At 43.7% G+C, this 144,179-nt stretch overlaps 2 protein-coding genes across 2 annotated transcripts in view; both read left to right on the forward strand.

Annotated features, from left to right (window-relative positions):
- The first annotated feature begins 11,108 nt into the window (after nt 1–11,108).
- LOC121005607 lies at nt 11,109–110,455 on the forward strand. The gene is made up of 15 exons (XM_040438382.1): nt 11,109–11,212; nt 29,916–30,045; nt 32,652–32,816; nt 32,924–32,975; nt 49,375–49,485; nt 63,719–63,831; nt 63,991–64,084; nt 64,698–64,789; nt 65,864–65,975; nt 66,166–66,227; nt 66,310–66,346; nt 89,197–89,457; nt 99,507–99,610; nt 110,217–110,260; nt 110,348–110,455. The coding sequence occupies exons 1-15, from the start codon at nt 11,109–11,111 to the stop codon at nt 110,364–110,366; spliced, it is 1,500 nt and encodes a 499-aa protein (XP_040294316.1). The 3' UTR covers nt 110,367–110,455.
- Nucleotides 110,456–125,564: 15,109 nt separating this feature from the next.
- The window catches only part of LOC121005285 (zinc finger protein OZF-like), a 21,440-nt gene continuing 2,825 nt past the window's right edge, over nt 125,565–144,179 (forward strand). Inside the window, exons 1-5 of the mRNA XM_040437926.1 lie at nt 125,565–125,613; nt 128,223–128,359; nt 129,187–129,375; nt 129,483–129,549; nt 129,851–129,942. Coding sequence (XP_040293860.1) covers nt 125,613; nt 128,223–128,359; nt 129,187–129,375; nt 129,483–129,549; nt 129,851–129,942 — 486 coding nt within the window. The 5' untranslated portion in view covers nt 125,565–125,612. The remainder of the gene's footprint in view (nt 125,614–128,222; nt 128,360–129,186; nt 129,376–129,482; nt 129,550–129,850; nt 129,943–144,179) is intronic.

Consider the following 144,179-nt stretch of genomic DNA (forward strand, 5'->3'; position numbering starts at 1 on the left):
TACTACCTTTCTTGTGTTATCAACCAACAACCCTGGAGGGCGGATAGGGAACTATGAGAGGTCCTCCTTTGTCCGTAAAGAACACGCGCCCAGCTTGGTACCACACAGACAGGGGGGCCTGCGGTGATGAGGCAGAGGAATGCAATACCGTCCCTGTAAGGGGGGAAGCCTTATAAACGCGCATCGACCTAGTTTTTTTTGTTGTTGTTTTTTTAAGGAAAACTAGGATGCCCAAACGACAAGTGGGCAGATAGGCAGGAAGGGGTTAACTGTTTTAACTTACAGGCACCTTGTACTGAAGACAGAATCTTCAGAATATCTGGAGCAGGCTGCACGAGGTGGCTGGCCAGAAGGGGTTAAGCTGCCCTGAGGAAGGTCAGGGGGGATGAGCGGTGGGAATAATTTGCGCCTGTTATTAACCCCCTAGTGCCCTGACACCTGCGATTCCTACCTAAGGGGGAGCCTCGCCGCTCCCTTTCCTGTTTTTCCGCCGGTGCATTAAAAAGTGGCCACATGTTGTAGGCGGGTCGAAAAATGACAGAAGGCGGGCCACCAGAAGTAGACAGGGTCAGCAATACTATAGTGCAGAACAAAATACTACAACCCTACTGAACGAAATACCACAGTGCAGCACAAAATACTACTACCCCCACCTGTAGTATTCCACTGTATCAGTGTCCTGAGGATGGCGACATGGTTGAGTTCAGGAGGGGACCTATGTCCGCCAGCCAGGGCCATAAGTACCTGATGTTTCTAGCGTTAATTAATGTTGAGTGCATCAGATCAGCTGCCATTAGGAGGTCTTGGGCGGCCCCCTGGGCAGAATTACCCTGTAGGATCTATGGCCAGTCCGCCCCTGTTTGCACCCTTCCCCTTATCAACATGCCACACATAGGATGGCATTCCCAGCCACCATTTTTCATTTACTCAGGTGTCTCAATAATTTTGGACAACCCTGTAGTTTCTGGTCATGGGAGTGAGAAATAAAGTGGATTGCACTGAGGATTGTGGAGCAGTAGTTTAACCCCTTAAAGGGAACCTGTCACCTGGAAAAGACAATTTACACTAATCACAGTACCTTAACCGCCTCCGGACCTCCTAACGCACGGATGCGTCCTGGAGGCGGTCGATTCATTCCTCCTGGACGCATCCGTGTGTCATCTCGCGAGACGCGAGATTTCGGTCAGAGCCGGCCCGCGCATGCGCATTGCGGGCCGGCAAAAGTTAGAGGAGTATTTCGTCAGCAACCTGCCAGCCAATGATCGTCGCTGGCAGGTTGCTGATTTTTAAAAAATCTAATCACAAGCCATCTAACACCTTATATTTATAAATATAAGGTGTTAAATGGCTTCTCTGTCCTCTGCTGGTCCTTTTGGTCGGTTGGTTCCAGCAGAGGAGCAGACATCACAGTGAGTACCCACCAACACCACACTTAGCCCCAGATCACCCCCATCACCCCAATTGACCCCTTGATCACCCCTGTCAATCACCTAGTGAAAGGAAAAAAGTGATCAGCGTAAACTGTCACTTTTTTTCCCCACTGGTATTGACTGATAGGTTTTAGGATAGTTTAGGCCCCTTGGTTAGGTAGTTAGCGTCGGTTAGCGCCCAGCCCACCGCACCGCAGTCACTGATTCGCTGATTAGCGTATCGCTAATCAGCTTTTGTACTTTTATAGTATCTGTAAGTGATCAAAACTGATCACAGTCAGATCTATAATAGTATTAGTGTCACCTTAGCTCGCCCTCCACCCAAAACGCAGTGTTTGCCCGATCAGGCCTGATCGGTCGCCCACACGTGCGTTCACGCCCGCCCCGCCAAAGTGACAAAAAAAAATATTTTTTTTGATCACTGCACAATCACTTTACAAGCGCTGCGGCGATAAAAAAATCAGTTTTGATATTTTTTATCAATCGCAGCGGCCTCCGGTACTTCGCTAGCCTCCCATTTGTAAGACAGGCTTGCTTTTTTTCTTGGGTAGTCTCAGGGAATACCCCTAAATTTAGTAGTCCAAATGTCAAACAGGGGGTATTCTTCTGAAGAGGCCTACAGGATTCTGACCTAGTCGGATGAGGAATGGGAACCCTCATCTGATGAATCTAGCGGGTCAGAATATGAACCTGTAGAAAGCAGTGGCAGTCTGACCCAAAGTTCGGACGAGGAGGTTGAGGTCCCTGATAGCACCAGGCGTACCCGGCCCCGTGTCGCTAGACCACAGGTTGCGCAGGATCCGTTTCTGGGCCTTCTCCTCAACATGGGTCTAACCAAAAAGCATGAATTGCGGTCATATTGGTCCACGAACCCAATTCATCACATGCCCATGTTCTCTGCTGCTATGTCCTGGACACGATTTGAGACCATCCTGCGTTTCCTGCACTTTAGCGACAACAGCACCTCCCGTCCCAGAGGCCACCCAGCTTTTGATTGGCTCCACAAAATTCGGCCCCTCATAGACCACTTCAACAACAAATTTGCAGATTTGTATACCCCTGAGCAAAACATTTGCGTAGACAAGTCCCTAATACATTTTACCGGGCGCCTTGGCTTCAAACAATACATCCCAAGCAAGCGCGCCCGGTATGGGGTCAAATTGTATAAGCTCTGTGAAAGGGCCACAGGCTATACCCACAAATTTCGGATCTATGAGGGAAAAGATCAGACCCTGGAGCCGGTCGGTTGCCCTGACTACCTGGGGAGCAGTGGGAAGACAGTCTGGGACTTGGTGTCACCCTTATTTGGCAAGGGGTACCATCTTTATGTGGACAATTTCTACACAAGTGTGCCCCTCTTCAGGCATTTGTTCCTAGAACAGATTGGCTGCTGTGGCACTGCGCGACCTAGTCGCTGGGGCTTCCCCCAAAGGCTCGTTACCACCCGTCTTGCAAGGGGGGAGAGGGCTGCCTTGTGTAACGAAGAACTGCTCGCGGTGAAATGGAGAGACAAGCGTGACGTTTACATGCTCTCCTCCATTCACGCAGACACGACAATACAAATTGAACGGGCAACCAGTGTCATTGAAAAGCCCCTCTCAGTCCACGACTATAACCTTCACATGGGAGGGGTGGACTTCAATGACCAGATGTTGGCTCCCTATTTAGTTTCCCGACGCACCAGACGCTGGTATAAGAAGGTGTCTGTATATTTGATTCAATTGGCTGCATATAATAGTTTTGTTCTCTACAGTAAGGCTGGGAGAACAGGATCCTTCCTCAAATTTCAAGAAGAGATCATCGAGAACCTCCTGTATCCAGGAGGTTCCGTGGCCCCATCCACCAGTGTAGTGAGCCGTCTACACGAGCGACATTTCCCCAATGTCGTTGCTGGTACCTCAACCCAACCGTCACCCCGAAAAAGATGTTGTGTCTGTAGCAGGAGTGGAATAAGGCGTGACACCCGCTATTTCTGTTCTGACTGCCCTGACCACCCTGCCCTATGCTTAGGGGAGTGTTTCCGGAAGTACTACACACAGGTACACTTAGCATAGGGATTGCATCTCACAGGACAGTCACACAGGGCTATTAGGGCCCTTTCACTCACAGCTGCTGCAAACCTCTCCTTTCACCTGGTATAAAGTGCATAATGTACTTCGCCACATCTTTGGGCGATTTGCGCTTTGCACATTGTCCCATGGGGAAGGAGAGGTTTGTCCTATAAAGGTAAAAAAAAAAAAAATTTAAATCACCGGTAAGCAAAAAAGTTAACGTTCAGTTCAAAAAGTTAAATAAAGTTTATATGTTCCGTTCAAATTTTATTATAAAGTTAATAAATTTATTGCATTGCGGCCTGTTTTTTTTTACCTTCCAGGTGGACCAACCGATCGACTAGCTGCAGCACTGATGTGCATTCTGACAGCAGCATTGCGCTGCTGTCAGATTACACAAAAGTCGGTGTATGCGGCTCTGCAAGACGAGATTTCTCCTCTGCAGTAAAAGATACGTTTGCCGAGGCATATGAGCTGAGGAGGCGGTGGTGTTCATATACTTTGGCAAACACTTTGTATATAAAAAAAAAAAAAAAAAAAAAACGGCAATGATTTATTCATTCACATCGATTGATGTGAATGGAGAAATCTGGTTTGCCAGGGCATACGGGCTAAGTGGGTATGGATGTTGGGCGGAGCTCCTATGTCCTGGCAGACGCCTTTCCCCTCCTTTTTTTTTTGGCAGAGATTTTTTCATCCACATTGATCGATGCGAATGAAGAAATCTGTGCCGTTAATTTTTTCTTTCAGCCCAGAGGCTGAACGGAAAAAAAAATATCTCATTACCCGTATGCTCAATATAAGGAGAATAGCAGAAACTCCTAATGCTGGCCATACATGTAATGATTGCGGAGACCCTCAAATGCCGGGCAGTACAAACACCCCACAAATGACCCCATTTTGGAAAGAAGACACCCCAAGGTATTCGCTGAGGGGCATATTGAGTCCATGAAAGATTGAAATTTTTGTCCCAAGTTAGCGGAAAGGGAGACTTTGTGAGAAAAAATCAAAAATCAAAAATTTCCGCTAACTTGTGGCAAAAAAATTTTTTTCGATGAACTCGCCATGCCCCTCATTGAATACCTTGGGGTGTCTTCTTTCCAAAATGGGGTCACATGTGGGGTATTTATACTGCCCGGGCATTTTAGGGGCCCTAAAGCGTGAGAAGAAGTCTGGGATCCAAATGTCTAAAAATGCCCTCCTAAAAGGAATGTGGGGCCCTTTGCGCATCTAGGCTGCAAAAAAGTGTCACACATCTGGTATCGCAGTACTCAGGAGAAGTTGGGGAATGTGTTTTGGGGAGTCATTTTACATATACCCATGCTGGGTGATATCTTGGTCAAATGCCAACTTTGTATAAGAAAATGGGAAAATTTATCTTTTGCCGATATATTTATCTCACCCAGCATGGGTATATGTAAAATGAGCACCAAAGAGCACCTTTAGGATTTCACAGGTCATTTTTTACACATTTTGATTTCAAACTAATTACCACACATTAGGGCCCCTAAATTGCCAGGGCAGTATAACTACCCCACAAGTGACCCCATTTTGGAAAGAAGACACCCCAAGGTATTCCGTGAGGTGCATGGCGAGTTCCTAGAATTTTTTATTTTTTGTCACTAGTTAGCGGAAAATGATGATTTTTTCATATTTTTTTTTTCTTACAAAGTCTCATATTCCACTAACTTGTGACAAAAAATAAAAACTTCCATGAACTCACTATGCCCATCACGAAATACCTTGAGGTGTCTTCTTTCCAAAATGGGGTCACTTGTGGGGTAGTTATACTGCTCTGGCATTCTAGGGGCCCTAATGTGTGGTAAGTACAGTTGCAAGAAAAAGTTTGTGAACCTTTTGGAATGATATGGATTTCTGCACAAATTGGTCATCAAATGTGATCTGATCTTCATCTAAGTCACAACAATAGACAATCACAGTCTTCTTTAACTAATAATACACAAAGAATTAAATCTTACCTTGTTTTTATTGAACACACCATGTAAACATTCACAGTGCAGGTGGAAAAAGTATGTGAACCCCTAGACTAATGACATCTCCAAGAGCTAATTGCAGTGAGGTGTCAGCCAACTGGAGTCCAATCAATGAGATGAGATTGGAGGTGTTGGTTACAGCTGCCCTGCGCTATAAAAAACACACACAAGTTCTGGGTTTGCTTTTCACAAGAAGAATTACCTGATGTGAATGATGCCTCGCACAAAAGAGCTCTCAGAAGACCTATGATTAAGAATTGTTGACTTGCATAAAGCTGGAAAGACAAATTGTCTATAAGACAAATTGTCAGTAAGACAAATTGTCTATAAATGGAGAAAGTTCAGCACTGCTGCTACTCTCCCTAGGAGTGGTCGTCCTGTGAAGATGACTGCAAGAGCACAGCGCAGACTGCTCAATGAGGTGAAGAAAAAGACTAGAGTGTCAGCTAAAGACTTACAAAAGTCTCTGGCATATGCTAACATCCCTGTTAGCGAATCTACTATACGTAAAACACTAAACAAGAATGGATTTCATGGGAGGATACCACAGAGGATGCAACTGCTGTCCAAAAAAAACATTGCTGCACGTTTACAGTTTGCACAAGAGCACCTGGATGTTCCACAGCAGTACTGGCAAAATATTCTGTGGACAGAAGAAACCAAAGTTGAGTTGTTTGGAAGAAACACACAACACTATGTGTGGAGATAAAGAGGCACAGCACACCAACATCAAAACCTCATCCCAACTGTGAAGTATGGTGGTGGGGGCATCATGGTTTGGGCTGCTTTGCTGCGTCAAGGCCTGGATGGATTGCTATCATCGAAGTAAAAATGAATTCCCAAGTTTATCAAGACATTTTGCAGGAGAACTTAAGGCCATCTGTCCACCAGCTGAAGCCCAACAGAAGATGGGTGTTGCAACAGGACAACGACCCAAAGCATAGAAGTAAATCAACAACAGAATGGCTTAAACAGAAGAAAATATGCCTTCTGGAGTGGCCCAGTCAGAGTCCTGACCTCGACCCGATTGAGATGCTGTGGCATGACCTCAAGAAAGCAATTCACACCAGACATCCCAAGAATACTGCTGAATTGAAACAGTTCTGTTAAGAGGAATGGTCAAGAATTACTCCTGACCGTTGTGCACGTCTGATCTGCAACTACAGGAAACGTTTGGTTGAAGTTATTGCTGCCAAAGGAGGTTCAACCAGTTATTAAATCCAAGGGTTCACATACTTTTTCCACCTGCACTGTGAATGTTTACATGGTGTGTTCAATAAAAACATGGTAACATTTAATTCTTTGTGTGTTATTAGTTTAAGCAGACTGTGATTGTCTATTGTTGTGACTTAGATGAAGATCAGATCACATTTTATGACCAATTTGTGCAGAAATCCATATCATTCCAAAGGGTTCACATACTTTTTCTTGCAACTGTAGTTTGAAATCAAAATGTGTAAAAAGTGTCACACATCTGGTATCGCCGTACTCAGGAGAAGTTGGGCAATGTGTTTTGGGGTGTCATTTTACATATACCCATGCTGGGTGAGAGAAATATCTCGGTCAAATGCCAACTTTGTATTAAAAAAATGGGAAAAGTTATCTTTTGCCGAGATATTTATCTCACCCAGCATGGGTATATGTAAAATGACACCCCAAAACACATTCTCCTGAGTACAGCGATACCAGATGTGTGACACTTTTTTGCAGCCTAGGTGGGCAAAGGGGCCCACATTCCAAAGAGCACCTTTAGGATTTCACAGGTCATTTTTTACACATTTTGATTTCAAACTACTTACCACACATTAGGGCCCCTAGAATGCCAGGGCAGTATAACTGCCCCAAGAAAGAAGACACCCCAAGGTATTTTGTGATGGGCATAGTGAGTTCATGGAAGTTTTTATTTTTTGTCACAAGTTAGTGGAATATGAGACTTTGTAAGGAAAAAAAAAAAAATCATAATTTTCCACTAACTTGTGACAAAAAGTTCTATGAACTCACTATGCCCATCAGCGAATACCTTAGGGTGTCTACTTTCCGAAATAGGGTCATTTGTGGGGTGTTTGTACTGTCTGGCCATTGTAGAACCTCAGGAAACATGACAGGTGCTCAGAAAGTCAGAGCTGCTTCAAAAAGCGGAAATTCACATTTTTGTACCATAGTTTGTAAACGCTATAACTTTTACCCAAACCATTTTTTTTTTTTACCCAAACATTTTTTTTTTATCAAAGACATGTAGAACAATAAATTTAGAGAAAAATTTATATATGGATGTCGTTTTTTTTGCAAAATTTTACAACTGAAAGTGAAAAATGTCATTTTTTTTCAAAAATTTCGTTAAATTTCGATTAATAACAAAAAAAGTAAAAATGTCAGAAGCAATGAAATACCACCAAATGAAAGCTCTATTAGTGAGAAGAAAAGGAGGTAAAATTCATTTGGGTGGTAAGTTGCATGACTTAAACGGTGAAAGTAGTGTAGTGCAGAAGTGTAAAAAGTGGCCTGGTCATTAAGCTAGGGGGCTGAAGTGGTTAAAGTATCTCTCATAGTGTGCCCAAAGATGTATTCATATCTTCTTTCTGCGTTGTGCTGTCTCATAAAATCGACTTATAAAACTGTGTTTGGCACCTTTTTGAAGTCGTGCTGAAGTCACGGGGGCAGCGGCCTCCTTGACTCAACCGTCGGATAAGCCCGCCCCTATGCCGCTCCTCCGCATATTGATGGACAGTTTTCCCTTTAGCCGTGACCGCGCTCTTCTCGCGCATGCGCCGTGCGCGTCCTGCCGCAGCGCGATCCCGGCTACGGCTCCCTCCCTCCCTGGCATCTTCTTGTTCACTGCGCCTGCGCCGTTCCTATACAGCGCGCTCGCGCCCATCGCTTCTCCCCTGCGGCGTGAGCACGATCACTGTCTGCTTGCACTGCAGCGCAGGCGCAGTGAACATGCAAATGCCAGGGAGGGAGGGAGCCGTAGCCGGGATCGCGCTGCGGCAGGACGCGCACGGCACATGCGCGAGAAGAGCGCGGTCACGGCCACAGGGAAAACTGTCCATCAATATGCGGAGGATCGGCATAGGGGCGGGCTTATCCGACAGTTGAGTCAAGGAGGCCACTGCCCCCGTGACTTCAGCACGACTTCAAAAAGGTGCCAAACACAGTTTTATAAGTCGATTTTATGAGACAGCACCACGCAGAAAGAAAATATGAATACATCTTTGGGCACACTATGAGAGATACTTTAAGGTACTGTGATTAGTGTAAATTGTCTTTTCCAGGTGACAGGTTCCCTTTAAGCCATCATGACGTACCTGTACGTCAAGGACTGGACTGTCTTAAGCCTCCATGACATACAGGTTCGTCATGGCAGCAACCTGTTACACACAGCCAGGGATCTCAGCTAACCGTCCCGAGACCAATGAGTTTGGTCCCGGGCCAGTGATCGCTCTGATTGGCATTACTGATAATACAACCGCATGCATCCGTTATGAACTGATCCGGTTGTATGATGTCTTAGGGCACTTTCACACTAGCGTTATTCTTTTCCGGCTTAGGGCTCTTTCACACCTGCGTTCTTGTCTTCCGGCATAGAGTTCCGTCGTCGGGGCTCTATGCCGGAAGAATCCTGATCAGGATTATCCTAATGCATTCTGAATGGAGAGTAATCCGTTCAGGATGCATCAGGATGTCTTCAGTTCCGGTACGGAACGTTTGTTGGCCGGAGAAAATACCGCAGCATGCTGCGCTTTTTGCTCCGGCCAAAAATCCGGAACACTTGCCGCAAGGCCGGATCCGGAATTAATGCCCATTGGAAGGCATTGATCCGGATCCGGCCTTAAGCTAAACGTCGTTTCGGCGCATTGCCGGAGCCGACATTTAGCTTTTTCAGAGTGGTTACCATGGCTGCCGGGACGCTAAAGTCCTGACAGCCATGGTAAGTGTAGCGGGGAGCGGGGGAGCAGTGTACTTACCGTCCGTGCGGCTCCCCGGGCGCTCCAGAGTGACGTCAGGGCGCCCCAAGCGCATGGATCATGTGATCACATGGATCACGTCATCCATGCGCATGGGGCGCTCTGACGTCATTCTGGAGCGCCCCGGGAGCCGCGCGGACTGTAAGTATACCGCTCCCCCGCTCCTACTATGGCAACCAGGACTTTAATAGCGTCCTGGGTGCCATAGTAACACTGAAAGCATTTGGAAGACGGTTCCGTCTTCAAATGCTTTCAGTACACTTGCGTTTTTCCGGATCCGGCGTGTAATTCCGGCAAGTGGAGTACACGCCGGATCCGGACAACGCAAGTGTGAAAGAGGCCATAGAGTTCTGTCCTAGGGGCTCTATACAGGAAAAGAACTGATCAGTTTTATCCTAATGCATTCTGAATGGAGAGCAATCCGTTCAGGATGTCTTCAGTTCAGTCTTTTTGACTGATCAGGACGGAGATAATACCGCAGCATGCTACCGTTTTATCTCCGGCCAAAAAAACTGAACACTTGCCTGAATGCTGGATACGGCATTTTTCTCCATAGGAATGTATTAGTGCAAAATGCTGGATCCATCCTTCCGGTCTGCGGATGTGCAGACCAAAAAAAAGGTGAAATAAAATAAATGCTGGATCCATTTTTCCGGATGACACCGGAAAGACGGATCCGGCATTTCAATGCATTTGTAAGACGGATCAGAATCCTGATCCGTCTTACAAATGCCATCAGTTGGCATATGTTTTGACGGATCCGGCAGGCAGTTCTGGCGACGGAACTCCTTGCCAGATCACTCTGCCACAAGTGTGAAAGTACCCTTACATAGCCAAGACGGATCCGTCATGAACTCCATTGAAAGTCAATGGGGGACGGATCTGTTTTCTATTGTGGGTCATGACGGATCCGTCTTGCTCCACATCCCAGGACGGAAATAAAACTGCAGCATGTTGCGGTTTGCTCTCCGCTATGAGAACGGAATGCATTTTGGAGCATTCCGTTCAGTTACGTTTTGTCCTCATTAACAATGAATGGGGACCAAACGGAAGCGTTTTTTTTCCGGTATTAAGACCCTATCAGTGATCTCAATACCGGAAAATATTAACGCTAGTGTGAAAGTAGCTTAAGCAGGGCACCGAGACTAGTTACGATCAGGCCTCCGGTCTGAGGTATACGGAAGGCACTGTACGTAATGCATTATATACTGCACTATTATCTGCAGAAGACGGAGAAAGCAGGTAGGTATTCATCAGCCATGAAAGCAGGTAGGTATTCATCAGCCATGAAAGCAGGTAGGTATTCATCAGCCATGAATACAGGGGTCGTCCACTGAACCAGACTTGTAATAGGGTTGTTGTGTTTTCTTTTTTAGCAGGCTCAACCTGATATTATTGGGTAAGAGAACTTATTTACATGTCCCCTCTTCTCCACAAGGGAGAAGCATCCACTAATCTCCTTTCCCTAAACCTTCTGCGCTCACCATGCACATCCCCCTGGCACTCAGGGAAGATTTGGGGCTACTAAAGGCTAGTTACTCACACAGAACATGAGGAGGCGTACTGCTCTACAGCTAGGAGCCACTCATCTGCGCATGCATTCCCTCGTATACTCTAAAGCTGACGTGACGTCAATGAGGGCGACGCTTCCTTCGGCCATTTTGGGTAATGGCAACTGGAGTGCGTTCTATTGGAGGGTTTCCTCTACTGGCCGCGGCTGGTGACGTCACACACCATCATTTACAGCTGCTTTATATGTGCTGGAGTGACAGGTAGCGTCAGTTCCTGCATGTTGTCAGTCATACGTAGTGTACCTTCATTGTGGGTATACACAGGTTGAGTGGGCACGGGGGACAGAGGGGCGTAGGAGGCTATACTGGGAAGCATGATGGGTGTCTGGGCTGAGGCTAGTCAGGTAGGTGTGGGGTGTAGCGGTGGATGCTGGCGGAGATGCTAGTGGCCTCTTGCTGAGTTACAATGTCAATTAGTGTGGGATGAATGGAGCAGTGCCGGGACAGAAGGGGTTACAGGGAAGGATATTTGGCACAGCATCATAGGGTCTGAGGGGGATGGGGGATGTGACTAAGTACACGGGCAAAGGGCCGACAAGTCCCCAGTGATGAATGACAGCAGGGGGCTCAGGGGTGTAACTGCCCTGTAATGCCTCATTCACACTGTCAATGTTCCATCAATGACTGTCAGCCCAGACCTGGTGCAGATCCTTCCCTTATGTCAGTGGAGGCTCCACTCCTGGTTTTGGATCACAATCACTGACATATAGGGCTGGGCGATTATGGCAAAAAGAATCATCTTGATCATTTCAACTTTATGGACCATTATCATCTCAATTATTTTTTCTCTGAAGGGGTACACTGTATATAGAGGGGGTGCACATATCCATTACAAGGTGGCCTTCCCTCTATATAAAGTATATAGAGTGAGGACTGGAGGTGGGTGTCTATATAAATTACATACCCTCCTCCCTCTAAATACACTATATACCCTTCTCCAGTCCTCCCTCTATATACATCATATACCCTTCTCCAGTCCTCCCTCTATATACACACTATATACCCTTCTCCACTCCTCCCTCTATATACACTATATACCCTCCTCCACTCCTCCCTCTATATACATTATATACCCTTCTCCAGTCCTCCCTCTATATACACACTATATACCCTTCTCCACTCCTCCCTCTATATACACTATATACCCTCCTCCACTCCTCCCTCTATATACATTATATACCCTCCTCCACTCCTCCCTCTATATACATATCATATACACTCCTCCCTCTATATACATATCATATACCCTCCTCCACTCCTCCCTCTATGTACATATCATATACACTCCTCCCTCTATATACAAATCATATACACTCCTCCCTCTATATACATCATATACACTCCTCCCTCTATATACATCATATACACTCCTCCCTCTATATACACTATATACCCTTCTCCACTCCTCCCTCTATATACACTATATACCCTCCTCCACTCCTCCCTCTATATACATATCATATACACTCCTCCACTCCTCCCTCTATGTACATATCATATACACTCCTCCCTCTATATACAAATCATATACACTCCTCCCTCTATATACATCATATACACTCCTCCCTCTATATACATCATATACACTCCTCCCTCTATATACACTATATACCCTTCTCCACTCCTCCCTCTATATACACTATATACCCTCCTCCACTCCTCCCTCTATATACATTATATACCCTCCTCCCTCTTTATACACTATATACCCTCCTCCAGTCCTCCCTCTATATACACTATATACCCTCCTCCCTCTATATACATTCTATACCCTCCTCCCTCTATATACATTATATACACTCCTCCCTCTATATACATTATATACCCTCCTCCCTCTTTATACACTATATACCCTCCTCCAGTCCTCCCTCTATATACACTATATACCCTCCACTCCTCCCTCTATATACATTCTATACCCTCCTCCCTCTATATACATTCTATACCCTCCTCCCTCTATATACACTATATACCGTTCTCCAGTCCTCCCTCTTTAACCCCTTAAGGACTCAGCCCTATTTCACCTTAAACAGAACCTTTCACCTTAAAAAACATTGTGAACTAAGTATGCTGCCATGGAGAGCGGCGCCCAGGGATCTCCCTGCACTTACTATTACCCCTGGGCGCCGCTCCGTTCTCCCGTTATGCCCTCCAGTATCTTCACTCACTAAGTTATAGTAGGCGGTGTCTTCCCTTGTCCTGTGGGCGTCTCCTTCTCCCAGGCTGTGAGCTGTGCGCTGCGATTGGCCAGCGCTACAGCCTAGGAGAAGGAGACGCCCACAGGACAAGGGAAGACACCGCCTACTATAACTTAGTGAGTGAAGATACCGGAGGGCATAACGGGAGAACGGAGCGGCGCCCAGGGGTAATAAGTGCAGGGAGATCCCCGGGCGCCGCTCTCCATGGCAGCATACTTAGTTCACAATGTTTTTCAAGGTGAAAGGTCCTCTTTATTTTTTGCAAATCTGACAAGTGTCACTTTAAGTGCTGATAACTTTAAAACGCTTTGACTTATCTAGGCCATTCTGAGATTGTTTTTTTTCGTTACATATTGTACTTCGTGACACTGGTAAAATGAAATCAAAAAAATTCATTTTTATTTATAAAAAAATAATAACAATTTACCCAAAATTTGTAAAATATTGCAAATTTCCAAGTTTCAATTTCTCTACTTCTATAATACATAGTAATACCTCCAAAAATAGTTATTACTTTACATTCCCTATATGCCTACTTCATGTTTGGTTCATTTTGGGAATGATATTTTATTTTTTGGGGATATTACAAGGCTTAGAAGTTTAGAAGCAAATCTTGAAATTTTTCAGAAATTTTCAAAAACCCAATTTTTAGGGACCAGTTCAGGTCTGAAGTCACTTTGCGAGGCTTACATAATAGAAACGACCCAAAAATGACCCCATTCTATAAACTACACCCCTCAAGGTATTCAAAACTGATTTTACAAACTTTGTTAACCCTTTAGGTGTTCCACAAGAATTAATGGAAAATAGAGATACAATTTCAAAATTTCACTTTTTTGGCAGATTTTTCATTTTAACAATTTTTTTCCAGTTACAAAGCAAGGGTTAACAGCCAAACCAAACTCAATATTTATAGCTCTTATTCTGTAGTTTACAGAAACACCCCATATGTGGTCGTAAACCGCTGTACGGGCACACGGCAGGGCGCAGAAGGAAAGGAATGCCATACGGTTTTTGGAAGGCAGGTTTTGCTGGACTGTTTTTTTTGACACCTTGTCTCATTTGAAGCCCCCCTGACAGGGGCGTAGCTAAAAGCTCATGGGCCCTGGTGCAAGAGTTCAGCTTGGGCCCCCGTCCCTCAGTGCTTGTTGGCAAGGGGCAGGGGAGCACATAGCCTTCCTGCTGCCTGAGGCAAACATTGAAAGGGCACCCCCTCATGCCAAATTCTTAACCTAACCCCTTCCCCCCAGCCAGAGGTGTAAATTGACCAGTATGCACTTTCTATAATGCCAGTGTCTTATGTGGCACAAGGGTCTTTGGGCCCCCTCAGGCTCCTGGGCCCAGTAGCGACTGCTACCTCTGCACCCCCTATAGCTACGGCCCTGCCCCCTGATGCACCCCTAGAGTAGAATCCATATAAGTGACCCAATCTAAGAAACTACACCCCTCAAGGTATTCAAAACTGAGCCCTTATTCTGTAGTTTACAGAAACACCCCATATGTGTCCGTAAACCGCTGTACGGGCACACGGCAGGGCGCAGAAGGAAAGGAATGCCATACGGTTTTTGGAAGGCAGGTTTTGCTGGACTGTTTTTTTTGACACCATGTCCCATTTGAAGCCCCCCTGATGCACCCCTAGAGTAGAAACTCCAAAAAAGTGACACCATTTTAGAAACTACGGGATAGGGTGGCAGTTTTGTTGGTACTAGTTTAGGGTACATATGATTTTTGGTTGCTCTATATTACACTTTTTGTGAGGCAAGGTAACAAGAAATAGCTGTTTTGGCACCGTTTTTATTTTTTGTTATTTACAACATTCATCTGATAGGTTAGATCATGTGATATTTTTATAGACCAGGTTGTCACGGATGCGGCGATACCTAATATGTATACTTTTTTTTTATTTATGTAAGTTTTACACAATGATTTCTTTTTTGAAACAAAAAAAATCATGTTTTAGTGTTTCCATAGTATGAGAGACATAATTTTTTCAGTTTTTGGGCGATTACCTTGGGTAGGGTATAATTTTTGCAGGATGAGATGACGGTTTTATTGGCACTATTTTGGTGTGATCGGAACAACACATGACGTACCGGTACGTCATGGGTCCTTAAGGACTCGGGAACCATGCCGTACCGATACGTCATGGGTCCCTAAGGGGATATACATTATATACCCTCCTCCACTCCTCCCTTTATATACACTATATACCCCCCTCCAGTTCTCCCTCTATATACGTTATATGCCCTCTTCCAGTCCTCCCTCTATATACACTATATATCCTCCTCCAGTCCTCCTATATACATTGTATACCCTCCTCCAGTCCTCCCTCTATATACATTATATACCCTGCTCCAGTCCTCCCTTTATTTACATTATATACCCTCCTCCAGTTCTCCCTCTATATACATTATATACCCTCCTCCAGTCCTCCCTCTATATACACTATATATCCTTCTCCACTCCTCCCTCTATATACACTATATACCCTCCTCCAGTCCTTCCTCTATATACACTATGTACCATATTCCAGTTCTCCCTCTATATACATTATATACCCTCCTCCTCTCCTCCCTCTATATACCCTCCTCCACTTCTCCCTCTATATACATTATATATCCTCCTCCTCTTCTCCCTCTATATACACTATATACCCTACTCCAGTCCTCTCCTGTATACATTGTATACCCTCCTCCAGTCCATCCTCTATATACAGTCAGATCCATAAATATTGGGACATCGACACAATTCTAAAAATTTTGGCTCTATACACCACCACAATGGATTCGAAATGAAACAAACAAGATGTGCTTTAACTGCACACTGTCAGCTTTAATTTAAGGGTATTTACATAAAAATCAGGTGAACGGTGTAGGAATTACAACAGTTTGCATATGTGCCTCCCACTTGTTAAGGGGCCAAAAGTAATGGGACAATTGGCTTCTCAGCTGTTCCATGGCCAGTTGTGTGTTATTCCCTCATTATCCCAATTACAATGAGCAGATAAAAGGTCCAGAGTTCATTTCAAGTGTGCTATTTGCATTTGGAATCTGTTGCTGTCAACTCTCAAGATGAGATCCAAAGAGCTGTCACTATAAGTGACGCAAGCCATCATTAAGCCGAAAACAAAAAACAAAAAAAACTGAGAGATAGCAAAAACATTAGGCGTGGCCAAAACAACAGTTTGGAACATTCTTAAAAAGAAGGAACGCATCGAGCTCAGCAACACCTAAAGACCCGGAAGACCACGGAAAACAACTGTGGTGGAGGACCGAAGAATTCTTTCCCTGGTGAAGAAAGCACCCTTCACAACAGTTGTCCAGATCAAGAACACTCTCCAGGAGGTAGGTGTATGTGTGTCAAAGTCAACAATCCAGAGAAGACTTCACCAGAGTGAATACAGAGGGTTCACCACAAGATGGAAACCATTGGTGAGCCTCAAAAACAGGAAGGCCAGATTAGAGTTTGCCAAATCACATCTAAAAAAGCCTTCACAGTTCTGGAACAACATCCTATGGACAGATGAGACCAAGATCAACTTGTACCAGAGTGATGGGAAGAGAAGAGTATGGAGAAGGAAAGGAAATGCTCATGATCCTAAGCATACCACCTCATTAGTGAAGTATGGTGGTGGTAGTGTCATGGCGTGGGCATGTATGACTGCCAATTGAACTGGTTCTGTTGTATTTATTGATGATTTGCAGCAGGATTAATTCTGAAGTGTTTGGGGCAATATTATCTGCTCATATTCAGCCAAATGCTTCAGAACTCATTGGACGGCGCTTCACAGTGCAGATGGACAATGACCCAAAGCATACTGCAAAAGCAACCAAAGAGTTTTTTAAAGGGAAAGAAGTGGAATGTTATGTAATGGCCAAGTCAATCACCTGACCTGAATCCGATTGAGCATGCATTTCACTTGCTGAAGACAAAACTGAAGGGAAAATGCCCCAAGAACAAGCAGAAACTGAAGACAGTTGCAGTAGAGGCCTGGCAGAGCATCACCAGGGATGAAACCCAGCGTCTGGTGATGTCTATGCGTTCCAGACTGCAGGCTGTAATTGACTGCAAAGGATCTGCAACCAAGTATTAAAAAGTGAAAGTTTGATTTATGATTATTATTCTGTCCCTTTACTTTTGGTCCCTTAACAAGTGGGAGGCACATATGCAAACTGTTGTAATTCCTACACCGTTCACCTGATTTGGAAGTAAATACCCTCAAATTAAAGCTGACAGTCTGCAGTTAAAGCACATCTTGTTCGTTTCATTTCTAATCCATTGTGGTGGTGTATGGAGCCAAAAATGTTAGAATTGTGTTGATGTCCCAATATTTATGGACCTGACTGTATGTACACTATATACCTTCCTCCAGTCCACCCTCTATATATACTATATACCCTCCTTCAGTCCACTCTCTATATATACTATATACCCTCCTCCAGTCCACCCTTTATATATAGTCGTGGCCAAAAGTTTTGAGAATGACACAAATATTAGTTTTCACAAAGTTTGCTGCTAAACTGCTTTTAGATCTTTGTTTCAGTTGTTTCTGTGATGTAGTGAAATATAATTACACGCACTTCATACATTTCAAAGGCTTTTATCGACAATTACATGACATTTATGCAAAGAGTCAGTATTTGCAGTGTTGGCCCTTCTTTTTCGGGACCTCTGCAATTCGACTGGGCATGCTCTCAATCAACTTCTGGGCCAATTCCTGACTGATAGCAACCCATTCTTTCATAATCACTTCTTGGAGTTTGTCAGAATTAGTGGGTTTTTGTTTGTCCACCCGCCTCTTGAGGATTGACCACAAGTTCTCAATGGGATTAAGATCTGGGGAGTTTCCAGGCCATGGACCCAAAATGTCAACGTTTTGGTCCCCGAGCCACTTAGTTATCACTTTTGCCTTATGGCACGGTGCTCCATCGTGCTGGAAAATGCATTGTTCTTCACCAAACTGTTGTTGGATTGTTGGAAGAAGTTACTGTTGGAGGGTGTTTTGGTACCATTCTTTATTCATGGCTGTGTTTTTGGTCAAAATTTTGAGTGAGCCTACTCCCTTGGATGAGAAGCAACCCCACACATAAATGGTCTCAGGATGCTTTACTGTTGGCATGACACAGGACTGACGGTAGCGCTCACCTTTTCTTCTCCGGACAAGCCTTTTTCCAGATGCCCCAAACAATCGGAAAGAGGCTTCATCGGAGAATATGACTTTGCCCCAGTCCTCAGCAGTCTATTCACCATACTTTCTGCAGAAGATCAATCTGTCCCTGATGTTTTTTTTGGAGAGAAGTGGCTTCTTTGCTGCCCTTCTTGACACCAGGCCATCTTCCAAAAGTCTTCGCCTCACTGTGCGTGCAGATTCGCTCACACCTGCCTGCTGCCATTCCTGAGCAAGCTCTGCACTGGTGGCACTCCGATCCCGCAGCTGAATCCTCTTTAGGAGACGATCCTGGCGCTTGCTGGACTTTCTTGGATGCCCTGAAGCCTTCTTAACAAGAATTAAAACTCTTTCCTTGAAGTTCTTGATGATCCTATAAATTGTTGATTGAGGTGCAATCTTAGTAGCCACAATATCCTTGCCTGTGAAGCCATTTTTATGCAACGCAATGATGGCTGCACACGTTTCTTTGCAGGTCACCATGGTTAACAATGGAAGAACAATGATTTCAAGCATCACCCTCCTTTTAACATGTCAAGTCTGCCATTTTAACCCAATCAGCCTGACATAATGATCTCCAGCCTTGTGCTCGTCAACATTTTCACCTGAGTTAACAAGACGATTACTGAAATAATCTCAGCAGGTCCTTTAATGACAGCAATGAAATGCAGTGGAAAGTTTTTTTTGGGATTAAGTTAATTTTCATGGCAAAGAAGGACTATGCAATTCATCTGATCACTCACACAAACTTAAGCAGCAACTTTTCCAATTTCCAATATTTATGTAATTCTCAAAACTTTTGGCCACGACTGTACACTATATACCCTCCTCCAGTCCACCCTCTATATATACTACACTGCTCAAAAAAATAAAGGGAACACTTAAACAACACAATGTAACTCCAAGTCAATCACACTTCTGTGAAATCAAACTGTCCACTTAGGAAGCAACACTGAGTGACAATCAATTTCACATGCTGTTGTGCAAATGGGATAGACTACAGGAAATTATAGGCAATTAGCAAGACACCCCCAATAAAGGAGTGGTTCTGCAGGTGGGGACCACAGACCACTTCTCAGTTCCTATGCTTCCTGCCTGATGTTTTGGTCACTTTTGAATGCTGGCGGTGCTTTCACTCTAGTGGTAGCATGAGACGGAGTCTACAACCCACACAAGTGGCTCAGGTAGTGCAGCTTATCCAGGATGGCACATCAATGCGAGCTGTGGCAAGAAGGTTTGCTGTGTCTGTCAGCGTAGTGTCCAGAGCATGGAGGCGCTACCAGGAGACAGGCCAGTACATCAGGAGACGTGGAGGAGGCCGTAGGAGGGCAACAACCCAGCAGCAGGACCGCTACCTCCGCCTTTGTGCAAGGAGGAACAGGAGGAGCACTGCCAGAGCCCTGCAAAATGACCTCCAGCAGGCCACAAATGTGCATGTGTCTGCTCAAACGGTCAGAAACAGACTCCATGGGGGTGATATGAGGGCCCGACGTCCACAGGTGGGGGTTGTGCTTACAGCCCAACACCGTGCAGGACGTTTGGCATTTGCCAGAGAACACCAAGATTGGCAAATTCGCCACTGGCGCCCTGTGCTCTTCACAGATGAAAGCAGGTTCACACTGAGCACATGTGACAGACGTGACAGTCTAGAGACGCAGTGGAGAACGTTCTGCTGCCTGCAACATCCTCCAGCATGACCGGTTTGGCATTGGGTCAGTAATGGTGTGGGGTGGCATTTCTTTGGAGGGCCGCACAGCCCTCCATGTGCTCGCCAGAGGTAGCCTGACTGCCATTAGGTACCGAGATGAGATCCTCAGACCCCTTGTGAGACCATATGCTGGTGCGGTTGGCCCTGGGTTCCTCCTAATGCAAGACAATGCTAGACCTCATGTGGCTGGAGTGTGTCAGCAGTTCCTGCAAGACGAAGGCATTGATGCTATGGACTGGCCCGCCCGTTCCCCAGACCTGAATCCAATTAAGCACATCTGGGACATCATGTCTCGCTCTATCCACCAACAGACCGTTGCACCACAGACTGTCCAGGAATTGGCAGATGCTTTAGTCCAGGTCTGGGAGGAGATCCCTCAGGAGACCGTCCGCCACCTCATCAGGAGCATGCACAGGCGTTGTAGGGAGGTCATACAGGCACGTGGAGGCCACACACACTACTGAGCCTCATTTTGACTTGTTTTAAGGACATTACATCAAAGTTGGATCAGCCTGTAGTGTGTTTTTCCACTTTAATTTTGAGTGTGACTCCAAATCCAGACCTCCATGGGTTGAAAAATTTGAATTCCAATTTTTTTATTTTTGGGTGATTTTGTTGTCAGCACATTCAACTATGTAAAGAACAAAGTATTTCAGAAGAATATTTAATTAACTCAGATCTAGGATGTGTTATTTTTGTGTTCCCTTTATTTATTTTTGAGCAGTGTATATACCCTCCTCCAGTCCACCCTCTATATACACTATATACCCTTCTCTAGTCCTCCCTCTATATATTATACACTATATACACTCCTCCCTCTATATACACTATATACCCTTCTCCAGTCCTCCCTCTATATACCCTTCTCCAGTCCACTTTCTATATACATCATATACCCTCCTCCACTCCTCCCTCTATATACATTATATACACTCCTCCCTTTATATACATCATATACCCTCATCCAGTTTAACCTATATATACAGTCAGGTCAATAAATATTGGGACATGGACACAATTCTAACATTTTTGGCTCTATACACCACCACAATGGATTTGAAATGAAACTAACAAGATGTGCTTTAACTGCAGACTGTCAGCTTTAATTTGAGGGTATTTACATCCAAATCAGGTGAACGGTGTAGGAATTACAACAGTTTGCATATGTTCCTCCCACTTGTTAAGGAACCAAAAGTAATGGGACAATTGGCTTCTCAGCTGTTCCATGGCCAGGTGTGTGTTATTCCCTCATTATCCCAATTACAATGAGCAGATAAAAGGTCCAGAGTTAATTTCCAGTGTGCTATTTGCATTTGGAATCTGTTGCTGTCAACTCTCAAGATGAGATCCAAAGAGCTGTCACTATCAGTGAAGCAAGCCATCATTAGGCTGAAAAAACACAACAAACCCATCAGAGAGATAGCAAAAACATTAGGTGTGGCCAAAACAACTGTTTGGAACATTTTTAAAAAGAAGGACCGCACCGGTGAGCTTATCAACACCAAAAGACCTGGAAAACCACAGTAAACAACTATGGTGGATGACCGAAGAATTCTTTCCCTGGTGAAGAAAACACCTTTCACAACAGTTGGCCAGATCAAGAACACTCTCCAGGAGGTAGGTGTATGTGTGTCAAAGTCAACAATCATGAGAAGACTTCACCAGAGTGAATACAGAGGGTTCACCACAAGATATAAACCATTGGTGAGCCTCAAAAACAGGAAGGCCAGATTAGAGTTTGTCAAACGACATCTAAAAAAGCCTTCACAGTTCTGGAACAACATCCTATGGACAGATGAGACCAAGATCAACTTGTACCAGAGTGATGGGAAGAGAAGAGTATGGAGGAAAGGAACTGCTCATGATCCTAAGCATACCACCTCATCAGTGAAGCATGGTGGTGGTAGTTTCATGGCGTGGGCATGTATGGCTGCCAATGTAACTGGTTCTCTTGTATTTATTGATGATGTGACTGCTGACAAAAGCAGCAGGATGAATTCTGAAGTGTTTCGGGCAATATTATCTGCTCATATTCAGCCAAATGCTTCAGAACTCATTGGACGGCGCTTCACAGTGCAGATGGACAATGACCCAAAGCATACTGCAAAAGCAACCAAAGAGTTTTTTAAGGGAAAGAAGTGGAATGTTATGCAATGGCCAAGTCAATCACCTGACCTAAATCCGATTGAGCATGCATTTCACTTGCTGAAGACAAAACTGAAGGGAAAATGCCCCAAGAACAAGCAGGAACTGAAGACAGTTGCAGTAGAGGCCTGGCGGAGCATCACCAGGGATGAAACCCAGCGTCTGGTGATGTCTATGTGTTCCAGACTTCAGGCTGTAATTGACTGCAAAGGATTTGCAACCAAGTATTAAAAAGTGAAAGTTTGATTTATGATTATTATTCTGTCCCATTACTTTTGGTTGATTAACAAGTGGGAGGCACATATGCAAACTGTTGTCTTTACTACACCGTTCACCTGATTTGGATGTAAATACCCTCAAATTAAAGCTGACAGTCTGCAGTTAAAGCACATCTTGTTCGTTTCATTTCAAATTCATTGTGGTGGTGTATAGAGCCAAAGATTTTAGAATTGTGTCGATGTCCCAATATTTATGGACCTGACTGTATACTATATACCCTCCTTCAGTCCACCCTCTATACATACTATACAGTATACCCTCCTCCACTCCTCCTTTTAGATATATTACAGTGATCCCTCAGGATTCAATATTTTCAACATATAATGGTCTTTTCTGACGCATCGTAAGTTGAAACTAGACTTAAAGGGACTCTGTCACCACTTTCTAACCCCCCCTTTTAAAAGTATTGTTCTCTCCATGGCGCCCTTGTGATTACAAAGGTGTTGTTATAACATAAATTCGCCGTCTCGTTTTGATAAAAATACCTTTTATCTAACCTGTCAATCTTGTGGATAAGGTGCCCAGGGCGTTTCTGAAGGTCTGAAGCTGCCGCCCGCCGCCGCCGCCGTTGGTGCCCAGCTCCTCCCCTGATCCTTTCAGCACCGCCTGAATGTAAAGAAATCCGCCTCCGGCTCTCGCTCAGTGCCCACTCCTCCTTTTCAAAGATCCCGCGCGTGCGCACAGGCCTGTGCCTGATGCGCCCGTGCGGACATTTAGAATCAGCCTCACTGAGCGAAGTGCGCATGCGCGCACTTCGCTCAACCTCCTCATAAGACGAGCACTGCAGCCAGCCACTCAGAGCCTGCGGCTCCATACATCGCTTGGCAGGCTCTGAGTGGCTGGCTGCAGTGCTCGTCTTATGAGGAGGTTGAGCGAAGTGCGCGCATGCGCACTTCGCTCAATGAGGCTGATTCTAAATGTCCGCACGGGCGCATCAGGCACAGGCCTGTGCGCACGCGCGGGATCTTTGAAAAGGAGGAGGGGGCACTGAGCGAGAGCCGGAGGCGGATTTCTTTACATTCAGGCGGCGCTGAAAGGATCAGGGGAGGAGCTGGGCACCAACGGCGGCGGCGGCGGGCGGCAGCTTCAGACCTTCAGAAACGCCCTGGGCACCTTATCCACAAGATTGACAGGGTAGATAAAAGGTATTTTTATCAAAACGAGACGGCGAATTTATGTTATAACAACACCTTTGTAATCACAAGGGCGCCATAGAGAGAACAATACTTTTAAAAGGGGGGGTTAGAAAGTGGTGACAGAGTCCCTTTAACATACAATGTCTCAGACTCAGATGCAACCAATCAAGGACACTTCTCTGGTAAACTAGCTGTATTAGTTGCTAGTTACCAGCTGTTTCTGTGTAAGGACATGTTTTATCTGTCTTAGTTATCTGCTTATTTTCCTTAAATCTTTATTTTATCTTATCTTGGATGACATTTTGGGGCTTTGGAACCGATTACTCAACATACAATGGTCGCCCTGGAACCAATTAATATTGTAACTTGAGAGACCACTGTATATACCCTCCTCAACTCCTTCCTCTATATACATTATATACCTTCCTCCACTCCTTCCTCTATATACATTATATACCCTCCTCCTCTCCTCCCTCTATATACATCATATACCCTCCTCCACTCCTCCCTCTATATACATCATATACCCTCCTCCCTCTATATACATTATATTCCCTCCTCCCCTCCTCCCTCTATATACATTATATACCCTCCTCCACTCCTCCCTCTATATACATCATATACACTCCTCCCTCTATATACATCATATACCCTCCTCCACTCCTCCCTCTATATACATCATATACCCTCCTCCCTCTATATACATTATATACCCTCCTCCACTCCTCCCTCTATATACATCATATACCCTCCTCCACTCCTCCCTCTATATACATCATATACCCTCCTCCCTCTATATACATTATATACCCTCCTCCACTTCTCCCTCTATATACACTATATACCCTCCTCCACTCCTCCCTCTATATACATCATATACCCTCCTCCACTCCTCCCTCTATATACATCATATACCCTTCTCCCTCTATATACATCATATACCCTCCTCCACTCCTCCCTCTATATACATCATATACCCTCCTCCCTCTATATACATTATATTCCCTCCTCCCCTCCTCCCTCTATATACATCATATACCCTCCTCCCTCTATATACATTATATTCCCTCCTCCCCTCCTCCCTCTATATACATTATATACTCTCCTCCACTCCTCCCTCTATATACATTATATACCTTCCTCCAGTGCACCCTCTATATACATTATATACCCTCCTCCACTCCTCCCTCTATATACACTATATACCCTCCTCCCTCTATATACATTATATACCCTGCTCCACTCCTCCCTCTATATACATTATATACCCTCCTCCACTCCTCCCTCTATATACATTATATACCCTCCTCCACTCCTCCCTCTATATACACTATATACCCTCCTCCCTCTATATACATTATATACCCTCCTCCACTCCTCCCTCTATATACATCATATACCCTCCTCCCTCTATATACATTATATACCCTCCTCCACTCCTCCCTCTATATACATTATATACCCTCCTCCACTCCTCCCTCTATATACACTATATACCCTCCTCCAGTCCTCCCTCTATATACACACTATATACCCTCCTCCACTCCTCCCTCTATATACATCATATACTCTCCTCCAGTCCTTCCTCTATATACATTATATACCCTCCTCCAGTTCTCCCTCTATATAATTATATATGCTACTCCAGTCCTCCCTCTATGTGCATTATATATCCTACTCCACTACTCCCTATATATACATTATATACCCTCCTCCAGTCCACTCTCTATATACATCATATATCCTCCACTCCTCCCTATATATACATTATATACCCTCCTCCACTCCTCCCTCTATATACATTATATACCCTCCTCCATTCCTCCCTTTATATAATAATAAACCCTCCTCCACTCCTCCCTTTAATAATATACCTCTCGCTAGTCCTCTATCTATATACATTAGATATCAGTATATATACTGATGCTCCGGCTTTTGGCAGCCATGTGCAGACCTGGACTCAGTGCTCCCATGTTGCTCAGGGAACTGGTAGGGATTACAGTACTGTGTTCTCTCCACTGACCCAACCGACCCTTCCCCCGCCCAAGGGGCCATTACAGCGGGATCCTGACGGCAGCCAATGCCGGCTCCTGCTGTGATCTGGAGCACTGTATCGGTGCAGTATGTATGGCTCTCTGCAGCCCACACCTGGATAATAGCACTGGCAGCAGGGACTTAAAAGACCTGCATGTAATGTGCTGATTCAGCTCCAGAAGGGGTAAAAAAATAATCAATGTCACAATATTTTTTTAAAATATACATCTTTGGGCTGAAAGAAATTGAATTAATTTGATTTAGGGCCCATCCGACGGCCGTAGTACCTTGCGTATCCGCAAATAGTGGATCTGCAAAACACAGATACTGGCCCTGTGCGTTCTGCAATTTGCGGAGCGCACATGGCCGCAACCATAATAAAAAATGCCTATTCTTGTCCTTGATTGCGGACAAGAATAGGACAAGCTCTATCTTTTCAGCGGAACCGTGGAACGGAACCACAGATACACGTTGTCCGCATCTTTTGCGGCCCCATTGAAATGAATGGGTCTGCAACCGTTTCGCAAAATGGCGGAACGGATGTGGACTCATTCATACGACCGTCTGAATGACCCCTTATTGTGCATCCCTACTAACATGCTTTATGCTGGGATGCTGGATCCTAATCTGACCAAGGGCAACATTGGCATGGAATTTGTATGTTCTCCCTGTGTTTGTGTGGGGTTACTCACAATTCAAAAGCACACTGATGAGCCATTGGCTTCCTGTCACATTAACCCTGGTGTGTATCTGGGATGGGAAATTAGAAGGGGACAGATGTAACTGGTGACAATCTCTGTACAGCACTGTGCGTGTACAGAGGCCATGTACATAAGATGATAATTGGACAGAATATGGCTGATCAGTCATGTAGGATTGGCTAAAGCCAGTCATTTCAGCTGACAACCCCTATGCCACATAGACTCTCCTGTCTTTGGTCCCACTGCTGCTTCATTCCCCACCCGTAAATGCTGCAGCCAGTCATAGGCCTCAGTGGTCACAACAACCTAAACACCAGAAGCGGCCAAGTGAATCTTCTTTTCTAGGTTTAGGGGCACTGGTTCGTAGAATAGGGTGTTCCATCTCCAAGGCTAGACAACCCCTTTAACAGCAAAATGTCTTGTCAGAGGGTAGTCATGGAGTACTAGCAAGGACAATTCCAACACTAAATAAATCTCTTGAATGGTCATAGGGCCAGAAGTAGTCTGATCCTCCATCAGTCCTTTATGAAGTTCTAGAAGCTGGGACGTGGCTGCTCTTGATTCGTTTATGGCTGAGGAGGCTCATAGCCCACTGTATGACCGCAGTTGGTGACATTTATACCTTGCAGTATTCATAGAAGTAAAATGTACTGTATTTTTTGCTTTATAAGACGCACCTGATGATAAGACGCACCTAGGTTTTTGAGGGGGAAAATAAAATAAAAATATTTTGAACCAAAAGGTGTGCTTTTGGTAGGTTTTGAACTAATGGTGGTCTGTGGATGACGCACTGTTATGGGGGATCTGTGGATGACGCACTGTTATGGGGGGATCTGTGGATGATGCACTGTTATGGGGGGATCTGTGGATGATGCACTGTTATGGGGGGATCTGTGGATGACACTGATGGGGGATCTGTGGATGACACTGATGGGGGATCTGTGGATGACACTGATGGGGGATCTGTGGATGACACTGATGGGGGATCTGTGGATCACACTTATGGGACTCTGTGGATGACCCTTATGTCAGATGCATCAGTGTGGAGGAAGGAGGCGGAGACACTCATGGCGGGGCCCGGTGAAGTGACTCTACTCTAATACACCGGCCCCGCAACTGTTAAATACCGGTACATTCAATCCGATCTATATCTTACTGTAGTACCGTAAGTATAGCATTAAGACGGCGCAGACCGGCAGCTCCCTCGGTCATGTGCCGCCTGCCCCGCCTGCCGCAGCTCCCTCCTCATGCGCCGCCTGCCCATCTCACTTTATGAATGAACATAGAAAGAAATTGGCCGGCACACGCTGTGATGCACGCCGCACGGGACAGGAGTAATTCCACATGTAATTGAAAGAAGATCCCAGCAGACGTGTCTTCAATGCTCATGGAGTTTTATTGCACATAACAATATGTCCCATAGGCTCAATTGCCTTTTTCAACAGGTAGATGTACATAGTCAGTAGCTCATATATATACACATATCAATGATTGGAGAGGGGAACCTCCCTGTGACGTCAACGCCCAAAAAGAGGGCGGTGAATACATGGTCACATGATAACATGATCAAAATAATCCATCAAAAACGGAACAAGTATCAGAACACATGTCAGTAATAATTACATGTTATTAAATGTTATTAAATACCAGTACAGCTGAGATACTCCTTCATTTATGTAGTCGATGTCTAGAAAATAATAATACAAAAAATAATACAAAAAAAATTCAAAAAATTAATACCAATTCATGGAAGATGATATATAATGGTAAACAGAAAAAATGCACTTGTGAACACAGATCAATCTCAGATATGCATGATTTCGTAGTCTCTATTGAGACCCCTTGGATGGAGGGTATCAAGGGTATGTATCCAGTAAGCCTCCCGGCGCAAAAGTAGTTTTTTGATATCACCGCCCCACCTGGGTCTAACAATCTGTTCTATGACCTGGAACTTTAATTGAGCAATTGTGTGATTATACTTTTCAAAATGGGAGGGAACTGGTAAAAGTAAATTTTTTGTCCTGATGGTAGACTTATGTTTTCCAATGCGGTCTTTAACACTCTGCATAGTTTCCCCAATATATAACAACCCACATGGACATTTTATTAGATATATGACGTTGGCTGACTCACATGTGAAAAAGCCATTCACTGCGTATGTACGTCCAGTATGTGGGTGGTGGATATTGGGTCCTTTGATAACATTGGAACACTGGAAACAATGGAGACATGGAAAAGTGCCCTTCCGCTGTGTGGCCAGTACTCCTTGTTTGCGGGTACCTCGGGTGCTCCCAATATCTGCACGCACTAGCTTGTCTCTATAGCTTGGATTTTTCTTATTACAAATAAGGGGCGGATTTTTGAATTCCCTGATCTGGGGGTACGCTTTACCTAACAAATACCAATGTTTTTTCACGATGTTATCTAATTTTTGATTGAATGGGTGATATTTGTGAATCAATGCCACTCGTGGGCTTTTATCATGTTCTTTTTCAGAACTATGAGATGTTTTTAATTCATTCAAGGTTTTTGTTAGGATGAATTGTAGGTACCCTCTTTCCTCAAATCTCATAGTCATCTCTTCCATTCTAAGTTCCCGTACCGAGGGATTAGAGACAATCCGTCTAACCCTCTGATACTGGGACTTTGGAATGGCTTTTTTTAAAGGAGGTGGATGAGCACTGGTAAAGTGGAGGATACTGTTCCTGTCTGTCTCCTTTTTTTGTATTATTATTTTCTAGACATCGACTACATAAATGAAGGAGTATCTCAGCTGTACTAGTATTTAATAACATTTAATAACATGTAATTATTACTGACATGTGTTCTGATACCTGTTCCGTTTTTGATGGATTATTTTGATCATGTTATCATGTGACCATGTATTCACCGCCCTCTTTTTGGGCGTTGACGTCACAGGGAGGTTCCCCTCTCCAATCATTGATATGTGTATATATATGAGCTACTGACTATGTACATCTACCTGTTGAAAAAGGCAATTGAGCCGAAACGCGTCCTTTTCTATGGGACATATTGTTATGTGCAATAAAACTCCATGAGCATTGAAGTCACGTCTGCTGGGATCTTCTTTCAATTTATGAATGAACAGGCAGGCAGGGCAGGCGGCGCATGAGGAGGGAGCTGGGGCAGGCGGCGCATGACCGAGGGAGCTGGGGCAGGCGGCGCATGAGGAGGGAGCTGCGGCAGGCGGTGCCGCATGACCGAGGGAGCTGCCGGTCTGCACCGTCTTAATGTGCAATAAGTACCGAACAGCGTATACATTTAGATATAGATCGGATTGAATGTATTTAACAGTTGCGGGGCCCGGTGTATTAGAGTAGAGTCACTGCACCGGGCCCCGCCATGAGTGTCCCCGCCTCCTCCCTCCACACTGATACTTCGCTGGCCGCGCTGTGCCGCATAGTGGCCAGCGAAGTATCCGCTTTATAAGACGCACAGCCATTTCCCCCCCACTTTTGGGGGGAAAAAAGTGCGTCTTATTACGCGAAAAATACGGTATTTCTTTCTTCTTACAGTGGTCACCTCTCGGCCAGTGCCTTTCTAGTGGGCCAGAGGCCAGAATACAACTTCCGGATGGAGAAGGAAAAGATAACTAAGAGGATACTGAACCTCACTTTAGAGATCATCTACCTGCTGACCGGCGAGGTGAGGGACTCTGGGAAATGAAATGGAATATATTTTTAAATGTGAATAATGTGATTTCCAAAAATAGAAGTCACTTTTCAGAATTATTTCTTTTTGTGGAATAGTTTTTCTTCTCTGTGATTGACATAGCTTTGTTTTCTCCAGAGACTTTGCTTATTATTTAACCTTTACAGTACTTGGGTTAAATTTGCATAGAAAGATAGGGCCAGATTTATCATTACTCTGACAGCTCACTCCACTTTCACATATAGCTAAAGTCAGTTTTAGCCAAGTCAGATTTATGATCGGCCCTTTAAGACTGTAATAAATGTGGTTTGACGGTAGCAGTTTATCCGTCAGTAAGCAGCTTTACAAAAGTCGCACGTCTTTACAAAATAGTCGCATGTTCTATTAAAAAGTCGCATGAGATAAGCATGGTCCTCACTGGAGTGAAATTGCGCATTTTTTTGCGACTTTTTTGCGACTTTTTAAATAGTTGCAATAGTAAATCTGTCTAGAGATTCATTTACATAAGAAAACACGCCCACTTTCAGAAAACTGGCGAGCATAGTGCAGAGCCAATAAAAGTCGCTAATTTTTGCGCAGTTTAAGCGATTGCGCAATAATTTGCGACTTTTTCACTCCATTATTCTGACTTGAGCTAATGATAAATCTGGCCCCTAGTCTTCAGTTTTCTAGCAAAGCCTTAGTTGGTATTGGGTTGGTTGCAATGGACTACCAGGTTTTCACTTGTGTTTAGAAACATCCAGTATTGAGTTTTATAGGGTAGATTTATCAAAACTGGTGTAAAGTAGAACTGGCTTAGTAGCCCAAAGCAACCAATCAGATTCCACCTTTCATTTTCCAAAGGAGCTCAGAAAAACAAAAGGTGGAATCTGATTGATTGCTTTGGGCAACTAAGCCAGTTTTGATAAATCTCCCTCCAGCTAATGGCAGTTATAAGTCCATTAGTTATTAGTGATTGTCCATATTGCATCCTTTTTATGGCTTTATACTGCTCATTTCCAGGGGTTATGACCACCGTGCGATCTAGCAGAGGTGGACGTGCTTACACACTGTAGGAATAAGCCTCTCTGTGGCCAGGACTGTGGGAGCATGTGTAGGCAGCGGTGGCCATGAACCCTGGATACAAAAGTGCCTTGTATTAACTTTATCTACATGATAAATGGCATTTGCTAAAGTGAGACATCCCTTTTAACCCATATTCTTAGATCATGCAAAACATATTGATGACACTGCATAAAACAGAGAAAATGCTTAGGTAAATCTCAGGGTGGACTTCGTAGAGACCGCCTGATCCTCACCTGTGTCATGTGACCAACATTTTGAGGGAGATTTATCAAAACTAGTGTAAAGGAAAATTAGCTTAATTGCCTATAGCAACCAATCAGATTCTACATTTAGTTTTCCAAAGGAGCTGTGAAAAATGAAAGGTGGAATCCGATTGATTGCTATGATAAACCTAGAACTGACACAGCGTCTTAAAGAGGTCCTGTCACCATGGAATGCAGTGCAGTCTGCAGGCAGCGTGTTATAGAGCAGGAGGAGCTGAGCAGACTCAGATATAGTTTTGTATTAGCAGTTTCTGCAGCTTCTGAGCTCAGTGGCCAAGTGGGCCACCTTACCAGAGAATGACAGCCTTCCTGGTATGACTGTGTATACATAGATAGCTGCCAGTCACTAATCGGACTGGCCATGTGGCTACTGAGCTTAGAAACTACAGAGATCTTTATAAATGAAATACAAGTTATACTAAATCTCTTCTCACAAAACTATATATTAATGCTCTCTGCTCTTCCTGCTCTATAACATGCTTTCATGGTGACAGGTTCTTTTTAAAGGGCACCTGTCAGCAGATTTGTACCTATGAAACTGGGTGACCTGTTACATATGCGCTTGGCAGCTGAAGGCATCTGTGTTGGTTCATATGTGTCCACATTGCTGAGAAAAATGATGTTTTGATATATGCAAATGAGCCTCTAGGAGCAATGGGGGCGTTGTCGTTACACCTAGAGGCTCAGCTCTCTCTGCAAATGCTGTGCCTTCTGCACTTTGATTAACAGGGCCAGGCAGTGAAAACAGCAACTCACAACTACAGCCATTGGTAAAAAGATTGCCTTTACTCCAATTTACATCATGCACCTTTCTAACAGGCCATAGAATACGTTTTTTTTTTTAGAATGCTTCTTTAAAGCGTACAAACATTTTCAGATAACTTTTCAGAATAAGCCGTTGTGTGTATATTTGAGTGATAGCATTATATTTGGCCATTATATGACTTGTATCTGGCAGTTTGCATGTTTGCGTGCTGCATGTCTAATTCTCAGTAGCTAGCTGCTCATCACGCCTGCCCATAGAATAGACAGGGAGACAGCAGATTTTGCTCCCAAACTCTCTCTTCGGGCTCATGCACATGACCGTTGGATGATTTGCGTCTGCTAATTGCGAATCTGCAAAACACGCATACTGGCCATGTGCATTCTGCATTTTGCGGAATGGGACAGCCGGCCCCTAATAGAACAGTCCTATCCTTGTCCATATTGCGGACAAGAATTGGACATGTATTCATCTACTTGATTACTGTCCTTGTATTTCCACAAATGCAGGATTATATACTGATTAAGAAGTCAAGGGAGCGTGTGTCCGAGGGATGGAGCATAACTCAGGACCCTATTGCGGTGCCTCCATTTCACTCACTGATACATGATCGAAAAAATGATCCGAAGATCCTGGAACTCACCAATATGATCATTCATCTGCTGGCTGAAGAGGTGGGCGCTGCTGAGAATGCTGGGGGATACTATACTAACACCATGTGAGTTGTATGACGACTGTATCATTATTTCAGGGTCTATAAGGTGTCTATTTCTCCACACAGGATAATTTTAAGGATCATCACAATGACACGTTGAAGAATCATCAGTACCCCAGTAAGTAATTTGTTATTCCATAGCAGATATTACTTAAAGGGATTATCCCAATCCACAGGATAGGTGATAAATATCAAATCACTGTGGGTCTGACTACTGAAATCCCCAGTGATCCAGAGAACAGGGTTCCCCGAATCTCTCTTTGAATGGAGCAGTAGTGTGCATATAGGTCCACTGCTCAATTCACTTTTTGAGGGACTGGCCAGAAAAAAGACACATGCCAAGACACTGTACACCTAAAATATAACTCAAAAATATCCCCCTTTATTGAAAGAGCCATAGAATAAAACAATGAAAACAGTCACACTAGTTGCCATTGTGGGCACAATTATGTTCCCTACCACAGTTCAACCCTTGATATGGCTAGATAGCAAAAGGGTCAACGTTTGCAAATTCAGATTCAGTTTACAGAGCTGTCAAAAAGTATATGCCCACACCTGATTTCTTCTATTTATGCTGATTTGTCACATTTAGATTTTGCCGGCCTTTGTCGCAGATTCATTTAAAAAGTATGGGACTAAATAGCACAGCATGCTGCACCATTTTTTCTAGTAAAATGGCAGGTTTCATAATGCAGCCCCGGCACATCCCATTATAGTCAATGGGATCTGTTGGGCGCCATTCATTACCGTCATAGGACTGCTTTGGCACTACCATTATTTCATTGTCTGTTCCTTTAATGTTTTATTTTCCCCAAACAATCGGTACCAATACTCAGCTGCTCCCCAGCGCTCTGTTCCAGCTCTGTGCCTCCAGGGCTCTCTTCACTTGACTTCCACTCTCCATCTGACAGTTTCTGCAGGGGAGGGTTCACGTGTTTTACTGCAGCCAATGAACTCCACAGTGATGTGAACCCAAATAACATGTGACCCAGCATTGATGTGCCATTTGGGGACATGCCACTACTGAGGCCCATCAATGGCTGCAGCGGCCCATCTGGCACTGTCAATGCAGATGCTGACAGATGGGGACTGGAAGTCCAGTGAAGGAAGCCAGAGCGTCATGTTACCAGCATGGAGCTGAGGGGAGCAGGCAAGTATGAGTTTCTTCACAGGTACCACTGGGTGAGGGGGGAATTTGAAAAAAAATAATAAATAAATAAATAAAAACAAACCTGGACAACCCCTTTTAATTTTTCAGAGCCAACTAATGTAAAATAGGATAAAGAGATACAAAGGCTATGCCTTTAAAGGCTATTTTTTATTATTGCATTGTACTCATTTTGAGATAAAAATAATTTTTTAAATTGGTCTTTATTACAAATATGGCTTCCTTTTTTTTTGTACAGTGCTGATAAGCTCTAGTAAGACCCTTTGTATATTCTGTCTTTTCCGTCAGACCAGGAGCAGAGGGGTTCCTTATCTCTTCTCTCTGACATTATAAACAATCATTATAGCTCCGTTCTTATCTTACTGATAACAATGTGACTTAAAGGGAACCTGTCATCACCTTTATGCTGACCTCACTGAGGGCAGCATAAATTAGTGACAGAAATGTTGATTTCAGCGGTGTGTAACTCATGAGCTAACAGTAAGTGGTTGCTGAGAACCAGCATCATAATCATTGCAGCCCAGGCCTTTAAAATAGTCAAATCTACCCGAGAAGAGTCATGGTTATTCATAATCTCCTGCTCTCCCCGCTCATCTGCTGATGATTGGCAGTTCTCTCCTAGAGAGAAAGGGAGAAAACTAGGTAGAAGCTTTTCAATCATCAGCAGGGAGAGCAAGAATTCATGAATAACCAGGACTCTTCTCAGGTGGCCGTCTTTCCAAGGCCCAGTCTGCAATGATTGTGATGTTGGTTGTCAGGAACCACTTACTTTTAACTTATAAATGACAGACCGCTGAAATCAACTCACTTGTCTCTACTTTATTCTGCCATTAGTATGGGCAGCACAAAGTTGATGACAGGTTCCCTTTTAAATAAGTCTTTATGACCTCTGAGTAGTTTAGAGGTAAGGGTTATTAGATGACTGGCACAAAGTGAAAGTAGGATACACACAGTTAGAAAAACAGTTAACCTTTAGTGACAGAACAGCTCAATATTTTTAATAAAGACCAACTGAAAAAATGATTTTTGGCCCAAATGTATGTATAAATAAATCTAATTATCGAATATTTATTAAATACCTCATTACTTTATTATTACTACTACTATAACAGTTCTCAATTGTTAAAAGATTTAAAATATCATACAAGATACGTAAGTTGTACAGAAATTAAATAACAAAAGGATAAAACATCACAAATGACGATAAGATAAAAATCACTTGAGGTATAAATGTGTATGTCAGACAGCTTATAGGTGCTTTCTGAATTTCTGATTAGTCCACCACAGAAAAATTGGTTATCAGCACTATATAGGCTGTTTGTTAGTAATTCTCTGAGATTTTCGATAGTCACCAAGTATTAGGCAATGTGATTGCTGTATTTGTGAGAGGGGAGGCGGGGCCCTACTGCCTATTTATACCTGCAGGTACACAGCCACAGGTACGGTTCGTCGGCGTTACAGCACTTCCGGGTCGGCTGGGTCACCTTCGGACACTGGGTGCGCTAGCGGCGGTGAGGGCGTTTTTTCCACAGCAAGGCGCTCCTACTCATGGTAGGATGGAGGGTACTGGGGGTAGCAGGCAGCCTGGGGCATGTTTCGATCGGGGGTTGGTATCCGGGGGCAAGGGTTGGCGGTGGTACATTCATTTCTTACCTATCTCGAGCAGCGCGCAGTGGGGTCACAGCCGGCGTGTTCGGCCCTTCTCCGTGCGCGTTGCAGCTGTCGGGGTGTGCGGGCTCCATCTGCTGGGCATTCTTGGCAGTGTAGCTCAGCAGCATCGCCAGCACATCCAAGTGCTGCCAGTTGTGTTGTCCATGTAAGGCTGGATGTTGCTAGGGGGGCTGGGGCCCATAAGTCCTCTTTTAGTAAAAAAATAATAATAAATAAATTAATAAATAATTTGTGTATAATATAAGGGTGAATTTTCTGTCATGCCTATAATGGGGGTGTTAGTTGGGTGCTACTTATTGGATAGTAAGTTGCCTTTTTTCCTTCATTTCCGTAGTACAGTCAACTACACTAGGTGTGCGCTGCAGTTCTATCGCTTTCTTGTCTACATGTAATCGAAGGTATGTACGGTAGGGGCTTTGCTTGCCATACTATTTACGCGTGCTGCTGGGCAGGGGGTAAGGCTAGGGTTTTTTCGTCACGAGTGCGCCATTTTTCCACCTCATCCACAGGCCTAGACTTCCTGTTGGCCCTACTAGTAGTTCCACATTTCACGTACAGGAGTCATTGGACCTGCAGTCGGGCCCACTGTTAAGGCATTACCATTAAGGTATAGTGTTAAAAAAAAAAGGAAGGTCTGTCACGACTACAGACTCGATTTCAAGTCCTTTCACGACTACAGGCAACGGGGCAATGTCTGTCACGACTACAGACTCGATTTAAGTCCTGTCACGACTACAGGCAACGGGGCAATGTCTGTCACGACTTCAGACTCGATTACTAGTCCTGTCACGAGTACAGGATCGGGGTATAGTGTTGCACGACGATAGGTTCAAGTGTTACTCATGGCTGTAGGTGGCGGTTGTCTATACTTCATTAATACTAAGGTATTGGTATACGGTTATTCAGGGTTGGCACTGTGTTTGTCGTTTAGGGTGGTAGTTGGTCTTTTGATTTAGCTATCTCTTTTAGTAGGGAGATCTCTCAAGAGTTTCTCGCCGAGGGCTCGTCCTCCTCTCGCAATCAGTACGAGACACTGTACCATCGTTGAGGTCATGGACCATCTCGAAATTGACTGCAGTATTGTTAAAAGAGGAATTCCATTCTCAGCCTCAGCTAGAAAGGCAGTGCTTTACCCTTGTGCCCCAAGTCAGGACAGTCCAGTTTATTTGGATCAAGAGGCTTGCTGATTTATTAATGTGGGATAGCTTTCTGTCACAATGGAATGGAGTCTCGCTTTTTATTCCGGTGGTCGCTAATCAATCTCCGGTGGTGTACACAGATGCATCTCCGGCAGTAGGTTTTGCCGCCATCTATGATAAGCTTTGTGTAATTGGAAAGTTGACCTGGCACTCAAAACATCTGGAGAATATGTGGAAACATACAAATTTATTATGCAATAAAACCGTAATAAGCTTAGGCGATATACATCCTGTTTATATACATCAATAATGAAACTATATCAATTATAAAAATGTTATCACTATAGCATGTTAAAACACATCAATTGTTCGCAATGTAATAGGAATGCTATTTTGGTCTTCTATTTGTATGGAGACATGTTTGCATAGATAGAAATCCCGATTGCAATTGTCATGTAGTCAGTCCATACATATAGGGCTTCTGAGAGTTGATAGGTTCACCCGTCTATAGAGGATCTAATGTACACATATAGTACTCATGGTACATTGCGCTGATCAAGGAAAGCTTTTTTTACGTGTAGAGATTCTTTCAGTGGCGTCCCACAGCTCCATAACGCTCCAGCCTTGTTGGTTTCGATTAGCAGCGTCTGATCTCGTCCCAATTCTCGTGAGATTTGGTCCGTCTATGCACTTCGTAGATAAAGCGAAATTAACTTTCTTGACGGTAAGATTTAATACATGGCCATGTATATTGTATATTTGTTTCACACACAGGTATTCCGCCCAGACGCGTTTCGAGATGACTTATCTCTTCCTCAGTGGGTCACCTGTGGTCTCAAACATCTCAACTTTTATATGCTCTTCATTAGTGCTTAATTATTCCCATGGGGTTTGACATGTGTTCGTAATTGTATTCGGTGATTGGGGATTTGAAAATATCCGATTTTTGCGTAGTCTCTAGTAATATGCATAACATGTCCCATACATATCTTACCATGTCTCATGCATAATATGTCTTATACATGACATTACATGTCGAAGATGTGAATTATTTACAATGAATCATGTGCATACCATCCAATTTCTTAGTCAAACAGTTGAATAATAGTGTGTTTTTATCGTACTGTTCACACTTTTCAATTTCTTATTTATTATTTCAGGGCTGATGCCTCTGCAGTCTACCAATATCGTGTTCACACTTCTCGATTTTATTTTCCCCTATTTTTGGACTGATATCTTAAAATCTAGGCATGTAATATTTTGGCATTTGATTCCCTTGTGTGTTTCTAAATGGAATCTATCAGGAGGTGTGTACTACTTCCAGTGTCTTATAGTTTAGAGTCAGGTGCGTTTTGCATGCGTTTTTTCGTTGTGGCACGATTTTCTATTTCCCTTATTTTAGGGTTGATGTTTCTACAGTCCACCAGTACCATGTTCATACTTCTTGGTTTTATTTGGACTAGTATTTTTCAGGTCTAACAGTGCTATATAGCTGTATGGATAGACATATTATATTTTGATCCCTTTGTGTATTAACATTCAAAGAGTGTGCAATTTTTCTAGTATCTCATGATTACAAATTATGTGCGTTTTTCGTGCGTTTTTTCGTTGTGACTGCGTTTTTTTATGATATATGTGCAAAAAGGTCTTATTAGCGCTCTGTATAAAGTATTCTTTTCAAAAAAGTGGGATTAGTCTATTTTATCCCATTTATGTGATACCTTTATAACTTAACAGTGGAAAAAAGTGGAAGGGTGGTTTCTCTATATTTTGGGGACTTATTCCCTATTTGTGTGATAGGTGTCACTATAATAGTGATATTATTAGACCAGTTTGTGAGTGCGTACAAAAAATAATATGTACAAAAAAATATTAATAAAATAAAGATAAATAATATAGATTTTTTATATATAGAAATATAATCTCTTCGGTGGGATATGTGTTAGACTGGTGGTTCAGTTAAATCCGAAAATCTCTAGGTTTGAATTCAGACCTGCTGGGAGAAGTCTGCCAAAGTCATATATTCTCCTAGACTCGGCTCGGGACATTCTCATAACGTGATTGCCCCCTCTCCAGTGTATGTCCACCCTCTCTGGGGCCACGAAAGAGATACCCCTAAAGTCACTGTTATGGGAGACTTTGAAATCAAGAACAAGGGGTGTTTCTTTCACCTTGCGCACCAGTCACGGTTATCCACAGTGCACCATCTGTATACCATATACAGTATGATAAGCTTTGGTTTGCTGGTTCTTGGCCCCCAGAGATTGCCATTATCCCAGGCTTCTCTCAGTGTTCCCCGTTGTTTGAAATTTATCCTATAGTGGGGGCGGCGCTAGGTTGGGCTAAACAGTGGAGGAACTATACAGTGTTATTTCTGACTGATAATGCGGCAGTGGCTGACATCCTTATGTAGGGTAGATCTGGGTCAAAACAGATAATGTCATTTGTGAGGAGGTTCGTTTGGCTGTCTTTACAACATAATTTTCACTTCATTTGCACACACATTAGTGGGCAGTGTAATGTCGCAGCCAATGCTCTGTCCCGGTTTAATCTTCAACTCTTTTTCAGCCGACGCCAACTTTTCATCATTTCCAGTTGCTGATGGATTAGTAGCATATATAGTGGTAGCCAGAAGCCTTATGGCCAAATCATTGTCCACTAATACCCTTAGGACATCTAAGACGGCCCGGCATTTGTTTAGTAGATTTAAACATACCTACCCCCTGTGGGAGAGGGGCCTATAACTTACATTTGTTGCTTTTTGCCACTCTTATCTACACTTGGCCCATAGCACTATTAAACTGTACCTCGCTGGTATTCAACATTATTGGTATTGCCAGTATCCCGATCAACCATCTCTATACTCAGCCCAACCCGTTAAGGCCTTATTAAAGGGTATTCAGAAGGTGTCCGTTAAGAAACGACCCACTCGACAGCCTTTTTCTGTCAGCATGTTTAGGTCTTTATCAGACATGTTGCAGAATAAACCGTTGGTCCGCACATCAGCCTACTAATTAAATCAGCCATGTACTTGGCTTTCTATGGGTTCCTTAGGCCGGGTGAGCTTTCCTGTGCCAACACATCTTTAAATTACTTACGCAAGAGTCGGTTGTGCTGGAGTAGCTCTTGCTATATCCTTACCTTAGTAGCTTCCAAGACGACCCGGCCGGGGGAACCGGTAGCGGTCAAGTACTTTGCCACCGGTAAGGAATGGTGTCCGGTGAGTATATTATGTCAATAGTTGCAGTTTATTAAAGCTAAGCCAGCTGATTCCCCCTTGCTTGAGTTGGGAGATGCTCCCTTGAATATTAATACGTTCCTTAAGTTCATCCGCCTATTGTTGGACAACTCAAGGATTAACCCTTTGTCTATCACTGGTCACTCTTTTCGTATTGGCGCAGCTTCAGATGCTTCTAAGCATAATGTACCAGTCCATATCATTGAAAAAATTGGTCGATGGAATTCTGCTTGCTAGATTCATTATATTCCCGATCCGCATCGGGAATTATCACTTGCCTTTCGAGATTTGGTTATGTAATTGAAAAACAACATGGGTTTACTTCAGGGAGATCATGTCAAACAAATCTTATAGATTTTTTTGACTGGGTGACTAAAATAATAGACGGTGGAGGTGCAGTAGACATCGCATATCTAGATTTTAGTAAGGCTTTTGACACTGTCCCACATAGAAGACTTATCAATAAACTGCAGTCATTGAGCATGGACTCCCATATTGTTGAGTGGATTAGGCAGTGGCTGAGTGACAGACAACAGAGGGTTGTAGTCAATGGAGAACATTCAAAACAAGGTCATGTTACCAGTGGGGTTCCACAGGGATCTGTACTGGGACCAATTTTGTTTAATATCTTCATAAGTGATATTGCAAAAGGCCTCGATGGTAAGGTTTGTCTTTTTGCTGATGACACAAAGATATGTAACAGGGTTGATGTTCCTGGAGGGAAACGCCAAATGGAAAAGGATTTAGGAAAACTAGAAGAATGGTCAGAACTCTGGGAACTGAAATTTAATGTGGATAAGTGCAAGATAATGCACCTGGGGCGTAAAAACCCAAGGGCAGAATATAGAATATTTGACACAGTCCTGACCTCAGTATCTGAGGAAAGGGATTTAGGAGTAATTATTTCAGAAGACTTAAAGGTGGGAAAACAATGTAATAGAGCAGCAGGAAATGCTAGCAGAATGCTTGGATGTACACTGCGTGCAGAATTATTAGGCAAATGATTATTTTGACCACATCATCCTCTTTATGCATGTTGTCTTACTCCAAGCTGTATAGGCTCGAAAGCCTACTACCAATTAAGCATATTAGGTGATGTGCATCTCTGTAATGAGAAGGGGTGTGGTCTAATGACATCAACACCCTATATTAGGTGTGCATAATTATTAGGCAACTTCCTTTCCTTTGGCAAAATGGGTCAAAAGAAGGACTTGACAGGCTCAGAAAAGTCAAAAATAGTGAGATATCTTGCAGAGGGATGCAGCACTCTTAAAATTGCAAAGCTTCTCAAGCGTGATCATCGAACAATCAAGCGTTTCATTCAAAATAGTCAACAGGGTCGCAAGAAGCGTGTGGAAAAACCAAGGCGCAAAATAACTGCCCATGAACTGAGAAAAGTCAAGCGTGCAGCTGCCAAGATGCCACTTGCCACCAGTTTGGCCATATTTCAGAGCTGCAACATCACTGGAGTGCCCAAAAGCACAAGGTGTGCAATACTCAGAGACATGGCCAAGGTAAGAAAGGCTGAAAGACGACCACCACTGAACAAGACACACAAGCTGAAACGTCAAGACTGGGCCAAGAAATATCTCAAGACTGATTTTTCTAAAGTTTTATGGACTGATGAAGTGAGAGTGAGTCTTGATGGGCCAGATGGATGGGCCCGTGGCTGGATTGGTAAAGGGCAGAGAGCTCCAGTCCGACTCAGACGCCAGCAAGGTGGTGGTGGAGTACTGGTTTGGGCTGGTATCATCAAAGATGAGCTTGTGGGGCCTTTTCGGGTTGAGGATGGAGTCAAGCTCAACTCCCAGTCCTACTGCCAGTTTCTGGAAGACACCTTCTTCAAGCAGTGGTACAGGAAGAAGTCTGCATCCTTCAAGAAAAACATGATTTTCATGCAGGACAATGCTCCATCACACGCGTCCAAGTACTCCACAGCGTGGCTGGCAAGAAAGGGTATAAAAGAAGAAAATCTAATGACATGGCCTCCTTGTTCACCTGATCTGAACCCCATTGAGAACCTGTGGTCCATCATCAAATGTGAGATTTACAAGGAGGGAAAACAGTACACCTCTCTGAACAGTGTCTGGGAGGCTGTGGTTGCTGCTGCACGCAATGTTGATGGTGAACAGATCAAAACACTGACAGAATCCATAGATGGCAGGCTTTTGAGTGTCCTTGCAAAGAAAGGTGGCTATATTGGTCACTGATTTGTTTTTGTTTTGTTTTTGAATGTCAGAAATGTATATTTGTGAATGTTGAGATGTTATATTGGTTTCACTGGTAAAAATAAATAATTTAAATGGGTATATATTTGTTTTTTGTTAAGTTGCCTAATAATTATGCACAGTAATAGTCACCTGCACACACAGATATCCCCCTAAAATAGCTAAAACTAAAAACAAACTAAAAACTACTTCCAAAAATATTCAGCTTTGATATTAATGAGTTTTTTGGGTTCATTGAGAACATGGTTGTTGTTCAATAATAAAATTAACCCTCAAAAATACAACTTGCCTAATAATTCTGCACTCCCTGTATAGGGAGAGGTATAAGCAGTAGAAAGAGGAAGGTGCTCATGCCGCTGCACAGAACACTGGTGAGACCTCACTTGGAGTATTGTGCGCAGTACTGGAGGCCATATCTCCAGAAGGATATAGATACTCTAGAGAGAGTTCAGAGAAGAGCAACTAAACTAGTACATGGATTGCAGGATAAAACTTACCAGGAAAGGTTAAAGTACCTTAATATGTATAGCTTGGAAGAAAGAAGAGACAGAGGGCATATGATAGAAACTTTTAAATACATAAAGGGAATCAACTCGGTAAAGGAGGAGAGCATATTTAAAAGAAGAAAAACTACCACAAGAGGACACAGTTTTAAATTAGAGGGGCAAAGGTTTAAAAGTAATATAAGGAAGTATTACTTTACTGAGAGAGTAGTGGATGCATGGAATAGCCTTCCTGCAGAAGTGGTAGCTGCAAATACAGTGAAGGGGTTTAAGCATGCATGGGATAGGCATAAGGCTATCCTTCATATAAGATAGGGCCAGGGACTATTCATAGGATTCAGATATACTGGGCAGACTAGATGGGCCAAATGGTTCTTATCTGCCGACACATTCTATGTTTCTATGTTTCTAATTATATGTCATAAAGATACCTTTTGCTATATCTATTGTCTGTTATTTTTGGCCCCTTTAGGCTGCCCTTCTACAGCAGCTCCGGCATAATCCTGCTGCTATTAGGTAGAGTTAGGTAGGGTGTGTTCTTACATGAGCCGATCCAAGCATAAGTAGCCACTTACTTCTCACACAGCCCCTGATGAGGCTGCATGCTTAGCAGTGATCTGCGTGGTGAAGTGCTAAGTGGTATCCTGGGCCTCTATTGCAACTGTCCTTGTGTCTTGTATGGAGTTTTATTTTCCTGTTAATTATTATGAAATATTCATAGATGTTTATTAGGGATTTATGTCCCTTTCATTTTTGCACTAGTGCTTTTGCTTACTTTTTGTATCATCAGACTCATTTATTTATGCACTAATATTAGATGTGTTTCTCGGCACTGCATTTTTATTTGAATATATATATTTTGCATACTCAGAGTCTTTCGCTATCTAGCTGTATGACGGGCTTATATTGTGGTAGGCAACATTATTGTATTCACGTCGGCCCCTTATGTAACTGATTTAATTGTTTTTATAAGATTCTTTAATAAAGATGGATATTTTTATGCATATTTAAGGCTACTTTCACACCTGCGTTCAGGTGTCCGCTCGTGAGCTCCGTTTGAAGGAGCTCACGAGCGGTCCCGAACGCAGCCGTCCAGCCCTGATGCATTCTCAATGGAGGCGGATCCACTGAGAATGCATCCGCCTGCCAGCGCTCAGCCTCCGCTCCGCTCAGTGAGCGGACACCTGAACGCTGCTTGCAGCGTTCGGGTGTCCGCCTGGCCGTGCGGAGGCGAGCGGATCCGTCCAGACTTATAATGGAAGTCAATGGGGACGGATCCGTTTGAAGATGACACAGTATGGCTCAATTTTCAAACGGATCCGTCCCCCATTGACTTTCAATGTAAAGTCTGAACGGATCCGTTTGCATTATCATGAAAAAAAAATCTGTTCATGGTTATGCAAACGGTTCCGTTCTGAACGGATGCAAGCGTTTGCATTATATGAGCGGATCCGTCTGTGCAGACACCAGACGGATCCGCTCCTAACGCAAGTGTGAAAGTTAGGTGTACAAATTGTCTTTGCATGGTGTCTTTTTTGCTCCCTTTCTTCTGATCAATATACAGTGGATATAAAAAGTCTACACACCCCTGTTAAAATGTCAGGTTTCTGTGCTGTAATGTGACCTATAAACTGTACCACTCAATTGAAAAACAAACTGAAATCTTTTAGGGAGGGAAGAAAACAAAAAAAAATAATAATAATGTGGTTGCATAAGTGTGCACACCCTCTTATAACTGGGGATGTTGCTCTAGTTGGTCGTTCCTAGTTGGTCGTTCCTGAAATTTTCTTAGTCGCATCCCACAGCAAAAGCCATGGTCCACAGAGAGCTTCCAAAGCATCAGAGGGATCTCATTGTTAAAAGTTATCAGTCAGGAGAAGGGTACAAAAGAATTTCCAGGGCATTAAATATACCATGGAACACAGTGAAGACAGTCATCATCAAGTGGAGAAAATATGGCACTGTGACATTACCAAGAACTGGACGTCCCTCCAAAATTTATGAAAAGACGAGAAGAAAACTGGTTTGGGAGGCTACCAAGAGGCCTACAGCAACAAAAAAGGAGCTGCAGGAATATCTGTCAGGTACTGGCTGTGTGGTACATGTGACAACAATCTCCCGTATTCTTCATATGTCTGGGTTATGGGGTAGAGTGGCAAGACGAAAGCCTTTTCTTATGAAGAAAAACATCCAAACCAGGCTACATTTTGCAAAAACACATCTGAAGTCTCCCAAAAGCATGCGGGAAAAGGTGTTATGGTCTGATGAAACCAAGGTTGAACTTTTTGGCCATAATTCCAAAAGATATATTTGGCGCAAAAACAACACTGCACATTGCCAAAAGAACACCATACCCACAGGGAAGCATGGTGGTGGCAGCATCATGCTTTGGGGCTGTTTTTCTTCAGCTGGAACTGGGGCCTTAGTTAAGCTAGAGGGAATTATGAACAGTTCAAAATACCAGTCAATATTGGCACAAAACCTTCAGGCTTCTGCTAGAAAGCTGAATATGAAGAGGAACTTCATCTTTCAGCATGACAACGACCCAAAGCATACATCCAAATCAGCAAAGGAATGGCTTCACCAGAAGAAGATTAAAGTTTTGGAATGGACCAGCCAGATCCCAGACCTGAATCCGACTGAAAATCTGTGGGGTGATCTGAAGAGGGCTGTGCACAGGAGATGCCCTCGCAATCTGACAGATTTGGTATCTGTAGTTTCAGGTGCTGCACATCTCGTATCTTCACAGCATAGACAATTGCCTTCAGATGACCCCAAAGATAAAAGTCTAAGGGGGTCACTGGATATGCGAAATTGCTACATGATGATGTGTTTCCCTCTTTATGCACTGAAGCTGGCACGTTCCCTGAGTTTTTCCAGCAAGATGGTGCACCACCACATTATGGGTGTCAGGTAAGAGCATTCCTAGATGAACAGTTTCCTGGAAAGTGGATTGGTCGTCGTGGTCCAGTTGATTGGCCCCCAAGGTCTCCCGATCTGACCCCCTTAGACTTTTATTTTTGGGTTTATCTGAAGGCAATTGTCTATGCTGTGAAGATACGAGATTTGCAGCACCTGAAACTACGGATACTGGAAGTCTGTGCTAGCATTTCTCCTGCGGTGTTGCTATCAGTGTGTGAAGAGTGGGAGAAGAGGGTTGCATTGACAATCCAACACAATGGGCAGCACATTGAACACATTTCATAAGTGGTCAGAAACTTGTAAATAACTCATGAAAGAATAAAGTTACGTTAAAACCAAGCACACCATTGTTTTTCTTGTGAAATTCCCAATAAGTTTGATGTATCACATGACCCTCTTCCTATTGAAAAAACAAAAGTTGGATTCAAAATGGCCGACTTCAAAATGGCCGCCATGGTCACCGCCCATCTTGAAAAGTTTCCCTCCTCACATATACTAATGTGCCACAAACAGGAAGTTAATATCACCAACCATTCACATTTTATTAAGGTGTATCCATATAAATGGCCCACCCTGTATACACTCACCTAAAGAATTATTAGGAACACCATATTAATACGGTGTTGGACCCCCTTTTGCCTTCAGAACTGCCTTAATTCTACGTGGCATTGATTCCACAAGGTGCTGATAGCATTCTTTAGAAATGTTGGCCCATATTGATAGGATAGCATCTTGCAGTTGATGGAGATTTGAGGGATGCACATCCAGGGCACGAAGCTCCCGTTCCACCACATCCCAAAGATGCTCTATTGGGTTGAGATCTGGTGACTGTGGGGGCCATTTTAGTACAGTGAATTCAATGTCATGTTCAAGAAACCAATTTGAAATGATTTGAGCTTTGTGACATGGTGCATTATCCTGCTGGAAGTAGCCATCAGAGGATGGGTACATGGTGGTCATGAAGGGATGGACATGGTCAGAAACAATGCTCAGGTAGGCCGTGGCATTTAAACGATGCCCAATTGGCACTAAGGGGCCTAAAGTGTGCCCAGAAAACATCCCCCACACCATTACACCACCACCACCAGCCTGCACAGTGGTAACAAGGCATGATGGATACATGTTCTCATTCTGTTTACGCCAAATTTGGACTCTACCATTTGAATGTCTCAACAGAAATCGAGACTCATCAGACCAGGCAACATTTTTCCAGTCTTAAACAGTCCAATTTTGGTGAGCTCGTGCAAATTGTAGCCTCTTTTTCCTATTTGTAGTGGAGATGAGTGGTACCCGGTGGGGTCTTCTGCTGTTGTAGCCCATCCGCCTCAAGGTTGTGCGTGTTGTGGCTTCACAAATGCTTTGCTGCATACCTTGGTTGTAGCGAGTGGTTATTTCAGTCAACGTTGCTCTTCTATCAGCTTGAATCAGTCGGCCTATTCTCCTCTGACCTCTAGCATCCACAAGGCATTTTCGCCCACAGGACTGCTGCATACTGGATGTTTTTCCCTTTTCACACCATTCTTTGTAAACCCTAGAAATGGTTGTGCGTGAAAATCCCAGTAACTGAGCAGATTGTGAAATACTCAGACCGGCCCGTCTGGCACCAACAACCATGCCACGCTCAAAATTGCTTAAATCACCTTTCTTTCCCATTCTGACATTCAGTTTGGAGTTCAGGAGATTGTCTTGACCAGGACCACCCTCCTAAATGCATTGAAGCAACTGCCATGTGATTGGTTGACTAGATAATTGCATTCATGAGAAATAGAACAGGTGTTCCTAATAATTCTTTAGGTGAGTGTATATTTTTTTTCTTTCCTCTACCTAAAAGATTTCAGTTTGTTTTTCAATTGAGTGGTAGAGTTTATAGATCACATAAAAGGTGGAAAAAGTTCTGAAATGATTTATCTTTGTCTCATTTTTTTACATCACAGAAACCTGATATTTTAACAGGGTTGTGTAGACTATTTATATCCACTGTATGCATGTTAGTGCACCCTATATTTTACTACCCTTTGTATGTGCCTGTCAGCTTGCTTCAATTGATTCTGTGGGACTGACCAACATGCGCACTATGGCTCGATTCAGACAGGTAACTCCGGGCCCCCGTTTTTGGGATCACTAGGAGTCTCAGTAGTCATAGTCCAAGCATTCCACATTTATCACCTATTGAATGGATAGGTGATCAGCGGTGTTCATGGAATAACCCCTGCTTTACTTAGTGGTAGGAATCAAGCTTTTGGGTCAGTACAGTGGGCCTCTGATAGGTCCTCCGTAAACAATGGCTCGTGAGTTTTGACTGTCTGGGAGAAAGTGAATCTGTCTTGGTTAACAAATATCAAGGAGAATATTGAGCTTGAGGTTACTTTGCAGGGAGTTAAGGGCTGTTCACATCACACTTGGAGCTACACGTCAGAGCTATATGTCAGAAGTCCTAACATATGCCTCTGATGGAAGACTGCAACTATGCCAGTACAATGGGATACTTCTCCTATGCAGGCCCTCCTACAGAACACACACTTACCTCCTCCCCAGTAGCTAAATCATTACCACATACTGCACATAAAATAGGCTGCAGATGAGAGATGTGAGGGGAAAGGCGAAATCATGCACGCATCGGTATAAAGACAGCACAATGGTTTACCCCCCAGGCAACCGTACACTGTTGGGGCCTTCTCTGCTTTGGGAGCTCCTTGAAAGGCTGTCCACTGGAACTCCTTGATGGGGGTCTGTTAAGTGGAGGCCAGTGACAGATGCCATACAGTGACATCCGTCACCGATAGGCTGCCACTGTAAACAAAAAAAAACGTATACTTCCTTTTTTACTGGTCCAGGGGATGGAAAGCTCAGTCTGCTATGCTACTGCAAATCAGCATACTAGTGGTGTACCGATGTATGCTTCCAAGGCGGAGACTAAAAGGACGATATTTTGAATAGCAATGGAAGTCGATGGACACGTTAAACGTGTACATTGGGAGGTTTCCTGACATACACACTACACTTAGATAAGAAAAGTTATGTGAACAGCCCCTTAAAGGAGTTAACAGAACAATGCTATTTGGAATACATATCATAAAGACAAAAATGATGAGAGCTAGAACTAAACGTACCGTTCCTAGTGCTTAATGGTGGATTTACACTGCCCAATATTCAGGCTGATTGTTGGGAATGAATGTTCCTGGGAACGTTCGTTCATCAGGTGATCCTGTCATTCATGCAAGCACACCGATCATCGTGGTGTAAACAGTGATCTGCCGCCCAGAAACAATGATTCTGTATGGGGAGTAGGGATCGCTATAGCCATCCCTCGTCCTCATACTGTGAAGGAGGTCGCTGCATGTAAATACAGCAATCTCCTTCACTGAGCGAGCAGCCGACTCTCAGGAAGGAACGTTTCCTTCCCGACAATCGTCTATTATATCTGGACTAGTAAACCAACCTTTACATGTGAGAAAAGACTGAGAATTAGGAAAGTACAAGGCGTTCAGTGTGAAGGTTAGTTTATTTCTAGGAAGACAGCAGTGTTTTATTGGAGAAATGATTTATTTCAAGTTAGAAATTTAATAAAGTCAATTTGTTAGGGACAGACTGAAGAATATAAGATGTTTAGATGATCCAGTGTTTATAATACAATCATTTTGCATATAGGTGGGGATGAAAATCGAAAAATGGTCTCAGAATATAAAAGAGGTCCGAACCCATCTGCCAATTACTGTGAGCATCCACCAGGAGGGAGAATTCATGCAAATGCTTTTGCAGGTCAGTAAATGTGCAGTTCATTTTGCGAGAAGGCGTAATCCAGGATCTTGTTCTTGATGGCCTATCCTCAGTCCTCTGATCATCTGGGGTCTGACACCCCACACCCCCACAAATCAGCTGTTTCAATATAGCTCCTGCACCAGAAGCCATGAGCTGAATGTAAGCAGCGCTGCAGTAACCAGTTCTGTCCACTACACAATGGATGGAGCTGTGTATTTCCGGCGATAAATTCCAGTGCTTGAGCTACACTGAAACAGCTGATCAGTAGGGGTGCAGAATGTCGTACCCCTGCTGATCAGATGTAGATGGCCATCGGTAACAATAGCCTGGAATTACCGATTTAAGACACAATTTTCTGACATATCTCACATTTCATACTTTTTGTGCAGCCAAAGATGATGTTTTTTTTCTTGAGAGGAAGAAGAACCTATTCTGAAAAAACTGCTGATGATTATGATGGTTCCAAAGAGAGGATATATTATAGAGGCTCAATTTAACGCTTCTGAAAGGGAATCTGTCACCACATGCCTCAATAGTAAACTAAGTGAACTGTTAGATACGTTATGTTCTCCTGATTCCAACATTTTTGTCCCCATTCAGATCAGTGTCTGCAATCCAGAGAAATCTTAGGTTTTGTGATAAGCAAATGAGCTGCTTGGGGGAAGTTGTCTGAGAGCAGCACCTACAGTCGTGGCCAAAAGTTTTGAGAATTACATAAATATTGGAAATTGGAAAAGTTGCTGCTTAAATTTTTATAATAGTAATTTGCATATACTCCAGAATGTTATGAAGAGTGATCAGATGAATTGCATAGTCCTTCTTTGCCATGAAAATTAACTTAATCCCAAAAAAAGACTTTCCACTGCATTTCATTGCTGTCATTAAAGGACCTGCTGAGATCATTTCAGTAATCGTTTTGTTAACTCAGGTGAGAATGTTGACGAGCACAAGGCTGGAGATCATTATGTCAGGCTGATTGGGTTAAAATGGCAGACTTGACATGTTAAAAGGAGGGTGATGCTTGAAATCATTGTTCTTCCATTGTTAACCATGGTGACCTGCAAAGAAACGCGTGCAGCCATCATTGCGTTGCATAAAAATGGCTTCACAGGCAAGGATATTGTGGCTACTAAGATTGCACCTCAATCAACAATTTATAGGATCATCAAGAACTTCAAGGAAAGAGGGTCAATTCTTGTTAAGAAGGCTTCAGGGCGTCCAAGAAAGTCCAGCAAGCGCCAGGATCGTCTCCTAAAGAGGATTTAGCTGTGGGATCGGAGTGCCACCAGTGCAGAGCTTGCTCAGGAATGGCAGCAGGCAGGTGTGAGCAATCTGCACGCACAGTGAGGCGAAGACTTTTGGAAGATGGCCTGGTGTCAAGAAGGCCAGCAAAGAAGCCACTTCTATCCAAAAAAAACATCAGGGACAGATTGATCTTCTGCAGAAAGTATGGTGAATGGACTGCTGAGGACTGGGGCAAAGTCATATTCTCCGATGAAGCCTCTTTCCGATTGTTTGGGGCATCTGGAAAAAGGCTTGTCCGGAAAAGAAAAGGTGAGCGCTACCATCAGTCCTGTGTCATGCCAACAGTAAAGCATCCTGAGACCATTCATGTGTGGGGTTGCTTCTCATCCAAGGGAGTGGGCTCACTCACAATTTTGCCCAAAAACACAGCCATGAATAAAGAATGGTACCAAAACACCTTCCAACAGCAACTTCTTCCAACAATCCAACAACAGTTTGGTGAAGAACAATGCATTTTCCAGCACGATGGAGCACTGTGCCATAAGGCAAAAGTGATAACTAAGTGGCTCGGGGACCAAAACGTTGACATTTTGGGTCCATGGTCTGGAAAGTCCCCAGATCTTAATCTCATTGAGAACTTGTGGTCAATCTTCAAGAGGCGGGCGGGCAAACAAAAGCTCACTAATTCTGACAAACTCCAAGAAGTGATTATGAAAGAATGGGTTGCTATCAGTCAGGAATTGGCCCAGAAGTTGATTGAGAGCATGCCCAGTCGAATTGCAGAGGTCCTGAAAAAGAAGGGCCAACACTGCAAATACTGACTCTTTGCATAAATGTCATGTAATTGTCGATAAAAACCTTTGAAACGTATGAAGTGCGTGTAATTATATTTCACTACATCACAGAAACAACTGAAACAAAGATCTAAAAGCAGTTTAGCAGCAAACTTTGTGAAAACTAATATTTGTGTCATTCTCAAAACTTTTGGCCATGACTGTATATAAGAAGACTGACGCGAGTTTGTAACCGTATGTGTGACCTTAGAATACGTGACTTTAGATTCAGGGACTTTAGGAGGGGACTACAGTAAGTCATTTGTTATTCATTGCACTGTATTATTGTATTTTATCTTTCCCTTTTCTTCCGTAATCCTCATTAGTATGTGTTTCATTATTTACAGCGCAGTCCAGTGCACATCTCGACTAATGTATGCAGTCCTGGAACAGCCGTTTGAGGGTGCATATATTTGTTCAATATGTGAGCAAATGGCCCCTCGCACATCATGTATTTATACGAGCAAATTTCAACATTGAGATACCTTGGCAATATGGAAAAGAGTTTGCTGCTCACTGTAAGCAGACACACTGTGGGTAGATGCTGGGGAGGGTGGAAGCATGGAGGCTCAGGAAAGTGAGGTAGGTAGCTGGATGACAGAAAGCAGGGTAGAGGGAAGAGTGCCAGGGAGATGAGTCCGGACCTGACACACCACAACAAGTTTTCAAGGTTGGCAGATAAGGGGGATGTCAGTTCAGGGATAACACTGCTGCAACAAGATAATTCCTCTGCAAGGCCAGGGAATGTCAGCTCCAGTAAGCAGGGGAGCAAGGAGGCCAGACAGGTGCTGGTAGTGGGAGAAATTAGGGGTACAGACCGGGATCATTGAATGGTGTGTTGTCTTCCTGGTGCTCGAGTTTGACATATCATGGATCGGGTTGACAGATTACTGGGAGGGGCTGGCAAAGACCCAGTAGTCAGGGTCCACATTAAATATTTTTTTCTCCACTGTATTCACTGAGGAAAATTAACTGTCAGATAAAATGCAAAGTGTGAAAATAAACTCCCCATTAAAAGTGCCCTGTCTGACCCAGGAAGAAGTACAGTGGCGTCTTAAATAGATTAAAATAGACAAATGGCCAGTGCCAGATGGCATACACCCCCGTATCCTAAGAGAATTAAGTAATGTCCCTTTTTTTTTGATATTTAAGGTCTTTATACTGACAGGGAGTGTTCCACAGGATTGGCGTTTAGCAAATGTGGGGCCAATATTCAAAAAGGGTCCAAAAACAGAGCCCGGAAACTATAGGCCGGTAACTTTAACACCTGTTGTGGGTAAACTGTTTGAATAAGCGTATAATGCATTATCAGCATGGCTTCATGAGGGATCAGTCATGTCAAACTAATTTAATCAGTTTCTATGAGGAGGTAAGTTCTAGACTTGACAGCGGCGAATCAATGGATGTCGTTTATCTGGACATCTCCAAAGCATTTGACACTGTACCACATAAAAGGTTAGTATATAAAATGAGAATGCTCGGACTGGCAGAAAACGTCTGTATGTGGGTAAGTACAGGGCCGGCTCCAGGTTCATGTGGGCCCTTGGGCGATAAATCCCAGTGGGCCCCCATGAGGCATTTTTTTACATTGACATGTCCCCCTGTGGCTCCTACACGGTATAATGACCCCCAGTGGCCCCTATACAGTATAATGACTACTAGTGGCCCTTCACACAGTATAATGAACCCCCAATTCCCCCCCACTGTATAATGACCACCTGTGGCCCTGCATTCAGAATAATAACCCCCAGTCGCCCCCATTTAGAATAATGACCCCCAGTAGCCCCCACACTGGGGGAATACTGTATGGAGGGGGCTCTGGGGGTATTTATACTGAATGGAGGGTCATTGGTGATCATTACTAAATGGGGGACACTGGGGGTCATTATACTATGTAAAGGGCCCTCACAGTATAATGACCCCACAGTGGCCCTCCATTCAGAATAATGACCCCCAGTCGCCCCCACACTGGGGGTTATACTGTATGGAGGGGGCACGAGGGGTTATTATATTTAATGGGGGCTCTGGTGGTCATTATGCTAAATGGGGGGCACTGGGAGTCATTATACTGTGTAAGGGACCCTCACAGTGTGATGAATGACCCCCCAGTGGCCCCCTCACATACCTATCATTGCAGGGGAGCTGGTGGTCCTGTCATTCACTAACCGCAGCTCCCAGCTCCCCACATGAACCTGGAGCCGGCCCTGAATGACCCCCAGTAGCCCCCACACGGGGGGAATACTGTATGGAGGGGGCTCTGGGGGTCATTATACTGAATGGAGGGTCATTGGTGATCATTATACTAAATGGGGGACACTGGGGGTCATTATACTATGTAAAGGGCCCTCACAGTATAATGACCCCACAGTGACCCTCCATTTAGAATAATGACCCCCAGTCGCCCCCACACTGGGGGTTATACTGTATGGAGGGGGCACGAGGGGTTATTATATTTAATGGGGGATCTGGTGGTCATTATGCTAAATGGAGGGTCAATGGGGATCATTATACTAAATGGGGGGCACTGGGAGTCATTATACTGTGTAAGGGACCCTCACAGTGTGATGAATGACCCCCCAGTGGCCCCCTCACATACCTATCATTGCAGGGGAGCTGGTGGTCCTGTCATTCACTAACCGCAGCTCCCTGCGCTCCTTCTCTCCTCCGGCCCGCTGCAGCAGTGAGCCAGGCCTGGAGGAGAGAAGGAGATGTGCAGTGATGGAGCTAGAACTGACTGGGCCCCACAGCGAAATTTAGTACGCCCCCCTCCCCCCCAATGTGTGTTCACATTACGTTTTTCCTATCGGTTTGATGTATACACATGTGCAGCACTCCACGTTTTTGTATCCTGCAGAGTCAAGTAAAAAATGCATACGTTAACGTATATGTTTTTTTACCATGGAACTGTATGGTGAACGGACGCCACTGTACGGCATCAGTCTGAGGCATCTGTCAATGCATACATTTTCAGTATGCATTAAATGGATGGCAAAAATGTGATGTGAACCCAGCCCTAGTGTCAGAATAAGCCCCAGTACACAGCGGAGCAGCATGGAGGACAGGGGAGGCCGCCATGTACTGACAGAGCGCTGCCTGGTCCTAGTGGTCAGGGATGAGGACTGTGCTTCCCAAGGATCATTTTCTACTGGAAAATACAGGGCACAGTATAGTACACTAGAATCTATATAATATAAAGATATTAGCCCCACCCCCCGAATAATCATACGATTAGGGGGTCATTTATTATATAGAAATACGTCTATATTAGGCGTATTTCTGACACAGATGTGGCGCAAAGGTCCTTAACACCGCAATCTGTATCTTTTCCCGCTCATGCCAGGTCTAAAAAAAGTGGTGTGGGCAGAAAGGGATACAGTTATGGCCATCCAGTTATTGGATACCACCGCCATATAGTGATAACACCGCCATATAGTGATAACACCGCCATACAAGGATAAAACCACCATACAGTGACCGGATAAAAGGGTATAAGAGGGCACAGTACAGGGAATGACTATGGGCACTGCACAGAGTGTGGTAAGAGGGCACAATGCAGGGTATAAAGGGGCACAGTACGGGGTGGGGGGCACAGTCACATGACCCTGTGATGTTAGAAGGTCCTTATGGTGAATGCGGTTCAGATGCCACCATAATGAGAGGCAGAGGAGTGAGACAGGGGCCCGGGGCCCTGGATGGACAGGAGGGGTGGACACAGCAAGTAGGTTGAAGGGGCTCTGAGGGGGATTCATACAAGTAGTGGCAGGAGGTCTGTGCAGGGCAGCAATAGGAGACAGGAGGGTGAAACAGGAGCTCTGGATACATGAGGGAGGAAAGGAGACAGCAGGGGCTACATGAGGGTGATATAGGACAGGATATGGGGGGGGGGGGGCAGGTGTCATGGAGACAATCAGCTTAATGAAACAGTAAAACCATTAAATAGAATGAAGCAGCAGCAGATGGAAGAGTCCCCCCTTTCCTTCTGTCCCACAGAGAAGAGACAGTCACAGTGCAGACTCACTTACAGACTGTCTCCACACTTCTCTGCTCCAGCTCCAGCCGTGCGGTCTCTCTCCAGTCTCCTCAGGCAGCGTGTGTCCTGTGTAGAGGGGGCGTGTCCTGTGTAGAGGGGGCGTGTCCTGAGTCTCTGCAGCTCAGAGGGCCCACCAAAGGGGTACTGCGTATGTGAAATGACAGCAGTGAGAGCTCCCATCTGTATTGATGGAAGTGCTCATAGCAGCTCAGTGGGCCCCCCCAGGAGCATTGGGCCCCGGCACTTGCCCGGGGATGCCGGGTTATGACGCCGGCCCTGGGTAAGTAACTGGCTGAGTGATAGAAAACAGAGGGTGGTTATTAGTGGTACACACTCAGATTGGGTCACTGTCACTAGTGGAGTACCTCAGGGGTCAGTATTGGGCCCTATTCTCTTTAATATATTTATTAATGATCTTGTAGAAGGCTTGCATAGTAAAATAGAAATTTTTGCAGATGACACTAAACTGTGTAAAGTAATTGACACTGAAGAGGACAATATACAGCTACAGATAGATCTGGATAGATTGGAGGCTTGGGCAGAGAAGTGGCAGATGATTATTTAGGCTACTTTCACACTCGCATTTTGGCTTTCCGTTTGTGAGATCCATCATGGGCTCTCACAAGCGGTCCAAAACGGATTAGTTTTGCCCTAATGCATTCTGAATGGAAAAGGATCCGCTCAGAATGCATCAGTTTGCCTCCATTCCGTCTCCATTCCGTTCTGGAGGCGTACACCAAAACGCCACCTGCAGCGTTTTGCTGTCTGCTTTACGAAACTCAGCCAAACGGATCAATCCTGGCACACAATGTAAGTCAATGGGGACGGATCAGTTTTCTCTGACACAATCTGGCACAATAGAAAACTGATCCGTCTCCCATTGACTTTCAATGGAGTTCATGACGGATCCGTCTTGGCTATGTTACATGACGGATGCATGCGGTTGTATTATTGTAACAGATCCGTTTTTGCAGATCCATGACGGATCCGCCCAAAACGTGAGTGTGAAAGTAGCCTTACACTGACAAATGTAAGGTTATGCACATGGGAAGGAATAATGCAAGTCACCCGTACATACTAAATGGTAAATGGTAAAACACTGGGTAACACTGACATGGAAAAGGACCTAGGAATTTTTGTGAACAGCAAACTAAGCTGTAGAAACCAGTGTCAGGCAGCTGCTGTTAAGGCTAATAAGATAATGGGTTGCATCAAAAGGGGCATAGATCCCCGTGATAAGAACATAGCCCTACCACTTTACAAATCACTAGTCAGACCACACATGGAGTACTGTATACAGTTCTGGGCTCCTGTGAACAAGGCAGACATAGCAAAGCTGGAGAGGGTTCAGAGGAGGGCAACTAAAGTAATAACTGGAATGGAGGGACTACAGTACCCTGAAAGATTATCAAAATTAGGGTTATTCTCTTTAGAAAAAAGACTGAGTGGAGATCTAATAACTATGTATAAATATATCAGGGGTCAGTACAGAGATACACAAACATAGAAGAGGATTCTTTACTGTAAGAGCAGTGAGACTATGTGAGTTATTCTGATTGCCTGATTGGAGTGGGGAAGGAATTTTTTTGCCTAAAATGAGGAAAATTGGCTTCCACCTCATGGGGTTTGTTTTTGCCTTCCTCTGGATAAACTTGCAGCATGACAGGCTGAACTGCAAGGACAGATGTCTTTTTCCAGCCTTCTAAACTATGGTACCTTGTTACAGTTGCATCAAAAGCTATTCTCTTTATCAGTACATGCCCTGCCCCGCAGCTTTGAGTGACAGGACCAGGCAGTGGTGATGTAATCTTGTCTGGCCCTGTGTTCTCGTGCATGTGATGTTGCTGCGGCTGTCTGAGCATGTGCAGTACAGCCTCAATGCTTTCCAGGGCAGCCTAGTACAGACGACTTGACCACTGGCAAGCATTATGACTGTACTGCTCGTGTGCTGACTGCCAAAGCAAGAACACATGTGCAAGAACACTTGGTAAGGCGAGATTACATCTCCACTGACTGACTCTTCACTCAGCTGGGCAGGGCAAGCAGGGATTAGAAGCGGAGCTTTTGGTGCAACAGTGATGCCTTCTTTGCACCAAACAGCTTATTTGCATATGACAAAATCTAAGATTTCTCTGGAATGCAGGCAATGATCTGGATGGGGACAAATATGTTGGAATCAGTAGACCATAACACATCTAACACTTGACTTGGTTTACTATTGAGGTATATGGTGACAGATTTCTTTTATATTATAAGTTCTAAAATAGTATATGTTTTGTGTGGTGTTTTGGGAGACACAGGCACCTTGCAGACAGTCATCTGCAAAAAAGTGTGTTAGCTCCTCCTTCCAGGGTGTACCCCACCTGTAGGCCCTAAGCTAAACACGCACTCTTCCTGTCCGTCCGCATCTCAACCTAGGTAATGTTCCCTTTACCAGCTCAATATGTTCAGGCCCTACAAACCTGCCCCTCCCTCACTTTCTCCTTCTGCCGTTAAATCTCCCTTTTCATTGTTTCAGAGGGTCCTCCTCCAAAGCTGCCATTTACTGATGGATTCAGTTGGCCACTGGTGAAGCGTACTGTGTCAAAAGCAGTGAACCCCTAATCTTTATTGGCATTCTTGCAGGGAGTTACAGTCCGCGGTGGATTAGGCTACCTCAGTTGATCTTTTTGTTCTTGTCCCTTCCCTGGGACTGTTTTGGGACATCCCAAAATACCTGTGCTCCCCAATGACACTATCAGGGTACTCAACATAAATTCCTTTTCTTAGTGAGGTCATTGGGAGACCCAAAACTTTGCTCTCCTGCTTTACTTTTTTCTAGTTAGCCTGGTGTCATTTGATGGTCCACTTGTCTCTGGACCCTGTCTCGTGTTTTCATTTTCCCTCAAGCTGTTATTTTACTATAATCCAGTGTGAAGGAAGAATAAGTCCATAAGGCCCCATTCACACAACCGTATTTTCGGCCTACTTCCTATCTGCATTTTTTTGTGGATTGCACTCAAATCCATTAATTTCTATGTGTCCACACGGATGTCATCCATGCGGCCATGCCACAAATGATAGAACATGTCCTATTCTTGTCCGTTTTGCAGACAAGAATAGGACTTTTTACAATGGAGATTGATGCTACGGTTTTTGTCCGCCCGCCTCTCAGCATGTTTGCTGTGCTGCAGCCACAACTCCCGCCCGTCCCCATTATAGTGAATGGGGCCGGGCCAGACTTCCAGCAGCACACGAGTGCAGCATTATTACAGATCCGGCAGGCTGTTCCCCTGCCGGACAAACTAACGCTTGTGGGGAAGTAGCCTAACCCCTTAATGACAAGTCCTGAAAAGGCCTTAATGACTAGACAATTTTAGTGTGAGTTAGCAACATGGTGGTTCAGACGGTTGTAACTCTTTTATTTGTTGAAATTTTTGCTACTTTTTTTATGTGACGCATGAGGCGTTTTCTTTTTTTCTTTTTTAGTTTTATATGGTGCAACACATTTTAAAAAAGTAATTTTTTCAAACTACAGCTCCTTATTCTTTAAATATGCAAACAGCAAAATAAATTATCAAAATGAGTTCTCAACTTTGTGTGTACATATATATATATATTTTTTTTTTTTCTTTCTTTTTTTCTATTTATATACAGTACAGACCAAAAGTTTGGACACACCTTCTCATTCAAAGAGTTTTCTTTATTTTCATGACTATGAAAATTGTAGATTCACACTGAAGGCATCAAAACTATGAATTAACACATATGGAATTATATACATAACAAACAAGTGTGAAACAACTGAAAATATGTCATATTCTAGGTTCTTCAAAGTAGCCACCTTTTGCTTTGATTACTGCTTTGCACACTCTTGGCATTCTCTTGATGAGCTTCAAGAGGTAGTCCCCTGAAATGGTTTTCACTTCACAGGTGTGCCCTGTCAGGTTTAATAAGTGGGATTGCAGTTGCGTTGAGGAGAAGTCAGGTGGATACACAGCTGATAGTCCTACTGAATAGACTGTTAGAATTTGTATTATGGCAAGAAAAAAGCAGCTAAGTAAAGAAAAACGAGTGGCCATCATTACTTTAAGAAATTAAGGTCAGTCAGTCAGCCGAAAAATTGGGAAAACTTTGAAAGTAAGGGCTATTTGACCATGAAGGAGAGTGATGGGGTGCTGCGCCAGATGACCTGGCCTCCACAGTCACCGGACCTGAACCCAATCGAGATGATTTGGGGTGAGCTGGACCGCAGAGTGAAGGCAAAAGGGCCAACAAGTGCTAAGCATCTCTGGGAACTCCTTCAAGACTGTTGGAAGACCATTTCAGGGGACTACCTCTTGAAGCTCATCAAGAGAATGCCAAGAGTGTGCAAAGCAGTAATCAAAGCAAAAGGTGGCTACTTTGAAAATCTAGAATATGACATATTTTCAGTTGTTTCACACTTGTTTGTTATGTATATAATTCCACATGTGTTAATTCATAGTTTTGATGCCTTCATAGTCATGAAAATAAAGAAAACTCTTTGAATGAGAAGGTGTGTCCAAACTTTTGGTCTGTACTGTATATATATATATATATATATATAATTTTTTATAATTTTTTAAAAACATATTTCTGCCACATAATATGTCCCCCCAACAGCCATAAAGTGTTTCCTTTTTTATTTATTTTTTATTTGTATTTTATTATTTTTTTTGTTATTTTTATAATATATATATATATACAGTACAGACCAAAAGTTTGGACACACCTTCTCATTGTTAATTCATAGTTTTGATGCCTTCATGTGTTAATGCCACATGTGATGCCACATGTGTTAATTGATGCCACATGTGTTAATTCATAGTTTTGATGCCTTCAGTGTGAATCTACAATTTTCATAGTCATGAAAATAAAGAAAACTCTTTGAATGAGAAGGTGTGACCAAACTTTTGGTCTGTACTGTATATACACTGCTCAAAAAAATAAAGGGAATCACACTTCTATGAAATCAAACTGTCCACTTAGGAAGCAACACTGAGTGACAATCAATTTCACATGCTGTTGTGCAAATGGGATAGACAACAGGTGGAAATTATAGGCAATTAGCAAGACACCCCCAATAAAGGAGTGGTTCTGCAGGTGGTGACAACAGACCACTTCTCAGTTCCTATGCTTCCTGGCTGATGTTTTGGTCACTTTTGAATGCTGGCGGTGCTTTCACTCTAGTGGTAGCAGAGTCTACAACCCACACAAGTGGCTCAGGTAGTGCAGCTTATCCAGGATGGCACATCAATGCGAGCTGTGGCAAGAAGGTTTGCTGTGTCTGTCAGTGTAGTGTCCAGAGCATGGAGGCGCTACTAGGAGACAGGCCAGTACATCAGGAGGGCAACAACCCAGCAGCAGGACCGCTACCTCCGCCTTTGTGCAAGGAGGAACAGGAGGAGCACTGCCAGAGCCCTGCAAAATGACCTCCAGCAGGCCAAAAATGTGCATGTGTCTGCTCAAACGGTCAGAAACAGACTCCATGAGGGTGATATGAGGGGCCGACGTCCACAGGTGGGGGTTGTGCTTACAGCCCAACACCGTGCAGGACGTTTGGCATTTGCCAGAGAACACCAAGATTGGCAAATTCGCCACTGGCGCCCTGTGCTCTTCACAGATGAAAGCAGGTTCACACTGAGCACATGTGACAGACTTGACAGAGTCTGGAGACTCCGTGGAGAACGTTCTGCTGCCTGCAACATCCTCCAGCATGACCGGTTTGGCATTGGGTCAGTAATGGTGTGGGGTGGCATTTCTTTGGAGGGCCGCACAGCCCTCCATGTGCTTGACATAGGAAGCCTGACTGCCATTAGGTACCGAGATTAGATCCTCAGACCCCTTGTGAGACCATATGCTGGTGCGGTTGGCCCTGGGTTCCTCCTAATGCAAGACAATGCTAGACCTCATGTGGCTGGAGTGTGTCAGCAGTTCCTGCAAGACGAAGGCATTGATGCTATGGACTGGCCCGCCCGTTCCCCAGACCTGAATCCAATTGAGCACATCTGGGACATCATGTCTCGCTCTATCCACCAACGTCACGTTGCACCACAGACTGTCCAGGAGTTGGCAGATGCTTTAGTCCAGGTCTGGGAGGAGATCCCTCAGGAGACCGTCCGCCACGTCATCAGGAGCATGCACAGGCGTTGTAGGGAGGTCATACAGGCACGTGGAGGCCACACACACTACTGAGCCTCATTTTGACTTGTTTTAAGGACATTACATCAAAGTTGGATCAGCCTGTAGTGTGTTTTTCCACTTTAATTTTGAGTGTGACTCCAAATGCAGACCTCCATGGGTTGAAAAATGTGATTTCCATTTTTTTATTTTTGTGTGATTTTGTTGTCAGCACATTCAATTATGTAAAGAACAAAGTATTTCAGAAGAATATTTAATTAACTCAGATCTAGGATGTGTTATTTTTGCGTTCCCTTTATTTTTTTGAGCAGTGTATATATATATATATATATATATATATATACACACACAGGTGAAACTCGAAAAATTAGAATATCGTGCAAAAGTCCATTTATTTTAGTACTGCAAATTAAAAGGAATTGCATTAATGCAGCTTAAAATTAGAATTTTGTGAAAAGGTTCAATATTCTAGGCTCAAAGTGTCACACTCTAGTCAGCTCATTAATCCATATTCCCTGAGCAAAGGGTACCTCAAAATTGTGACTTTGGGGTTTCATAAGCTGTAAGTCATAATCATCCAAATTATAACAAATAAAGGCTTGAAATATCTCGCTTTGCATGTAAAGAGTCTATCTTATATATTAGTTTCACCTTTTAAGTTCCATTACTGAAATAAAGGAACTTTGCACAATATTCTAATTTTTCGAGTTTCACCTGTGTGTGTGTGTGTATGTGTATATATATATATATATATATATATATATATATATTTATTTATTTTTTTGCCACATAATATGCCCCCCTAGAGGTCATTAAAAGACCACTCGGGGACACGGACTTTTTAATTTTATTATTTCTTCAAATTTTGTTTTATATATTTTTTTTCCTTCCAAGAGGTCACTGAAAGACCATTGTGGGAAACTGAGACCTTTTTTTTGTATTTTGCACTATTCCCAATGTAACTGGAGCATCCACAGGAGCCCCAGTTACAGCCGCTCCTGTGGGGGCTTTGTACAAGGCAGAGCTGATCAGGGTCTACTGCTGTGCTCTGCCCCCAAGACACCCTGCGATTACATGATTGCCGGGTCCAGTGCCGCTTCCTGTTCACTGCATCTATCTGAGGAAGGGCAGAAGCGGTAATAAATTGTTTCTATCTTCTCCCCGATCCCTGCTGTCACTGACAGCCAGGGACCCGACCTGCTCCTGCCAGAATGCAGGAGCAGGAACTGTAATCCAGCACCATGCAGTGCACCAGGAATAAACATGCGATCAGCTGTGTTTCTGTCCAGCAGGGTGGTGGCCGCAAACCTTGGCTCTGTGAGCCGTGGGTTGTGCACCCCTGCTCTAGATTCTGAACTGTTATTTTTCTGTGTCTGCCTCTCCTAACACACACTGAGTTAGCGCAGTGCCGGTAGGCTAGGTGTAACCCGGTAGGAGGAGCTAGTATTCTTTTGTGCTTGGTGCCAACCTCTTGGTGGAAATACTCTAATACCCAAGGTGCCTATGTTCCCCAATGAACATGGCAAGAAAAAGATATTACAGCGAGTAATCGCCTTTTCATCAAAAAACAGTAGGCCATATATTCCTTTTAAAGTCTGTAATAAATATTGTAAAGTCCACACAAAGAGTGTTTAGATTTTTTTGTAGTTTGTAGCCTTTTGGGTTCAGTGGCACATATCAACATGCAGCATTCTCTATGCACTTACGTATGACCTTTTTATTCCTGACATTTTTCACAACAGTTTAAAAACATCTTGCAAAATGTCAAACATTTTTTTTTTTTTTTACCAAAACGCCTTTTAAAGAAAAATTCAATTAAAAGCTCTTGCAATATATGGGATTTTTACATGTATTTTATAACTCAGGAAAATAAGCGTTTGTGAAGGAGCCTTTATGGAGGCAAGGATTATGAAGCCCCACAAGAGAAGGCAGTTCATGCTGTTACTAAGGAAGAGCACTGAAATGCATTATTTTTCTTCTACAGAGGGACCTCACAGTCCAAAGGCACTTTCTTCGTTACAATTTCGTGGTAGAAAGGAACTCCAAAGTGAAACTTTGTCATGGGATTGCAAAGTAGAAAATAGCCAGACTGAAAGAGTAAGTCTGTAGAAAAGATCCATAAACTGTGAAATCTCCTTTATATTATCACATAACTAATATATCTTAAACCACACCTTTTATTTATACTCACACCCAAAATAACAATGGGCTTGGACGTTGTAGAATCAAGTTTACAAGTGTTGGTGTGTTATATAGGAAATTGCCGCCAGCAGTTTGGAGACAAAGCAGGAGAATAAATTACTCAGGGTGAAGATTAAGGAAGAGGAAATACCTACAGTTATTAGTCCAGGTGAGGAATAACCTGTATAGAGATGTTCAGTTGCTTCTGTTTTCTCTAAGGTTGGGATTGAACATGATGGGTAAATCTACATATCATCCTATAGAACAGTGGCTGCGAACCTATGGCACGGGTGCCAGAGGCGGCACTCAGAACCCTCTCTGTGGTCACCCGCTGCCTGGAAAAAGTCTATGGTGTTCCGATATCCCTTAGACCTTTCCTGCCATTCATCAGCGCAGGGCGCACTACGAACAACACAGGCAGAGCTTTGAATGTAGGCAGGTTATTATAGCTAAATGATAAAGTAAATAGAAGAGATACTATATTGGACTGTAGTATTCAGGTTATATTGCCTTGTTGGCACTTTGTGATAAATAAGTAGGTTTTGAGTTGCAGTTTGGGCACTCGGTGTCTAAGAGGTTCACCATCACTGCTATAGAATAACCTGCCTTTATGTCATTACTATGTTTGCTTTGTAGTCTTATCTAGATATTAACCATTGGTGTTCTATAGACTGATCCAGAATATCATTTCAGCAATTAGGTTGTGTAAAGACCTGTTTACATGGCATCTATAGACCTTGGAAATTTGATGCAGATACAAAACACTTTCTGATACATTTCAGATGCAGAAACAAAAGGAAATAACAGTGGGTATAGGCCTCCAGAAGACATCCTATTAACCAGAGAACCTCCTTATCATGACATGGATATCTTGGTAGGTTGACTTTAGTGAATATTGGACATGGACTCAAGCACATATGGGAGTTGTTTTTTTTTTCTACAAAAGCTTAAGTAAAGATAGCGTTAAAGGCTATGTACACCTTTGGGGGCAATTTTTTATGATCGCATTGTACTGATTTGAGCTAAATATAATTTTTTTATTAGTCTTTATTACAAATATGGACCCCCTTTTTCTGTACAGAGCTGAGATGCTCTAAATAGAGGGATCTGAATTTTCTCTCTGCTCCGTCAGCCAGCTAATCAGACGGACTCATTTCTGCTCTGACATTATAAACAAGCTCAATCCTTATCTTACTGAGAAGAATGTGGCTCTAATAGGTGTTTATGACCTCTTAGTAAATTAGAGATGAGGGTTATAAGATGACCAGCACAAAGTGAATGTAAAAAGTAGGATTCACACAGCTAGACAGTTACCCTTTGTGACAGAGTGGCTCAATATTTTTAATAAAGATCAATTGAAAAAAAATTTTTTAGCCCAAAATGAGTAAAATGCAATAATACAAAAATTGCCTCCGAAGGTGTACATAGCCTTTAAAGTTTGCATCCTGATGCTCTATAACACCTGTTAATTTACCATTAGGCAAACAATATACCATAGGTATGTTAACACAGTAAATTTCTCTAAAATCAGCAACGAAATTCACGGCAGAAATCCGATGCTGACCTTCTACATTCTGCCATAGATTTCCAGCTGTACATGCTACTGATCCATATGCAGGTTCAGTGGAGCTAATCTCCTCGTGCCTACCCCACTTTTTTTTTTCCTCGTGCCTATGCCACTTTTTTTTCTGCAACTTGGATTCAAGTCCTATACTACAGCATGGATTTTAATCAAATTCTACTCCACAAAATACATACCAAAATCTGCCTTGAGAACATACCCTAATAGTGCCATTGCTTGTGTAGCAGGAAACAGTTTCAGGATTTTTAATGTGCCGTTCTGTGCATATAAAATCATATTTGATGTCAGTAATAAATCATTATCGGTATATGTGTGAATATGGACTGGCCAGAAAGGGTTCCTCCTTTACAACAGTTTTCTTTTCAGAAACCTGAAGACCATTCACATGATGGATCAGAAGATGAAGAAGAGGAAGAAGAAGAGGACTGGCTTTTGGTTAAAATTAAAGAGGAAAATGTTCCCACAGAAATCACCTCTGGTGAGTAAATAAGCAAAATAATGGGTGTCGTGTAACATCTATGGTACAGGTATGAAAAATGGCACATGTAAGTTGCAAATATAAATCTCAGAATATCCACCAGATTAATGCAATGTGCCATTATTGTTTAAATGTAATAACTTGTATCTTTCATGTATATTTTGGTCTTTTGCTTTTTTCCTTTGGGCAGAACAATTTGATCAGTACTTACAAGAACTGCAGCAGAGTAAGCAGACAAGCAGGCGGATGTCAGTAAGTACAGATATTCCAGACAGAGTGCATGTTTTCCCCTACCTGTGGTTCTAAATAATTGTTTATATGTATATTTTTCAAGGATGCAGGGCCATCTTCAACTGACAAGCGCATTAAACGTGAGTATTTACGGCTCTGATTTTTTAAATAAAATTCCAAGTAAGTTTAACTTTCTACATATGCACAATTAGACATATCATCACCACTAATGTGTACTTATTTACCAATTCAGCACTGTAAGTGGGGTTTTTAAAGTACCATATTTTTCACTCTATAAGATGCACCTGACCATAAGACACAACTAGTTTTTAGAGGAGGAAAATAAGGGAAAAAAAGTTTATCAAATGTCAGATCAGAACCCCCAATCATCATCAGACCTTAAAGGGGTTGTCTCATCTCAGACAATGAGGGCATATTGCTAGGACAGTATAGTGGTGATCTATTCTATGATATTACAGCACATGAATTATATAAACAATGATGTCACAGTAATAATCTATTCTATGATATTAGAGCACAGGAAGAATATAAACAGTGATGTCACAGTACAGTGATAATCTATTCTATGACACTACAGCACATGAATAATATAAACAGTGATGTCACAGTACAGTGATAATCTATTCTATGACACTACAGCACATGAATAATATAAACAGTGATGTCACAGTACAGGGATAATCTATTCGATAATATTAGAGCATAGGAAGAATATAAACAGTGATGTCACAGTACAGGGATAATCTATTAAATGACATTAGAGCCCAGGAATAATATAAACAGTGATGTCACAGTACAGGGATGTCCAGCTTCCAAAAAATACGTAGTTCTTTATTCCAATATCACACAGAATAAAAAATCCAACACGGCAAGCAAGTCTACATGTTTCAGATGCTCTAATACCGATCCTTATTCTGATACTCTGTTCTATGACATTATAGCACAGGAATAATATAAACAGTGATGTCACAGTACAGGGATCATGTATTCTATGCCAAGAGCACAGGAATAATATAAACAGTGATGTCACAGTACAGGGATAATCTATTCTATGACATTACAACACAGGAATAATATAAACAGTGATGTCACAGTATAGTGATAATCTATTGTATGACATTAGAGCCCAGGAATAATATAAACAGTGATGTCACATTACAGGAATAATGTATTATATGACATTAGAGCCCAGGTATAATATAATGTCACTACCAGAGCTTTGGGACGTTCTCACAGCTCTGTTTCTCCACCCCTGTGATGATGTCACTACTAGAGCTAGGAGGAGTTCTCACTGCTCTGTTTACTTTTGGTTTCCTTCCTCCCAGCTGTTCCTCATGCGTTTGATTTCCCTCTCTTTATATCACCCCTCCTCCTATTGTAGGGCGTGGATTATAGTTCTCATTTCAGTTGTAGCTCTTGCTTTAGTATCTTCACTTGTAGCTATCAGTTCACTGGACCTGTGTTCTGCTGCAGCAAGCACTCCGGATATTGCCAGCTGTCCTTGGATCCGTCTTCTCTGCGGCTGCAACACCTTCAGCTAAGTGTACAGACATTGTTGTGTACCTGATTATTTTCTGACTGGATCTGAGGTGGCCACGGTTCCCTCCATATACTGAGTAGGGCACCGGTGGCCGTGCCCCTTCCACTATTGTAGGGGTTACAGTGGTCATCAGTCTTAGGCACGTGGGCATGCCTCGTTCCGCCATTTGGATCCGGGCATGTGCTTTAGCAGCATAGGGAGAGCTTTGAGGGACGGACAGGGGTCACCCTTTATCCTCCCTAGTTTGGGTCCGGTCAGTAGCTCTTTTACTGTGTATACTATTGTTGCTCACATACAGCCGTGACATATAAACAGTGATGTTCCAATACAGGGATAAACTATTCTATGACAAGAGCACAGGAATAATATAAACAGTGATGTCACAGTACAGGGATAATCTATTCTATGACAAGAGCACAGGAATAATATAAACAATAATGTCACAGTACAGGGATAATCTTTTCTATGACATTAGAGCACAAGAATAATATAAACAGTGATGTCACCCTTTATCCTCCCTAGTTTGGGTCCGGTCAGTAGCTCTTTTACTGTGTATACTATTGTTGCTCACATACAGCCGTGACATTATAATCCACCAAAACCGTCCTTTTTTGAGATGGATCCGCTTTCTGGCCTGGTTGACCGCATGCAGGGTCTTTCTTTGGAAGTAGCGGATCTCCGTCAATCTATGACTCAGCTTCAAGCATTGGGCTCTGCTCCGGCTCATGGAGTCTGTTGCGAGCCAAAGGTCTCACTTCCGGAAACGTTCTCCGGGGGCAGTGAGAATTTTGTTTGCTTCAGAGAGGCATGCAAACTCCATTTTTGCTTGTGTCCCCACTCCTCTGGTAATCAGGGGCAGAGGGTGAGGATTGTCATCTCCCTGCTCAGGGGTAATGCTCAGACTTGGGCTTTTTCGCTGCCATCAGGGGATCCCTCCCTTCGATCCGTGGAAAGATTTTTTGTGGCCCTGGGGAAGATTTATGATGACCCGGATCGTGTTGCTCTGGCCGAATCTAACTTACGTGTTTTATGCCAGAACAAACTGTCTGCGGAGCTTTATTGTTCTGAATTTCGGAGATGGGCAGCTGATTCGGGTTGGAATGATGCTGCACTCCGCAGTCAGTTCTGTCATGGTCTCTCAGAGAGATTGAAAGATGCGTTTGCTTTCCATGAGAGACCAACGTCCTTAGAGTCTGCCATGTCATTGGCGGTACGCCTTGACAGGCGTCTAAGAGAAAGAAACGAGACCTCTCTGTCCAGCCATTGTCAGTCTAGGGGCAGTGGTGCGGACTCATTTAGTGTGCAGGGGCCTCATCCTGTCTCGCTCCCCTCTGAGGAGGAGCCCATGCAGCTAGGTCGACTTGCCCCTGATAAAAGAGGATTTAGTCCTCAGAGTATGGTGTGTTTTTGTTGTGGGGGCATAGGTCATTTGGCAAATGTTTGTCCGTCTAGGAGATTCTTGAACTGTACTAAGAGCGATAATAAGAGAAAAACCTCAAAAGGTAAATCATCAAATTCTGCTTCATCTGCTACTTTGGGCAAAGTTGATGTAGGAATTGATGCTTTTCCTCTGACCTGCAGTTCCCGTTTTCTCCTGTCTGCCAGGGTGGCGCTAGAGAGCAAAGTCATTTCTTGTGAGATTTTTGTCGATAGTGGAGCGGCCGTCAATCTTATTGACACTCAATTTGTAGCCATGCATGGTTTTCAGGTTTGCACATTAGAAAAGGATATACCTGTTTTTGCCATTGACTCTGCTCCACTCTCACAGAGATCTCTGAAGGGCATTGTTCACAATATCCGGCTAGCTGTAGGTGACACTCATGTGGAGGATATATCTTGTTTTGTCTTTAACGGATTGCCTTCTCCTCTAGTTTTGGGGTTACCGTGGCTCACTAGACATAACCCCACTATTGATTGGCAAGGAAGGCAAATAAATGAGTGGAGTGACTTTTGTAGAGAGAATTGTCTCACAGCGACTTTTGCAGAGGTGTCTACTAAAACTGTGCCATCATTTCTCTCTGATTTCTCGGACGTGTTTTCCGAGAGCGGTGTTCAGGAGCTACCTCCTCACCGGGAGTTTGACTGTCCCATTAACCTCATTCCCGGCGCCAAGCTGCCAAAAGCACGCCTCTACAATCTCTCACAACCGGAAAGAATCGCAATGCGAACTTATATCTCCGAGAGTCTCGAGAAGGGGCATATTCGTACCTTAAAGTCACCTGTGGCCGCGGGTTTTTTTTTTGTTAAAAAAAAAAAGATGGCTCTCTGAGACCTTGCCTAGATTTTAGGGAGCTGAACCGTATCACGATTCGCGATCCCTATCCCCTTCCTCTGATCCCGGACCTCTTCAACCAAATTGTTGGGGCCAAGGTGTTTTCCAAATTGGATTTGAGAGGCGCGTACAACCTGGTCAGGGTCAGAGAGGGGGATGAATGGAAAACGGCCTTTAATACCCCTAACGGGCATTTCGAGAATCTCGTTATGCCTTTCGGCCTGATGAATGCTCCGGCCGTCTTTCAGCATTTTGTTAATAGTATTTTCTACCATTTAATGGGGAAATTTGTATTGGTGTATCTTGATGATATTTTGATTTTTTCCCCTGATGTTCAGACCCATCAGGATCATCTTTTTCAGGTTCTGCAGATTCTGCGGGAAAATAAATTGTACGCCAAGCTGGAGAAATGTCTTTTTATGGTATCGGAGATTCAATTTCTGGGTTTTCTCCTCTCTGCTTCTGGTTTTCGCATGGATCCGGAGAAGGTCCGTGCTGTACTTGAGTGGGAGCTTCCTGAGAATCAGAAGGCATTGATGCGCTTTCTGGGTTTTGCGAACTATTACAGAAAGTTCATTTTGAATTATTCCTCTGTTGTCAAACCCCTCACTGACATGACAAAAAAGGGGGCGGATTTTTCCTCTTGGTCGGAGGAGGTGCTTTCAGCCTTTTCTAAGATTAAAGAGAGTTTTGCGTCTGCTCCCGTCTTGGGGCATCCCGATGTTTCCTTACCTTTTATTGTTGAGGTGGATGCTTCCGAGGTGGGTGTGGGTGCGGTTTTGTCCCAGGGCCCTTCTCCTGCCAAATGGCGACCCTGTGCCTTTTTCTCTAAAAAACTCTCCCCGGCAGAGAGAAACTATAATGTGGGAGATATGGAGTTGTTGGCCATCAAGTTGGCTTTCGAGGAATGGCGCCATTGGTTGGAGGGGGCCAGGCACCCTATCATTGTTTTTACCGACCATAAGAATTTGGCATACTTGGAGTCGGCCAGGCGTATGAATCCGAGACAGGCCAGATGGTCTCTGTTCTTCTCCAGATTAAATTTTGTTGTTACATTCCGACCTGGGATAAAAAATGTGAAGGCTGATGCTCTCTCTCGCTGTTTTCCGGGAGGAGGAAACTCCGAGGACCCGGGTCCCATTTTGGCGGAGGGGGTAGTTGTTTCTGCTCTATATTCTGATTTGGAGGCCGAGGTCCAGGCTGCCCAGACTGAGGCACCTGCCCGTTGTCCTTCTGGGAAGTTGCTAAGGTCCCTCGTTCACGGCCTTCAGGTTCCCTTCTCCCGTTACCCATACCTTCCCGTCCTTGGACACACCTGTCCATGGACTTTATCACGGATCTTCCTCGTTCCTCGGGGAAGTCGGTGATCCTGGTGGTGGTGGACCGTTTTAGCAAGATGGCTCATTTCGTACCTTTCCCTGGTTTACCCAATGCTAAAACGTTGGCGCAAGCTTTTGTCGACCATATTGTTAAATTGCACGGCATTCCCTCTGATATTGTTTCCGATAGAGGCACGCAGTTTGTGTCCAGGTTCTGGAAGGCTTTCTGTTCTCGCCTGGGGGTTCGGCTGTCCTTCTCTTCTGCTTTTCACCCGCAGTCGAATGGTCAGACTGAGCGCCTCAATCAGAATCTGGAGACATATTTGCGCTGTTTTGTGGCAGAGAACCAGGAGGATTGGTGTTCATTTCTCCCTCTTGCTGAGTTTGCTCTGAACAACCGTCGTCAGGAATCTTCTGATAAGTCGCCATTCTTTGGTGCATATGGGTTCCATCCGCAGTTTGGGACATTCTCGGGAGGGGCTCTTTCTGGTTTACCTGAGGAGGAGAGATTTTCCTCGTCTTTGTCTACCATTTGGCAAAAGATTCAGAGTAATCTTAAAAAGATGAGTGAGAGGTATAGGCGTGTGGCTGATAAGAGACGTGTGCCTGGTCCGGACCTGAATGTGGGTGATCTGGTGTGGTTGTCTACAAGAAACGTTAAACTGAAGGTTCCCTCCTGGAAATTGGGTCCCAAGTTTATTGGGCCTTATAAAATCTTGTCAGTCATCAATCCTGTTGCCTTCCGTCTTGATCTTCCACGGGTTTGGAAGATACATAATGTATTTCACAAATCTCTCTTAAAACCATATGTCCAGCCCACGGTACCCTCCTCTTTGCCTCCTCCGATTTTGGTTGATGGCAATCTGGAGTTTGAGGTTTCCAGAATTGTGGACTCTCGCATTGTCCGCGGTTCTCTTCAGTACCTCGTTCATTGGAAGGGTTATGGTCCTGAGGAGAGGATGTGGGTTCCGGTGTCGGACATTAAAGCCACTCGCCTCATCAGGGCATTTCATAGGGCTCATCCTGAGAAGGTGGGTCCTGGGTGTCCGGAGTCCACCCGTAGAGGGGGGGGGGTACTGTCACTACCAGAGCTTTGGGACGTTCTCACAGCTCTGTTTCTCCACCCCTGTGATGATGTCACTACTAGAGCTGGGAGGAGTTCTCACTGCTCTGTTTACTTTTGGTTTCCTTCCTCCCAGCTGTTCCTCATGCGTTTGATTTCCCTCTCTTTATATCACCCCTCCTCCTATTGTAGGGCGTGGATTATAGTTCTCATTTCAGTTGTAGCTCTTGCTTTAGTATCTTCACTTGTAGCTATCAGTTCACTGGACCTGTGTTCTGCTGCAGCAAGCACTCCGGATATTGCCAGCTGTCCTTGGATCCGTCTTCTCTGCGGCTGCAACACCTTCAGCTAAGTGTACAGACATTGTTGTGTACCTGATTATTTTCTGACTGGATCTGAGGTGGCCCCGGTTCCCTCCATATACTGAGTAGGGCACCGGTGGCCGTGCCCCTTCCACTATTGTAGGGGTTACAGTGGTCATCAGTCTAAGGCACGTGGGCATGCCTCGTTCCGCCATTTGGATCCGGGCATGTGCTTTAGCAGCATAGGGAGAGCTTTGAGGGACGGACAGGGGTCACCCTTTATCCTCCCTAGTTTGGGTCCGGTCAGTAGCTCTTTTACTGTGTATACTATTGTTGCTCACATACAGCCGTGACATATAAACAGTGATGTCCCAATACAGGGATAAACTATTCTATGACAAGAGCACAGGAATAATATAAACAGTGATGTCACAGTACAGGGATAATCTATTCTATGACAAGAGCACAGGAATAATATAAACAATAATGTCACAGTACAGGGATAATCCGTTTAACCCTTTCCATACAGCGGTCCGTACGGACCGCTGTATGGAAAAAGTTAACAGTAAGAGGGAGCTCCCTCCCTCTCCGATCGGGGGGCTGCTGTGCCTTTGCAGCCCCCCGATGGAGAGGGAGAGAGCCCCCAGACAGCCCCCCGCAGCCCCGTGCTCACCCTTCCCCGTCTGCGAAGTTCTGAGCAGACGGGGAAGGTTCCCATGGCAACAGGACGCCTGCTCTGGCGTCCTGCTGTCCATGGTGCTGAACAGATCTATGCTGAAAGCATAGATCTGTTCAGTGTAAGTAAAATACAGTACAGAACAATATATATTGTACTGTACTGTATTATACAGACATCAGACCCACTGGATCTTCAAGAACCAAGTGGGTCTGGGTCAAAAAAAAAGTAAAAAAAAGTGAAAAAAAAGTAAAAATCAAAAAACACATTTATCACTGATTAAAAATTAAAAAAATAAAATTCCCTACACATGTTTGGTATCGCCGCGTCCGTAACGACCTGATCTATAAAAAGGTCATGTTACTTTACCCGAACGGTGAACGCCATAAAAATAAAAAATAAAAAACTATGATGAAATTGAAATTTTGCCCACCTTACTTCCCAAAAAAAGGTATTAAAAGTGATCAAAAAAGTCGCATGTACGCCAAAATTGTAACAATCAAACCGTCATCTCATCCCGCAAAAAATGAGACCCTACTTAAAATAATCGCCCAAAAACTGAAAAAACTATGGCTCTTAGAATATGGAAACACTAAAACATCATTTTTTTTGTTTCTAAAATGAAATCATTGTGTAAAACTTACATAAATAAAAAAAAAGTATACATATTAGGTATCGCCGCGTCCGTATCGACCGGCTCTATAAAAATATCACATGACCTAACCCCTCAGGTGACCACCGTAAAAAAATAAAAATAAAAACGGTGTAAAAAAAGCCATTTTGTGTCATCTTACGTCACAAAAAGTGTAATAGCAAGCGATCAAAAAGTCATATGCACCCCAAAATAGTGCCAATCAAACCGTCATCTCATCCCACAAAAAATGAGACCCTACTTAAGATAATCGCCCAAAAACTGAAAAAACTATGGCTCTTAGACTATGGAGACACTAAAACTTTTTTTTGTTTTAAAAATGAAATCATTGGGTAAAACTTACATAAATTAAAAAAATTGTATACATATTAGGTATCGCCGCATCCGTGACAACCTGCTCTATGAAATTACCACATGATCTAACCTGTCAGATGAATGGTGTAAATAACAAAAAAAAAAACGATGCCAAAAAAGCTATTTCTTGTTACCTTGCCGCACAAAAAGTGTAATATAGAGCAACCAAAAATCATATGTACCCTAAACTAGTACCAACAAAACTGCCACCCTATCCCGTAGTTTCTAAAATGGGGTCACTTTTCTGGAGTTTCTACTCTAGGGGTGCATCAGGGGGGCTTCAAATGGGACATGGTGTCAAAAAAACCAGTCCAGCAAAATCTGCCTTCCAAAAACCGTATGGCATTCCTTTCCTTCTGCGCCCTGCCGTGTGCCCGTACAGCAGTTTACAACCACATATGGGGTGTTTCTGTAAACTACAGAATCAGGGCCATAAATAATGAGTTTTGTTTGACTGTTAACCCTTGCTTTGTAACTGGAAAAAAAATATTAAAATGGAAAATCTGCCAAAAAAGTGAAATTTTGAAATTGTATCTCTATTTTCCATTAAATCTTGTGCAACACCTAAAGGGTTAACAACGTTTGTAAAATCAGTTTTGAATACCTTGAGGGGTGTAGTTTCTTAGATGGGGTCACTTTTATGGAGTTTCTACTCTAGGGGTGCATCAGGGGGCTTCAAATGGGACATGGTGTCAAAAAAACAGTCCAGCAAAATCTGCCTTCCAAAAACCAAACGGCGCACCTTTCACTCTATGCCCCACTGTGTGGCCGTACAGTAGTTTACAGCCACATATTGGGTGTTTCTGTAAACGGCAGAGTCAGGGCAATAAAGATACAGTCTTGTTTGGCTGTTAACCCTTGCTTTGTTAGTGGAAAAAATGGGTTAAAATGGAAAATTAGACAAAAAAAGGAAATTCTCAAATTTCATCCCCATTTGCCAATAACTCTTGTGCAACACCTAAAGGGTTAACAACGTATGCAAAATCAGTTTTGAATACCTTGAGGGGTGTAGTTTCTTAGATGAGGTCATTTTTGGGTGGTTTCTATTATGTAAGCCTCGCAAAGTGACTTGAGACCTGAACTGGTCCCTAAAAATTGTGTTTTTGTAAATTTCTGAAAAATTTCAAGATTTGCTTCTAAACTTCTAAGCCTTATAACATCCCCAAAAAATAAAATATCATTCCCAAAACAATTCAAACATGAAGTAGACATATGGGGAATGTAAAGTCATCACAATTTTGGGGGGTATTACTATGTATTACAGAAGTAGAGAAACTGAAACTTTGAAATTTGCAAATTTTTCCAAATTTTTGTTAAATTAGGTATTTTTTGGTGCAAAAAAAATAATTTTTTTGACTTCATTTTACCAGTGTCATGAAGTACAATATGTGACGAAAAAACAATCTCAGAACGGCCTGGATAAGTCAAAGCGTTTTAAAGTTATCAGCACTTAAAGGGACTCTGGTCAGATTTGCAAAAAATGGCCTGGTCCTAAGGTGTAAAAAGGCTGTGTCCTTAAGGGGTTAACAGTGATGTCACAATACAGGGATAATCTAGTCTGTGACATTAGAGCACAGGAATAATATAAACAGTGATGTCACAGTATAGGTATAATCTGTACTATGACATTATAGCGCAGGAATAATCTAAATAGTGATGTCACAGTACAGGAATAATCTATTCTATGACATTGGTACACAGGAATAATATAAACAGTGATGTCACAGTACAGTGATAATCTATTTTATTACAAGAGCACAGGAATAATATAAACAATGATGTCACAGTACAGGGATAATCTGTTCTGTGACACTATAGCACAGGAGTAATATAAACTGATGTCACAGTACAGCGATAATCTGTTCTATGACATTAGAGCCCAGGAATAATATAAACAGTGATGTCACAGTACAGGGATAATTTGTTCTATGACATTAGAGCCCAGGAATAATATAAACAGTGATGTTACAGTACAGGGATAATCTATTCTATGACAAGAGTGTTTCTTCAGGGAGGAACAAAAATAGCAAACTTCAAAAAAGCAAAATTTAGCCAACTAAGAGAGGCCATAGGCCTAACTAACTGGGACAAAGTCCTCAAAAATAAAAATACAGCCGCAAAATGGGATATTTTTAAAAGCATCCTAAAATCTAATTGTGAGAGGTACATACCTTATGGGAATAAAAGGTTAAGGAACAAAAAAAAAACTATGTGGATAAATAGAACTGTAAAGAAAGCAATACATGACAAAAAGAAAGCATTTAAATCACTAAAACTACAAGGAAAAAAATAGAATATGTAAAAAACAAATAAAAGCAGCCAAACTAAAGACCGAGAGATTAATTGCCAAAGAGAGCAAAACTAACCCTAAAATGTTTTTCAATTATATAAATGGTAAAAAGTATAAATCTGAAGGTGTCGGCCCTCTACAGAGTAATGAGGGGGGAGTTGCAGAGAGCGATGAGGAGAAAGCAAAGCTATTAAATATTTTTTTCTCCACTGTATTCACTGAGGAAAATAAACTGTCAGATGAAATGCAGAATATAAAAGTTAATTCCCCATTAAAGGTGCCCCGTCTGACCCAGGAACAAGTACAGCGACGTCTAAAAAAGATTAAAATAGACAAATCGCCAGGACCAGATGGCATACACCCCCGTACCCTAAGAGAATTAAGTAATGTCATAGCCAGACCCTTATTTCTGATATTTAAGGACTCTATACTGACAGGGAGTGTTGCACAGGATTGGTGCATAGCAAATGTAGTACCAATATTCAAAAAGGGTCCAAAAACAGAGCCCGGAAACTACAGGCCGGTAAGTTTAACATCTGTCGTGGGTAAACTGTTTGAAGGTTTTCTTAGAGATGCTATCTTGGAGTACCTCAAGGAAAATAAGCAAATAACGCCATATCAGCATGGCTTTATGAGGGATCGGTTATGTCAAACTAATTTAATCAGTTTCTATGAGGAGGTAAGTTCTAGACTTGACAGCGGCAAATCAATTGATGTCATATATCTTGACTTCTCCAAAGCATTTGACACTGTACCGCATAAAAGGTTAGTATCTAAAATGAGAATGCTTGGACTGGGAGAAAATGTGTATATGTGGGTAAGTAACTGTCTGAGTGATAGAAAACAGAGGGTGGTTATTAACGGTACACACTCAGATTGGGTCACTGTCACTAGTGGAGTACCTCAGGGGTCAGTATTGGGCCCTATTCTCTTCAATATATTTATTAATGATCTTGTAGAAGGCTTGCACAGTAAAATATAAATTTTTGCAGATGACACTAAGGGTACTTTCACACTTGCGGCAGAGGATTCCAGCAGGCAGTTCCGTCTTACAAATGCATGGCATCCGTCTTACAAATGCATTGAAATACTGGATCCGTCTCTCTATTTTTTTCACAGATTTAAAGGTCGCGCATGCGCTGACCGGAAGAACGGATCCGTCAATGCGGCAATTTTAATGCACTAATACATTTCAATGGAAATGAATGCCGGATCCGGCATTCCGGCAAGTGTTCAGAATTTTTGGCCGGAGAGAAAAATACAGCATGCTGCGGTATTTTCTCTGGCCAAAAAACATAAGAGGGACTGAACTGATGCATACTGAACGGAATGCTCTCTATTCAGAATGCATTAGGATAAAACTGATCAGTTTTTTTACGGTATTGAGCCCCTGTGACGGAACTCAATACCGGAAAAGAAAAACGCTAGTGTGAAAGTACCCTAAACTGTGTAAAGTAATTGACACGGAAGAGGACAGTATTCTGCTACAGATGGATCTGGATAGATTGGAGGCTTTGGCAGATGAGGTTTAACACTGACATATGTACGGTTATGCACATGGGAAGGAATAATGCAAGTCACCCATACATACTAAATGGTAAAACACTGGGTAACACTGACATGGAAAAGGACCTAGGAATTTTAGTGAACAGCAAACTAAGCTGTAAAAACCAGTGTCAGGCAGCTGCATCAAAAGGGGCATAGATGCCCGTGATGAAAACATAGTCCTACCACTTTACAAATCACTAGTGAGACCACACTTGGAGTACTGTGTACAGTTCTGGGCTCCTGTGAACAAGGCAGACATAGCAGAGCTGGAGAGGGTCCAGAGGAGGGCAACTAAAGTAATAACTGGAATGGAAGGACTACAGTACCCTGAAAGATTATCAACATTAGGGTTATTCACTTTAGAAAAAGACGCCTGAGGGGAGATCTAATTACTATGTATAAATATATCAGGGGTCAGTACAGAGATCTCTCCCATCATCTATTTATCCCCAGGACTGTAACTGTGACAAGGGGACATCCTCTATGTCTAGAGGAAAAAAGGTTTGTACACAAACAGAAGAGGATTCTTTACGGTAAGAGCAGTGAGACTATGGAACTCTCTGCCTGAGGAGGTGGTGATGGTGAGTTCACTAAAAGAGCTCAAGAGGGGCCTGGATGTATTTCTGGAGTGTAATAATATTACAGGCTATAGCTACTAGAGATGGGTTGTTGATCCAGGGAGTTATTCTGATTGCCTGATTGGAGTCGGGAAGGAATTTTTTTTTCTCCTTAAAGGGAGTCTGTCACCAGATTGTGACCTTATAGACCGCTTACATTGCGCTCTAGCATAGCAGTCTATGATTCTAATGGTACCTTTGATGTTTGCTTGTGAAGTTCCCCCAAGGCAAAAACGGACTTTTATTCATATGTAAATTAGGGCTCGCAAGTGCCCAGGGCGGCGTTCACCTCGTTGGAGCCCAGGCTGTTCTGCCTCTTCTCGTCATATCCCCGCCCCACCCTTTTCCTCTGCCCGCCCCGCTCTTCCTTTGCGTCCTCCTTCTCTGCAGCGAGATCCCGCGCCTGCACTATCCATTGCTTGGCCGGGGCATGCGCACTGCGATGCCCATTGTGGGCACTGCATCGCAGTAGCTACTAAGCATGCGCCGGCCAACGGCGAGAAACAGCGGCGAGGAGGCGGACCAGAGACACCCACAATGGGCATCGCAGTGCGCATGCCCCGGCCAAGCAATGGATAGCGCAGACGCGGGATCTCGCTGCAGAGAAGGAGGACGCAAAGGAAGAGCGGGGCGGGCAGAGGAAGAGGCTGGGGCGGGGATATGACGAAAAGAGGCAGAACAGCCTGGGCTCCAACGAGGTGAACGCCGCCCTGGGCACTTGCGAGCCCTAATTTACATATGAATAAAAGTCTGTTTTTGCCTTGGGGGAACTTCACAAGCAAACATCAAAGGTACCATTAGAATCATAGACTGCTATGCTAGAGCGCTATGTAAGTGGTCTATAAGGTCACAATCTGGTGACAGACTCCCTTTAAAGGGGTATTCCCATCTTAGACAATGGTGGCATATCGCTAGGATATGCCCCCATTGTCTGATATGTGCGGGTCCCAGCGGTGGGACCCGCACCTATATCGAGAACGAGCAGGGATCACTGTGGCTGGAGGGCTCCAGATTTCCCGGGGTCCGTCCATCACTAAGCGCTAATCCTCGCCTCTCCCATAGAAGTGAATGGGAGCGTGCCGCGCATGCACGGCCCATGCTCCCATTCATTTCTATGGGGCAGACGGCAATAGCCGAGTCAGCATGCGCAGTGCGCTCTCCTTCACTTTCGGGGCTCCGTTCTCGATATAGGTGCGGGTCCCATCGGTGGGACCCGCACCTATAAGACAATGGGGGCATATCCTAGCGATATGCCCCCATTGTCTGAAATGAGACAACCCCTTTAAGGCCCCTTTCACACGAGCGAGTATTCCGCGCGGATGCGATGCGTGAGTTGAACGCATTGCACCCGCACTGAATACCGACCCATTAATTTCTATGGGGCTGTTCACATGAGCGGTGATTTTCACGCATCACTTGTGCTATGCGTGAAAATCGCAGCATGTTCTATATTCTGCGTTTTTCACGCAACGCAGGCCCCATAGAAGTGAATGGGGTTGCGTGAAAATCGCAAGCATCCGCAAGCAAGTGCGGATGCGGTGTGATTTTTCACGCACGGTTGCTAGGAGAAAAATAAAAAATAATTAAACTCACCTTAATCCACTTGGTGGCGCTGCCGGCATCTCGTCTGTCTGCTTCTTTGCTTAACAGGACCTGTGGTGAGCATTCATTCCAGGACCAGTGGTGACGTCACTCCGGTCATCACATGATCCATCACATGACCCATCACCATGGTAAAAGATCATGTGATGGATCATGTGATGACCAGAGTGACGTCACCACAGGTCCTGGAATGAATGCTCACCACAGGTCCTGTTCAGCAAAGAAGGAGACAGACGAGATGCCGGCAGCGCCAGCAAGTGGATTAAGGTGAGTTAAATATTTTTTCTTTTTTTTTAACTCCTCCAGCGCTATTGTACTATGCATTCTGTATTCAGAATGCTATTATTTTCCCTTATAACCATGTTATAAGGGAAAATAATACAATCTACAGAACACCGATCCCAAGCCCGAACTTCTGTGAAGAAGTTCGGGTTTGGGTACCAAACATGCGCGATTTTTCTCACGCGAGTGCAAAACGCATTACAATCTTTTGCACTCGTGCGGAAAAATCGCGGGTGTTCCCGTAACGCACCCGCACCTTTTCCCGCAACGCCCATCTGAAAGAGGCCTAAGTGGGGAAAATTGGCTTCTACCTCACAGTTTTTTTTTTTGCCTTCCTCTGGATCAACTTGCAGGATAACAGGCCGAACTGGATGGACAAATGTCTTTTTTCGGCCTTATATACTATGTTACTATGTAAGAGCACAGGAATAATATAAACAGTGATGTCACAGTACATGGATAATCTATTCTATGACAAGCGCACAGAAATAATATAAACAGTGATGTCACAGTACAGGGATAATCTATTCTATGACAAGAGCAGAGGAATAATATAAACAGTGATGTCACAGTAAAGGGATGATCTATTCTATGACAAGAGCACAGGAATAATATAAACAATGATGTCATAGTACAGGGATAATGTGTTCTATGATGAGAGCACAGGAATAATACACTGCTCAAAAAAATAAAGGGAACACTTAAACAACACAATGTAACTCCAAGTCAATCACACTTCTGTGAAATCAAACTGTCCACTTAGGAAGCAACACTGAGTAACAATCAATTTCACATGCTGTTGTGCAACTGGGATAGACAACAGGTGGAAATTATAGGCAATTAGCAAGACACCCCCAATAAAGGAGTGGTTCTGCAGGTGGTGAGCACAGACCACTTCTCAGTTCCTATGCTTCCTGGCTGATGTTTTGGTCACTTTTGAATGCTGGCGGTGCTTTCACTCTAGTGGTAGCATGAGATGGAGTCTACAACCCACACAAGTGGCTCAGGTAGTGCAGCTTATCCAGGATGGCACATCAATGCGACCTGTGGCAAGAAGGTTTGCTGTGTCTGTCAGCGTAGTGTCCAGAGCATGGAGGCACTACCAGGAGACAGGCCAGTACATCAGGAGACGTGAAGGAGGCCGTAGGGCAACAACCCAGCAGCAGGACCGCTACCTCCGCCTTTGTGCAAGGAGGAACAGGAGGAGCACTGCCGGAGCCCTGCAAAATGACCTCCAGCAGGCCACAAATGTGCATGTGTCTGCTCAAACGGTCAGAAACAGACTCCATGAGGGTGATATGAGGGCCCAATGTCCACAGGTGGGGGTTGAGCTTACAGCCCAACACCGTGCAGGACGTTTGGCATTTGCCAGAGAACACCAAGATTGGCAAATTCGCCACTGGCGCCCTGTGCTCTTCACAGATGAAAGCAGGTTCACACTGAGCACATGTGACAGACGTGACAGAGTCTGGAGACGCCGTGGAGAACGTTCTGCTGCCTGCAACATCCTCCAGCATGACCGGTTTGGCATTGGGTCAGTAATGGTGTGGGGTGGTGTGCTCGCCAGAGGTAGCCTGACTGCCATTAGGTACCGAGATGAGTTCCTCAGACCCCTTGTGAGACCATATGCTGGTGGGGTTGGCCCTGGGTTCCTCCTAATGCAAGACAATGCTAGACCTCATGTGGCTGGAGTGTGTCAGCAGTTCCTGCAAGACGAAGGCATTGATGTTATGGACTGGCCCGCCCATTTCCCAGACCTGAATCCAATTGAGCACATCTGGGACATCATGTCTCGCTCTATCCACCAACGTCACGTTGCACCACAGACTGTCCAGGAGTTGGCAGATGCTTTAGTCCAGGTCCAGGTCTGGGAGGAGATCCCTCAAGAGACCGTCCGCCACCTCATCAGGAGCATGCACAGGCGTTGTATGGAGGTCATACAGGCACGTGGAGGCCACACACACTACTGAGCCTCATTTTGACTTGTTTTAAGGACATTACATCAAAGTTGGATCAGCCTGTAGTGTGTTTTTCCACTTTAATTTTGAGTGTGACTCCAAATCCAGACCTCCAAGGGTTAAAAAATTTGATTTCCATTTTTTTTTTTGTGTGTGATTTTGTTGTCAGCACATTCAACTATGTAAAGAACAAAGTATTTCAGAAGAATATTTAATTAATTCAGATCTAGGATGTGTTATTTTTGTGTTCCCTTTATTTTTTTGAGCAGTGTATAAACAGTGATGTCACAGTACATGGATAATCTATTCTATGACAAGAGGACACGTATAATATAAACAATGATGCGTGCAAAAAAAAAGTCACCATAGTATAGAAATAAGTATTGTATACAACATAGTGTAAAAAAAAAACAACAACATATAATGATGTGCCATGCAGCTATAATGCACAGAGGATGTCCCAGTACAAGGCAGGTAATCATCGATGTCACGGCAAGTGGGGATAAGAGGAATGCCTCTCGCTACTGCTGACAGTATGAGCAAGTCCCGATGGTGAACGAACTCATACTCTGGAACCTAAGCCCTGCTGACATTGAAGCAAACCCTAACTAAGGGAGCGGGAAATGAGACAGCCAGTACCTTTCACCGTGAAGGGACCAGCGTCTGCCTGAGACCTAGAAGCAAAACATGTACAAAGGGGAGAACAGGAGGACTTAGCTTGAGACGAGCAGGAAGTAGAGGATCCACAAACAACCAGTATAGAACTCCAGAAGGAAAATATCGACCACAAAGTCAGCAGTAAGAGGCGGACTTAAATAGAGCCTCTTAACCTCCCTGACGGTATTCCCGAGCGTGACTCAGGGTTAATTTTCGCTGCCAGGAGCGGTAACCCTGAGTCACGCTCGGGGTAACATTGCAGAGTCCCTTCACCTTCTGCCGGCGCTCTCCAGTGAGAGCGCCGGTGTTCTCACAGATCTCTATAGGTAATGGCTAAATACTATATTCGGGAAGGACCTGCTGACGTCATAGATCACGTGGATCGGAAACAGGAGAGCCGCGCTCTTTTTCTCATGTATCATGGAGCTCGCTAGGGTCAGCAGCGCGGGGAGTGAACTAAAAAACTCCTGCAGCGTTGTAGAAGTACGCGGAACCTACTGATTAAGTAACTTATTTTGTACTGAAACTGTGATGTGCTGTGAGGGATTGTACACCGCGGGGGGCAGCTGCATGGATGCTGTGGGAGGGGGTATCTTGTTGTATGGGGGGGCAGCTGCATGGATGCTGAGGGAGGAGGTATCTTGTATGCCAAAAGTCTATACCGGAAGTGACGCGGCCGCACAGGAATCAGCTGGAGTAGGGTGTGCGCAGCACTGCGCAAGCGCACTTCCACTAGCTTAGGAAAGAATCGTTGCAGCGCCGAGATAGAAGTACTTCGTGCACCACGCGCGAAGGGGTATAGAGATTTTGCAGCACACAATGTTACATCAGATCTCCCTACCCCTGAGTGCGCACGCGCGCACAAATCATCAGTTGCAGTTCATCCTGATTTGATCTGATGATTTGTGCGCGCGTGCGCACTCAGGGGTAGGGAGATCTGATGCAACATTTTGCCCTGCAAAATCTCTATACCCCTAAGTGCACAAGCGCGGTGCACGAAGTACTTCTATCTCAGCGCTGCAACGATTCTTTCCTAAGACAATGGATGTGCGCTTGCGCAGCGCCGCGCACACCCTCCTCCAGCTGATTCCTGTGCGGCCGCGTCACTTCCGGTATAGACTTTTCGCAAGGTATAGAGATCTGGCAGAACACCGGCCGGCATTTGACTTCCTGGTTCTGTTCCCTGCGAGCAGCAGCTGCGCATTGGAGCGGAACTGGGCGGGAAATTCAAATAAATATAAACATAAAAAGTGACAAACACACATAAAAGAGGTTATACATTGTAATCTGAGAGGATTAGTGACAATCGAGCACCATAGTAAAACACAGAATGGGATTGCATTCAGCTTTCTTTACCACCTTCTATCTGCAATAGTCATCACTAACTGCATCTTATGTTTGAGCGGAAGGCCGACTGCGCAGGCAGTTATCAGGAATGAGCCATTTGTTCCTGATTGCCTGCTTGCCAGAGGAGGTGAGAGCTGCATTAACATGTAGCAGTCTTCTCTTCTGTACAGACTCATAGTTTCTGGGCAGCAGATCTCTTTGTGTGCTTTCCACATCCGTATGTCCGTTCCACAAAAGATAGAACATGTCCTATTCCTGGACCATGGAAGTGAATGGGTCTGCAAAAAAAACAAACATGCAACACGTCATCTGTATTTTGCAGCTTTTCATTTTTTGGACCGCAAAATACATACATATACAAAATACATATGGTCATATGAATGCACCCTATTATTTGATTTAAAATCTTCTTCCAGAAACGATTGGTAGGGATTTGGGGCAACATCTAAAACCAACCAGATCTTGGATAATGATGGCGTATAGTGTAGTCCATGTACAACAAACTAATGGGAAATTTTCAATGAAGCAAACATAAGTGAAATTACTAATACTAATCAAAATTCTACTCCATTCTTCTTGTGATAGAACTCCAATATCTTTATGCTGTGTCCCACAGCATGTCTCAGGTGAAAGTATCTGTACAATGGAAAATTACCTAAACCACAATACATTTTTAAATGTGAATATGTTTTCAACCCATTTCTTTCGATAACCTGCCCAACTTTAAAAATCCAAGGCCTGGCCTATGTATACTTTGCAATTTTAAAAATATGTTATGTTGGAAAATTCTTAAAGGGGTTGTCTCACCTTAGACATTGGGGGCATATCGCCAGGATATGCTCCTTATGTCAGATAGGTGCGGGTCCCACCTCAGGGACCGGCACCTATATTTATAACGGAGCCTGCAAAGTGATGGAGGGAGCAGTCCCATTGAAATGAATGGGAAGTTCACCGCACTAATGCAGCCACCGCTCCATTCAATTCTATGGGGCTTGCGGAAATAGCCGAGTGCCTGCTCGGTCATTTTCGGCGCTCCCATAGGAATGAATGGAGGGCGGGCATGCATGCGTGGTGTGCCCTTCTTTACTTTGCAGGCTCCATTCTAAGTATAGGTGTGGGACCCACACCTATCAGACATTGTGGGCATATCCTAGCAATATGCCCTCAATGTCTGAGGAGAGACAACCCCTTTAAAGATATTGCCCATAGCATTTGTCAAAATGCCAGAAACACTCATGTATGCTCAATGTAAGCACACATGACTATATACTGTCCCCCAACTGTGCTAATAAAGGCCCCGACTGCGCTGCTGTCAATGAACTAAATATACTCACTTGTCATCCTCCATGTCCATGGGTTTTTTAAGTCATACCTGTCCTTAGGCCACATGACCGATGAACGGGCCTTATCTAAGCTGCGAGCAGGCTCATCCTTATCAATCAGCTTATCGGTGGGGGTCCCAGGTGTCAGAACCCCAACTATCAGATATTGATGACCTAGCCAGAGGATAGGTCATCAGTTAAAAAAGTCAGAGAGCCCCTTTAGGGAAGTGACCAGAGGAAGACTGCCAGGGTCAAGAGGAGGAAGAATATCCAAGTTTCGTAAAAAAAATATCAGTAATCTTGGGAAGTGCGACTGTGATATTACCAAAATATAGAATAATATCTGCTTCAAGAGAATTTGTGTTCCTTACCCTGATCATATATGAAGCTATGAACATCCCTAGTACCTATAATCATCAGAGGCTTAATTGCCATGGCGAACAAAAGAGGTGATGAAGGGCAACCCCGATGGGTCCCACTATGCAGATTAAAAGATGGGGGTATCTCCTTATTTATAGTCACCTAGCACCAAAGCCAAACCTACCCAGCACTTGCCAAAGGTATTTCCACTCTATTGTGCTTTGGAGGCATGTAATATTATCATTACAAGGGGCCAGTTGATCACGTGAAAATGTAAGAAAAGATGCCTTAAATTATCACTTACACTTTTCCCTGGCATGAACCCACATTGGACGTTATGAACTACAAAATCACAGGGGTTGTCCCATCTTACAGTTTCCATGGCGAGATGGAACCAAGCTCCGGTTCTAGGTAGCCAGATGTACAGAAACCTGTGCGGGCTGCCACTCCACTGTTTCCGTAACTCCCTTTGTAGTGAATGGGAGCAACGTGCTCAACAAGCTCTGATGCTTCTGTAAGTTTGTCTTCTGTGTGCTTTCCGCATCCGTGTGTCCGTTGTGATTGAACATGTCCTACTCTTGGCCACAAATGTGAACCATGGACCCAATAGCCAGCCAATATATTATTTTTACATTGCTATTGTAAACTTTGGCGCGTTTTAGGCGCAATGTTTGTTTCAAATGTTGATTCAAGGTAAGTGCAATGATCAGCTTGCCTGCATTCAGGAAATACATAGATTTTAAGGGTGCACTTAGTTTTCAAAATCCTTGTATTTTATAGGTTGCTCTTATTCCAGCTTAAAACCAGATTTTTGGTCTTTCCAGTTCTGGAGATTTTATGAAGATATATGCATGTCAATTTAGGCTTAGGTGGTATGTAGGAACACTGCACGTTTAACTTTTATTTTTAGGAGTCGTGGTGCATATTACTTACTGGTTAGTTCACACTTTTATGTATTTTTTAATGAAAAAGTGCACTTTTATGCAAAATTGCATGAAGTTCCCTGTATGTCTAAAGTACTGAGTAGGATTTTGACAATGTGCAAGGTGTACAGGGAGTGCAGAATTATTAGGCAAGTTGTATTTTTGAGGATTAATTTTATTATTGAACAACAACCATGTTCTCAATGAACCCAAAAAACTCATTAATATCAAAGCTGAATATTTTTGGAAGTAGTTTTTAGTTTGTTTTTAGTTTTAGCTATTTTAGGGGGATATCTGTGTGTGCAGGTGACTATTACTGTGCATAATTATTAGGCAACTTAACAAAAAACAAATATATACCCATTTAAATTATTTATTTTTACCAGTGAAACCAATATAACATCTCAACATTCACAAATATACATTTCTGACATTCAAAAACAAAACAAAAACAAATCAGTGACCAATATAGCCACCTTTCTTTGCAAGGACACTCAAAAGCCTGCCATCCATGGATTCTGTCAGTGTTTTGATCTGTTCACCATCAACATTGCGTGCAGCAGCAACCACAGCCTCTCAGACACTGTTCAGAGAGGTGTACTGTTTTCCCTCCTTGTAAATCTCACATTTGATGATGGACCACAGGTTCTCAATGGGGTTCAGATCAGGTGAACAAGGAGGCCATGTCATTAGATTTTCTTCTTTTATACCCTTTCTTGCCAGCCACGCTGTGGAGTACTTGGACGCGTGTGATGGAACATTGTCCTGCATGAAAATCATGTTTTTCTTGAAGGATGCAGACTTCTTCCTGTACCACTGCTTGAAGAAGGTGTCTTCCAGAAACTGGCAGTAGGACTGGGAGTTGAGCTTGACTCCATCCTCAACCCGAAAAGGCCCCACAAGCTCATCTTTGATGATACCAGCCCAAACCAGTACTCCACCTCCACCTTGCTGGTGTCTGAGTCGGACTGGAGCTCTCTGCCCTTTACCAATCCAGCCACGGGCCCATCCATCTGGCCCATCAAGACTCACTCTCATTTCATCAGTCCATAAAACCTTAGAAAAATCAGTCTTGAGATATTTCTTGGCCCAGTCTTGACGTTTCAGCTTGTGTGTCTTGTTCAGTGGTGGTCGTCTTTCAGCCTTTCTTACCTTGGCCATGTCTCTGAGTATTGCACACCTTGTGCTTTTGGGCACTCCAGTGATGTTGCAGCTCTGAAATATGGTCAAACTGGTGGCAAGTGGCATCTTGGCAGCTGCACGCTTGACTTTTCTCAGTTCATGGGCAGTTATTTTGCGCCTTGGTTTTTCCACACGCTTCTTGCGACCCTGTTGACTATTTTGAATGAAACGCTTGATTGTTCGATGATCACGCTTGAGAAGCTTTGCAATTTTAAGAGTGCTGCATCCCTCTGCAAGATATCTCACTATTTTTGACTTTTCTGAGCCTGTCAAGTCCTTCTTTTGACCCATTTTGCCAAAGGAAAGGAAGTTGCCTAATAATTATGCACACCTAATATAGGGTGTTGATGTCATTAGACCACACCCCTTCTCATTACAGAGATGCACATCACCTAATATGCTTAATTGGTAGTAGGCTTTCGAGCCTATACAGCTTGGAGTAAGACAACATGCATAAAGAGGATGATGTGGTCAAAATACTCATTTGCCTAATAATTCTGCACTCCCTGTATACTTTGAGAAAATATATACATATGCGAGTTTAGAGCAATTTTTTATTTTGTAATTTAGGTTTTATTTGTACATGTGAAAAGTGCATATGGTTAGCAGAGGGACAAGATATCTAGAAACCCCAAGCAGTATAAGGGTTAACTATACCTTAATGCTTTTAAACTGGTCAAACATATTTTTTTTCTCCAAACAGAATCCAAAAAATTACGGGCCAAACCTTTTAGTAAGAATGAATTGATAGACATGGTCCAGTTTTTGGATGAACAGGGATACGAACAAACAACAGCGGGCCATGTACATCAGAAGAAGACCGGAGTCCTGAATCAGCTGTCTAATCTGCTGTACGAAAAATATGGAACCATGCACAGCAAGCGGCAGATCCAGAAGCGTTATTCTGACCTGAAGACAAGGGAACAATGGCGCCTTGCCTCAATTAGGAGGAAAATACTTAGGGGTATATTGATTGCTAATAAGTGTGTTAAATCCATGTAATTCATATTTTATTTATTATTCTTTTAATTATTTTTTTTTTTACATTTTTCTGAAGCAGTCTTGTAGAAATTCTGCTGGAAAGACAGGGGTTAACTTTCTACTGATGGCTTTCATTGTCAGCTGCAGACAAGAGCAGTGGAGGGAGGTTCCTGCTGCATTAAAATGTCTATAGGGTGTAAGGATCAGGAGGGGAAATGACTGATCTCCATAGATACACAGATTCCCTCGACCTCCCGCCCTCCTGTTCCAGGTATAGAAAGAATGAATGTTGAGAACTTGGCTTCACTGTCCATCTGTAGGCAGCGCCCACCACACCAGGCCGATTGGGGGAGCTGTATATATACATAATGTCTGAGATGGGAATATATCTTTTAAAGGGAATATGTCACCAAATATTTGTTATGCCAGTTAATAGCAGATTGCAACACACATCCTTTTTTTCTAATCTGTTATTATTTTCTGATTACAGAATTTGTTTTATCTATTTCTTGAACATGATTATGGGGGCGTCCATCTTGCCTGAGCTGTTGTTAACATAGCATTTAGAAATCATTTAAAGAATTGATTTACAGCAGCCACGTGGGCCATTGGAACAGTGGACAGCAGCTGACCTCACTGACTTCTGTGGGAGAGTTTTCTAGGCATGTAATGTGACCATCCACTATTGTGTATGGTGGTTCTTGTGTTATCTTATACACAGAGGTGCTATCTGTCATTCTAAACTTGCCAATAATGATAAGGAGATAACTGCAGTAAAGTGATCTGTGCAGACCGAGAAGAGGCGCCTATGTTATGTTTTTTTTATTTTTATTTTTTATATCTTTTTATTAAAGGATCAACATAGAGTACATCAAATTGTTCGAACATATGTGGAATATCATATACAGAAAGGCCACATAGAAGGCCATACAATGGTCGATCATTTTGACATAGAAAAAAGCCTACCATGGCAAAAGATATGAGTTTATGCACCAGCAGATTGTACCAGCTTGTATCTCCTTTTTTTTTTTTTTTTTAAACAACTATTCGTCCCTGGAGACGCCCTTTTCCCTCCCAATCCCAACTCTATCATTAACAATGGAAATTATATATTCACTTTAACCTGTCAATATAAGGAATGATGTCGTCATTCTGCCGTCATTAATCATCTCGCCGCCCCCTGGCATCCTCCACTTCCAGTTTGCCCAAATTCCCTCTCAGCCAAGCCTCAAGATACCATTTTGTTTGTGTAAATGGAGCCATCACCTCCCTTATCTCCAGTGTAGTCAGAGATTTCTCAATAAATTTCCTCAATTTTTTGACAAACTTGCCTACTGATTTTTCTTTATACCTTTCCATTTCCAGTCATTCCATGAGCAGCATATGCTTCATGATTCCTATTACTTCATCCCATACTGGGACGTCCTTTTGAAGCCAGTGTCTCAGGATGGCTTTCTTGATCGACATGAGCATTATGTGTATTCCTTTAATAGATACCCCATTGCCTTCTTCACACGCCTGATCTACTGGGATAAATTGAAGAAGACATTGTTGTGGGTTAAGAACTATATCTACTCCCCAGACTGCTGCTATGTAATCTTTCGCCTGAGACCACAAAGTTCCATAAAGCATGTAATAAATTAGCTTTTGGCAGTGAGCACTTGGGGCACTGTCTCAGATAGTGGGGCGGTGCATTCCTTAATGACAAGTCAAAGGCGTAAGGGGCCTTGTGTATAATTCTTAGCTGCGTCTCCCGCCACTGTTCGTTATATATCGCCCTTCTTATCATCTCAAAGCCGTCCCTAATATTTTTTGTGAGGTTCGGGACCTTTATTTCTTGTTCCCAAGATGAGAAAGCCCTCTCGACCACACCTATGGTTTGTGTACTGTGTAACTTGCGATATAGTTCCAACAAGGAGAGCAGGGAGTCATTGGTACCTATAAGAGCGTCGAACCATGTCAACCTATCCACCTCTCCTAACGTTTCTGACTGGGCTTTACAATAGGAACGTAGTTGGAGGAAAGGAAGAAAATGGGGGGGTTGTCAGATTATATTTGGCCCTGCACTCTTCCCAAGTTAGTAGTTTCAGCTTTGAATTGTCCAGGATGTCCCGTCGTTTTTTGATTCCCTTCTTTTTCCAAACCTTGTACATCTTGTTATCCTTGCCCTGTGGGAAAGCTGGTAATGACCATAATGGCATGTAATGCGATACATAGATTGGGAGTTTTATATCTTGCGGACCGCCTTCCATGCCATAATGGTGTCTCTTAACAAAACCGAATGTTTGATGTGAGGCGGGATATCTTTTAACCTATTATGTAGGATCGCTTTCAAGTCCCATGGCCTGGCCAATTCCTGTTCTATGCGATCGGCTGTAAAGTGTGAGGTGCCCCATATCCAATCCTTTACATGCCTGATTAGGGCCGCCAGGTTGTAGTGACGTATATTGGGCAATTGTAGACCACCTTCCCACCTCAACATTGTTAACTTTTCAAAGGCTATCCTGGGTCTTTTTCTCCGCCACAGGAAATTAACAAATGCAGACTGTAGCCTGCTAACATCTGCATGTTTTAATATTAGCGGTATAGTATGAATGGGATAGAGGAGTCTGGAGAAGCTTGTCATTTTCAACAGATGGGCTCTCCCGTGCAGGGACAAAGGCAAATCTTTCCACTTGTCCAATTCCCCTATGATTTTATGAATCAAGGGCGGGTAGTTTAACAAATACAGGGACGTGGGGGCTCTCCCTATCTTAAAGGGATTCTGTGATCAGAATTTAGGCCTATGACCTAAACATATGGCGATGTCCCTAGTAATACACTGAATCCTAAAGTGACTTTATCAAATGTGCCTGTGACTCTATAATCATAAAAAACAGGTTTATATGACCTGTCACTCACTTCAAAATGTGTCCAAGGGGTCGTCTCATGGTGCAGGGTGCCCGGCTGCAGCCATCTTGTTTAGGTGCCCAGCGCCACCTTGTGAAGTGAAATCGCCGCCCTCCCTTTCATTAGATACGCCTACCTCAGTTCATTGCCGCCTCTCTAACGTCCGCTCGCTTCAGCCAGATCCCGCACTTGCGCACTAGGTATAACCTGATGCGCCCGTGCGGACTACTGGCAGCGGCCTCGTTTAGCGAAGTGCGCATGCGCCGGCCGGCGCACTTCGCTCGAACCTGCGGGATCTGGCTGAAGCGAGCGGATGTTAGAGAGGCGGCGATGAACTGAGGTAGGTGGATCTAATGAAAGGGAGGGCGGCGATTTCACTTCACAAGGCGGCGCTGGGCACCTAAACGAGATGGCTGCAGCCGGGCCCCCTGCATCATGAAACGACCCCTTGGACACATTTTGAAGTGAGTGACAGGTGATATAAACCTGTTTTTTATGATTATAGAGCCACAGGCGCATTTGATAAAGTCACTTTAGGATTCAGTGTATTACTAGGGACATCGCCATATGTTTATGTTATAGTCCTAAATTCTGATGACAGAATCCCTTTAATTCCCAAATAGGTGATATAATCCTGTCGGATTTCAACCTGTAAAAGTTGATTGAAATCTGTTTTATTGTTCCGAAGGAACAGAATCTTACTTTTGGATATGTTCACTTTATAACCTATTGCACTCCCATAAAACAGGAGGGAGTCTAGGATTCCGTTGAGTTGAGTTGTGTTTTTGGGTATCGGGAAAAGATTAGAAGGTCATCAGCGAAACAAGTTAGTTTTATTTCTTGAATTCCTATTTTAATCCCTTCAAATAGGGGGGGATTGTATTAGAAATTGGGCTAGAGGTTCCAGGGCTAGATTAAATAATAGGGATAAGGGGCACCCTTGCCTCGTGCCTTTTCGCAATGGTATCCTAGTTGATAAGAAGCCCAGAACGTAAACCTGGGCATAGGGTTTATCATAGAGCACTCCAAGTTTCCCGTGATTCCCATAATGTCTAAGACCTCATCTAGCCAGGCCCAATTGATGTTATCGAAGGCCTTTTCGGCGTCTACTGCCAAAAAAGCCGGATTGTCAGCATTTCCCCCTGCCTTGAGTACATCTAAGGCCGCCAACACTTTTCTGATATTTGAGACTGCCGACCGACCCTTCATGAAGCCCACTTGGTGGGACCCTATTAGATCGGGCATGACCTCCGCCAATCTATTGGCTAAGATTTTAGATAATAATTTGATATCCTGGTTTATAAGGGAAATTGGGCTGTATGACCCTGGTTGGGATAGATCTTTTCCTTGCTTTGGGAGTACTTTTATATAGGCCATTGTCCCTGAGGGGGGTAATCCCTCCCCTCGCAAAATCGAGTTAAACAAAGATGTCAGGGTAGGGGTTACTTCTCCTTGCAGCCGCTTGTAAAATTCCGCCGGGAACCCATCTGGGCCCGGCGCCTTGCCATCCGAGAGACGTTTTATGGTGTCCCGCACTTCCTCTTCCCCTATCTTCTTGTTCACTAAGTGTAGTGATTCCGGGGTGATGGTCGGTAGGTTAACTTTTCTCAGGAGGTCTCTAGCCCTCTCTCTTTCATAGGGATCTTGCGAATATAGGGACCTAAAATAACTGCCCAGAATTTCTATGATGTCTTTTGGCTGGGTACAAAGTACACCTTTATCATCTCTTAGCGGCTGGAGATGGGTTGTTTTATTATATGGTCTGGACAGATTGGCCAATAATTTGCCCGCTTTATTACCGTGCCTGAACAGATCAGCCTTTTTATAGACCCCTTGCCATTTCTCCTTGCTTTCTAGATAAAAGTCAAAATTATGTTTTACCGTCACCCAGAGCACTTTATGAGTGTCCGACGGATCTCGGACGAAATTTGTATAAGCTTCCCTTAACGCCATAACCGCCTCTTCGTACTTTTGTTGTGCATCCTTTTTCTTTCCCACTGTGTAAGCAATAATCCTCCCCCTCACCACCGCCTTTGCCGTGTCCCAAAATATTTTGGGGTTGTGCTTGTGAGATTCGTTCTCCTAGGAGAACTCCCACCACCATCCTCGCAGTGTGTTCGCGAAGTCCTCATCTCTTAGCAGATGGTGAGGCATTCTCCATATGAAGTCCGAACCTTTTGGACCTCCATCCCTCAGCTCAAGTACAACCGGGGCATGGTCCGATATGACTAAATCCGAAATTACTATACCTTCACTTTCTGAAGGAGATTAGCCGAGGCCATAAAGTAGTCTAGTCTGGACCACGAGGCCTGGGCGTGAGCGAAATGCGTAAATTCCCTATCTGCTGGGTGGTAGTACCTCCACACGTCAGTCAGTCCAGTTATGTCAAGGAAATGTGTGAGGATATGAGGGCCTCTCGGATTCGAAAGCAATTTGGGTTTTAGTTGATGTCTGTGTTCCCGGTCGTCTTGAACCCTATTACAGTCCCCTGCTAGAAGTAAAGGTCCTGTCCCCTCCTGTAGTAAATTAGTTTCAAGAGTACGGTAGAAGTTAAACTGGGCCGTGTTTGGTGCATAGATGTTATAAATCGTAAGGGGCCCTGATGGAGTATCCAGAACCATTTTCAACCGCCTTCCTTCCTTGTCTGAGAGAGTGGATCTCACCTCTGCCCTTAAATGCTTGTGTAACAGTGTGATTACTCCCGCCTTTCTCCCTTGGGAGGGCGAGCCATATACCTGCCCTACCTATAGTTTGCGGAGTCTCCCAAAGTCTTGTTCCTCTAGATGAGTCTCCTGGAGGAGGGCCACATCAGCTTTACGCTTCTGAAAATGTCTCAATACGGACATGCGCTTATATTGGGAGTGCAATCCCTTTACATTCCATGTGACTATCTTCATGATATTTTTGTCATGCGACCCACTCCAGGAGACCCATCCCGAACCCAAAGGCCCCAGGCTGTTAAGAGTGCTCGACTAAACATTCCTCTCACCCTGGACAAAATTTGTGGTATACCATTTCCATAACCCACCCATTTCCCCTCCAAATAACCAAAACCCCAACTTTTAAAACAAAATGAAGAAGTTGCTTCTCCGGACTTCACTTTTTTTGCGCAATGGTGAACGTACTGAACCGTACATCTCATCGTACACAGTTTTAAATCCAACATCCCTTCTACTCCTTTCCCTCCCGTGCCATATAAGTAAGAGCAAAACTCAGAGACAAAAAGTCTCCAATACGAGAACCTTCTACCCCCCTTTATTCAGGTATTTTTTTTTCTATATTTTTTTTTATATCTCCTTAATCCCCATGAGGGAACTAGTTTTAGCCAGAAGTCCCCCTGGGCCACCATTAGTTATAGAAAGACTAAGGTTACAACGTGCCCCAAAACATCTCATGTGAGTCCTCAGTGCTTGAAATAAGCGTTTCAGTCCCAATCTGATCCTTCATTCGGTCTCGCTGACGTCGTGTTGGCCTCAACGCTGTGTCTTGGGGATCCGCGACGTCCTACAAGCTTGTCACGTCTTCCTCTCCCAGTCGAAGAAACCCGTCGTGGTTGAGAGGCTTGGGTTACGTAAGAGTCAGTCAAGATCCAGTGCCTCCGCTGCCTCCTTCGGGGTGAGAAAAGTTTCCACTGTGCCATCCGGTTGGAAGACTCGCAGTGTGGCTGGATAAATCAGGGCAAACCGTGTCCTCTTCTGGACCAAGGAGGTGCAAATGGTCAAGAATGCTCTCCGCCGCCTTGGGACATCCGCGGAATAATCGCTGAACAACAGCAACTTGTTATTGTTAACCAGCAGCGGCTGAGTGGATTTCTTATAAGCGTTCAAGATAGCTTCTTTCGCCGCATAGTTTAGGTATTTCACAATAACAGACCGCGGCCTGGGAGAGCCCAGTGATTGGTCGTGCTGAGCCGGAGGCCCCAACCTGTGCGCTCTTTCAACAGTGAATTTTCCCTGTAGACTCAAGGCTTGTGGTATGTCCTGAGCACATAGCTTAGCTAGCTGGCCTGGAGCGACTGATTCAGATAAGCCCACTATCCGCAGGTTGTTCCTCCTGGAACGATTTTCTAGGTCATCGACCTTGTCCCTCAGGACTTTATTGGCCTGTAGTATGTCCCTGATCTGTGTATGGGCCTTTTCCATTTCTTCCTCCACCGTAACCACTCTGGTCTCCAAATCAGTTATCTGAGCCGTATGCTGCTGTACTTCTGATTGAAGTTGTTTCAGTGCAGAAGAAACTGTGGCTTCTAATGTGGCCTTTATATCCGGCGCTAATAGTTTGGCGACCTCTATCGCCATGTTTCTGCATGAGATCGGGAGGGTTACATCGGCTGACAGGGAGCCCTCTTCCTCCATCTGGACTGCAGCCTCCGGCTCTATGCGGTTTTGTGGGGGCTGAGATGCCGACCTTGTTTGCCGGCTAGCTCTGTCTGTCGCGGCCGCCATCTTGCCTCGCTGTCTCCTCTCTGTGTGGTGCAGGGGCGCAGGTTCGGGTGTCTGGGAGCCGCTGCGTAAGAGAAATCTCTCCATGCGGGTTCCCCGGCTGTGGTGGTAAGTGCCGGGTTAGGTGGAATTCACCCAGACGTGCGGGCTCCCTGATTAGCGGGCTGAAGGGACCGGAGCTTCTCCCGCTCACGTCCTTACATTGAGCGTGCCGGAACCGCAAGTAGGATGTTATGTTTTTTGTTTACATATAAATATTGACATAGAAAATTAAAAATGACATAATCAAAAATTTATTACAAATGAGTTTAACATGAAAACGTCAACATTCCCTTTAAGGGTTGAATTGCTGCAATAGTTTTTTTCTTTTTCATTCTTTGTATTTTCTATGTTCAGCTAGCAGAAGTTTAAAATGTCCTGTAGCCCCAGCAGTAAAAAAGGTTAAATATATTGTAATGCTTTAAAATTGGTCACACCTCATCCCTTTACTCTCTCCAAATAGAATCAAAAAAAGTTACAGTCCAAACCTTTTAGTAAGGGTACATTCACACGACCTTATGTATTTTGAGGTCCGTGTTGCATCCATTTTTATTTTCAGACCCATTGTAACAATACCTGTTTTTGTCTGCAAAACGGACAAGAATAGGACATGTTCTATCTTTTTTTACAGGAATGCGGAAGGGATATTTGGATGCAGACAACACACAGTTTGCTGTCCAAATTTTTTGCGGCCCCATTGAAATAAATGGGTCCATATCCTATCGGGAAATAATGCGGATCAGATGTGGACCAAAAATACAGTTGTGTGAATGGGACCTAAGAATGAATTAATACAAACCGGATTCCAAAAAAGTTGGGACACTATACAAATCGTGAATAAAAACTGAATGCAATGATGTGGAGGTGCCAACTTCTAATATTTTATTCAGAATAGAACATAAATCACGGAACAAAAGTGTAAACTGAGAAAATGTACCATTTTAAGGGAAAAATATGTTGAATCAGAATTTCATGGTGTCAACAAATCCCCAAAAAGTTGGGACAAGGCCATTTTCACCACTGTGTGGCATCTCCCCTTCTTCTTACAACACTCAACAGACGTCTGGGGACCGAGGAGACCAGTTTCTCAAGTTTAGAAATAGGAATGCTCTCCCATTCTTGTCTAATACAGGCCTCTAACTGTTCAATCGTCTTGGGCCTTCTTTGTTGCACCTTCCTCTTTATGATGCGCCAAATGTTCTCTATAGGTGAAAGATCTGGACTGCAGACTGGCCATTTCAGTACCCGGATCCTTCTCCTACGCAGCCATGATGTTGTTATTGATGCAGAATGTGGTCTGGCATTATCTTGTTGAAAAATGCAGGGTCTTCCCTGAAAGAGATGACGTCTGGATGGGAGCATATGTTGTTCTAGAACCAGAATATATTTTTCTGCATTGATGGTGCCTTTCCAGACATGCAAGCTGCCCATGCCACACGCACTCATGCAACCCCATACCATCAGAGATGCAGGCTTCTGAACTGAGCGTTGATAACAACTTGGGTTGTCCTTGTCCTCTTTGGTCCGGATGACATGGCGTCCCAGATTTCCAAAAAGAACTTTGAATCGTGACTCGTCTGACCACAGAACAGTCTTCCATTTTGCCACACTCCATTTTAAATGATCCCTGGCCCAGTGAAAACACCTGAGCTTGTGGATCTTGCTTAGAAATGGCTTCTTCTTTGCACTGTAGAGTTTCAGCTGGCAACGGCGGATGGCACGGTGGATTGTGTTCACTGACAATGGTTTCTGGAAGTATTCCTGAGCCCATTCTGTGATTTCCTTTACAGTAGCATTCCTGTTTGTGGTGCAGTGTTGTTTAAGGGCCCGGAGATAACGGGCATCCAGTATGGTTTTACGGCCTTGACCCTTACGCACAGAGATTGTTCCAGATTCTCTGAATCTTCGGATGATGTTATGCACAGTTGATGATGATAGATGCAAAGTCTTTGCAATTTTTCGCTGGGTAACACCTTTCTGATATTGCTCCACTATCTTTCTGCGCAACATTGTGGGAATTGGTGATCCTCTACCCATCTTGGCTTCTGAGAGACACTGCCACTCTGAGAAGCTCTTTTTATACCCAATCATGTTGCCAATTGACCTAATTAGTGTTAATTGATCTTCCAGCTCTTCGTTATGCTCAAATTTACTTTTTCCAGCCTCTTATTGCTACTTGTCCCAACTTTTTGGGGATTTGTTGACACCGTGAAAATTGGAATCAACGTATTTTTCCTTTAAAATGATACATTTACTCAGATTAAACCTTTGATCTGTCATCTACGTTCTATTACAAATAAAATATGGACATTTGCCATCTCCACATCATTGCATTCAGTTTTTATTCACAATTTGTTTAGTGTCCCAACTTCTTTGGAATCTGGTTTGTAGATATAGTTCAGTTTTTCAATGAGCTGAGATACGGTTCCTTTGAAATGACTGTCCCTCCATGTCATTTCTTTCCTGCACATGCTCACTGGCTCTCTTCCCAGCAGAAAGCTGATCTGCAGTGAACAGGGATCATTATACAGAGAACTGACTGTGTGGGGGAATGAACATGTGTGACCTGCAGGACTCGGCTCAGTAGATGGACGTGTACATTGCTATACACATTGAAAAATCTGTCTACTTTTTAAATTACATTTTTTTTTACACTTTTTAGTGAAGATGTTGACAAGTGAATCAGAAATGCTTCCTGCTGCACCTACTGAGGACAACGCAGATACAGAGAGCAGGACCATTAAGACAGGCACTATCGCTTCAAAGGTACAGCACAATCTTCTCAGTAGTCAGTTTTCCTTTTGTTTTCCTCATACAGGTCTGTATCATTAATGCATCAGAATTGTGTCTATATGTGTGGCCTTAATAATTGTTAAAATAGTGGATTTATCAAAATTATGGGGACACTTCTGTCAGAAAAGGGACTCAATTCTTGGGAACCAATTTTAAGAATTATTGGCTTTTATTTCAGCAATATGATGCTGTAAAAATTAAATTAACATAGTAACATAGGGGGAGATTTATCAAACTGTCTCATGGCAACCAATCAGATTACACCTTTCATTTTCCAAAAGACCTGTGAAAAATGAAAGGTGGAATCTGATTGGTTGCTATGGGGAACTAAGCCAGTTCTACTTTACACCAGTTTGATAAATCTCCCCCATAGTTTGTAAAGCTGAAAGAAGACATACGTCTATTCAGTTTTAAGTTGATACAGAGGAAGGTAAAAAAAAATAAACATGAAGTAGAAGCCAATTTTCCTCATTTTAGGGGAAAAAATTCCTTCCCAACTCCAACCAGGCAGTCAGAATAACTCTCTGCATCAATAACCTCTCCAGAAATCGAATAACTATAACCTGTAATATTATTACACTCCAGTCAGCAAACAGAGATAAAATTCCTATATAAATAACAAACCCATTGTTAGTTTACTGCTACTGCGAGGGAAATATGTTATCTACTAGTATAAGTAGTGATTGTCCTAGTCTTATGACGGAAAATATAGATTTTATAAAGACGGGAGGCGAGTATCATTGCATTAACCTTCTTTAATGCTCAAATAGCAATATTAATATACAAATATAATAGGACACTTTAAAAGAGAAAAAAAAAATGTATGTGTACATATCAGATTCTGCATAGCAACAGATATTCAAATGAGTAGCTGAGGCATCCAATCACGGTTTGATCCTTAGGCTATATAAACTTCTGTGCTGCGTAGCTCCACCTCTTTCGACAAGCGAATCAGAAAGAACACAAAAACTTGGAGATAATAATCCAATTGAGGAGAACTTTATGAACTGGAAACCATGAAATGAGAAAATACGATCGGTAGATCATAGGAAATAAACAGGAATCTCCTTTGAAATATAAATCTTTAGTATCCTGTAATGATAGAAAAAAGTGTAGGGTGGGGTAATTGGGAGGGATGATACTCGCCTCCCGACTTTATAAAAATCAATATTTTCCGTCATAAGACTAAGAAAATCACTAATTTTATGGCAGACGGGAGGCTCGCATCATTGCAATTTTAAAGCTACAAGACAATATATAAGACAAGTTAAATATTATTATGATATCACCGACATAGAAATGTGACATTGAGGTCTATAATAGAAAGTTTTAAAAGTACTGTCAGACGACCAGTCTGCTGTCTTAAGTATTTCGGTTAAAGAACCTCCTCATTGGGCTGCTTTAATTGTCATTGCGCTCCGAGTAGAGTGGGTGCCAAATATAGAAGTGTCAATGCCAGCCAGTGACATGGTTTGTTTAACCCATTTGGCCAGAGTGGCTGAGGATACTGGCAAATAAGGGTGGCAAAATGAAATCAGGAGTTGAAAAGAAGAACGGTAAGGTTCAGTCATTAGTTCGTAAGCTTTCAGACATCTGACTACACATCATTTTGGTTGAAGAGGAAAAGCTGGGTAAAAAATTGAGTGAAGACCAGTTTTGGTACGGCGAGAAATGGAAAAAAGAACTCCTTGCGGTGAGTATTGTCTATGTGATATATCTAATACCCGAATATCGGACATTCGTTTAAAAGATATAAGACATAAAAGGACAGTCAGTTTAAAAGAAAGAAATTTGAGAGAAAAATCGTTATTATCATCCCAAGATGAAATAAAGTTAAGTAAAACAGACACATCCCATGTAGTCTGATATCTGGGCAAAAGAGGTCTTTTGAAACGAATACCCTTCATGAGACAGCATATTAATGGGTGTTTACCCACAGGGATAGAATCAATGGGTAAGTGGGTAGAAGAGATGGCTGAACGATAAACGTTTATCGTTCGATAAGCTTTGCCGTATTCAAAAGACTCAGAAAGGAAATTTAAGACGTGGGATAAAGCGGCAGATATGGGATCCAGATGCTGTTGTGAGCACCAATAAACCCAAATTTTCCAGGCTGATCTGTAAGCAGATCTGGTACCTGGAGCCCAAGCTTCTGTGAGGAGATCTTTAGCGGATTGTGAAAGTTCTGAACTACTGTAGATGTTGTTGGCCGGATATCAACCAAACCACTAGAGAAAGAAAACCCGATAGAAGGAGAGGGTGGTAATTCCCCGATGGGTCTGTAAGAGTGAATTGGTGGGATGGAAGGATCCTCGGAATGTCTATCGTCATTCCCAGTAATTAAGGAAACCATGATTGAGTGGTCCACCACGGAGTAATGAGAGCCACTGTAGCCTCCTGGTGTAGGACCTGAAGAAGAACTCTCGGTATGAGAGAAAAAGGAGGGAAAGCATACAGAATTCCTTGAGGCCATGATTGACGAAATGCATCCTCCCCCAGAGTGTCCGGATCCGGACGCCAACTGAAGAAATTAGGGATCTGGCAATTGAGTCGGAACGCAAATATCTATTTGGAGAGGGCCCCAAAGAGCGTCTATCTCTTTGAAAATCAGTGAATCTAATCTCCAATCGCTGGAGTCGGATAGATAACGGGATTTCCAATCCGCCACTGAATTGGAAATTCCTGGAATATATTCTGCCCTCAGGACAATGTTTTTGTCCAAACAAAAATGCCAAAAGTCTCCGCTATCATTTTGGATTTGGGACCCCCCAGATGGTTGATGTATTGAACCGCCGATATGTTGTCCAATCTGAGAAGAACACAACAGTTGGATTTGTGTTTTGTGAAACTCTCCAAGGCGAAAGAGCTGGCTAAAAGCTCTAGGCAATTGATATGGAGTGAAGATTCAGTTTCTGATCATCTCCCTCCTGTAGATAATGGGCCGTAACGAGCACCCCAGCCGAGAAGACTCGCATCCGATTCTATCACTAAGTCTGGATTGGAAGCGAAAATCGCTTTCCCGTTCCATTCTTGAACATGATGGAGCCACCAAGTTAATTCTTACTTGGCGTCTGCAGATAACGGAATCTGATCTGAATAATTCAGGCCTTCTCTGAGATGTTGAGACTTTAGTCTCTGGAGACCTCTGTAGTGGAGAGGTGCAGGGAAAATTGCTTGGATTGAAGCAGAAAGTAACCCTACGATGCGAGTGAGTTTTCATAAAGATATTAGTTCTTTGGACAGTATAGCACAAATTTCTTTGCGAAACGTATGCAACTTCCGAGTTGGAAGGCTTAAAGGGCTTCTGTCACCCCACTAAACTGTTTAGTTTTTTTGTTGTTACTTTTAATCCCTATACTGCGATTTATGCATACATACTGTAATTAATCATTTTGGTTCTGCAGATTATGTTAAAAACGTACTTTTAAAATATGCAAATTACCTTGCTACCAGCAAGTAGGGCGGCTACTTGCTGGTAGCAGCCGCATCCTCCTATCCTAAAGACGCCCCCTCCGCATGTTGATTGACAGGTCCAGCGGACGGGATCTCTCTCTGCTGGCCCTGTCTGATATCAAGATCTCGCGCCTGCGCCGTACCTGTCTTCAATCGGCGCAGGCGCACTGAGAGGCGGACGCTCGCTCGGCGGCTCCATCCTCAATGCGCCTGCGTCGATGACGTCACATCTACACCCGGCGCAGGCGCATTGAGGAAGGAGCGCCGAGCGAGCGTCCCCCTTCTCAATGCGCCTGCACCGGGTGTAGATGTGACGTCATCGGCGCAGGCGCATTGAGGATGGAGCGGCCGAGCGAGCGTCCGCCTCTCAGTGCGCCTGCGCCGACTGAAGACAGGTACGGGGCAGGCGCCAGATTTTGAATGTAAACAGGGCCAGCAGAGAGAGATCCCGTCCGCTGGCCCTGTCAATCAACATGCGGAGGGGGCGTCTTTAGGATAGGAGGATGCGGCTGCTACCAGCAAGTAGCCACCCTACTTGCTGGTAGCAAGGTAATTTGCATATTTTAAAAGTACGTTTTTAACATAATCTGCTGAACCAAAATGATTAATTACAGTATGTATGCATAAATCGCAGTATAGGGATTAAAAGTAACCAAAAAAAAAAAAAAAATGTTTAGTGGGGTGATATAAGCCCTTTAATAGGTCTAATTGAGTATTTATAAGGAATCCTAAGAATTCCAGTTCTTTTGAAGGAATCAAAACTGATTTCTTGTGCTTTATAAGGAAACCCAAATCTGTAAGGAGAGTTATGTCCTATGTAGGTGTTGTTAAATAAGTTTGAGGGAAGAAGCCATGATCAATATATCGTCCAGATATATGATCAGTCGAACCCCTCGACTTCTGAGAAGTGCCACCACAGGCTTCATCATTTTGGTGAAGCACAATGGGGCCGAAGAAAGGCCGAAAGGGAGGCAAGTAAATTGCCATTTTTGGTCCTTCCATAGAAACTGGAGAAAATGGTGGAAAGAAGGGTGAATAGAGACAGTAAGATATGCATCTTTTAAGTCTATCTTCACTAACCAGTCGTTGTGAAGTAGAAGGTCCCGTAGAAGATGGATACCTTCCATCTTGAAATGTTGAAATGTAAGGAAATTGTTGAGATTTCGTAAATTTATCACCGGTCTGTGACCGCCATCTTTTTTCTTGACCAGGAATATGTTGCTTATAAAACCTGGTGTTCGGTATGGGACAGGAATTATTGCTTGTGTTTTAAATAATTCCTCTATTTCTGTTTGAACCAGTCTATTTTGGAAAAACGTATCTGGTGAGGCAGATGTATGTGTATTGGATTTGTAATGAAATCCAGTTGATATCTCATTACAGTATTGAGTACCCAGTCATCGGATGTTATCTTGGACCAGACGTGGGAAAAATATTGGATCCTGCCCCCTAGTGGTATCATAGATAGATGAGAAACCTTAAGGCTTACCTGTGGGAGGGCGCGATCTGGGAAATCCTCTGTTACCACGTACTCTACAAGGTCTTCCTCTGGTTGGGAAGAATGGGGGAGGCTGGTAGGGTGTTGTTTGGTATTGAACCCTCTCTTGAGGCACGTTGGGGCCTTTGTTGTATGAATGGGGGACTTGAGTCCGGCCGGGAAAGCGGTCCTTTTCTCTTCCAGCCTTTCCAAAAACACGAGGATTAAAAATCCTTTTAAGAGATGTCTGGGCTTTGTCAAGGGAATTAAAAAGCCCTACATATTTATTGAGATCTTTTGAAAAAGAATCTCCAAATAAAACACCCTCACTTGAAGGATCTGGGTCATTATGTGCCAGGTGGACTAGCTGTGGATCTAGGCGCATCAATACAGACTTACGCCTTTCAGAGGATATTGCTGCATTGGTATTCCATAGAATACACATAGCTCTCTGTGCCCAGCTACGTAACACTTCTGTGTTAACTGGTTCACCAGTAGATGTAGATTGTTCTGCCATATTCATTATTTTGGTCAGTGGACCTAATAAATCCAATAATTTATCTTGGATAGATTTGAAAGGTCTATCTATCCCTTTTTTGGGTGATTTCCTGTTTTCAATAAATACTTAGAGAGGGCTGGATCAATATCTGGCGTAACGGCTGCTTTAGAAGGTAAAGTCGGGCGAGGGCACTCCGCCCTAAGTTTGTTGCGATCAACCTTATCCAGAGGTTTATTTACTAGGGATGCAACATACTTTGCTACTTGGGGTAGCGGAGCCCAATCCCCTTATCTGGGGTGTTTCATTTGGCTTGGTGTAAAAAAAGGGTAAACCCATAGTATCTAATATAACTGAACCAGAATTTTCTGGTATAGGGGATTCTTCATCCAAACAATCATATTCAGCCTCCTCACTATCATAAGCATATTCCGTATCTGAGGAATTAGACGCTGCGGATGATTCCTGGCTAGAGTAATCAACATATGAATCCGGCTTATTGCATCTAGAAGATGTATGTGCCCGCTTAAGACATTCTTCCTCTGGAGCTGAGGGTCTAGAACGTGAGGGGAGAGATTGTTTGGTTGGACCACCGTGGTGAGACGGGGTCTTAGAAATATTTATACTTTCTCCTGCCATATATTTAGTAGGAGAGTCATCATTGTCCGTAATTTGATGCTTCCGGGTGGACTTCCCGGGTCTGTGTGTGGTCGAATCGTCTGCTGACCAAAATTGGTCGGAAGGCGTCGAAGGATGGATGTTGGGTTCAGAGACCTGTTTAGCTTTTGACATCGCCCTGGCCACAGATTTATTGATATCATCGTTAAGCGATGATATAGCCGATCCAAGGGCCTGTTTTATAGACTTGTCAACTAACTCTTTAATAGCGTTAACTGAAATTCCTTCAAATGCAGGTGTATATACAGGGAGTGCAGAATTATTAGGCAAGTTGTATTTTTGAGGATTAATTTTATTATTGAACAACAACCATGTTCTCAATGAACCCAAAAAACTCATTAATATCAAAGCTGAATATTTTTGGAAGTAGTTTTTAGTTTGTTTTTAGTTTTAGCTATTTTAGGGGGATATCTGTGTGTGCAGGTGACTATTACTGTGCATAATTATTAGGCAACTTAACAAAAAACAAATATATACCCATTTCAATTATTTATTTTTACCAGTGAAACCAATATAACATCTCAACATTCACAAATATACATTTCTGACATTCAAAAACAAAACAAAAACAAATCAGTGACCAATATAGCCACCTTTCTTTGCAAGGACACTCAAAAGCCTGCCATCCATGGATTCTGTCAGTGTTTTGATCTGTTCACCATCAACATTGAGTGCAGCAGCAACCACAGCCTCCCAGACACTGTTCAGAGAGGTGTACTGTTTTCCCTCCTTGTAAATCTCACATTTGATGATGGACCACAGGTTCTCAATGGGGTTCAGATCAGGTGAACAAGGAGGCCATGTCATTAGATTTTCTTCTTTTATACCCTTTCTTGCCAGCCACGCTGTGGAGTACTTGGACGCGTGTGATGGAGCATTGTCCTGCATGAAAATCATGTTTTTCTTGAAGGATGCAGACTTCTTCCTGTACCACTGCTTGAAGAAGGTGTCTTCCAGAAACTGGCAGTAGGACTGGGAGTTGAGCTTGACTCCATCCTCAACCCGAAAAGGCCCCACAAGCTCATCTTTGATGATACCAGCCCAAACCAGTACTCCACCTCCACCTTGCTGGCGTCTGAGTCGGACTGGAGCTCTCTGCCCTTTACCAATCCAGCCACGGGCCCATCCATCTGGCCCATCAAGACTCACTCTCATTTCATCAGTCCATAAAACCTTAGAAAAATCAGTCTTGAGATATTTCTTGGCCCAGTCTTGACGTTTCAGCTTGTGTGTCTTGTTCAGTGGTGGTCGTCTTTCAGCCTTTCTTACCTTGGCCATGTCTCTGAGTATTGCACACCTTGTGCTTTTGGGCACTCCAGTGATGTTGCAGCTCTGAAATATGGTCAAACTGGTGGCAAGTGGCATCTTGGCAGCTGCACGCTTGACTTTTCTCAGTTCATGGGCAGTTATTTTGCGCCTTGGTTTTTCCACACGCTTCTTGCGACCCTGTTGACTATTTTGAATGAAACGCTTGATTGTTCGATGATCACGCTTCAGAAGCTTTGCAATTTTAAGAGTGCTGCATCCCTCTGCAAGAAATCTCACTATTTTTGACTTTTCTGAGCCTGTCAAGTCCTTCTTTTGACCCATTTTGCCAAAGGAAAGGAAGTTGCCTAATAATTATGCACACCTGATATAGGGTGTTGATGTCATTAGACCACACCCCTTCTCATTACAGAGATGCACATCACCTAATATGCTTAATTGGTAGTAGGCTTTCGAGCCTATACAGCTTGGAGTAAGACAACATGCATAAAGAGGATGATGTGGTCAAAATACTCATTTGCCTAATAATTCTGTACAGGGTGTATTTCCTGCTCCATCCTCGTTTCCACACCCTCATCAGACATGTTCTGAAGAGGTGTGTATATATAGTGTTAATTATATATATATTAATGAGGTAAATTATATCTATTATAAGTATATAATGAATATTTTTTATATATATGAGGTAAATAATTAAGAACCCTAATCTAATAAGAGTTAAAAATCAACCCTTATGTTGTATTTAACACTAAATAGTAGTTATAGTAGGAGTATTACTATTAGGGTGCTCTAGGTGGCAGGCTAGGATAGGGCTAGATAGTTATGTTTCTCCTGTCAGAATGTTCGGCGTCTGACAGGAGAGAAAGAGGAGTACAAATATACATATATGAGAGGACACAGTTTTGTACTTATCTGTCTTCTAAAGAGCAATAAAGAAAGAGGTGGAGCTACGCAGCACAGAAGTTTATATAGACTAAGGATCAAACCGTGATTGGATGCCTCAGCTCCTCATTTGAATATCTGTTTCTATGCAGAATCTGATATGTACACATACATTTTTGTTTTCTCTTTTAAAGTGTCCTATTATATTTGTATATTAATATTGCTATTTGAGCATTAAAGAAGGTTAATGCAATGATACAAGCCTCCCGTCTGCCATAAAATTGTAGATTATTAGAATTGAGATAACAGTATGAGCTTGTTTGTCCCTTTGATAGGCCTGAATAAAGATGCCATCAGTGTAATGTGTGATGCTTTAATTGAGCCACTCACCCACTTCCCTCTCTGGTGACAGTAAAGGCTGTATTACACCTGTAGATAGGGCAGGTGATTGTCGGTAAGGGAAGCGTTCTTTCCCGACAATCGCCTGCTCGTTAGCGGAGGAAACCGCTGCTATTACGTGCAGCGATCTCCTCCTCAGCATAGGGAGGAGTGATCGCTAATGCCATCTCTGTTCCCCATAGTGATCACTGGTTGCCAGCAGCAGATAGTGATTACACAGCACGATCTGCTGCCAGCAAACAATGATTTTTAAACCTGTTGACAGATTCCATTTGCCCGATGAACGAGCGTTTGCTTGTTTATCGGATAATAGGCAGTAGTATTACACTGCCAGATTATCGCTAAGCTGAATTCACACTTCAGTTATTTTGTCAGCTATTTCCATCAGTTATTGTGAGCCAAAACCAGTAGTGAAGCCTCCTCAGAGACCAGGTGTAAGGCCCCTTTCACACGAGCGAGTTTTCCACGCGGTTGCAATGCGTGACGTGAACGCATAGCACCCGCACTGAATCCTGACCCATTCACTTCAATGGGTCTGTGTAAATGAGCGTGTTTTTTTCACGCATCAGTTCTGCATTGCGTGAAAAACGCTGCATGTTCTATATTCTACGTTTTTCACGCAGCCCTGGCCCCATAGAAGTGAGTGGGGCTTCATTGAAAAATGCATTGCATCCGGAAGCAAGTGCGGATACAATGCGTTTTTCATTGATCATTGCTAAAAGATGTTGTTTGTTTTTTATCACGTGCGTGAAAAACACATCAAAACGCATTGCACCCGCGCGGAAAAAACTGAACGCAATCGCAGACAAAACTGACTGAATTTGCTTGCAAAATAGTGCGAGTTTCACTGAACGCACCCTGAACGCATGCAGACCTAATCCGTCACGCTCGTGTGAAAGAGGCCTAATGTAAAGACCTGCATCTGTGCTGTGTTTTTGACCCGCATCTGGTATTAGCTCACAATAACTGGTGTGAACCCAGCCTATTGAGCATTCCTACGAACGCTCTTTAGTTCAATGGTCTGACTGGGAAAGTCAAGCAAGGAAGAGCCAGGGCAGGAAGTAGAATACATGGAGTGACTTCAGAAAATGATGCAAATACAAGTCTTGTTTCCATCCCATCAGAGCCTCTGGGCAGTACTGCGCACGAGCCGTTGTGTGAACGAGGGTGGGCGGGAGATTTATCTTACTGGAGTAAAATAGAACTGACTTAGTTGCCCATAGCAACCAGATTCCACCTTTCATTTGCCAAAGGAGATGTCAAAAATGAAAGGTGGAATCTGAGAGTCAGACCGCCACCAATCTAATATTGATGGTCTATCCTAAGGCTAGGCTATCAATTTGTGTCATTAAGTGAATAATTATTAGAGAAAAAAGTGGTAATAAATGGCAATCATGCCCCCACTACAAAATTAGATAGTTAAAGAGGCTTTCAGGCATCAGGACATTGATGGCCGATCCTCAGGAGAACTAAGAAACAGTTAGGGGATGAGGGAATAGGGTGCATAGATTTCACCTTATAAAATGTGTTCAGAATCCGCTTCCTGAAGCACTGAGGTGATGTACCCGCTGCTTAAGAGACTCCTCCCTCCCCTTTGATTGAAAGGGCCAGACATCTTGATTGGGCCTATCAATCTTGCTCCGAGTATTGTCACAAGCTCAGGGAATCTGCTGTTGCTACCTGAGCAGGGCAAATACCAACTGTGCATGCACAGCCAGTTCTACTCTACACCAGTATGATAAATCTCCACCAGGGTGCTCGCACAAGAAGACAGGGAAAGGCAAGATGACATATGCAATGCTTGAGCCTGTCAATTAACATTCATAGGGAAGGGTTGGGGGGTGAAGGGGTGGCTCTTATGTGCACCGAACTCTCTCGGTGAGTAGGACTACCAATTTGCATAAACGTTAAAACTTTAATTTCTGCAGAACGGAGGCCCCAATGTACTATATAAAGACAGCGTTTTCTTCAGGTGAGCTAAGAAAATTTGCTTGTGGCCATGCTCCTGATGATTGACCCCCTTTTCATTTTTATACTAATGTAATATCTTTAAAAACAGGAAATGGAACAAGATGTAAGCACAGCTGATCTAATGCCAGTGTGTCATGAAGAAACTCCTGGACCTTGTAGTCCACAGCCATCGATAGGCCAGGAACCAAGTAATGCAGAGGTTTTCTCTAAACTCATTGACATTGAAAGCAAAATTGATTTTATAATTGCCAAAAAGAACTTTCTGTCTCCCTATGTTATGGATTGAAGACTAGATTCAAGGACACCAGAACATTACTGGTTTTGTATTTAAAGACTGAGGCAATATTTATATTTATATGTTTCTGTTATGTTCAGAAATGTTCTGTTAAAATAACACTATCAAATCAAATATCTTGAAGCTATATATATATATATATATATATATATATATATATATATTGGTATAAGCAAATTTACTTTACAGCTAATGGAGTAGAATTTACAAGGTAAGTTGCTTTTAATTCAATGTAAACACTTCGAAAACATGAACTTAAAGTGTTTAGCTGCCTAAATGTACAAATTTATTTTTTTAAACTACATAAAATATGACAAAACCTTAAAAATGCATGAAAACTATTATTATAATATTTTTTTTTTATCCTCTCAGGGAAAGAAGATCCTTATATAATTTAATGTAATCAACTTAATTTATCCAGTTGCTCCTGAGAAATTGGTTTTAGTTTGCACTTTCTAATGATAATATCTATTCTAATTGTTATAAATGGCTCTGCTGTGGTTAATGAGTCCTAAAGCGCATCGCTACACTACAGTGTGTGGACCAGATGTTTCACCCACTGTGATATTTCTGTGGCTTGGTCAACAACTAAATGGTTCTGTCTACTTGTAGGACCGTATCTGTAATTACTTTTTTTCCTCTTGACGCTGAAATGACTATTAAAAATCACTAAAACTAAAGTCTGGACTCCAGACACCATGAATGATTGCAGCTTTGGCATGATTTCTAGAGATTTCTTTGACCCCAAAGTTGTGGCCACCAAGGCTATAGAAGGAAGCCCGAGCTGGCCATGATAACATAAGAGTTAGGCCCCATTCACACGTCTGCAATTTCTTTCCGCATTTTGCGGAATGGAATTGCGGACCCATTCATTTCTATGGGGCCGTACAATGTTTGGCCCGGCTCCGGAAATGCGGACCTGCACTTCCAGGTTCGCATTTCCGTTCCCGAAAAAAATAGAACATGTCCTATTCTGCAATTGCGGACAAGAATAGGCATATTCTCAGTGCCGGCAATGTGCGGTCCGCAAAATGCGGACCGCACATTGCCACTGTCCGTGTTTTGCGAATCCGCAAAACACGTTACGGATGTGTGAATGGAGCCTTATGTGGGAGTATGTATAGGAAATAATCCAACTACTGATCCAACTGGCACTACTGATGACCACAGAATTTTGTCTGTAAGATGGATAAAGAGTGTAGTCACCAATACTGGAAGTCATTGCCAGCTGGGTAGAGGCAGGCATCCTGCCATCTATGTAATTATATTAACAAAAATGCCGTAGCTACTCGGGAGCAGCTGATCAGCAAGGGGGTGGGGTGTCGCAACCCCACTGATTAGATACACTGCGCAACAATGATTTTGCTACTGAGAGAAAAATATGTGATTTATACCAAAATGAGCGCGCTGATTCCAAATATGAACTCAGAATTTGCCTGACACGTCTAGATTTTAACCCTTTAACCCCTTAAGGACTCGGCCCTATTTCACCTTAAGGACTTGGCCATTTTTTGCAAATCTGACCACTGTCACTTTAAGTGCTGATAACTTTAAAACGCTTTGACTTACCCAGGCCGTTCTGAGATTGTTTTTTCGTCACATATTGTACTTCATGACACTGCTAAAATTGGGTCAAAAAAGTTAATTTTTTTGCATAAAAAAATACAATTTTTACCGCAAATTTTGAAAAATTAGCAAATTTCAAAGTTTCAGTTTCTCTACCTCTGTAATACATAGTAATACCCCCAAAAATTGTGATGACTTTACATTCCCCATATGTCTACTTCATGTTTGTAGCATTTTGGGAATGATATTTTATTTTTTGGGGATGTTACAAGGCTTAGAAGTTTAGAAGCAAATTTTGAAATTTTCAGAAATCTTCAAAATCCCACTTTTTATGGACCAGTTCAGGTTTGAAGTCATATTGTGAGGCTTAGATAATAGAAACCTCCCAAAAATGACCCCATTCTAGAAACTACACCCCTCAAGATATTCAAAACTGTTTTTTCAAACTTTATTAACTCTTTAGGTCTTCCACAAGAGTTAATGGCAGATGGAGAAACAATTTTGAAATTTATATTTTTTGGAAAATTTTCCAATATAATCAATTTTTTCCAGTAGTAAAACAAGGGTTAACTGCCTAACAAAACTCAAAATGGGTTGCCCCGATTCTGTAGTTTGCAGAAACACCCCATATGTGGTCGTAAACTACTGTTTGGCCGAACGGGAGCACATAGAAGGAGGGGAACACCATATGGGTTTTGGAAGGCAGATTTTGCAGGACTGGTTTTGTTTATACCATGTCCCATTTGAAGCCCCCTGTTGCACCCCTAGAATAGAAATTTCAAAAAAGTGACTCCATCTAAGAAAGTACACCCCTCAAGGTATTCAAAACTGGGTTTACAAACTTTGTTAACCCTTTAGGTGTTCCACAAGAGTTGATGGCAGATGGAGAAACAATTTTGAAATTTCTATTTTTTGGAAAATTTTCCAATATAATCAATTTTTTCCAGGAGTAAAACAAGGGTTAACTGCCAAACAAAACTCAAAATGGGTTGCCCCGATTCTGTAGTTTGCAGAAACACGCCATATGTGGTCGTAAACTACTGTTTGGCCGAACGGGAGCACATAGAAGGAGGGGAACACCATATGGGTTTTGGAAGGCAGATTTTGCAGGACTGGTTTTGTTTATACCATGTCCCATTTGAAGCCCCCTGTTGCACCCCTAGAATAGAAATTTCAAAAAAGTGACTCCATCTAAGAAAGTACACCCCTCAAGGTATTCAAAACTGGGTTTACAAACTTTGTTAACCCTTTAGTTGTTCCACAAGAGTTGATGGCAGATGGAGAAACAATTTTGAAATTTCTATTTTTTGGAAAATTTTCCAATATAATCAATTTTTTCCAGGAGTAAAACAAGGGTTAACTGCCAAACAAAACTCAAAATGGGTTGCCCCGATTCTGTAGTTTGCAGAAACACCCCATATGTGGTCGTAAACTACTGTTTGGCCGAACGGGAGCACATAGAAGGAGGGGAACACCATATGGGTTTTGGAAGGCAGATTTTGCAGGACTGGTTTTGTTTATACCATGTCCCATTTGAAGCCCCCTGTTGCACCCCTAGAATAGAAATTTCAAAAAAGTGACTCCATCTAAGAAAGTACACCCCTCAAGGTATTCAAAACTGGGTTTACAAACTTTGTTAACCCTTTAGGTGTTCCACAAGAGTTGATGGCAGATGGAGAAACAATTTTGAAATTTCTATTTTTTGGAAAATTTTCCAATATAATCAATTTTTTCCAGGAGTAAAACAAGGGTTAACTGCCAAACAAAACTCAAAATGGGTTGCCCTGATTCTGTAGTTTGCAGAAACACCCCATATGTGGTCGTAAACTACTGTTTGGCCGAACGGGAGCACATAGAAGGAGGGGAACACCATATGGGTTTTGGAAGGCAGATTTTGCAGGACTGGTTTTGTTTATACCATGTCCCATTTGAAGCCCCCTGTTGCACCCCTAGAATAGAAATTTCAAAAAAGTGACTCCATCTAAGAAAGTACACCCCTCAAGGTATTCAAAACTGGGTTTACAAACTTTGTTAACCCTTTAGGTGTTCCACAAGAGTTGATGGCAGATGGAGAAACAATTTTGAAATTTCTATTTTTTGGAAAATTTTCCTATATAATCAATTTTTTCCAGGAGTAAAACAAGGGTTAACTGCCAAACAAAACTCAAAATGGGTTGCCCCGATGCTGTAGTTTGCAGAAACACCCCATATGTGGTCGTAAACTACTATTTGGCTAAACGGCAGGACATAGAAGAAGGGGAAAGTCATGGTTTTTGGAAGGCAGATTTTGCTGGACTGGTTTATTTACACCATGTACCCTTTGAAGCCCCCTGATGCACCCCTAGAGTAGAAACTCCACAAAAGTGACCCCATCTAGGAAACTACGGGATAAGGTGGTTGTTGTTTTGGGACTATTTTAGGGGTAAATATGATTTTTGGTTGCTCTATATTACTCTTTTTTGAGGCAATGTAACAAAAAAAAAATTCTAAAATTGTTTCTACATTCGCTATTTAGTTTTGTGGAACACCTAAAGGGTTAACATAGTTTGTAAAGTAACTTTTGAATACCTTGAGGGGTGTAGTTTCTTAGATGGGGTCACTTTTTTGGAGTTTCTAGTCTAGGCTACATCAGGGGGGGCTTCTAATGGGACATGGTGTCAAAAAAAAAACTGTCTATCAAAATCTGCCTTCTAGAAACCATATGGAGTTCCCTTCGTTCTATGCCCTGCCGTGCGGCTATATAGCCATTTACGACCACATATGGGGTGTTTCTGCAAACTACAGAATCAGGGCCATAAATATTGAGTTTTGTTTGGCGGTTAACCCTTGCTTTATTACCGGCAAAAAGGATTCAAATGGAAATTTTGCCCAAAAATGGGTGTTTTGGCACCGTTTTTATTTTATATTTTTAACACCGTTCATCCGAGGCGTTTGGGCAAAAGTTATTTTTATAGCGACGACTTTTACGCACGCGACGATGCCCAATATGTATGGTTCTCAGACTTTGGAGACACTAAGCAGGCATCCTAAAAACTGCGGCCCTCCAGATGTTGTAAAACTACAATTCCCACCATGCCCTGCTGATGGCTGTAGGTTGTCTGGGCATGCTGGGAGTTATAGTTTTACAACATCTGGAGGGCCGCAGTTTGAGGATGCCTGCACTAAAACTAATATTTTTTGGGGAAAAAAAAAATGTTTCCGTGTCTCCAAAGTCTGAGAGCCATAGTTTTTTATGTTCTCTAGTGGACTGTTGGGGATTATAAAAATTTAGTACTCCATGGAAGTGTGATACTCCCTGAAGCAATCGATAACGCAGAGGCCCGGATGATCGGGGCAAGTGTCGCACTGAGTGGTGGTGTCCTTCCGTATCCCCCTCCTGCGACACACTCTGCACTTTTTTTGGGTTCGTCCCTTCTTTCCAGTATGGGGGACCACACCTGGAAAGTGTTGGCCAGGGACGATCCGGGCGCCTCCAATTCCCGAGGTACTCCGGCCTGCTCTTTCCCGGTCCGAAAAGATCAGGTCCTTGAGGACTGCCTCATAGAATAGGAGGAATGTCCCTGTGCTGCCAGCGCTTCGGGATAGTACAAAAGAGTTGTACATGGCAACCTGCACCAAGTAGACCGCAACTTTTTTGTACCATGCCCGGGTTTTGCGCATGGCGTTATATGGCTTGAGGACTTGATCCGAGAGATCAACTCCTCCCATATACCGATTGTAGGCGACGATACAATCGGGCTTGAGGACCGTTGCCGCGGTACCTCGCACAGGGACAGGGGTGGTGCTGTTACCGTGGATTGTGGACAGCATAAGGACATCCCTCTTGTCCTTATACCTGACCAGCAACAGGTTTCCACTGGTAAGTGCACGGGTCTCAGCCCTGGGGATAGGTACCTGGAGGGGGTAGGCAGGGAGGCCGCGTTGATTTTTCCGCACGGTCCCACAAGCGAACGTGGATCTGGCGGCAAGGGACATGAACAAGGGAATGCTGGTATAAAAGTTGTCCACGTACAAGTGGTAACCCTTATCCAGCAGTGGGTACATAAGGTCCCACACGAGTTTCCCGGTAACACCCAGAGTGGGGGGACATTCTGGGGGTTGAATCCGGGAATCTCGCCCCTCGTACACACGAAATTTGTAAGTGTACCCTGAGGTACTCTCACAAATTTTGTATAGCTTCACGCCATACCTCGCCCGCTTTGTGGGAATATATTGGCGGAAACTGAGTCTCCCCTTGAACGCAACGAGAGACTCATCAACCGCGACCTCCCTTCCAGGTACGTAGGCCTGCTGAAATGTGGCCCCAAAGTGATCGATGACCGGCCGTATCTTGTACAGCCGGTCATAGGCAGGATCACTTCGGGGGGGACATGCTGCATTATCGGAATAATGCAGACATTTCCGGATGGCCTCAAACCGGGGACGTGTCATGACCATACTGTACAGTGGGGTCTGGTATAGGACGTCCCCACTCCAGTATTGCCTGACACTGGGTTTTTGGACTAGACCCATATGCAGCACGAGGCCCCAAAATGTCCTCATCTCGGCTGCACTGACCGGCGTCCAGCCACCGGGTCTAGCCAAAAATGAGCCTGGGTTTTGAGCGACGAACTCTTGGGCGTACAGATTCGTCTGCTCCACCATCAGATTCACCAGTGGGTTACTGGTGGGGGGGGGGGCAAGTGGCAGGGGGGGATCTGGGGTCTGATGGATGGATCAAAGAAAGTTTGGAAATAAAAGTGTTTTGTTTTGTTTTTTTCCTAACTAACTTTTCCCTTCTTTCCCTGCCTAACGGTGCCTCTCCCTCACTGACCCTAACCTACCTGGGTGGCGATGGGTGCAGGAGGGTGATGGATGCCGATTGTGGGGACACAGGAGCTCGTTCTGGACGGTGCTGCACGGTCAGGGTGCTGGACAGGAAGAGGAGGGGAGAGAGGAGCGCAGGAAGTTTGAATCTCGCGCCTCTCTCCCCTGCACCAATCAGCACCCTGGACAGCAGCATTCAGCACCAGGGCCAGCACCGCCTCTTCAAATCCTCGGACTGCGATAGGTGGTGTATAATTACGCCACCGATCGCAGTCTTTTTCCGGTTCATCGGGTCACAGGACACCCGAATGGACCGGAAACGCAGAAAACCGCAGGTCTGAATTGACCTGCGGTTTTCTGCGATCGTCGATGCGGGGGGGTCAAATGACCCCCCCCTGCATTGTTACGGGATGCCGGCTGAATGATTTCAGCCGAAATCCCGTTCCGATTAACCCCTGGGGCGCCGGAATGCCGATTTCAAGTTAGGACGTACCGGTACGCCCTGAGTCCTTAAGGACTCGGGAAATAGGGCGTACCGATACGCCCTGCGTCCTTAAGGGGTTAAGGACCCTGGGATTTTCCATTTTTGCATTTTCGTTTTTCACTCTCCGCCTTCCCATAGTCCTAACTTTTTTATTTTTCCATTCACATAGCCTTATGAGGGCTTATTTTTTGCGGGACGTTTTAGTTTCTAATGGCACCATTTACGTTTGCATACCATGTAGTAGGAAGCAGGGAAAAATTCCAAATGGGGTAGAATTGGGAAAAACCGCAATTCTGAAAGTTTTTTTTTTTTTTTTACACTGTACACTATGCGGTAAACTTGACCTGTTATCTTCATTCCCCAGGTCAGTACGGATACAACGATACCACACTTGTATAATTTTTCTTGCGTTTTAATACTGAAAAAAATATTAAAACCTTTGAGGAAAATATTTTTTTTTTATAACCATATTCTGACCCCTATTACTTTTTTGTAGTTATGTGTACGGGGCTGTGTGAGAGCTCATGTTTTGCGGGACGATCTGTTATTTTCAGTGATACCAATTTGAAGTGTGTGCGACTTTTTTTTATCACTTTTTATAAAAAAAATTATTGGGTAGTTGAAGTGACAACAAATGGCAAATTGGCTGTTTTTATTTTTTTTCCTGTTAAGCCATTTGCAGTATGCCATTAATATTATTATATTTTAATAGTTTGGGCATTTTCGCACGCGGCGATGCTCATGGTGTTTATTTTTTTATTGTTTAAGTATTTTTATTTTTATTTTAAGGAAAGGGGGGTGATTTGAACTTTTATTTTTTTATATTTGCAAAAACTTTTTTTTAACTTTTTTTAAGTCACCTTGTGTGACAATAACTGGCAATCATTAGATTGCCTATTGTGTTTATTGATGTCTATATAGACACCATTGAACACTTAATTTGCACTATACCAATACAATGCTGCCACCTAGTGGCCTGTATTGTTATAGTCATCTAATAGGCACCGAAGCCTGCTTGAGGCTTCAGCCTATTAGATCAATGTAACAGGTTCCCCGATCTCAGCAGGGGAACGCTGTTACCGGAGCAGAAGTGCGCGACTTCCGCTTCTGGACTGCGCAGATGCCGTGGTCACATTTGACCACGGCATCTGAAAGGGGAAATGTATGCGATTAGCCTTATGGCTGATCGCATACATGTGCCGCGGGTCTCTGCTATTTAAAATAGCAGAAATCCGGCGGCTGTGGCGCCCGCTGCAGATGCGAGTGGGCTCCATGTTTGGGGACATGTACGGCCGAGGTCCTTAAAGGGTTAAGTACATGCAAAGCCTAATCAGTTATAATATTAATGCATTATATTGGAGATATTCCAATGGACATGTCCAGACCTGTTCGGACGCACTCAGGCTGATGTCAGCAGTAAGTATATAAGGCAAGCTGGACAGATTTTGATAAAGTGATCTGTTATAGTGCTATCAGTTTTGAAACTTAAGATGGAGAAATGCAAATGTCTTAACGATCTAGACAATTTCTGCTACATATGTGGTAAATACACTACTTATGATCAGCGCAAGAATCTGACAAAGTGAGTGTGTCTTGATGCTTGGGATGCATTTGTGCTAGTAGTGCAGAACTTCCTTGGGAACAGACGAGCTGCAAACTATGCTGAATTACCGTATTTTTCACCCCATCTTATGGGGCGAATGCTGCCATTTTTACTCTGCTAACACTGATACATCGCCAGCCGCGATGCTGCACAGTGTGGCCTGCGATGTATCAGCGGGGAGGGAGGAGGGGATGGAGGATGGCAACTCGTGGCGGGGCCCAGTGCAATCTCTCTACTCTATTACACCGGGCCCCGCTCACTCCAGTATTCATATGTAAAGTGTGGCCAATCCATTTGTAAAGTGTGGCCATTAATGAAATAGGAGGAGCATGCGCGTGAGGAAGTGAGTGACCGGCCAGCCTGCAGTGCCTGCTAGTATGGGAGTTTCATAGTGAGTAGTGGATTGCGCTACCTTGCCTACACTTTACATATGGATTGGCCACACTTTACATATGAATACTGGTGTGAGCGGGGCCCTGCGTAATAGAGTACAGTGACTGCACCGGGCCCCGCTGCAATTTCAGCACCAGTTGCCGGCCTCCACCTCTTGTACTGGGGTCACTATTTACACAGGGACACTGGTATGGGGGGGATCTGTGGATGACACTATAGCATAAGATGCTAAATGTGTCATCCATAGATCCCCCCATAACAGTGTCATTAACAGATCCCCCCATAACAGTGTAATCCACAGATCCCCCCGTGTCAGCACGGTTGCTCAGTAGTTAGCATTGGTGCCTTGCAGCACTGGGGTCCTAGGTTTGAATCCGACCAAGGACAACATCTGGATGGAGTTTGTATATTCTCCCTGTGTTTGCGTGGGTTTCCTCCGGGTTCTCCAGTTTCCTCCCACACTCCAATGACATACTGATAGGGACCTTAGATTGTCAGCCCCATTGGGGACAGTTGGATGCTAATGTCTGTAAAGCGCTGCGGAATATAGTAGCGCTATATAAGTGCATAAAATAAATAAATAAATCCACAGATGCCCCCATAACAGTGCCATCCACAGATGCCCCCATAACAGTGCCATCCACAGATCCCCCCAAAACAGTGCTATCAACAGATCCCCTCATAACAGTGCTCTCCACAGATCCCCAAAACAGTGTAATCCACAGTTCCCCCATAACAGTGTCAACCACAGATCCCCCATAACAGTGTCATCCACAGACCACCATTAGTTCAAAACCCACCAAAAGCACACCTTTCGGATAAAAAAAATTTTTTCTTATTTTTCTCCTCAAAAACCTAGGTGCGTCTTATAGGGCGAAACATACGGTAGTAGACTTTTTCCCACTCAATTTGGGACACGTAAGTGACGAACATGGAGAGCAGTTCCATAAAGATATTTCTACAATGGAGAACAGGCTCCTGGAATCCCAACATGATGGGGGACTACTGCTGGTTTTTGCAACGGAGAAATATGACCGTTCACAAACGCAAAAGCAGATGCCTGAAGCACTTTTGGCAGTACTGGGCCTTGCTCAAGTAATACTTTTAAACTGAAAAACTAGACTTTTTGAAATTTTGTTATTCCATTACATCTTCATACACTGTTTACTACGCAAACTTTGATGTAGATCAGGTAATTGTTGGAGTAAAACTTGTTCTGTTCAAAATTATTCAATGCTTTCCAAGTGCTTAATTCATTTAGGCATACTTATGCATAGCAAACTTTCGTGACGTGTTACAACAAATCTGACTTTGGATTTGTAATCCGCACACTCCATTTAGTATAGGACAAATGGTTTTTGCCCAGTAGCAGACGAAAAGTTTTTTTTTTTGTTGCGTGGTGATATTGGTGTCCCATCCAGAGGTTAGGCGCTCAACATTAAAATTTTGGACAACCCCTTTAAAGTCTTGTCAGCCTAGTTTGGTCTGGTGTGACTTGGTTTCCTTAACCACAGCACAAAGATGTTGCTCTTTTTTATAAAAAGGATTTTTCAGGTTTATTCACATTCTTGCAAGATTTCATACTGAAATGTGTTATACTGATATAGGGTTTAAAATAAATGTAAATGAAAGCACTTATTATTTTGGTGTTGAGCTTTATTGTATGGGGAATGCAATATAAATTCTTTATAAAAAGTGATATTAATAAATATTTCACTAATACATGTGTATCCTTTTATTGGATTTCATGAACAAGGTACCATATGTTATGAGGAAAAACTAAAGATAAAAACACTTCAAATAAAAGTTTTATCTTATCATGAACAGTGACAAGGTCTCTTGTCAGGTTGGCTAAGCAACTGAGTGCAAACTGCAATTACAGTACCTTGAAAAATTATTCATACACATAAAATACGTTAAGAAATGTGTAAAAGTTCAAGGGGAATGACTATTTTTTCAATGCATTGTGGGGGTTATTTACTAACAGAAATACGTCTATATTAGGTGTATTTCTGGCGCAGATTGCGGCGCAAAAGTGACTTTTCTCCGCTTACGCAAGGCCTAAAAGAAGTGGGCTGGGGAAAGGGGTAGGCCCATCTCATTTATAATTTTCTACATCTGTTTTAGGCATAGAAAATGGTCTAAATCTACAGCTGCCGTAGATTTAGAAGCGGCGGTGGATCTGCCGAAGTTATGTAGAGGCCGGCACCTCTACATAACTTGGGCGGATCCAGTGCAGGGCCTTATTAAGACCGGCGTCTAAAACGCCGGTCCTATTAAATGACCCCCTGCATCTCGTTAGCAATAATCGGCCCGTTTAAAGGTGCTGCTGATTACCTGATGGATGAGCGAAACAAAACGCTTGTTCATAGGGTAATAGATCATTGGTGCAGTCAACTAATTAGTTTGTGGGCAGCACATACGGCCTCTCTTGGTGGAAAACTATGATTCTGTAGGGGAATGAGCGATGGCATTAGTGATTGCTCCTCCCCACACTGTGGAGGGAATTGCTGCATGTTAAAGCAGCAGTCTCCTTCACTAATGAGCAGGTAGTTGTCGGGATGGAACTTAAGGTGTTGTTCCATATTCATTTTTAGTCATCCCTCGCAGGGGGTATGGAGTTTCCAGGAAGTACCACCAGGTTACATCAGTTGTCTCCAATAGCAACAGCTGACAGCTTATAGAAATGGAGGAATTTTTGAACCCTGGTACTAGAATCTAAAAAGAGTAAATGAAAAGTGTGAGGTACAACTGACAGACGTCTTGCAGATACAGGTAAAAAGTGCTGGTCAGGACTGGCAGTGATCACTAACTGCAGTCAGGAAACTGAGCAAGTCAGTCAAAATAGCAAGTAGTAACGTCTTCACAATAACCACAGAGCCTTATCACTCAGGCAAAGTATTAAAGGGGTTATCCAAACCTTATAATGCCCCCTCTAATGCCCAGGACCCTCATACAGGTTGCACTTACCTTGCTCCCTGGCACCCTCGTCACATCTCATGCCCGCACGGCCGCTTCTGCATCTCCCGTGGAACAAAGCATCTGGCGACGGGATAGGGGTGCGATCAGGGGGCGATTGCAGGTGATGCTGGGAAGGCTCGTTCCCGTTGTGGCCTGCTATTGGCTGCCCCCGTTGCTGGATGTTTTAATACGCGTGACGGGGAGATGCAAGGAGTTGTACAGTGGTATAATACTGATGACCTATCTTCGGGATACATCACCAATATCAGATCAGTGGGCTCTAACTCCCGATACCCCCATCCCCAGCTATTTGAGGGGATTGAGACTAGTGTTGAGTGAAGCAAGCTTAGAATGCTTCATCCGAAGTTACTTTGTTCAAAACTTCGGAATAATACTGTACGGAGATTCGTCTCCGTACAGTATTAGAATGTATGGGCTCCCTTGAGCCGAAGTAAGTTATTTGCGAAGTTGCGAACTTCGGCTTCGGTTCCAACTAGTACCTCAGAACCGAAGCAGAGTTTGTTTTCAACTTTTCTACTTTAAAAATCAACTACCGAAGTTATTCAACAAAGTCACACGCGACTTCGTGAATAACTTACTTCGGCTCATCAGAGCCCATACATTCTAATACTGTATAGAGACAAATCTCCATACAGTATTATTCCGAAGTTTTGAACGAAGCCACTTCGGATTAAGCATCCGAAGCTCGCTTCGCTCAATACTAATTGCGACGTTCATACAAGTGCTGCGTCCTCATCGATATTTACTTGTATGTGGTATCCCTTGTAGTGGCAGAGCAGTTGTAATTACACTGCACCACCGCTACAAGGGAGATGGCGGAGCACCGTGACCCCTTCAAGCAGCTGTTTGATGGGGGACCGACTCCTGATACCCCCGTCAATCTGATATTGATGACCTATTTTGAGGGCTGTGTCTTGACTGCATATAATGTTAGGATGTAATGCACACTCTGTAATGTCAGGTCACAGTGCAGCGCATTGCAAGTGCAGGAACAGTGCACAGCTTCTGCAGCGTGGCAACAGCGTCCGAGGCAGGAAATGTAAGTTATTTATTTTACTGTCTGACCTGAGGTCTGATGAAAATTGGAGGGGCTGATTTGGTGGTCTAATCTGAGTTCTGATGAAAAATTGTTTTTTTCTTAATTTCCTCCTCTAAAACCATAAAGCCACAATACGGTATAATATATTGTTTTCTACCCCTATATCTCTATAATTGCTAAAAAGACATTTAATGGCACAAAATAAGTGACCATAAACACAAAACCGTTCATTGCAGAAGAAGAACAAGTAAAATAATGGAAGTGCCATCTCCATCAAATGATGGGAATAAACACCTCCTGGCAGACCGCACTGACTAAGATTTTTGATGGAATCTGCAACGGGAGCTCCTGACAGATCCTCCAGTACACATGTGGGTGAATCCTGGATCTCTAGTGTAAAACCTCCAGACTGCTTCTCTAGTGATCCCCGTCACACACTGCATTAATGGTGACTATCAATAGAGAGGGAGATGTAATATATTTCTGACAGATGGAGAAGGTTTCATTCAGAACAGGCATTCTCCGGCATAGGGCAGCATGGTTTATGGCAGGCATCCTCAAACTGCGGCCCTCCAGCTGTTGCAAAACTACAACTCCCAGCATGCCCGAACAGCCTACAGGTATCAGCCTACAGCAGGGCATTGTGGGAGTTGTAGTTGTACAACAGCTGGAGGGCCGCAGTTTGAGGATGCCTGGTTTATGGGCAGCAGTGAAATAGGTGGAGGGGAGGGATTTTTCATGGCTTTGTGGTTATTTGCTTCTCTATAAGGGCTAATCTGTTACACTGTGCACACATCAGGCCAGAACACAGTTTTTGTCTGCATTTTATATTAAAGAGGTTGTTTATCCCTGGGAACCTTTTCTACACCTCCCACCCCCAAACTGTGTGGCTAGACCTGCGGTGGTAATCATACATACCTGATCCCTGCCGCAGGGATTCGGCTACATTACTGCCTGGCTGGCTCTGGTCCCGGGTCATCCCGCATCAATATCCAGCTTGATGCAGATAAAGTGACAGCTGCAGCCAATGACTAGCTGCACTGGTCACGTGTAGCCTAGGAGGTGACATGTCACTGCTGTGGCCAATCATTTTCTGCAGTGATCACGTAACTCACGTCAAACTGGATGTTGATACGGTGAGGTACAGGACTTGTAGAACCAGCAGCAATGGAGACGGCCTCCAGTGGTGGGAATCAGGTAAGTATGATTACCACCATGGGTTTGGCCACGCTGGAGGTCTATAGAATAGATCCCCAGGGGGTGAACAACCCCTTTGATAACAACAGGGGAAAAAAATTGTTTTATTAAAAAAGAGATACCAAAACCAAAATATGATCAAACCATTGGTGTCAAATAACACCCAGAACTGGCCGTATGCACTCTGTGCTGCAGCTGCGGACCCATTGACTTTAATGGGTCTGCGATCCACAAGATGTAGCCAAAGATAGAGCTTGTCCTATCTTTTGCGGAGCGGAGGCACGGATCGGAAGCCCAAATAGACAATAAGAAGCACTTCTGTGGGCTTTCGAGCCCGTGCCACCATACCGCAAAAGATAAGACATGTCCATCTTTGACCGTATCAAGTCAATGGGTCCGCAGCAAGGAGGGCCAGTGCCCGTGCATTGTGGACTGCAAAGAGCGGCATGGGCACGGAGACCTTACTTTTACCATGTAAACTTGGCAGCTGCTCTTTGCTAGGAAAGGTGTCAACTCTAATTGCAGTCCAAAGGCTACATTCACTATTTACAACTGAAAAATGCAAAATGTAATTGAATGACTGTCCCTTTAATTTTCCAAATCTCCTTAGAAAACATGAGGCAATCTGATCAATTGCTATTAAGAATAGATCCAGTTTCCCTATCCATTTTGACCCCTCTTCAATGAAATCATAAAATTCACATACATATAATGACATATTACAGTATATAAATGATAATAAAATTACGACATTGAGTCTGTGAAGTTGGACTTGGAGCCCTCAGCAAAGATGGCTGCCTGAAACTGTGAAAGAAAGGTCAGCTCTGACGTCACCGAGTTCACAATTGTTGATCTCCGACAACATGGCGGAATACTTGTACTGTTTGTTGTACTGGTTTCCCTCTGGTGTTCCGCTGTAGTTATTCTGTTTCGTCTGGTCAAATCAGTGTTGCCAGTGTTTTGTCAGAAAACCGGAGCGTTGTATGAAAGTGGGTGAGAGGTGTGTACCGCTCCGTGTGTCTCACGTCCTGATCTAGCTAGTGGGCGTAGTGCAAATAAGGAGGGGGCGGAGCTGCGGCTCTTGTGCGCCTGATGTTTGAGTAGGTGGGTGGGAAATGAAACTAGGGAGATGCGGGTTCAGAGTTGGGTATGTGGTGTATGAGTAGCAGTGCTGGTATATGAGAATAGGGAATGGCAGGTGCAGTGATGGGGAGTAGCGGGCACAGTACTGGGTGGGTAGAGGGAAGTATACAGTAATAACTAGAGAAGGGCGTCAGTAGTGGGACTGGGCTACATGTATGTGTGGAAGGGGGTCAGTATGGTGGTGGTACTGGGCTACATGTATGTGTGGAAGGGGGTCAGTAGGGTGGGACTGGGCTACATATATGTGTAAAAGGGGTCAGTAGGGTGGGACTGGGCTGCATGTATGTGTAGAAGGGGTCAGTAGGGTGGGACTGGGCTGCATGTATGTGTAGAAGGGGTCAGGGTGGGACTGGGCTGCATGTATATGTAGAAGGGGTCAGTAGGGTGGGACTGGGCTGCATGTATGTGTAGAAGGTGGTCAGTAGGGTGGTGGGACTGGGCTGCATGTATGTGTAGAAGGGGGTCAGTAGGGTGGTGGGACTGGGTTACACGTATGTGTAGAAGGGGGTCAGTAGGGTGGTGGGACTGGGTTACACGTATGTGTAGAAGGGAGTCAGTATGGTGGTGGGACTGGGCTACATGTATGTGTAGAAGGGAGTCAGTAGTGGTACTGGGCTGCATGTATGTGCAGAAGGGGTCAGTAGGGTGGTGGGACTGGGCTACATGTATGTGTGGAAGGGAGTCAGTATGGTGGTGGTACTGGGCTACATGTATGTGTGGAAGGGGGTCAGTAGAGTGGGACTGGGCTGCATGTATGTGTAGAAGGGGGTCAGTAGGGTGGTGGGACTGGGCTGCATGTATGTGTAGAAGGGGGTCAGACTCAGTAGGGTGGGACTGGGCTACATGTATGTGTAGAAGGGGGTCAGTAGGGTGGGACTGGGCTACATGTATGTGTAGAAGGGGGTCAGTAGGGTGGGACTGGGCTACATGTATGTGTAGAAGGGGTCAGTATAGTGGTGGGAATGGGCTGCATGTATGTGTAGAAGGGGGTCAGGTTCTCTGAGGCCCTGCACCTGGACACATTGGCCTACATTTACTGAAATGAGTGCGCCTAGATTTTGGCACGTCTAGGTTTACAGAGAGTTCTTTGCCTAGTTTGTGAAAGGGGCATGTTTTACTAGGAATGGGGTTGTGGGTGTAAAATTCTCTTGTAAAGTAAGCCAACCAATAGTTTGTGTTGAGTCTGAGAAAAAGTGTGTCTGTTCCTGCGCCAGATTTACCATCCAGCCTGTGATAAATAGTTTACGCCACCTATAGGATTAGTAAATCTGCCCCATTATCTTTGTTGTTGTGCCACTCCATCTTACCTGTTATTTATTTAGGGTTTATGGGTAGAGGGAAGTTAGAAGTGTTGAGTAGATGTGAGGGTAGTGGGGAGTTAGTAGGAGCAGTGCTGCTGGGTATCAGTAGAGTGGAGCGAGTAGTAGCCAGTGGGTGTTACGGCTGTTTATAAATGGGTGTAGAGGCCTGTAGGAAGTAGCAGGTACACGGAGTGGTATTTAAGTATAGGTGGGTGTATAAGGAGGGAGTAGCATATGGATATAAAGGCTAGTGTAGAAAGTAGTGGGTACAGTGCTGTGTACCTGGAAATAGGTGGATGTATAAGTACTGGATAACCAGTTTTGTGCTGGCTGCCTGATAGCAGGTGGGCATATAAGGAGGGTACAGTGTTGAGTATCTGAGCACAGGTGGGTGTCAGGGGCTAGAGTAGCAGGTACAGTGTTAGGTCTCTGGGCAGTGGGGAGTCAGGGAAGGAGTATAAAGTACTGTGTCAGATATCTGGGAACAGGTGGGTGGGCAGTGATTGAGTTGTGGGCTTACAGCTTGGTATCTGGGCACAGATTCATCAAATAACATAATATAGGTATATTTTTCACATACAAATGTCCTATATTGTATACCAGCATAGGTGGAAATAGACAGTAGAGGGCCTCTGTGCAAGAACAGTATGCGGGCCCCTTGCATGCTCATTAAAGCTAGCCGTACACATTAGTCTGTTGTCCGAGACATGAATGTGTGTGGAGCTCCAACTCTCCCCGAACAGATGTTGTCAGGGGAGACGAGGATCAGGCAAAATAAGTATTTTCGCCTGATCCCTTTGTTCTCCTGGGAGATGAGCTGCCTGCAGAAGTGTCTGAAACATCTACCCTGCTTTCCCCACAGAATCCACATACAAACATCTATACAGTGGGGAAGATAGCTGTCAGTCAAATGATCACTCGCCCACAGTTATAGAATGTGTATGGGCAGTTTGAGGAAGGACTGGCATCACTAGGTGATAGGTCGGCATTAACTGGTTGGTGAGCTTGTACAGGTCTATGGGCAGCTCAACCTGAAAACTTCATAGGAACTTTGTGCTGGTTTCTTGGAATGTTCCTCCCCTTCTCCGCTCGAATAGCTTCCTGCTCCTAGAATGTTTTTCATTGAAGTTATCATACTTGTATCTCATTTACAGTGGTCACCTCTAGGGCCAGTGCCTTCATCCTGGACCAGAGGCCATACTTTATTTTCAGTATGGAGAATGAAAAGAGTCACATGAGCAAGAGGATATTGAACCTGACCCTGGAGATCATCTACCTTCTGACTGGAGAGGTGAGGGATTCTGGGACATGTCACATGACTATTATTCTCTATATTAATTATACAGGGACATGACTTGAGAGGTCCGAGGCATAGCTAAGTCTTACTGCACCCAGGGTAAAGATTCATACATCCTAAGTGCTCCAGTCTGCTTAGTTAGGCCCCTTGACAGGAGCATTCAGTGTGTCTGGCGGCTGCCACTGGACTAAACCGTTTTATTCACCCAGTGAAGATTGTGAAGCCAGCCATGGTAATATTCCTCCTTCCATTCGTGAGTATGAGACTCTGTGACAAGGCTGGAAACGGCTCTTTGGCTGGATGGCATCTAGGACACATGCCCCCTTCCCCCATGTAGAAGAGGCGAGGAATTAAGAGAATAATGTCACGTGATGTGACTTTTATTTTTTAAAACACAACACAGGAATTATTCTGGGAGTTGTTTCACTTGACACCCCCGTTATCGCCTGTTCTTAGGCTACTTTCACACTATCCATCATAGGATCTCAATAGCGGATGAAAACGCTTCAGTTTTGTCTCCATTCATTGTCAATTGGGACAAAACTGAACTGCATTCCGTTCCATTTAGTTGCGCTCCCATCGCGGACAGAATAACGCTGCAAGCAGCGTTTTCTCTGTCCGCGATGTGGTGTGGAGCAATAGAAAATGGATCCCTCCCCCATTGACTTTCAATGGTGTTCATGACTATATAAGACATAATACAACTGGATCCGTTCATGACTGATGCATGCGGTTGTATTATTGTAATGGAAGCGTTTTTGCAGATTGATGGATCTGCAAAAAAAGCTAGTGTGAACTAAATCCATTCTTTTCCCGTACAGGATTTCATGGTTGTGAAGAAATCTGGGGAACTTGTTGCATGCAGAATTTCTACAAATTTGTTAGACGCTTCAGTTAAAGCCCAAGATCCCATCCCACCTTCTCCTTGTGAGACCCAGTCTTCTGAAAAGAATCATGAAGAAAAGATCCTTGATCTGAGCAACAAGGTCATTCACCTACTTACTGGAGAGGTGAGCACTGCTAGGACATGATACAGTGATTCCAGAAGAGGGGTCTGGATGCTACTTTGACATTGAGGGTAGAAGATGATAGGTCACAGGTCATTGTATCTTTGCAGATTTGGAAATTTATTGACCGTGAAGTTTCACAAACCAGGAGTGAGGGTTACATGGAAGAACCACAGGGTAAGTACCTCAATGAACATGTGCTGCTTCCTTTTTTCCATGAGTTCTCTTGGACATTCATCGGTACCCATCACCTTCCCCAAAAGCAGACAAGCACAACCCCTAAAACAAAATTTGCATGTAGGACATGTAGGAAATTTGCATGTAGGACATTTCCCCATCTGCATTCCAAATTTGTACCACACAAAATATATGGGCATCTGTGTAGATGTTGTACAACCTCTTCACTTGTATTGTACTATACTGTGTTGCATATATTCTATCTATATTCTTCAGTGACTCTGGTGTGTGTTTCTGACAGATGAGTTCAATGGCATGGGTACCCCAGAGAGATTGTCAAGTCGAGAGGATTACGCAGAGGTGGATGCGGGCAGCCCAGAGAGTATTACTGAGGTACCTGTAGATACATTGAAGTACTGCAGATATGAAGATAACAATATTGAACTGGATATCAGGATGCTATGTTTGAAATTCTGCCCCTTAACCCACCGTGACATACCGCAGCGGGCCCGCTCCATACATGGCGGGTGCCGGCTGTATCATACAGGGAGCGGCGATCGCGCCACCCCCGTCATTTAACCCCTCAGGTGCCTCCCTGCCCCGTGAGTGAAGGCAGAGAAATTTGGCTCCCTCTGCCTTCCGATCGGAGCCCCCGCAGTGAAATCCCGGGGCTCCGATCGGTTGCCATGGCCACCTGGACGTTGCTGAAGTGATCCAGGTCTGCCATGGCTTTCTCTATACTGAGCTATGCACGAGGCATAGCTCAGTATGGAGACTGTAGAAATCCTATTCACCCTAATAGATCTCTATTAGATTGAATAGGAGAGGGGATTAAAAGATCCCAGGTTCTAGCCCTCTAAGGGGGCTAATAGAGGGGGGGGGGGAAAGAATTTAAGTCTAAATCACCCCCCTTTCCAAATTTTACATATAAACAATAAAAAAAATAAACATATTAGGTATCGCCAAGTCTGGAAATGTCTGAACTATTAAAATATATAATTTTTTTAATTCCTGTCCGGTAAACGCCATAACAGAAAAAAATGAAAAACACACAATTCTTCATTTTGTGGTCACCTTTCTCCCCCAAAAAATTTAATAACGGTGATCAAAAAGTCAAATGTACTGCAAAAATGGTACCAATAAAAACTACAGTTTATTATGCCAAAAACAAACCAAAATATAAAAAAGTTGTGGCAGTCAGAAAATGGCAATGCAAAGTTTGATTTTTTTTTCAAACGTTTTCTTTTTTTTAAGTAGTAAAAAAATAAACCTACACAAGTTTGGTATCGCTGGATTCGTATTGAGCTGCAGAATAAGAACTTCATGTCATTTTTAGCGTACCGTTAAAACCGGTTTGTTACAGACCAGCCATATACAAACTAAATCTTTATGGAATAAATACCATCAAAAAGCAAACGATTACAAACATCCACACAAAGCATGGGATAAATTGAACAATGGGGACACCTGGTGGACAAAAATAATATAACAGTGTCCATACCCGAAGTCACATGCCATTCCCGAGTTTTGGCCATATCATGCCAGAATATTTCTGCAAGAGACTCTGTTCATGACCAGGAGAGTCAAAGCTTTACGATGGACTGGAGACCATCCACCTACTCTTGCTCAATGGAAGGTTTTGGTGAACTAAATAACAGACGCTGCCCGCAGAAGTTCTGGAAGGTGTGGGGAGTGTGGTGCATGTCACCCTTAACTGTCCCTTGATCAAACGCTATACACACTTCCATATGGTGAGTGTAACTCCTTTATGTTCTCATTTAATTTCTCATGTATGGAACACATGTACCATCATGACAGACTGTATCCATTGCTGTACCTTGCTCGTTTATTCTTCAATAAAACTAGCAAAAAACAAATTAAAAATCTCGGGCTCTTACAGACCATCAAGCCATGTGTGCCTATTTATATAGTGCCACCATATTCCGCAGCTCTTTACAAATTCATAGGGTTCATGTACAAAAGAAAAGTAACTGGCTAATATACAACTGAAACACTAGTAGTCAGGGCCCTGCTCGCAAGAGCTTACAATCTACCATATTTACTTTTTTAGAGCAGTAAGAGAGATAGTTGGAGTGCTATGCACCATCTTCATTGAAAGAATGCCTCTTGATAAATGTATTCACATTTTTTCCTATCAACCAGTCTGGACATTGCCAGACATAAAATTTCCACCATGTCCACCTATTTTAGTTCATACATCAGGTTTAAACTACTTACCCTACGAGCTCTGTGTTCAGTTTACTTGTCCACCTTTGTCAGTGCAGCGGTGAGCAGTGTGCTTACAGCTTCTCCATCCCACTCACTTAAATGGGATAGAGTGTAACTACAACTTCTCCTTTCCATTCAATGTTGACAGAGAGCAGGTAAACATTCAGGAGAGTGCAGCGCTCATCAGTCCTGCAGTCTCTTCAAACAGCTGATCGTCGGTAGTCGGACCCCCATTGATCTGATATTGATGACCAGTGGCGGATTACAATAGGGGCGTCATTGCGCGCCCTGTGACGTGTGCTCGCCTGCCTCATCCCGCCTTCTTCTGCGAGCAAGCGCTTGGCCCTGGACGTAGGTGAGTATTTAGCTTCATTTTTTTTTATCACATTTTTTTTTTTTTTTTCATGTGCGTACTTTGGTGGACATGAGGTGGGGACACACAGGAGGACATATTAGTGAAGAGACATCGAGTACATTGGGGGGAAATTACTATATTGGGGCTTCTGTATGGGGACAAATTACTATGTGGGGGGGAATTATTATGGAAGGATTACTATGTGGGGGCTGTGTGAGGCCAAATTATTATGGGAGGGACTACTATGTGGGGCCAAATTACTGTGTGGGGGAATTTACTATGTGGGGGGAAAATTCCTATGTGCAGTGTGGGGGAAATTACTGTGTGGGGGAAATGTCTATATGGGGGCAGTGAGGGGGAAATTGCTACATGGGGCAGTGTGGGGGAAATTACTATATGGGGGCAAATTACCATGGGGGGATTACTATGTGGGGGAAATTAATATGGGGGTGTTGCTACTGGGGAGGCACTGTAGGGGCAATTCTATAATTTTTGGGGACACTATACAGGGATTTTTGCCTGGAGCACAATAGAGGGTGTTATTATTACTAGGGGCACTCTAGGGGACATTATAGCTGCTGTGGACACTATAGGGACATTTGGGGTAATCTATCAAACTGGTGTAAAGTAGAACTGGCTTAGTTGCCCATAGCAGCCAATCAGGTTCCACCATTCATTTTTGACAGCTCTTTTGGAAATCCAGTTCTACTTTACACCAGTTTGATAAATGACCCCAATTATGTCTATTAAGGTCGTTTTTTTCCAGCAGTATAGTTCCTGGGGCATTGGGGAGCACAACGGGCACAGGATGACACTGTGGGGACACCAGGATGGGGAGGTTGATGGAAATTTTTTTAAATCTAACGTGTCTGTGTAACAAACTCTGTAGAGACGAGATGTGGCTGAAAGAATTTTCCATGGCAGTCTGGGTCAAATGGAGGAGAAGAGGAAAGAGAAGGTCTGCATGACAGGAGATGTCACTGGATGTAAGATGTATGTGGTGCTGTATTCTCCGCCATGTCTTTTTTTATTCTAATTATATGTATTTTAAATTTGTTGACTATATTTTTCAGTTTAGGACCCAATTTGGGGTATTTTTATTTTTTTTGTCTGATATGGCCTAGGAAGAGACTGTGGTGCTCACAAAGCACCGCAGCCTCTTCATACAAAAAAAAACTAAACTAAAACGGAGGGAGGGGCCCAAGTTGGGTAGACAGCCCCTGGCCTATCATGCACTTAATCTGCCCCTGTTGATGACTTATCCAGAGGATAGCTCATCAGTAGGGGAAAATGGAAAATTCTATTTTTGCTTTAAGCGTTTTTCCCTTTTTTCCTTTGTTGGAAAGAAATTCTACATAAATGCAGGTATATTGTTGCAAAAAAAACCACGTCTTTTATTTGTGTTTTTTTGCCAGAACCAAAACGCAGCACAGCTTCGAAATGTGGCAGCACCCTTACTGCGAACACTTTAAAGGGGTTCTGCAGTTTGTTTAAACTGATGATCCATCCTTTGGATAGATCATCAGCATCTGATCGGCGGGGGTCCGACACCCGGGACCCCCGCCAATCTGCTGTTTGAGAAGGCCGCGGCGCTCCCCCCCTTGTTTGCAATTGAAAGGCCACACAGGGTGCCATTCCGTCCACCACCACCGGGAGGCCCCCCTAGACCAATGCTGATGAAAATTTTGCGCTTTCAAGACAGGGACAATATTCTCCATAAAGCAAGAGATCACCCAGATCAACTTATCAGTGGTCACAAAATCTCTATATTCCCGGATTTCTCAGAGGAAGTGCAGAGGCGTCAAGCAAAATTCCTCGATGTCAAAAAGACGCCTGCGTATGAAGAATGTACAGTACTCCATGCTTTACCCTTCCAGATTGCGAGTGATGACGGAAGAGGCCTCCCACTGGGTGGCTCTGAATGAAAGTTCCCTGCAGGAGCCCATTGGAACAGGCTGACTAGAAGAACAGAGGCGCTACAATATAGACTCCAAAGGGGACATTTGTGTCGCTCCATGACGAATGGCGATAAGTATCTCCCTCCTTTTTATGCCACTCTGACTAATGACACTGTTTCGTTTTGGTACCCTTTATAGTATACGATAGGGAGGTGCAGTAAATCCACTGCCCTTAGGCTAGGTATTTATATATGTGAAATAATTGACCATTATGCCAGCTGCTCAGGGCTCTTAACTTCAGGATTGTATTTTACATACTGAATACTCTTTTAGTGATAGCGGAACTATCGCTGTCGTAGTTCTTGTTGGCTTCAATAACTTTTATGTGCCTCATGTTATTCGTTTTTTGGCACTATTTTGGTTGGAAATGTTATGTTAAAAGGTTTACAAGGGAGGGAATTTGCGGGGAGACGACACGCACTCACCCCTTTTGGTTTGAGAGACACTGCTCTATCGATACGGGTTCTCCCGTTGCACATCTATGTATCCCTCTGAATGATGGTGGATAGGGTGCAGATTATAGCATGGAATGTCAGAGGCCTGGGGGATGCCGCCAAATGTCAGGCAGTTTTCATGGCTACCCAAAACCAGCCATATTATGTCTCATGGAGACGCATCTGTCTAAGCAATCCCAGAGACCATTACACAAACCGTGGATCTCACATGCCTACCATTCCACCTTTTCTACATATGCTAGGGACGTCAGTATCCTAGTGCATAGGGCTGTCCCCTTTGAATGCCACTCCAGTGACATTGATCCCGAGGGCAGATAGTCTGCCTGCACTGCTCTATATGTAGGGTGCAATTTTCCCTGATTGCCATATATATCCCTCTAACTTACTCCTGTGCTGTATTGAAAAAAATGATGACATTTGTGACTCGGGGATCTCATGTACCCATACTTATGCTTGTTGATTTTAATAAATACTTGAATCCCCAGTTAGATACATTTCACCAAGGTCCCATGTTAACAAATGCCACAGAAACTTCATTGGCAAAGCTATTACAAGAATTAGATTTACACGATTTAGGGAGAATCCAACACCCACAGGTGCGTCAATACTCCTGTTTCTCTACTTCACATAATTCCCTGTCCAGAATAGACTTACCAATTGGGTCGCTGGAGGCATCGTCCTACATCTGTCACACCTGAGACAGGTGTTAGAAGGTTTGAAAGACTCACTGCACATGAGTGATCTGACAACTTCATTTGGTTTTGGAAGAGCTGCAGTGTGGTTCTTGTTGAAGTCCTGTTCATCCATCATCTTCAGAAGTTAAGTGTTCCGCTTGTGTTTTGTTTCCCCCCAGTTGTTTACTAGGCCTCAGCGAGACGCTGGTTCCTTTACCAGGGAGGGAACGGGTTGTCTCTGCCCTGTCATTACCTTTAGGGCATCCGAGGTTCACCAGGGTTTTCCCGTGTATGGGCATCTCTACCATTGAGAGGTGCCCATACGGATAGGAGTTAGGGCCAGTAGCAGGGTTTTATAGGTGGTGACCCTTTTACTTCCCTAGGGGTGAGGCCTGGTGTCTTTCCCCTTCCTTCTTGTTGTCTTTTGGTGTTATTCCCTACTACATCCGTGACAACATCTCCCTAATAGACTACTTACCGCGTAGCCTGTCAGACCATTATCCTATTCATATAGGATTACAATTTAACAGGGATGGCGGTCGTCCTGCATCTTCCCTCTGGAAACCTAATCCATTTTGGATACAACTACTGGATGAAGGGGATCCTCTTACACAGCGGATTTTGGAATTCTTTAGCACTAATAGAGGTTCAGCGTCCATAGGGATGGTATGGGATACCATGAAAGCATACATAAGGGGTTTGTATATACAGAGAATTAAAGATGTAAGGCGAAAACTAGGGAACTCACTGAGGCTATACAATAGGAGGTGAAAGACTGTGAAGTAGGGTTGTTCCGGGTATCGAAATTTCGATACCCAATCGATACTTTTGTCCCGGTATCTATACGATACCGGGATTTCCATTTTTTCTATACTGGGCTGCGATGCTGCGCAGTCTAGTATCTCTGAACATGAGTGCGCTGCTGTGAGCGCGCTCATGTTCCCTCAGCAGCACAGGGGAGAAGGAAGCAGTCCTCCCTCCCCCTGTGCTGCTGCCGCTGCCACCAATGAACGGAGAGAGGGGCGCGCGCACTGCACCACCAATGATAGCACTTTTCCTACACAGAGCGGTGCCCAGAGATGTCCCAGCACTTACCATTATTCCTGGGCGCCGCTCCGTTTACCCGCTGTGCCCCATTACGGTCTCCTTTCCTGCTCCATATGCTAATTACTGTCGGAGCAATGGGGAGGAGACATCAGCTTCTCTAGTGGGCTTTCCTTCTTGCTGCGCTGCGATTGGACAGCACTACAGCCAATGGAGAAGGAATGGCCACTAGAGAAGCTCATGTCTCCTCCCCATTGCTCCGATAGTAATTAGCATATGGAGCAGGAGAGGAGACAGTAATGGGGCACTGCGGGCGAACGAATAAGTGCCGAGACATCGCTGGGCGCCGCTCCGTGTAGCCTAATACTGAAAGTCTGGACCCAGGAAAAGTAGCCTTTAACAAATAATACAGGAGGCGGGTGTCGGCAGCAGAATCGCAATGCCGGCACTCTGCCCCTGACAGGGAGCTGCGATTGGTGGCAGTTAACCCCTCAGGTGCGGCACCTGAGGGGTTAACTGACACTGATCTGCAATACCCGCCTCCTGTATTAAGGGGTAATTATCATTGGTTCGGTGTGCCCCCCCCCCCCTCAACCCCCCCACCCCATTAAAATCATTGGTGGCACAGTGCGCCGGCCCCTCTCAACCCCCCCAGTATTAAAATCATTGGTGGCAGCGGCCACAGGGTCTTCTCCCCTCCCCCTCATTGGTGGTGCAGTGGCAGCTTCTGATCGGACCCCCAGCTGTGTAATCCTGGGGCTCCAATCGGTTACCATGGCAGCCCGGACACTACTGAAGCCCTGGCTGCCATGGTAACATCCCTGATGCTGTGTGCACAGAGCAGTAAGGACAGTGTGAAGTCCTATTCACCCTGATAGAGCTCTATCAGGGTGAATTGGACAAGGGATGAAAAAAATCCCAGGTTCTGGCCCCTAAGGGGGGAAATAGTTATTAAATAAAAAGTGTAAAAAAAACCCACCAAAATATTAAGTATGAATCACCCCCTTTCCCAATTTCACACATAAAATGTATAAATAATAAACATATTACATATCACCACGTCAGAAAAGTCCAAACTATTAAAATATAAAAAAAATCTATGCGGTAAATGCCGGAACAGAAAAAAAAAATAAAAACTGCGCGATTCGCCATTTTTTAAAATGCGGAATGCACGTGGCTTTTTTGGTTTATTATTTTTTTTGTGTGGTATAGAGTATCGCAATACTTTTTCATGGTATCGAAACCGAATCAAAAATTTAATATCGCAACAACTCTACTGTAAAGCTGCCTATGTAGGGGCACCTTCCCTGTGCACTGACTCCACGACCATTTGCTACAAATAGCTGACCAGGGTCATCTTTAACGCGGGGCAAAAGGAGCAGCTGCCCTGGGCCCAGTTGCTCCTGGGGGGCCCAAGGCAGCTGCCTCTTGAGCCCCGCTGGCCACTGGAGGACCTTTTATGGGTCCATTCTGGTGTTCCGATGCTGTTACTTAGCATACAGCGCGAGAGAATGTAACGGCGGCCACAGCGGTACAACGGAGCGGCACCCAGAAAGTAGTAAGTGCAGGGAGATCCCCCCCCATGAATGCCCTACATGTCCTGCTACTTAGTTAATAAAGTATGGACCCATGAATGCGGCAGCGGCACTTGTATTCTCCCTCTTGCCCAGGGTCCAATTAATATTAAAGACTGCCCTGTAGCTGACAATAAACGCTTCTTCTTAAAACAGAAGTATTTTGAGGCGGGGTAGAGTGCGGGAAGTCTATCAGCTAGAGTGACTCGTTCACAGGAGGGTACGGCTAGAATAGCAACCATTAGGACTAGACGGGGGAGCCTCTCAGCAGACGATTCGATAATTCTTGATGAATTCTATAATTGCTATAAGGAACTCTACTCCTCAAAATTGTCAACAAATTCTGATAATATTAAATCCTACCTTGCCAAGATATCAATGCCTACGCTGTCTCTTGAATCATCTAAATATTTAGATGAGCGCCTAGATTTGGAGGAACTTAAAATGGCCATTAACTCCTTCTCTAATGAGAAGACCATCGGCTCGGATGGTCTACCAGCAGAGTTTTACAAAAGCTATAAGGACCCGCTTCTTCCACCTCTTGGAAACCTTCAGTGAAGCTCTGAGAGTGGGGAAACTACCAGCATCTGAGGGAGGCAGTAGTTTTGCTATACATACCCGATTCCTGTAGACCCATCTCCTTTTTTTACCAATTGATGTGAAAGTATTAGCTAAAGTCTTGGCCAACAGGCTCAACAAGGTCGCCCCGTCCCTTATACACATATATCAATCAGGGTTCATGCCGGACAGGAGCACTTCTATTAACCTCCGAAGACTATTTTTGAATCTTTAGAGGTCGATTGACACTGATGGCTGTCGGGCTGTACTATCCCTAGACGCTGCCAAAGCTTTTGACAGCGTGGAATGGGAGCATTTATGGGAAGTTATGGAGGCTATGGGATTTGGACCGTGCTTTATGTCCTGGGTCAAACTACTCTCTAACTCACCGGTAGCAAAAATGAAAGCAAATGGAATACTCTCTGCCCAATTTTCACTACATAGAGGAACGAGGTAAGGCTACCCCTTGTCCCCCCTGTTTGCGGTGGCTATTGAGCCCTTGGCCTGCTTTTTGCGCACTTTACCTGAGTGGAAAGGTTTCCCACTAGGTTCCCAGGAAGAGAGAGTCTTTTTATATGAAGATGACTTGCTCCTCTATGTGGGAGATCTGCAACGCTCCATTACTCCTATTGTGAAAGATATTACTGAGTTTGGAAAATATTCAGGATTAACAATCAATTGGGACAAATCCGTGATTCTACCACTTGATCCTCCCTCGCCACAGCTCAATCTCACCAATACCCAATTACAGATGACCAGTAGCTTTAAATATTTAGGAGTTATGATAACGCTGAAGCCAAGAGTATATGTCAAAAAGAATGTTGAACCCCTAATCTCTAAATTTATTGAGAAAACTAATACCTGGTGCAAACTGCCTCTTTCTGTCATTGGCCATAGTAACTTAATCAAAATGATATTGATGCCCCAATTGCTTTATGTACTACATAATTCCCCTATATGAATCCCCCAGCGAATATTTTACAAGATACAGAGTATCTTTCGTTCCTTGATATGGAAAAAACAACCCAGAATCCGCATGGAAACGCTTCAAAAAGGCAAGGAGGAAGGTAGCCTCTCCATCCCAAACCCATGACTGTACTTCATGGCCGCACAGCTACAGCACTTTAGAGGATGGGGTCGACATGTACAGCTGGGCCCCTCTGCCAGAATTGCCTCCGTAGTCATGAAACAGAAAACACCTATCACATTGGCGGAGCTAGGAAGGCCGCAGTCTTACGTTGAGAACTGCCCTACAATCACATTAATAACAAAGGTCTGGTCGAAATTGAAGGAATTAATAGGCCTGGTGGGGTTTAACGACAACACGCAGTTATGGCGTAACCCTCAACTACCGGAACTGTTCAGATTGGAGGGCTTTTTCCCCTTTGGAAAACCAAAGTATTTTATTTCTATGTCAAGTTCAATCAGAGGGGGTGATAAAATCTTTCACTCAGTTGCAAGAGGAGTTTGTTGTTCAAACACTTTTATTGACATGAATATAATCAATTTGGACGCAGTCCAATCGAAATCAAGTAAAGTTATCAGTCACATATCGACTTTTGTGAAAAACATGTAATATAAATGATCATGAAAGGATTACAAATAGATAACACATCTACATACTCAATGGGGAAGGGAAGACGGGGGAGGGATTACAGTTAGGTATATTGTTTTCTTTTATTACTAGACACATTCTAGCCAATTTTTAAATACCTGAGATCCTTTAAAGAGGATCCAAGGAGTCCAGATTTTGATATATTTCTCATCTGTTCCCTCATCCTCTGCTGACAACTCCTCCATTCTACGTATTTGTTCAAAAGTGTGCAACCAGTCCCTGATGTGTGGTGTGGGATTTCCAGTATCTAGGTATGACCAAGCGTGCGGCCTGCAAAAAAATCGTAAAAGTCCCTTTTTTAGAGCGGAGATGGATCCCGGGAGCATAAAAAGTATAGCCCCGTCAGGTGGGATTGGATGGATGAGATACTAGATAGGATGGGTTTTGGTGGCCCAGTTAGAACCTTTATTTCAGCGCTTTATACTTCCCCTAGGGCGAGGATTGCTATTCCTGGCTTTTTGTCACCTTCATTCCCGTTGAGCAGGGGGACACGTCAGGGGTGTCCGCTTTCCCCGCTATTATTTAATCTCACTTTAGAACCCTTAGCTCGTATGTTAGAAGGGGGAGAGGTCTTTAGAGGGATCAAGGTGGGGCAGAAGGAATTATTCACGTCACTTTTCGCTGATGATGTTCTCCTGTTCATGACCAACCCTTTGGAGGACATGGAGAATGTTGTCCGTCTCCTGGACTCCTTTGAGCTAGTGTCTGGGTTTAAAATAAACCGTGATAAATGTGTTCTAATGCCACTAAAACCAGTGATGGCTGGAGGCAGATTTCCCAGTGTATGCGAGGGTATCAGCGTTAGTGATTCCCAAATCACCTATTTAGGCATAAAAATCGGAAAGTCTCCTTCTTCTCTTTATAGTTTGAATTATCTCCCCTTGTTTAAAAAAATTTAATCTGATCTCAGCAGGTGGCAGAGCCTTCCCTTGTCATTGTCTGTCTGGAAGGAGTCATCTACTGAAGATGATATGTTTTCCTAGATTACTCTATCCTCTACAAACGGTACCAGTACTTTTGAAACACTCTGATGTGCGTGACCTTCAGTCAGCGATCACTAGATTCATTTGGGCAGGTAAAAGACCCTGTATAGCCTTAACCAAGTTAATGTTACCTAGAGAGTTGGGTGGCCTTAATGTACCAAACATTAGATTGTACAACTTGGCATGCCTTATTAGGCATGGTTTAGATTGGGTGCACGATACTAGCCATTTTTCCAATTATGACCTGGAGACACAGCTGTCTCACCCTTGGCCTTTAGTGAATCTACTGCACTCTAGCAGACAGGCTCTGCCCCAGCTTATGAAACACTCATTGATAATCCGTGATACTATGGTGGCATGGAAGGAGGTCCGCAAACTATCCAAAAAGCCTTATCTAGCCTCTAGAGTAATGGGTATTTGGCAGCATCCCGAATTTCCGCAAGGAGTGACGAACAAGATGTTCCAGGTCTGGAGATCTAGGGGCATTAAAACATTATTTGACCTTCTACAAGTTGAAGATAAAAGATATCTTACTTTTCCAGAACTCTGCCAAAAATATAGTCTAGATAAACATCATATGTTACCCTTTCAGCAGGTGTATTTGTTTTGCAGGGATAGGTTAAGAGATGTAGCAAGTGAATGCGCAGGGGCCTCATTGATTTTCTCCCTGGGAGCGGACAAGTCCAGGCTCTCTATATCTTATATATATAAAGTGTTAAGGGAGTCAGGTAACAAAGCCTCAGCCCAGTTTCTCTTTAAAAAATGGCAAAAGACTTTAAGTGTTGCAGTCGCACCCGAAAAAGTTCTTCAGGGTTGGCTCAGAGTGTGCAAGGCGGTGCCTTGTGAGGTGTGGAGGGAATCTCATTTGCGTTTAATGCACTCAGCCATTTATGCTTTCACTTTCCCTAAAAAGCCAAATAAGACAGATTTTCTTACTGCATGTCCGAAATGTGGGGTGGATAAAGCAGATCTGGCTCATTGTGTATGGTTGTGCCCTCAAGTGCAGGCTTTTTGGAGTCAGGTCAGATGCTGGCTTGGGGAAATTTGGAAAGTGGACCTGAATCCAACACCTGAAATTATGCTCTTCCATGATTTTGAAGACTCTCAAAATCCTACCCCTTTGATAGTGGACGTAGTTTTGTTGATTTCACTGCGTTGTCTTCTTCAGAGGTGGCTGAAACCTGAGGTTCCTGGGATTCAGGAGGTTAAGTCACAGTTGGTGTGTTTCATGTATATTGATAAACTTGACACAGAATCTAGTAAAGATAAGAAAACTAAAGGGTTTTTAAAAAAATGGAAAACTTTTATTGCAAACAACTTCAAACAAGAGGTTATTGGCGAGATTATGCAGTCATTCAAGTATACAGAATGGTACAACCTGGAAGCCCTCAAAGGCACTTTGGGAAAACTGGCCATTTGACTATACAAGGTCTTATAGTAAACGTCTAAGATGATGGGGAAAATCATTAACAATCTGTTGGAATTATAGAGGGGTGGGCATGTGCTGATGTGACTTAGTTGGTTGGGGGAGGGGGGTGGGTGTGGGGTTTTGGGTCTTGTATAAAAATTAAAATGTGTATTGCCATTTTGCTCATGTAACCGAAAGTATCGTAAACTTTGTATGTTGGTGACACCAATAAAAAATATTTGCAAAAAAAAAAAAGTATAGCCCCTTCAAGAGTCCACCTTTCCGAGCGACCACATACTCGTTTAAGGTCTCCCAAAAGGAAGTTAAACTGGAACACTGCCACCAAATATGGGACATTGAGCCTATCTCCTTGTTGCAGCGCCAACATAGATCCGAACAAGTGGGATAAAAAGAGTGAAGAAGTGCTGGGGTTCTGTACCATCTGGACACTATCTTGAAATTCTTCTCCTGTATATCGCAGCTAATGGACGCCTTCGACTGCTCCGAAGAAAAGCATCTACCCAACTCTCTCTCCCAGGCCGACACATATGGTAGGGAGGATAGGGAGCCTCCGCTCTCCTGGAGCAGCCCGTAGACCAAAGCAAGAGGAGTTTGGGCTTCCTAGAACCACATTTTTTTCAATATCTACTATTAAGACATGCTTTCCAGAAGCAATTTAAGGATGGTTTGCAACTGTCAATCTCCCTTCCTGTAGTGAAACAGTTATTAGGTGGTAGTACCGCTAGGGGACTGATATCTATGCTATATAAACAACTATTTCATAAAAGTACTACATCGGACCCCCTACCTGTTAAGAGAAAGTTGGAGCAAGACGTGGGTGAATTTTCCCAGGAGCAGTTGGAGGACGTTCTGGCCTTGACCCCTAGTCTTGCGCTTAGTGAATCTCAGAGATTATCCCAGCTATATCTGATTCACAGAGTATATAGAACCCCCCAAATTCCTATTTAAGATAGGTTTACGATCAGACTCAACCTGCCCCCCTTGTGGAGGGACAGAGGCGTCATTAATCCATATGTTCTGGGAATGTTCGAAACTAGGGGAGTATTGGGAAGAGATAGTAAAGATCATAACATGGACAACCCAAATACAGGTACCTAGAGATCCCAAATCTGTGTACTCTGTATATTACTCATTGGGAATGGATGACAAAAAATCTGAGTATCCAAAGAATGCTCTTCCAAGCCAGGGCCTTACTTGCCAAGCACTGGATACAGGAGAACCCTCCCACCAGACAGGAGTATATAAATCGACTAAATACTGTTCAACGATTTGAAAGAGGGGTATACATAAAGAGTAGATGCCCAGGTAAATTCATGTCAATATAGCAGGGTTGGTTCGCAGTCCCTGGTATGGCGTCTGTGGCTCTAATGAGGGACTGTCTGAGGGGACAATTGGCCTTGACAGGGCAGCTGACATAGCACATTGTGATATCCGCCACAGAAATTCACATGCAGAATTCAAAATGCCTTTCATAGCATACTGTCTCTTTTTGTCCGTAGGGATGGTGGTGCGGTGGTCTCTCCGTACGGTTTTGCCTGGGGGGGGTATTTATCTTGAAAGATGTATTTTGTAACTCTGATTTTCAGATTTCTCTATTTTTGTATTTATTGCTGTATAATGCCGTTAAAATACTGTGTTATTAGCACTTCTATATTGTGTATTTGATTGATAACATAAATAAATGTACAGTCTTCAAATGTTGTATTTTAAGAAACTTTATTTCAATAAAAATTATATCTGATTGAAAAAATATATA

Source organism: Bufo bufo, chromosome 6, assembly GCF_905171765.1.
Source record: "Bufo bufo chromosome 6, aBufBuf1.1, whole genome shotgun sequence".
NCBI lineage: Eukaryota > Metazoa > Chordata > Amphibia > Anura > Bufonidae > Bufo > Bufo bufo.

Bases quoted from the DNA above. Each gene is read 5' to 3' on its own strand.
- LOC121005607 (XM_040438382.1), top strand. From the start codon at position 11,109: ATGGCAACTGGAGTGCGTTCTATTGGAGGGTTTCCTCTACTGGCCGCG. The intron at 32,976-49,374 runs GTAAGTAATTTG...TTTTGCATATAG, and splicing joins GAAGAATCATCAGTACCCCA to GTGGGGATGAAAATCGAAAA. The intron at 65,976-66,165 runs GTGAGTAAATAA...TCCTTTGGGCAG, and splicing joins TCCCACAGAAATCACCTCTG to AACAATTTGATCAGTACTTA.